Genomic DNA, 144,179 nt, shown 5'->3' with positions numbered 1-144,179 from the left:
TAAGCATAACAATAAACACATAGATCAACAGATACCAAAAGGAATGAGGGCCCTGCTCGCAAGCTTACAATCTATGAGGTTGCATAATAACCAATTATATATTGTTTGTGGGTGCACCTCTGTATTCAGATGTCTAGTGTACACCATGTTCCAAATTATTATGCAAATTGGATTTAAGTGTCATTAAGATTTAATTGTTTTGTTTTTCAAATAAACTCGTGGATGGTATTGTGTCTCAGGGCTCAATGGATCACTAAAATAAATCTTAAACACATGTGATCATTAGTTTTCCAGGTGATTCTAATTAAAGGAAAACTACTTAAAAATGATGTTCCACATTATTAAGCAGACCACAGGTTTCAAGCAATATGGGAAATAAAAAGGATCTCTCTGCTGCTGAAAAGCATTAAATAGTGCAATGCCTTGGTCAAGGTATGAAAACATTAGATATTTCACGAAAAATTAAGAGTGATCATCATACTGTGAAGAGATTTGTGACTGAAACAGAGCACAGACAGAGTTCATGCAGATAAAGGCATAATGAGGAAGGTTTCTGCCAGACAAATTCATTGGATAAAGAGTGCAGCTGCCAAAATACCATTACAAAGCAGCAAACAGTTATTTGAAGCTGCTGGTGCCTCTGGAGTCCCTCGAACCTCAAGGTGTAGGATCCTTCAAAGGCTTGCTGTGGTGCATAAACCTACTATTCGGCCACCACTAAACAGTGTTCACAAGCAGAAACGGTTGCAGTGGGCCCAGACACACATGAAGACTGATTTCCAAACAGTCTTGTTTACTGATGAGTGTCGAGCAACCCTGGGTGGTCCAGATGGATAGAGTAGTGGATGGTTGGTGGATGGCCACCATGTCCCAATAAGGCTGCAACGTCAGCAAGGAGATGGAGGAGTCATGTTTTGGGCCAAAATCATGGGGAAACAGCTTGTAGGGCCTTTTAAGGTTCCTGAAGGTGTGAAAATGACCTCGGCAAAGTGTATAGAGTTTCTGACTGACAACTTTCTTCCATGGTATAAAAATCAGAATTGTGCCTTCAGGAGCAAAATCATCTTCATGCATGTCAATGCACCATCTCATGCTGCAAAGAATCACTCTGAGTCATTGGCTGCAATGGGCATAAAAGGAGATAAACTCATGGTATTGCCACCATCTTCCCCTGACCTCAACCCTATACAGAACCTTTGGAGTATCATCAAGCAAAAGATCTATGAGGGTGGGAGGCAGTTCACATCAAAACAGCAGCTCTGGGAGGCTATTCTGACTTCATGCAAAGAAATACAAGCAGAAACTCTCCAAATACTCACAAGTTCAATGGAGGCGAGAATTGTGAAGGTGATAACAAAGAAGGGTTCCTATGGTAACATGTGACTTGGCCTGTTAGGATGTTTTGGGGTTAAATAGCTTTTTTGTTCAGTGAATGTGACCTAATGCTGCAAATTCCACAAATGAGCATTTTCAGTTCTTTAAAACAGATCAAATGTTTAGAAATTCTACTGTGCCTAATAATTTGGAACAGTGCATTTTGAGTTTTTATTCATTTTGGAGATTATACTGTTATCATTGGGAGGTTTCTTCAATAAAATTCGAATCTAACAGGTGATGACTTTTATTAGACTGTCATTTGCACCGACCATTTAGGAAAATCCGAGAAAAATATAATTTGCATAATAATTTGGAACATGGTGTAGAAGAAAGGGAAAAAGTGGGGAATGTGGTCTGGAGGCCGTGCTCTAGGTAACTGTGTTATTTTATGCAGAGACGAGTCCTGGCTGGAAGAAGTGACGGCAGTCTGTGCTGGATGAAAATGAAACGCAAAGATGAAGGACTTCAGCTAGAGACGTCACTAGTGAGTCAGTGTATTACCTGTACACTGACACTATACACTGTATACTATATACAAAGCTCCTGTGTATAATGTCACTGGCAGTGGTGATCACTGTATTACCTGTACACTGACACCTTATACAGATCTCCTGTGCATAATGTCACCAGTGATCACTGTAGTATCTTTACACTGACCGTAAATACAGAGGTCCTGTATACAATGGCACTTAGTATTGTGCTTTTTAAAAATTAATGATCAGTATTGTAGTATACAAGTAGTAAAAGGTGTACACTCCCTGACAGAAGTAATGTCGCTTATCCATGTTATGTAAATAAAAGCTTATAACCTGATGTTAAATTCATCCATTGGTTGTATAAATTATTCTTTTGAAAGCTGAAACCTTCCAAAATGTGGTTTAGGTTAAGAAAATAAATTGACATCAATGCAGAAATATTGATTAGTTAATGGACACAGAATGGTCAGATTTTAGCAAGACAAAAGTTTTGTCGCCTGGTCATATAATGCACCCAATCCTAATTTACATCCTCACCTGTGCTCAGTAAATGATCGGTTATTTAGTGTGTGTGTATAAAAAGAAACCCAGCACCCCAGACCTTCACTTGAACTGCAACTTAAGCTCTGACAACATGCCAAAAATCCACCCTGCGACCAAAGCCTGGATTATCAAGAGGCTGAAGACCAGATCCACTGCAGAGGTGGTGGGCACCTTTAATGTGTCTCAGCATCAAGTACAAAGAATTAAAAAAAAGATTTGAAGAGACTGGAGAGGTGTTTGACTAGCCCAGGTCCGGCAGACCCCGCAAGACAACTGCTCAGGAGGAACATTTGTTGGTTAGAAAATCCAAAGCAACCCCCTCTTCCACAGCAGCAGAGCTCCAACAGGTCTGGTCACCTCAAGTCCCTGTGTCAACTAGAACAGTTTGTAGGATTCTGTCTCAAAATGGCCTCCATGGTGGAATCAGTGCCCAGAAGCCAGCACTAAACAAAAAGGAAATAAAAAACCGTGTGGCATCTGCAAACTCCCACAGCCTGCTAAATAGATGGACACTGGAAAAGTGGCAGAAGGTGGATTTCTCTTCAGTAGAATTACACCACAGCTGCCACAAACACTGCAGGAGACCTACTGGAGCCCGTATGGATCCAAAATACACCCAGAAGACAGTTAAATTTGGTGGTGGAAAGATCATGGTCTGGGGTTACATTCAGTATGGGGGTGTGCGAAACATTTGCAAGGTGTTAGGCAATATCAATAGCCTAAAATATCAAGAAGTATTAGCTACCTCTTATATTCCAAATCATAAAAGAGGTCATTCTGCAGCAGGATGGTGCTCCATCTCATACATCCATCTCTACAACAAAGTTCCTCCAGGCAAAAAAGATCAAGGTGCTCAAGGACTCGCCAGCCCAGTCACCAGACATGAACATCATTGAGCATGTTTGGGCTAGGATGAAAGAGGACGCTTGGAAGACAAAACCAAAGAATCTAGAGGAGCACCACAACTTCATTCACCAACGTTATGCAACATATATTTGTATTTTAAGTTAATTATTTGTCTGTGGGCAACAAAAATGTTGTCTTGCCAAAATCTGACCATTCTGTGTCCATTAACTGATCAATATTTCTGCTTTAATAACAATTTATTTTCTTAACCTAAACCACATTTTGGAGGGTTTCAGCTTTCAAAAGAATAACTTATACAACCAATGGATGAATTTACCGTCAGGTTATAAGCTTTTATTTACATAACAAGAATAAGCGACATAACTTGTGTCAGGGAGTGTATGGTGGCATCATTGGTCTTTGTATAGAGTGTAGTTTCATGTAGAGGTAATGGTGATATTACAATATTATGTATTCTCTGTGTAGTGGTGATAGTACTAGGCACTGTGTAGCTGTATTGTGTGTATGTTTGTAAGTAAGCTCCGTTATGGCACCATATCTAAGCAGTAAGCTTGGTTCTGGTACTCTATCAATGTAGTAATCTAGATTATGGTACTGTATGTATGTATGTCGTAATCTCAGTTCTGCTCCAGTTTCTATGTAGCAGACTTGGTTCCATGTAGTAGATGTATTAAGCTCGGTTCTGCTCCCTTATCTCTGTAGTAAGCTCGGTTCTGCTCCCATATCTCTGCAGTAAGCTTCTGCTCCCATATCTCTGTAGTAAGCTCGGTTCTGCTCCCTTATCTCTCTAGTAAGCTCGGTTCTGCTCCCTTATCTCTGTAGTATGCTAGGTTCTGCTCCCATATCTCTGTAGTAAGTTTGGTTCTGCTCCCATATCTCTGTAGTAAGCTCGATTCTGTTCCCATATCTCTGCAGTAAGCTCGGTTCTGCTCCCATTTCTCTGCACTAAGCTCGGTTCTGCTCCCATATCTCTGTAGTAAGCTTGGTTCTGCTCCCATATCTTTGCAGTAAGCTCGGTTCTGTTCCCCTATCTCTGTAGTAAGCTTGGTTCTGCTCCCTTATCTCTGTAGTAAGCTCGTTTCTGCTGCCATATCTCTGTAGTAAGCTCGTTTCTGCTGCCATATCTCTGTAGTAAGCCCTGTTCTGCTCCCATATCTCTGCAGTAAGCTCGGTTCTGCTCCCATATCCTTGCAGTAAGCTTGGTTCTGCTCCCATATCTCTGTAGTAAGCTCGGTTCTGCTCCCATATCTTTGCAGTAAGCTCGGTTCGGCTCCCATATCTCTGAATCTAGTAAGTTCGGTTCTGCTCCCATATCTCTGTAGTAAGCTCCGTTCTGTTCTCATATCTCTGGAGTAAGCTCGATTCTGCTCCTATATCTATGCAGCAAGCGCCGTTCAGTTTCCATATCTGTGTACCAGCCTGTTTTTAAAGCCTGTTATCTCTGCTACTTTAATGCAGTGGCCAGATATAAGCAGGGAAAAGGAGGGCCACCGCAACTCGAGGGCCACTGCCTTGTGATTGCCCCCCAGGCTGAAAATTGCCAGCCAGCCCCTGCAAGTCCATCTCCAAAGACCTGAATGTTCCTGTGTCTACCGTGCGCAGTGTCATCAAGAAGTTTAAAACCCATGGCACTGTGGCTAACCTCCCTAGATGTGGATGGAAAAGAAAAATTGACAAGAGATTTCAATGCAAAATTGTGCAGATGTTGGATAAAGAACATCAACTATCATCCAAACAAGTTCAAGCTGCCCTGCAGTCCGAGGGTACAACAGTGTCAACCCGTACTATCCGTCGGCGTCTGAATGAAAAGGGACTGTATGGTAGGAGACTCAGGAAGACCCCACTTCTTACCCCGAGACATAAAAAAACCAGGCTGGAGTTTGCCAAAACTTACCTGAAAAAGCCTAAAATGTTTTGGAAGAATGGTCTCTGGTCAGATGAGACAAAAGTAGAGCTTTTTGGGCAAAGGCATCAACATTGAGTTTACAGGAGAAAAAAAAGAGGCATTCAAAAAAAAGAACACGGTCCCTACAGTCAAACATGGCGGAGTTTCCCTGATGTTTTGAGGTTGCTTTGCTGCCTCTGGCACTGGACTGCTTGACCGTGTGCATGGCATTATGAAGTCTGAAGACTACCAACAAATTTTGCAGCATAATGTAGGGCCCAGTGTGAGAAAGTTGTTTCTCCCTCAGAGGTCATGGGTCTTCCAGCAGGACAATGACCCAAAACACACTTCAAAAAGCACTAGAAAATGGTTTGAGAGAAAGCACTGGAGACTTCTAAGGTGGCTAGCAATGAGTCCAGACCTGAATCCCATAGAACACCTGTGGAGAGATCTAAAAATGGCAGTTGGAGAAGGCACCCTTCAAATATCAGGGACCTGGAGCAGTTTGCCAAAGAAGAATGGTCTAAAATTCCAGCAGAGCATTGTAAGAAACTCATTGATGGTTACCAGAAGCGGTTGGTCACAGTTATTTTGGCTAAAGGTTGTGCAACCAAGTATTACGCTGAGGGTGCCAATACTTTTGTCTGGCCCATTTTTGGAGTTTTGTGTGAAATGATCAATGTTTTGCTTTTGGCTTCATTCTCTTTTGTGTTTTTTCTTTAAGACAAGTTAAATGAAGATAATAATACCAAACAATTTGTGTTTGCAATCATTTTCAGGAAGAAACTGAGTATTATCTGACAGAATTGCAGGGGTGTGAATACTTTTGAGCATGATTGTACTTGTTATGTACTTATGCTAACAAATCAAATATAATAAATACTTTTCCCATATTATAAGCACCAAAATGGAAAAAAAAAATGCCAAAAGTGGTGCTTTTCATTCAACACACTTTCTGTTGCATAGTTTGGTCGCATAAGAAAATTGTGAGAGTAGAGTATATGGGGTAATTCAAATTTTATCTACACAGAACATGAGGTACATGCATCAGCTTCTTAATACAGCATAACAGGAAGTCTAAAGGACCTTTAACCAGAGAGAAAGTGAAACCAAACAAGTATATGCATATGCATTATATTGAGCTAAGCATATAGCAGTAACAACATCGCCATCTACTGTCAGAAAAGTGGAAGCTTCTCCTGCACACAAATAAGTCTGTTGCATATCTGCCAACACTCCCCCCAATGCAATAAATAGTGATAAATACATCATATGTTCCACAAAATGGTATTATTGAGGCAGGAGTTCCACTACTGTATAACAAGGCCAAGTGCTAAAATCACATAATACTCAGCCTAGTGTTATCCTATGGGACAGCTCAGATCTGCCATTATTCTCTCATGCCGATTTGGCATCTGAGAACAATCACAGCATCCTGTGAGTGGCAATGAGACTCAACTCACTTGCACACATACAAGTTTATGTGTATGGCCGGGATCACACACAGCGAGATACGGCCGAGTCTCTCAGGTTAAAAGCAAGCTCTGGCACCGGCATACCAGAGCAGAGCGTGCGGCCGCATAGCAATACATGGAGCCGCACGCTCTGCTCCAGAGTGCCGATGCCACAGCTTGTTTTTAACCTGCAAGACTCGGACGTATCTCGCTGTAGTGTGACTCCGGCCTATGAGTGAAACTTCACACTGCACTCAGATGTCATCCCAGTGTAGTCCCATATACAGCGAGTCAGGCCATGGAGAAGATGGAGAAATTACTTTCTTCGTCTCCTCTGCACCTGTGCTGCTATTCTCTCATGTGGGAGGATGGGAGCACAGTAGCATGACATTCGGCTCATGCTCGCAGCAGCAAAAAAAGCACATGGGGTACTAGAAATCCCATGCTCTTTGCTGAAACTGTAAGGGTATGTGTCCACGTTCAGGAAACGCTGCGTGTTTGACGCTGCGCATAGCCACAGCGTCAAACACGCAGCGTCCAGATGTTACAGCATAGTGGAGGGGATTTTATCAAATCCCGTCTCCACTATGCGTGGTAACACGCACCTGGCGGCCCTGCGATTCCGGACATGATGCGCTTCTTTTAAGATCGCAGCATGTCCATGTACCCTGCGGCGCCGCTGCGCTGCCGCAAGGTATATCACAGGGCCCTATGTGTGGGGTGCGATGATTCCAGATGTGTGCAATGAACACATCCGGCATCATCGCGTCACAGAAGGGGGAGGGGCTTAGGGCGGAGCGGGTTTGCCGTTCCAGCCATACCGCCGGCCATCCTGAAGGTGGACACATACCCTAAAATGATTTTTGTTTGCTCAGTGAAAATACGCAGTGTCAAAAACTCATCACGGGAACTAAACCTGTAAAAAACTACAGCTGAACTCACAAAAAAACAAGTCCTCCCATAGGTCCATCAACAGAGGAATTAAAGGGAATCTGTAGTAGTATTAGCCATATATATGGGCATGTAGGTAATAGGAAGTTGAAAAAAATGATACCTTGATATTTGTGATCTGACGTGTTATTCCAGAGAAATTTACATTTTTCTTATGTAAATGAGCCATTCAGGACTATGGGCCGGACGCTGATCTGTATGAGAATCTGCCTCCAGAGATTATTTTAACCCCTTTCTGACATCGGACGTACTATGCCGTCCATGTGACCAGGGATTTAATTCCCATGGGCGGGATAGTACGTTATACACGGGGGAAGCGTGGCCGGGTGTCAGCTGATTATCACAGCTGACACCTGGCACTATGTGCCAGGAGAAGTCACGGACCGCTCCCGGCACTTTAACCCCCGAAACACTGCGATCAAACAAGATCACAGCATTCCGGTGGCATAAAGAAGCATCGTGCAGGGAGGGGGCTTCCTGCGTTCTTCCCTGAGACCCTCAGAACAACGTAATGTGATTGCGTTGTTCCGAGAGTCTCCTCCCTGCAGGCCCTGGATCCCAGATGACCGCGGGGTCATTCCGGGTCCTGCAGGGAGGTGGCTTGTCAGTGCCTGCTAAGAGCAGGCGCCGGCAAGCCTCCTTCACTGCCTGTCAGATCCCTGATCTGACACAGTGCTGTGCAAAGTGTCAGATCAGCAATCTGACTTTATACAGTGATGTCCCACCGTGGGACAATTTAAAAAAGTTTAAAAAAAATTAACGTTTAAAAATATTTAAAAAAAAAAAAAACTAAATAAAGAAAAAAAATATATATTCTCGGTCCCCCATGACAGCACTACGGAGAGAGGGGATCCGCCCTTCAGGGACAGGAAACCTACAGATAAAAGGGCGGTACCTCTCCCTCACATCAATAAAGATCACATCTTACGGACTCAGGTATACCTAATGGAACTACAGCCAGATCCTCCACTGGTCCGTTTGCAGGTGGGGTGAAATCAACTTTTGTACCGCCGGCTACACCGGGTAATGTCATTGATATTTTTGAAAAACAAGTAACGAAGGACATTGAAGCCCTAATTTATCGGCAGTCACCTGCAAATTTATCTGTATCTGAGAAACGTGCTTTAAATGAAATAAAGGGTTGGCATGATGTCATAGTTCGACCTGCAGATAAGGGGGGCAACCTGGTTTTGATGTCAAAGGACTATTACATACAGGAAGCTTTGAGACAATTGAACAATTCAGAGACCTATTTGCGGTTAAAATCTGATCCTATACATAGACACAAGAACGAATTGCGTTCTTTATTAAGATCAGCCGTAGAAATGGGTATCATGTCCGCTAAACAAGCAGAAAAATTGTTTCCAGCGTTCCCACGTAAACCAGTGTGGTACCATGTACCCAAGGTTCATAAATCTCTGATAGCCCCGCCGGGTCGTCCTATAGTGTCAGGGGTGGGGGCGTTAACAGAACCCTTGTCACGTTACTTAGATTGGTTGCTACACCCCCTACTCTCGGATATTCCATCATATATACGTGACACAAAACACTTCTTAAAAGTATTAAAAGATTTTGATTGGCAGGAAGGTTGTTCCCTCACATCTATTGATGTAGAAAGCCTCTACACTCGCATTCCACAACAAAGCGGTGTGGAGGCTATTAAAGAGATACTTTCTTTTACCCCCACGGACCAAAATACCATAGATTTCGTTTGTAATGGCCTTAAATTTGTTCTAACCCACAACGTTTTTCAATTTGACTCAGAATGGTTTCTTCAAATTGAGGGTACTGCAATGGGTACGCCCGTTGCATGTACCTTCGCAAATTTATATCTAGCTGCCTTTGAGAAACGATATGTGTACACAACTGAGAACCCATACTTGAAATATATAAGGTTATACGTCAGATTTGTGGACGATATTTTGATCGTCTGGGATGGTGGTCATAAAGAATTTCAGTCCTTTGTGACATATTTGGATGCCATAAATGTAATGAATATGAAGTTCACCTCCGTATTTGGAGGCAATAGCATCGAATTTTTAGACGTTAAAATATGGGTTAACGAAATAGGTATTCAAACGGAAATTTTCCGCAAACCATCAGCCACTAACTCTTTATTACACTATCAAAGTGCACATCCCCACTATACTAAGAGATCACTTCCGTATAGCCAATTTCTCAGAGTAAAAAGGATAAACAGTTGTGAGGAGGGTTATAAACGACAATCACAAGAGCTGTATGACAGATTCAGGAACAGAGGCTATCCCTCCTCAATTCTAACACAGGCAATAACTAGGGTTAATAACGAACATACAGGGAATAAAATAAAAGGTGTTATGGGTAATGTAGTGGAACCCATTGGCCATGATGACAATAATAAGAGATTTGTCTTTAGTTTCCAATATGGCCCTATGGACAATCAAATTAGAACAGCCATACGTAGGAACTGGCATATTTTGGAGAGTGATCCGGTATTAAAAGATCGCATCAAAGAAGGTCCATTATTTGCGTGCCGCCGTGGACAGAATTTAAAGGACATTCTAGTGCACAATAGAATTAAAACTATAAATGAGAATTGGCTAACTAAAGGACTCCCAACAGGTAATATCAAGTGCAGACAATGCAACTTCTGCACATACCATATTACGGGTAAAACCTTGCAAATTGGCCCTGTCACCACAACAGTGAGAGATTATATCTCCTGCAGAACGAAGTTTGTGGTTTATGTTTTATTCTGCCCGTGTGGACTCTTTTACATAGGTAAGACCATCCGTCCCTTATTTGTTAGGGTTAGAGAACACTTTAGGTCCATTAGTACGGGCAAAGGGGTTCCAAAGTTGATTAGCCATGTTCGCACAGTGCATAAGGGAGATGCTACGGTTTTACAATTTGCCGGTATAGAAAGAGTTAGTTTACCTGAACAGGGAGGTGACCATCGGAGATTATTATTGAAACGGGAAGGGAGATGGATTATGAAGGTAAATGCTACAGGACCTTTGGGGTTAAATGAGCGTATTGACATGTCCGTTTTCCTGTAACATTATTTGTATGTTTTTTTATATATATGTGCTTATCTTATACACGGTTTTCTTTTTATGTTGCTGCTCCATTTGTTTTGTTTTGTTTTATAGTATTTTAATAAGTAGGAGCATGTTAATGGTATTGTGGTCAGGTGAGTGAACACTCCCACTAGCGGAGGTTACTGAATAAATTGGATTACTCACCTGTGGTTACCATCGGACCCGTAGAAGCGCAGTGAGCGTGAAACGGCCGTCGTCCTCTTCCACATTTCCTCCCTGCAATGCTCCGCTACTTTGATGTAATGCCACTCGAATAAAGGATTTTGCATGGACGGTGAGTGCTCCTTTTCCTTTTTTCTATTTCATTTTGGACACTGTTTTTCTAAGTGAGCACCCTAGCCTGCAGTGACGCAAACACGCTTCTTATCTGTGAAGGGGTGAAACAGGAAGACCAGGCTGGCTGTGCGCCCTTCTGTCTTTGTTATTGTGGTCTCCCTCACATCAGTTGGTTTCCTGTCCCTGACGGGGAACCTCTTCTCGGTGGTACCTGAAGCAGCTGTATCACGGACCGGGCAGTCGGGTTCCGGCAGCGAGGAGGCTCCTGCCGCGGCTTGTCCGGCACCCAAAGCCGCCACCGCTGGAACCGACGGGTTCTTCAGGGTGTACGGGGGAGAGACCGCCGCCAGACTCTGAGGGAGGAAGGGGCGCTGGTCACCCGGAGCTTCTGTGCCGGCTACTGCACGCTCCGGGTGGAGAAAGATGGCTGCCGCTCCGGAAATGCGGCATTAACTTCCGGGTCATCTCCGTGCGCATGCGCGGTAATCTCTCTCCCGGGTGGATGTGCGCAGGACCGGAAGTGCAGGTAGAACGCCGGATTCAAAAAGGGAGATGGTGCACACATACAGTAGTTGTCGCACTATCTCCCTGTAACCATGGAGGACAGCGATCCACAGCAGCTGCAGCCCAGGCAGCAGCACCATAAGAAGGTGGACCCCAAGAGCTCCAGAGGAAGTGGGTCTAGCAGTCGGTCCACACAGCGCAGCAGATCTGCTGCAAGGACTAACTCCCCTCCTCAAGAGACTCCTCTACCAGACCTGGGCCCTCCTCCAGAACCGGTACCTGCCTCCACATCCGAATGGTGAGTGATCTCCATGAAAGTACATATTTTATAATAGGATTCCCTCTTCTCCCTTACTAGGGTAAGAAGAGCCTGGAGAAAAAGAAAAATAGGGCCTGCCCCACCTGTAGCAAAGCTTTGCCGGTAACCTGGAGCAAAAAGCTTTGTAAATCTTGCATTCAGCGTTTATTGTGTGAAGAAACCCCTGACTTCGCATCTGAACTTAAAACTATAATTAGATCTGAAGTTCAGAATGCCCTGTTATCTTCCAAAAAAGGGAAGGATAAGGTGAAGGAGACGGTACATTCCCACTCTGTCCGATCCTCATCTGAGGACGTGGATTCTGACGATTCTAAATCCTCCCTATCTTCCTCCGATGAAGATTCGGGCCGTCATTGCTTCCCACTAGAGGAAGTGGACGCCTTAGTAAAAGCCGTCAGAGCCACTATGGGGGTTGAGGATCCCAGACCCGATAAATCGACTCAAGATATAATGTTCGGAGGTCTGGGACAAAAAAAGCGGAGAGCTTTTCCATTAAATTCCAATGTCCAGACACTGATCAAAAAAGAATGGGAAAAACCGGACAGGAGAAATTCTTCAGTGCCCTCGCTTAAAAGAAAGTATCCCTTTGAGGACGAGGCGTCCACTTCTTGGGACAAGGCACCAAAATTGGACGTAGCAGTGGCCAAAGCCTCGAAAAAATTTGCGTTCCCGTTTGAGGATATGGGTACCCTCAAAGACCCTTTAGACAAGAAAGCGGATACCTTTCTTAAAGGGGCATGGGAATCGGCTGGGGGTAGCTTGAGACCTGCAGTTGCAGCGACCTGCACCTCCAGGTCTTTGATGGTGTGGGTTGACCAGCTGGAAAGCCAGATTAAGGATGGGTCACCCAGGAGTAAATTGCTAGACTCAATCCCTGCAATTAGGGCAGCAGCAGCGTTCCTAGCGGACTCCTCAGCGGACTCAGTACGTTTAACATCCAAGGCCGCTGCCCTCTCCAACGCAGCTAGAAGAACCCTATGGCTTAAGAGCTGGCCAGGGGACCTCCAAACAAAACTGAAATTGTGTTCTATTTCCAAATCTGTTTCCAAATCTGGGACCAGCCCCATTTAAACAGTCCTTTCGGAACCGAAAATTTTTTCGTCGGTGACCTCCCATAGAACAGAATAAATGGGAAGAAGGGAGAAGACGAGATAGAGGTTACCTTTTTGGCAACACCTCCCGTGACAAAAAGCCCTCCAAATGACATTTTCCCTACGGTGGGGGGAAGGCTCACCTCATTTCTTCCTGCCTGGAAGAAAATATCCAACAACACCTGGATTTTAAAACTCATACAATCCGGTCTAAAAATAGATTTTCTTCCCCCCCCCGAAATTAGATAGTGACAAAAACAAGGCCTTCGGCAGCAGAACAAGCGGCATTAGAGAAAGAAATTATTTCCTTACTGCAAAAATCCGTAATTCAGGAAATCTCCCCTCAAGAAATGGAGGAAGGGTTTTTCTCCCCTCTGTTTCTAGTACCAAAACCCGACGGGTCCTTTCAGACGATTATAAACTTAAGAAACTTAAACAGTTATGTAAGAAATCACAAGTTCAAAATGGAAACAATAAAGTCTACAATAAAAATTCTTTTCCCAAATTGCTACATGGTCGTGATAGACCTAACCGACGCATATTACCATGTGCTCATCCATGAACAATCTCAAAAATTTCTCAGGATGGCGGTCTCCATAGAGGGAAAAATAAGAAACTTCCAGTACAGGGCCCTCCCGTTCGGGATCTCAATTGCTCCGCGAATATTCACGAAAATAGTAGCGGAAACGATGGCCCACATAAGGGAACAAAGCATTATCATAGTCCCTTACTTGGACGATTTTCTTATTGCCAGCGACTCGGCTCAAAGTTGCAGACAACAAAGAGACCGAGTAATGTCTATTCTAACGGACTTGGGTTGGCTCATAAATATAAAAAAATCAAAGTTGGAACCCTGTCAAGTACAGGAGTTCCTAGGGCTGACGTTAGACTCCCAGGTTCAAGAATGCCAACTCCCGGGCCCCAAAAAAGACAAAATATTAACCATGATAGCACAGACCCTACAAAACCCCTCCATGACTCTAAGGAGGGCAATGTCACTGCTGAGCTCTCTATCTTCATGCATGCCGGCGATACCTTTCGCACAATTTCACACAAGAGAGCTTCAGTGGCACATACTAGAATGGCAGTTAATATTAAAAAACAATTTGGAAAGCAGGCTCATTCTAGATTCCTCTGTTATTCATTCCCTTCTCTGGTGGGGAAAGAACCAGAATATTTCAAAAGGAATTCCTTGGGTACCATAAATATCTCGGGTGATAACAACCGATGCGAGTCCCAGGGGGTGGGGGGCCCACATGGAAGACAAAGTGGCTCAGGGCAACTGGTCAATTCAGGAACTGTCAGCATCCTCAAACCAAAAAGAACTTTGGGCGGTGCATCGTGCTCTTCTATCTTTCCTAACCTACATTCGGGGACATCACGTCCGAGTTTTCTCGGACAACATAGTGACAGTAGCATATATAAATCACCAGGGAGGAACAAGGTCTCGGTCACTGATGAGTTCCTCCGCCAAAATTATCAGCCTTGCGGAAAAAAATCTGCTATCCCTTTCCGCGATACATATTCAAGGTTCAAAAAACGAGAAAGCAGATTACTTGAGTCGAACCCAGTTGAAACAAGGCGAGTGGTCCCTGAATCAGTCTGTCTGCAACCAGATCACGAGAATGTGGGGAACCCCAACAATAGACTTGTTCGCCAATTGCAAAAACAAAAAAGTAAGCAAATTTTGCTCACTAAGCCCAGAAGGGAATCCCCAGGCTCTGGATGCCTTTCTGATCCCATGGACACACAAGCTGACATACGCTTTTCCGCCAATCATTCTGATTCCGGCAGTCATTCGGAAAGTCAGAGAGGACAAAACAAAAATGATCCTTATTGCCCCGTTCTGGCCAAAAAGGACATGGTTTTCCTGGCTAAGGATGCTATCGGTCTCAGACCCATCGGTTCTACCGAATTTGCCAGACCTACTACAGCAAGGTCCGATCTTCCACCCACAGGAGACGAACTTGCATTTGACAGCCTGGCTTTTGAAGGGGGACTATTAAAAGAAAGGGGCTTCTCAGACAACTTAGTTGCAACATTGTTAAAATGTAGAAAACCTGTTACGACTAAAATATATGGGAAAACATGGAAAAAATTCTTGTCTGTCTCCAAAGTAAAAATCCAGGAGGGACCCTCAATTAATAAAATACTTGAGTTCCTACAAAAAGGTCTGGAACAGGGGTTAGCGGTTAGTACTCTTAAGGTACAGATAGCAGCCCTGGGAGCACTCTATAACCAGAATATTGCAGCCAACCCATGGATAATAAGATTCATTAAAGCGGTAACAAGAACAAAACCTGTAGTTACCCAAAAGATGCCCCCATGGGACTTAAATTTAGTCCTCTCGGCGTTATCTAGTCCTCCATTTGAACCCATAGACATGATTCCCATTAAAACACTATCACTTAAGACCATTCTTCTGGTAGCCTTAACATCTGCGCGCAGAATAAGCGATATTCAAGCCTTATCCTCTAACCCTCCCTTTACAAAAATAATGGATGATAGAGTCACTCTTAGACCTGACCCGGCCTATTTGCCAAAAGTGGCGTCAAAATTCCATAGGTCACAAGAAATATCCCTGCCGTCCTTCTGCCCGAACCCTAGAAATGAGAAAGAGCAGAACTTCCATAATCTAGATGTCAGAAGATGCCTAGTCCAATACCTAGATTCCACCAGGGAGTATAGGAAGGAAGGTTCTTTGTTTGTCTGTTTTCAGGGTCCCAGAAAAGGATTCCGGGCATCTAAAGGTACTTTGGCAAGGTGGATAAAAGAGGCAATAGCGTTGGCATATTCATCCACGGGGAATGCGATCCCGGACGGTATAAGAGCGCATTCCACAAGAGCAGTAGCTACCTCATGGGCTGAGAGGTCAGAGGTATCAATAGAACAAATCTGTAAGGCGGCCACCTGGTCATCACCGTCAACCTTTTTTAGACACTATAGATTAAATCTAGCCTCTGTGTCTGACTTGACCTTCGGTCGAAGGGTTCTTGAGGCGGTGGTCCCTCCCTAAGCTTAGTCTCTGCAATTCTCTCTGTAGTGCTGTCATGGGGGACCGAGAAAGTCATAGTTACTCACCGATAACGGTGTTTCTCGGAGCCCATGACAGTACTCGCTTATTCCCTCCCATCACGAGTGCGGTGAGCACCTTTAATTACATATGATTTATATAGTTTATATATTATAGTCTAGGCACGGGGTTCCTTTTTTTAAGAAATGTTATAATATGCTATTTTCTCTGTTGTAACTAACCTGGAGGTCCTCCGATGCTCTGTAAACCAACTGATGCGAGGGAGAGGTACCGCCCTTTTATCTGTAGGTTTCCTGTCCCTGAAGGGCGGATCCCCTCTCTCCGTAGTGCTGTCATGGGCTCCGAGAAACACCGTTATCGGTGAGTAACTATGACTTTTTTCCCCAAAAAATACATTTCTTTATGTACATAAAAAAACAAACAATAAAAGTACACATATTTAGTATCGCCACGTCTGTAAGGGCCCGACCTATAAAACTGTCCCACTAGTTAACCCCTTCAGTGAACACGGTAAAATAAATACCGTAAATAAAAAACGAGGCAAAAAACAATGCTTTATCATCATATAGCCGAACAAAAAGTGGAATAACATATATAAATAAACGTGGTACAGTTGAAAATGTCATCTTGTCCCATAAAAAAACGAGCCACCATACAGCATCATCAGCAAAAAAATAGTTATAGTTATAACCCTCAGAATAAGCCGATGCAAAAATAATTATTTTTTATATAACATAGTTTTTATTGTATAAAAGCGCCAAAACATAAAAAAGATATTAGTGAGGTATCGCTGTAATTGTACTGACCCAAAGAATAAAACTGCTTTATCAATTTTACCACACGCGGAATTGTATAAACGCCCCACCCAAACGAATTTCATGAATTGCTGTTTTTTGTTCATTCTGCCTCCCAAAAATCATAATAAAAAACGATCAAAAATGTCATGTGCCCGAAAATGGTACCAATAAAAACGTCAACTTGTCCCGCAAAAAAGACCTCACATGACTCTGTGGACCAAAATATGGAAAAATTATAGCTCTCAAAATGTGGTGATGCAAAAACTTTTTTTTGCAATAAAAAGCATCTTTTAGTGTGTGACAGCTGCCAAACAAAAACCTGCTATAAATAGTAAATCAAACCCCCCTTCACCACCCCCTTAGGTAGGGAAAAATAATAAAATTAAAAAATGTATATATTTCCATTTTCCCATTAGGGTTAGGGCTAAAGTTAGGGTTACGGTTGGGGCTAAAGTTAGCGTTAGGGTTGGGGCTAGAGATGGGGTTAGGGTTTGGATTACATTTACAGTTGGGATTAGGGTTGGGATTAGGGTTTGGGGTGTGTCAGGATTAGGGGTGTGGTTAGGGTAATGCTTAGGGTTGGGATTAAGGTTAGGGGTGTGGTTAGGGTTGGGATTAGGGTTAGGGTTGTGTTCGGGTTAAAAGTGTGGTTATTGTTATGTTAGGGTTGGGATTAGAGTTAGGAGTGTGTTCGGGTTAGGATTGGAGTTAGAATTGGGGGGGTTCCACTGTTTAGGCACCTCAGGGGCTCTCCAAGCGCGACATGGTGTCTGATCTCAATTGCAGCCAATTCTGCATTGAAAAAGTAAAACGGTGCTCCTTCCCTTCCAATCTCTGCCATGCGCCCAAACAGTGGTTTACCTCCACATATGGGGTATCAGCGTACTCAGGACAAATTGGACAACAACTTTTGTAGTCCAATTTCTCCTGTTACCCCTGGGAAAATAAAAATTTGGGGGCTAAAACATCATTTTTGTGGGAAAAAAATGATTTTTTATTTTCACGGCACTGCATTATAAACTTTAGCTGACTAAGCTATAGTTGATAGCAATACGCGTAGGGATGGTGGGGATCATTCATGCTGTCTTACATTGAAGATTTGGTGAGTTTATATTATCTTTTTATTTCTCTAACTATATCACCACAACTTCTGGGTGACAATTGTTATACAGGCATTGCATGCAATGATCAGGATTCAGAGTCCATAATCATTTTGTAAGTAGCCTATGACCCCGCTGACTTGCACTAATTTTAGTCTATGCTTTATTCCTGTACAATATTCATAGCTATATATTAACAGCTTATGGGTGGTTTAATCATGGTATAATATGCCTTTATCCGTTATTTAATTATAGAGCATTATCAGTTAACATTTCTATCTTGATATACCATATTTTGGCCTCCATATTGTACTTTGAATCCTTGTGTTTGTTTTAAGTGTTTTTAAATGGTCTTATTATGTATGTGCACTTTCTTTTGTTACCAATAAAGCTATTTTCTACATTGCTACCGGTTGAGTGCACTATTTTTGTACCTTCTTTTTTCTTCCTTTTGTACATTTACAAGCTCTCCAAATGCTACATGGCGTCCTATCTCAATTCCAGCCAATTTTGCATTGAAAAGTCAAACAGCGCTCCTTCCCTTCTGAGCTCTGCCATGCACCCAAACAGTGGTTTATCCCCACATATGGGGTATCAGCGTACTCAGGACAAATTGTACAACGACTTTTGGGGTCCAATTTCTCTTGTTATCCTCGGTAAAATAAAACCAATTGGATCTGAAGTAAATTTTTTGTGAAAAAAAGTTAAATGTTCATTTTTTAAAAACATTCCAAAATTCATGTGAAGCACCTGAAGGGTTAATAAACTTCTTGAATGTGGTTTTGAGCACCTTGGGAGGTGCAGATTTTAGAATGGTGTCACTTTTTGGTATTTTCTATCATATAGACCCAAACGTGATGTGGTCCCTAAAAAAAGTGGTGTTGTTAAAATGAGAAATTGCTGGTCAACTTTTAACCCTTATAACTTCCTAACAAAAAAACAATTTTGGTTCCAAAATTGTGCTGATCTAAAGTAAACATGCGGGAAATGTTACTTATTAAGTACTTTGTGTGACATATCTCTGTGATTTAAGGGCATGAAAATTCAAAGTTGGAAAATTGCAACATTTTCGCCAAATTTCCGTTTTTTTTTCATAAATAAACGCAAGTAATATCGAGGAAATTTTACCACTAACATGATGTGCAATATGTCATGAGAAAACCATGTCAGAATCACCAGTATCCATGCAAGTGTTCTAGAGTTATTACCTCATAAACGGACAGTGGTCAGAATTGTAACAATTGGCCCAGTCTTTAACATGCAAACCACCCTTGGGGGTTAAGGGGTTAAATAAAAGGGGGGTTTACCAGTGTGATGTGTGATGGCCGCTCTCTGCTCTCCTGATCTCACTGCAGAGCTGTGTGTGATTATAACTGCCACATCTGCAGGTTCCTCTCAGCTCCATCTCACAGGCAGACAAGGCTGTAATATTGTTGCAATTCAGCAGAGCTGTGAGAGCTGCAGTGATGTGTTTGTAAGGAGATAAAGTTCAATTCTAATGTTCTGTGTTACATATCTCACACTGGTGATACCTCCTTTTATTACAAATAAGCTCTGGAGGCAGATTCTCATGCAGAACAGTGTTCGGCCGATAGATCTTAGCAGCTCGTTTATATAATAGAAAAATGTGGATTTCTCTGGAATAAAACATCAGATTGAAGATATCAAAGTATCATTTTATTCAGCTTCCTATTACCTACATGCTAAAATAGATGGCAAAGGAGGGTTGACCCTACTGTCAGATTGCCTTTAAGGAAGTTACAGGTCTCAGAAAATGATTACAAAAATCCATTTTTCTTTTTTTTTATTTTTCCTTTAAAGCGATACTAAACATATAAGGGTTTAAAAAAAATTCAGAACATTGTAATCACACTGACTTAGCAACATGATTTATCAGGTCAAGTTTACTGCACAATCAATGCCGTAAAAACAAACTCTAAAAGCAATTTCAGAATTGTGTCTTTTTCACTGCACTTCGTATTTTGTTCTTGGTTTTCAGAACATTACATGGTAAAACAAATGGTGTAATTAAAAACTACTGTACAACTCATTCTCAAAAATCAATTTCTAATATGGCTATGTCGATGGAAAAACAAAAATGTTATAGCTCTTGGAAGAAGGGGAGGAAAAAAAAGAAACGTGCAAAAACACAAAAATTTCTAATCCTTAAGTAGTTAATACTGTAGGTCATTTGAACAGTGGGATCTAGCAATGTTGTGGCCACATCATGCGCTCATTGTGAATGCCAGGACTGGCCTTATTCTTACAAGTGCAGTTCAGCATGAGTGCTGGAACATCTTGTAAATCCCTGTGAAGGAATTTGTATTTAATCAAAATCAGTCATGGTGCACAGATTTCACTGCAAGTCTGCTGACTCATGTGTTGGAATCCTGAGCGTGTGACCCCAGTTTGGGTACAATGCTGTACTAAATTACCCAACTTCAAGTTCCAGCTCCAGACAGTATCAATAACAGAGTTCACAGCCAGAGCTTCCAAGTCATGTGAGCACTTTTATTTGCTGTGGAGCCTTGGAAAATAATCTCAACGTGAGAACAAATGAATAAGGTCCGGTTTTATGTTCATAATACTTACCGAGCATTTATAAATGTTTACATGTTTCAGTTCCTCACCATTTTCAAAAACTCTACTTGCTGTCAGTGAAAAACCTTTCTGTCTTCTACTAAATTCCATCATGAATAGATCCTATTGCTGCAGTGTATTAGTCTACAAAATCCTGTAAGGTTCACACCACTTTTTGTATTTTATTGAACAGCACTTTTTATTACCTTAGTATTTTTCCAAGCAAAAGTAGTAATCTGCACATTTCAAAACAGCAAGGTTAACTTTTTGTCTATGTGCATCGAAGCGTGAATGTGGAAGACCCAAGATATATGAACGACCCCAACAAAACATATGATTAAGGCAGGTTACATTTGTGAATACCTGATCCAGGGCCTGGACGAAGGGTAGGCACCTGCCTAGGGCGCCACATCCTGCCTACCCAAGGGGGGGCGCACTTTGAAAAAAAAACTGCTGAAAGTCTGTGGTCTCCAATATCTTCCTGTGGCCGCAGACATTCAGCACAGTGTCAGCCTGGGCGCAGGCATGGAGGTGAGCAATGTCAGTCACTGATACTGCTCACCCCTCTCTCTGGCCTGTGCCCCAGCTGTCATTCCCTCCATCCTCTCATTTGCATTCATGTCTATCAGACGCGCCTTGTTATGGAAGGCGCATGCAGGGGATGTTCGATGACGTCATCGCACCATTCAGCACCCTCTGCTGCACAGAGGAGATGGTGGACAGGAGCCTGGATTAAGTAAGTTTGAGCTTTGTTTTTAAAGTCTTATATTACTGTGCATGGGCACTTAAATGAGTGGAGGGGCTATGCTGATGAGGGGGAATAATATGAGAAGCTGTGTAGTTGGGGGAAATTAAAATGAAGGAAGGGGCTGTGCTGATGGGGGAATAAAATGAGGTAAAGGGCTGTGCTGATGGGGGAATAAAATTAGGTGAGGGGCTGTGCTGATGGGTGGAATAAAATGAGTTGAGGGGCTGTGCTGATGGGTGGAATAAAACGAGGTGAGGGGCTGTGCTGATGGGGATACAATGTGGGGCTGGGCAGATGGGGTTATAAACTGATAGGCTGTGCAGATCTGGGGAATAAGCTGAGGGGCTATGCAGATGGGGGAATAAACTGACAGGCGGTGCACATGGGGAGAATAAACTGAGTGGCTGTGTAGAGGGGGGTAAAATGAGTGGCTGTGTAGATGGCGGAATACAATGAGGGGCTGTGCAGATGGAGGAATAAGGGGCTATGCAGCTGGGAGAATAAACTGAAGGGCTGTGCAGATGGGGAAATAAACTAATGGACTATGCAGAAGGGGAAAAAACTGAGGGGCTGTGCAGAGTGGGTGATAAAATGTGGGGCTGTGCAGATGGGTGGAATAAACTGAGGAGCTGTGCATGTGTGGGGAATAAACTGAGGTGCTATGCAGATGGGGAAGGGGGGCATGAAATAAGAGGCAGTGCGGGGGAGCCATGAAGGGGCTGTGAAGGGGAACAGCAAAGTATATGAGGAGCTGTGGTGACCATACTATATATCTGGCTGTGGATGTCATTAAACTTGGGGCTGTGGTGACCATAGTGGAAAGCGGGTTGTTTTGCATATTATACTGTTTGGAGTGTTGTTTGTGGGCCATAATACATACTATTTATTGGGGTCTGTGGTGGACATCATACTATATATGGGGGGGCTATAGTCGTGACCATGGTATGTATTGGGGGGTTATTTTGGATATCATAACATATGGGTGGCTGTGGTGACCATCATACTGCGTAAGGATGCAGTGTGAGGAGTGGTTACAGTTTAAAGAGGGCAGAGTGGTGGGCAGTATGAGGGCACAGTGTGAAAAGGGGCACAGAATGTATATGGAGAGGAGACAGTGAAATTGAGGCACAATATGAAGAGGGATCAGCTGCCATGTCGGACGCTGTTCAGACCAGGTCGTTCGACAGACAGCGGTAATTCCGCTTTTGACCACTATGCGGTCATTGGCGTCGGCTAAGTTTTATCTAGATGGTCCGGGGTTAATTTACCTGGTGCTCGGATTGGAAGCTGGGCCATGCCCACTGCCTTTAAATAGTTCTCCTGAACTTTGGGCGTCGCCGATTATAGCTTCTGTCTTGTGCATGGTTATCTCGGTCTGGAGTGGTGAGCTAGTAGTTGGAGTATCGTTGCTGGTGGTGTATTTCCCTTTGTCTTATTTGCTCCTTCCTATATTTGTATTTGTTTTGCCCTTTACATTTATAGTGTATTCCTGAGTGACTGCGGCGTGGTGCTTATTTTTCCGTTATCCTTGTCTGTGCTAACTGTGGGTATTGGAGTGTGGACTCTTCACCGGTTGGTGGGTGGTGGTTTCAGCCTAGGGTTGAAACAGGAGATAGGGTGAGGGTGGAGGCTCAGACATGCACACCATTAGTGTAAACTCTGAGAGAGGGTCAGTCAGGGTTTCCCTAGTCTGAGGGAAATCGCAGGGGCCCGGGTTATTAGCTCTTTCCAGCCTAGGTCTCCCGTGACATCAGCATGGTGGAGGGACCCTGTGGAGATATAACAAGTGTATTGGAAAATTAGAGAGGGGGCAGCAATGGTATAGAATGCGGTTCATAAGGGCAGATAGTGTGGCGCTTTTAGCTGATAATGGTAAACAGTGTAGAGGCCATCTACTATATAATTGTCTAAGGGTCACTTCCATCTTTCTGTCTGTCCTTCTGTCTTTCTTTCTTTATGTCACGGATTGCGGCCTCTGTCTGTCATGGAAATCCAAGTCGCTGATTGGTTGTGGCAAAACGCCCACAACCATTGCCACGACCATTCAGCGACGGGCACAGTCCGGCGGCAAAATGGCTGCTCCTTCCTCCCCGCAGTCAGTGCCCGCTCCATAATCCCCTCCAGTCAGCCTTCACACAGGGTTAATGGCAGCGGTAACGGACCGCGTTATGCAGCGGTGTAACGCACTATTAACGCAGCTATTAACCCTGCGTGACCAACTTTTTACTATTGATGCTGCGTATGCAGCATCAATAGTAAAAAGATCTAATGTTACAAATAATAATAATAAAAAAAGCGTTATTCTCACCCTCCGACGTGGCGTGCTGTCCTCGGCAGTGCAAGCGGCAGGTTCCGTTGCCAAGGATGCTATGCGAGAAGGACCTGCCATGACGTCACGGTCATGTGACCGCGACGTCATCACAGGTCCTGCACTCATACCAATGTTGAGGGAGGATCTAAATTGATCCTTCACGGTTAACTCAGTGATTTCCAAATTAATCTACAAGGTGTTGCCGGCAACTGAAAATGACCAGACGGAGACGTGTGTCTCTGTTTGGGGGGGATCAAGCTGATCTCTCTGGCCCCCGTTTATTGACTGTGACTTTTCATAGTCATAGAAATTATACTTCAACCAATCAGCATAAGAACACGCTCACAGTTCTTAACCTTATAAGAATGCAGGAAAAAACTTAACCCATGAGTATACAGAAAAACCGGAGAAAAACATATACTCACAGGTGCCTCAAAGTCTTATCTAGCGATACACCCCCGAGTCCCTTCCCTGGCTCGAGTCCGAAGACTCAAGGTCTTTATACCAATTATGAACCATAGCCTAGTTGAATAACAGGCTTGTGAACAACAAGATAAAGTTACTTCATGGCAGCTGTAACCTTTTACCTAATTAACAGAATTTATCTTTAAGCAACAGGAAAATGGAGTCGAAAAGCACAAAATGGAGAATCTTTCTTAATTTGTCCCTTCACACCAACCCTGGGACCGGAAGCTGCCGCGTGCACCGCACACAGGCGCCAGGACTTCAAGGGGCCTTCGGAAGGTGAGTATATGTTTATTTTTTATTTTAAGTCTTTTTTAACCACGCATATAGTGTCCACATTGCTATATACTACGTGGGCCTACGTAGCTGTGCAATACACTACGTGACTGTGTTATATACTACGTGCCTGTGCAATATACTACGTAGCTCTGTGCTATATACTCCATGGCCTGTGCTATATACTCCGTGGCCTGTGCTATATACTCCATGGGCTGTGCAATATACTCTGTGGGCTGTGCAATATACTCCGTGGGCTGTGCAATATACTACGTGGCTGGGCTATATACTGCATGGGCTGTGCAATATACTACGTGGGCTGTGCTATATACTACGTGGCTGGGCTATATACTGCATGGGCTGTGCTATATACTACGTGGCTGGGCAATATACTACGTGGCTGGGAAATATACTACGTGGACATGCATATTCTAGAATACCCGATGCGTTAGAATCGGGCCACCATCTAGTATACTATAAGAGGCTTATTTAGGGTCATGATATGGACAGATATTTTTATGCAGAGGGCATTTTAGTAACACTCTTATTTTTAAGGGCACTGTGTCAGGATGTGCTGCAAAAGACCGGAGAAGAGGGAGGTCTGCAAACAGCTGTGGATGTGAGAAATCATCATGACATCTAGACAAGATGGAAATTAAAAGAATTAGGCGACTATAAGATGCTAAATATTGGATTACTAGATGGTAGCCCGATTCTAACGCATAGTGTATTCTAGAATATGTATGTAGTTTATTTATGAAGATTTTAGAATAATACATTGAATACACAGGATTCGGCCGGCTGCGACCAATTAGCGAAGCGTGGTTCAAATCCCGTGCCAATACGCGGCCAGACTGCGCCTGTCGCTGATTGTTTGCGGCCGGCCATGTAGTATATAACAGGCCACGTAGTATATTGCACAGCCACGTAGTATATAGCACAGCCACGTAGTATATAGCACAGCCACGTAGTGTATAGCACAGCCACGTAGTATATTGCACAGCCACGTAGTACATTGCACAGCCACGTAATATATAGCACAGCCACGTAATATATAGCACAGCCCACGGAGTATATAGCACAGCCCACGGAGTATATAACACAGCCCACGGAGTATATAGCACAGCCACGTAGTATATTGCACAGCCACGTAGTATATAGCACAGCCACGTAGTATATAGCACAGCCACGTAGTACACTGTGTTCTAAATTATTATGCAAATAATATTTCCTCATATTTTCTCTAAATTACCTATCTGAATTGCAGTCATTGTTATTTTCCAGTCATCTACTATTCTAGTATAATTGCAATGTTTTGGAACAAACTGCCTATGAAAACAGTATCTTTTTTTAAAAAAAATAAACACTCAAAATGCATGTTCCAAATTATTATGCACAGCAGAGTTTTCAACCTTTTTTTTTATTTTGAACAAAAAAATTGTCAATTGTGAAGTTATAAGCATTATCAGCTTATTACAAAATTAAATCCAACAGTTTTCAAGTGACAACTTTATTCTAGGTGAAGCTACATTTGCACATAGGACCCCTTGTTGGAAAGAAGCTTCTGAACTCTCTCGTCCATTGAATTTGTCAGTTTTTGGATGGTTTCTGCTTCAATTGTTTTGCATGTGGACAGATTACCCTCCCAGAGCTGTTGCTTAGATGTGGACTGCCTCCCGCCATCATAGACACTCCTTTTGATGATGCTCCAGAGGTTCTCAATGGGGTTGAGTTCAGGGGAAGATGGTGGCCACAACATAAGTTTGTCCTATTTTAAGCCAATAGCAGCCAGAGATGCAGATGTGTTTTTTGCAGCATGAGACGGTGCATTATCATGCATGAAAATGATCTTGCTGCGGAAAGCATGGTTCTTCCTCTTGAACCATGGCAGGAAGTGTTGTTTTAGAAACTCCACATAAATTATGGAGTTCATCTTTACCCCTTCAGGGATCATAAAGGGTCCGACAATCTCTCTCCCCATGATTCCAGCCCAAAACATTACTCCACCTCCTCCTTGTTGGCGCCTTAGCCGTGTTTTCATGTGGTGTCCATCAACCAGCCATCCTCCACTCCATCCATCTGGACCATCGAGCGTTGCACGGCACTCATCGGTGAACAAAACAGTTTGGAAGTCAGTCTTCATGTACCGTTTGGCCCACTGGAGCCGTTTCTGCTTGTGTGCAGTGGATAGAGGTGGTCGACAGGATGGCTTACGCACAGCTGCAAACCTCTGAAGGACCCTTCATCTTGTTGTTCTGGGGACGTTGGAGGCACCAGCAGCTTCAAAAACTTGTCTGCTGCTATGACAAGGCATTTTTGCAGCTGTTCTTTTAACCTTACGCAATTGCCTGTTGGAAAGAGTCCTCAATTTTTCCTTATCAGCACGCACACGTGTGTGCTGGGAATCAGCTACATACTTCTTGATTGTGTGATGATCACGATGAAGTGTCTTGGCAATGTTGATTGTAGTCATGCCTTGACCTAAATACTCCACAAGTTGCTGCTTCTCAGCAGCCGACACATCCTTTTTCTGTCCCATTTTGGCAAAATATTTAGGCTGCTTAATAATGTGGAACAGCCTTCTTAAGTAGTCTTGCGTTTATTTGGACACACCTGCCAAACTAATTTGCACAGGTATCTGCAATTGCTTTCAGTGATATAAAGAGCCCTGACACACATCACCATCAATGAGTTTAAATGACAAACAAAAAAATTCTAACCTTATCACTCCTAAACTCTTTGTGCATAATAATTTGGAACACAGTGTATATAGCACAGCCACGTAGTATATAGCACAGCCCACGGAGTATATAACACAGCCCACAGAGTATATAGCACAGCCACGTAGTATATAGCACAGCCACGTAGTACATAGCACAGCCACGTAGTATATAGCACAGCCACGTAGTATATAGCACAGCCTACGTAGTATATAGCACAGCCCACGGAGTATATGGCACAGCCCACGGAGTATATAGCACAGCCACGTAGTATATAACACAGCCCACGGAGTATATAGCTCAGCCACGTAGTATACAGCACAGCCCACGGAGTGTATAACAGCCCACATAGCATATAACACAGCCATGTAGTTTATAACAGCCCACGTAGCATATAACACAGCTCACATAGTATATAACAGCCAACACATATAACACAGCCCACGTAGTGTATAACACAGCCCACATAGTGTATAACACAGCCCACGTAGTGTATAACACAGGCCACATAGTGTATAACACAGGCCACATAGTGTATAACACAGCCCACATAGTGTATAACACAGCCCACATAGTATATTGCACAGCCCATGTATTATATTGCACAGCCCACGTAGTATATTGCACAGCCCACATAGTATATTCCACAGCCCATGTATTATATTGCACAACCCACGCAGTATATAGCAATGTGGGCATCATATCCCTGTTAATAAAAAGAATTAAAATAAAAAATAGTTATATACTCACCTTCCGTTGGCCCCAGATCCAGGCGAAGCGGTTGCCGACGCTCCTCTCGCTCTCCGGTCCCAAGAGTGCATTGCGGTCTCGCAAGACGATGACGTGGCGGTCTCGCCAGACCGCTACGTCATCATCTCGCGAGACCTCAATGCATGGAGCAGTCACCGGAGCGTCACGAGGAGCGGGAAAGGCCGGTTCTGGATCCGAGGGGCCGACGGACGGTGAGTATATAACGATTTTTTATTTTTTTAATTATTTTTAACATTAGATCTTTTAAATATTGATGCCGCATAGGCAGCATCAATAGTAAAATGTTGGTCACACAGGGTTAATAGCAGCGGTAACGGAGTGCATTACACCGCGGCATAACGCAGTCTGTTACCGCTGCCATTAACCCTGTGTGAGCGCTGACTGGAGGGGATTATGGAGCGGCACTGACTGGGGGGAGTAAGGAGCGGCCATTTTGCCACTGGACTGTGCCCATCGCTGATTGGTCGTGGCCGTTTTGCCGCGACCAATCAGCGACTTGGATTTCCATGACAGACAGAGGCCGTGACCAATGAATATCCGTGACAGACAGACAGACAGAAGGACAGAAAGATGGAAGTGATCCTTAGACAATTATATAGTAGATTGATCCAGACCGCGCTCCGTAGTTAGTCACGTGATCAATCACGTGACCGTGACGTCACGCAAGGTCCTGAAAGTTCACTGAACCCTGCTAGCCTTTACAGCGGCTATTCGCCTCCCGCGATATGCGGGTTACAGACACCAAGGGACTCCTGTCACCAGCCGGAACAGCGCCCCAGAAGATTCACTCTTTTTACAGCAACTACCTGTTACCGTCACAGAAGGACTCGATTGAAGGTGGATACCACTGACACCAGCCCCCGGAACAAACCCGCTCTACATAAGGTAATATCGCCTACTACTCTATGTGGCTCTCTATAATTATTTAACCTGCTGATCGAGGATGTAACCGCTTAGACTTACTGCTACTAAGGCTAAATTTGCAGTGTCTACAAAAGGTGTTTTTATCACGTCACCCATAGTGTCCTAAGAACATTGTATTGCATGTTTTTTTAAAGTTTCATAAAGTTTCCTATGCTTGCCTTCTATCATTCCCTTACTGCGGATTAAGCATAAAAATTACTAAAACTATACATAAACAAAGGCTTAGCCTTATGCTTAAGTCACACATAACGATATCGTTAACGATATCATTGCAACGTCACGCTTTTGGTGACGTAGCAACGATCCCGCTAACGATCTCGTTATGTGTGACAGCGACCAACTATCAGGCCCCTGCTGGGAGATCGTTGGTCGTTGGGGAATGATCAGGACCATTTTTTGGTCGCTGATCACCCGCTGTCATCGCTGGATCGGCGTGTGTGATGCCGATCCAGCGATGTGTTCACTTGTAACCAGGGTAAATATCGGGTTACTAAGCGCAGGGCCGCGCTTAGTAACCCCATATTTACCCTGGTTACCATTGTAAAAGTTAAAAAAAAAACAGTACATACTCACATTCTGATGTCTGTCACGTCCCCCGGCGTCCACAGGGTTAAAACTGCTTTCGGCAGGAGCGCTGCTAATGCACGCGCTCTGGCCGAGAGCTTCCCTGCACTGACTGTGTCAGCGCCGGCCGTAAAGCAGAGCACAGCAGTGACGTCACCGCTGTTACTGCCGGCACTGACACATTCAGTGCAGGGAAGCTCTCGGCAGCAGCGTGTGCATTAGCAGTGCTCTTGCCGAAAGCAGTTTTAACCCTGTGGACACCGGCGGGGGACGTGACAGACATCAGAATGTGAGTATGTTGTGTTTTTTTTTTTTTACTTTTACAATGGTAACCAGGGTAAATATCGGGTTACTAAGCGCGGCCCTGCACTTAGTAACCAGATGTTTACCCTGGTTACCCGGGTGCTGCAGGGGGACTTCAGCATCGTTGAAGACAGTTTCAACGATGCCGAAGTCGTTCCCCTGATCGTTGGTCGCTGGAGAGAGCTGTCTGTGTGACAGCTCCCCAGCGACCACACAATGACTTACCAATGATCACGGCCAGGTCGTATCGCTGGTCGTGATCGTTGGTAAGTCGTTTAGTGTGACTCCAGCTTTAGAAGTTTAGGATACACATCAGCGCAAATAAAACGTCTATATTTAAACTATAAGATGCTATCTGTCACAATCTCCACTCTGTTCCTGTCTGATATGTTACTTTGTGTAGGGGCTGACTGTCAGTCTGTTTTGATAGTGCTGGCGCTGTGCAGCAATCTGTGTTCACTTTCCTTGATTTGCCTTCTACTTAAGCATGCTAGCTCCTCCATCCAGTGTCGATCATACACTTGCTGCTGCATGTGTAAGACTCATCCCTCTGTGCTCTGTGCCTGACCGAGCCTGACATTATTAACTTCCTGGACTTAGACTCTCTGCTTGTGACCTGACTTCTCTTGTGCCTGCTCCCTGTAAACAGTCTTGTCTTTCTGGTTTTCTTGATCTCGGCTCAAGAATTGGATTTAATCTCTGACTTCCCCTTGTTGCACTGTGCCATTTCCTGGACCTGACCTTGGATTGTTTGACCTTCCTTTACTTATTCTGTGAGTAGTACATATTTTTGCTATCTGTTATTGTAGTCCTTCTCTCCACTTCTGGGACTAATATTTACTATAGTGACTCACGTCACACTATCTATAAGGTACCTGGATGTAAATGTTTATTTGTGATACGGACTAATTCAGCACTGTGGTTTCTGTATGGTCCGTAATCTGATGATGGCTGTTAATAGCAACTCACAGTATCTCCTTACCATTGTTAAGGACATACTGGGAGTTGTAGGGGTTGTAGGTTCATACAATACAATTGTTTATGGGGCTGACTTGATATTACAATTGATTGTTGTACTAAGCTTGGTTCTTGAATTCAAGTGCTCTTGGTTCTTGTTCTTGCATTCATGTACTTAGGGTGGTTCCGGGGACAAATTCATGTACCAATGGAGGTTCTGGTAACATATTAATTTACTGATGGTGATTCTGATGACGTAGTAAAGTACTGATGGTGGGTCTGTTGATGTATTCATGTACTGATAGTGGATCTAGTGGTGCTTTCATGTACTAATGATGGTTCTGATGACATATTCATGTAATGATGGTGGTTCTGGGGATGTATTCATGTACTGATGGTGGTTCTGGTTATGTATTTATTTACTGATGATGTTTCAGGTGTACTATTAATGGCTCTGGTGCTCTAATTATGTGCTGATAATGATTTTGACTATAATGACCTATTCATGTTCTGATGGTGATTCTGGTGATGAACATATCACCAGAGTCATCATTACTACATGAATACAGCACCAGAACCACCATCACTACATGAATGTCACCAGAACCGGAATATATCACCTGAACCACCATCAGTTTTGTGCAAGCTGTATTTGTCAAATGTCGGATGCTAAAACCATAATACGTATCCCTTTATTTATAATGGGTATCTGTTTATTTTCCATTAGATTATTTGCCAAATGCTGGATGCCTTACTTGAAACCAAACAGTCCTGATTATAAATGTGTATGCAAAGGAAAAAAGGGAAGGGGAAAAAATTCAGCTCACCAGTTTGAAGCAGAAGTCCTTGTGTGCAAGTTTGCTCAGGTACAAAAGTCATGATTGATTCAGAATGTAATTCAGGCAAGGAGGTGGCTGGATCAGAGGTGTTGTCCACAACAGAGAAAAAAAAAAGGAAGTAAAAAAGGTCGCTACATAGATGACTTGATATTAATTTGGAACGGTACCCCTTTGGAAATTACTGATTTTATTAATTATATCAATAATAATGATTTCAATTTCACTTTCACTTATAATTTTTCTAAAGTGTCTAACAGTTATTTAGATATCGTACTTTCAGCAGATCTCATCACAAATACAGTTTTTATTTCACCATATAGAAAGCCTACAGATACTAATTCAATTTTACAAGCTCATTCATCGCATCCAAAACATGTTATCAGAAATATACCCACAGGTGAACTGATCAGACTAAAAAGGAATTGCACTTCTAAAGAACCATACAAATAGGAAGCCTCAAAAACATTGCACAGATTACGTTTAAGAGGTTATCCTGAGTGGACTCTATCTAAAGCCAAACGAATTGTGAATAATATAGATAGACAATCTTTCGTTATTGAGGGTAAACCCCCCAAAAAAAACTATAAAAGAAAATCCTACAAAAAATCCTCAGAAAGTCCTTTGCAATGTTTCCACAAGAGACTCAGAAAAGCCATGCAGTATTAATTTTATAAGGCTGGGTTCACACTTCGTTATGGGCGTCCGTTAGACGGACTACGTTACACCGTGGCGTAACGCGTTAGAATTTTTCTGAATATTTTCTCACGCTCGAGTTCAAATGCGGTTATGCCAGCAGGGGGCGCAGCACTGCAAGTCTAGGTAGCTACGTTCCCCAGCTTCCATTCATTCCCCAGCTTTTACAGTCAGGAGCACAGCTGCATTAGCAGGCTCCTTCTTGTAAAATTATTTAACCCCTTCAGATGGATTTACATCGTGGGACATGACTGAGCACCGGAAAGGTATGGGATATTGTTGTTTTTTTATTTTTCCTTTTTTACAGAGCGAGGGTCGTCATTTGGATTAAGAGTATAATAAACTATTACAACACCCTGTGTCTTTATTTAATTAAAATACTTTTTTCATAATGTGTGTGTGTGTTTTATTAACCATTTACTACTATTGGATTAATAACACTGGTCAACAGCATTTTTGGTGCCAAAGATATTTCATCGAATTTAGGGTATTTTTGGGGTGCTGATTCTGAATATGTCATCAGTTTTGCCAGATTGGCTCAAGTTTTTGAGATTTTTGGTATCTTATTTATAGCACTTGTTGGTAAATGCGACGCATCATCTCATTAATTTCTTTGGATTAGTACTTGAACTGAGCAGTTCTCAATATAGTTTTGTGTTAATTAGTGTTCTAAAAGTTTGTTCATAGCTTGATTTTTGCACTAACTTTATGTTGTTGTCTGTTTTCCAGTGAAAAGCATGAACTCATCAAGAAGAAGTTGTCTTAACGATCCAGACTCATTCTGTTACATTTGTGGTGAATACACACTGCCAAAACATAGAAGAAACATAACAGACTTCGTAAAAAAAGTGTATTTTGCCTATTTTGGGGTTATGCTTGGGGACCAAGACAAGTTTTGGGCACCACACATAGTGTGCAAAGCATGTATCGAATTATTACGAAAATGGAGCAAAGGACAAAGAAAAAGCTTCAAATTTGGTGTTCCAATGGTGTGGAGAGAGCCAAAAAATCATCATGATGACTGTTATGTATGGTAAACACAGGTACAGGCACATCTTCACAATGAGGGACAGGCCTTCTTGCAGATTCCATGTTACTCCCATTTTCGTTTCTTATGCTTATTGAATCCTTGCACTTGCACTGCACAGAAATAACAGTCATCATGATGATTTTTTGGCTCTCTCCACACCATTGGAACACCAAATTTGAAGCTTTTTCTTTGTCCTTTGCTCCATTTTCGTAATAATTCGATACATGCTTTGCACACTATGTGTGGTGCCCAAAACTTGTCTTGGTCCCCAAGCATAACCCCAAAATAGGCAAAATACACTTTTTTTACGAAGTCTGTTATGTTTCTTCTATGTTTTGGCAGTGTGTATTCACCACAAATGTAACAGAATGAGTCTGGATCGTTAAGACAACTTCTTCTTGATGAGTTCATGCTTTTCACTGGAAAACAGACAACAACATAAAGTTAGTGCCAAAATCAAGCTATGAACAAACTTTTAGAACACTAATTAACACAAAACTATATTGAGAACTGCTCAGTTCAAGTACTAATCCAAAGAAATTAATGAGATGATGCGTCGCATTTACCAACAAGTGCTATAAATAAGATACCAAAAATGTCAAAAACTTGAGCCAATCTGGCAAAACTGATAGCATATTCAGAATCAGCACCCCAAAAATACCCCAAATTCATTAAAATATTTTGGACACCAGAAAATTTTTTTTTTTTGTTGACCTGTGTAATGGATAGGTGTCTTAAATTTTGCACACACACACTACTAACATTAGTAGAGAGGAATATGCAAAAAAAAGAATATGAAAAGGTTTACAGTATGTAAACCATGTCTCATATCATGTTGGGTTTGGGAAGGAGATAGCAAAAGCCGGCAATTGAATTAACGGCTTTTCTGCTATCTAGCGCTGTATAAAATATACATTTATGTATATATATGTGTCACTGATATATGCCATACGGATTATATACGGAGGTTTACATGCGTAAAATACGTAGCCACACCCTGCCTACGAATGACATACGGATCACTGTTTGGGATAATTTCTGCGTATTACGCATGTAAAATACGGACTGTATTTCCCTACGCTGAGTGTGACTCCGGCCTTAGTGTTATGGGCATGGGTCTTTAAACAAAGTCTAGGTGGGGATTTTAGACGTAAGGTCTTGAATCGTGAATCCTTCTGGATTTTTAAATTGCAGACTAGAACCCCGTTGGGTCTGAATAAACGGCAAGATTTGATTTTACAATACGATTAAAATATATATTTTGTTTTCTTCTCTCTTGTTCTCTTCTGCATAAACTTCAGTGGTAATACATATTTCTCCATTGTTAATTTGATCTGGATCTTTGTATACAGTGTCTTAATGCTATCACTTCGTTTTTCTCTGAATCGTTGTATGTCAATTGTATGTGTACCAATGTTGGGACTTTTATCTAGTGCACCAGTTTTTTTTTTGTTTGTTTTGCTCAATTTTAATTGCTGCACCTGTTGTGTTTAATTTTTTCTATATATGTTTTGTTGCTCTGACCATATACCATACCATGATTAAGACCTTAACAGGTCGAAATGCTTTGGTCGTATCATGTACCCCATCATTTGCTGTACACCACTATGAAATAAGGATTTTAATGGATTTCTCTAAATAAATTGAACTTTTATTCAAGTTTCACGCTGGAGATTTGCTTCCTTTTTTTTTTCTCAGTCCTGATTATAGTTACGCTTTATTAGTTTCCATAACTATACTTGGGTTCTACATTTAAAATATAGTACGTCAGGGATGAATATTACTATTTTTCCCCTGTATTGTGTAAATGGTCAGAAAAAAAGATTGATTCTGTATCTAACTTTGAAATTGCGCTCCCTGTTAAGTCACATCCCTAAAGGACACCACTTTTTTTTTACTTTTGATAAAAAAAAGGTGAAAAAGGTAAAAATTCTAGGTGGTCATCAGAGTTTACTACCTAACCCATTGGAGGCGAAGGGGTGGATGAGCATTAGGGGTCTTGTTCCTTAGTCACCATTCCTTTGCTTTAGGGTGGGGGGTGCCATTGGCTTCATCTGCCTAGGGCATCAAAATTCTTTGTACTATCTGAAGGTCTACTGACTTGAACTTGATGGCCTTAGATCTATATGGATGGTATGGATGGCCTGTCCGCAGGTCTCCTAATGCAAACTTGACACCCTCATATATTATATATTATATCATCAGGTTGTCATGTTCCATCATTAGATCTGAGGACAATGCATCATGGTCCCTGCTCGGACCGGCACACCATTGTGTGACGATTGCTGCATAAGGCTGCCGTAAACTATGATAAAAAATAAATTCAAAAGCTATTTTTCTGATCTCTATGACAAAAGAGTGGATGCATCGGAAATACGTACGCTATGTATATGAACAGGGCACATGGCTATATGCTTTTTAACCATAATTAGAGATGAACAGATTGATTTGGATGGGATCAAGTTTGAGTTGACTTTTCTAGAAATTGCGGCTTCATACTAATTTGAAAATTTTGAGATACGATTTGCGGTTTGCAAAAAATATAACTTGCTCGGCACCATTTTCCACATTGCTGAAGCATCAAGGAGCATTTGAGCATCACTTTGCATTGCCACGCAGGCTTTGCCATAATGCCTTGTAGCTATGACATCTTCCAGATTATCATACCTTGCACAGTGGTGGTGGTCAGTACCTGGGCCATCACAGATCATCAGTTCCCAGTGGAGCACAATATGTACATCAGAGTCATTTTCCATTTCCAGGGACACTGGTAAGTCTGTCTCTTCTGTTAGGGTGTAAGCTCTTATGGTCAGCAGAGTCCTCTCTCTCCTGGAGAGTGTAAGCTCTTATAGTCTGCGAGGTTCTCTTTCTTCTCTCCCAGATGTATATTTTATGAGCAATTGTAAGCTTTACAGTATTGAAATTTGCGCTAATTTATTCACCGTGAATCAAATTTGGGGGGAAAATTCGTCGGTTAACTAATTCAAATTTCAAAAGATTCGCTCTTCTAAATTGAATAAATTGATAACATTTTTACACCAGGTGCTAGGAATCTGACACTGGATCATTACTCCAGACCCTCTAATACAGAAGCTGCTAGGCAGGTTAGCTGAATACTACATCTTTTTCTAATTTGTTTATCATTATAATCAGAAAATGACCTATTGTTTATTGTTTTTTGTGTGTTAAGAGAATTTTTAAAAAATGTTGCCAAAAGTTTTTTTTCCCTTAATATAGAAATCATACATTTTGCACACTGGCCACTGGGTCCTTTTTACATTTTAACTTCCTGTTATTTTAGGAGATCGACATGGACTTTAGCCACAATGGTCAGACTCTGACCCTATCTTTTGTGTTGAAGCATCTAATGATCATATGTGTAGCAGTGGTAGCTGCTTTAGGATTTCTCCCTAAAACTCCAAGAGTTAACCCCTTCACGACATGCCCCATACTAGTATGGTGCATGTCGTGTCTCCCCCTTTGATGTGGGCTCACCGCCGGAGCCCACATCAAAGTCGCAACATGTCAACTGTTTTGTACAGCTGACATGTGCGTGCAATAGCGGCAGGTGGAATCGCGATCCACCTGCCGCTATTAACCAGTTAAATGCCGCTGTCAAACCCTGACAGCGGTATTTAACTACCGCTTCCAGCCGTGTGGCCGGAAATGCGCGCATCGCCGACCCCCGTCACATGATCGGGGGTCAGCGATGCGTCGGCATAGTAACAAGAGGTCTCCTTGAGACCTCTATGGTTACTGATGCCGGCTTGCTGTGAGCGCCACCCTGTGGTCGGCGCTCATAGCAAGCCTGCAATTCAGCTACATAGGAGCGATCTGATGATCGCTGCTATGTAGCAGAGCCGATCAGGCTATGCCAGCTTCTAGCCTCCCATGAAGGCTATCCCAAATAAAACAGTTAAAAAAAATCAAACATACACATATTTGGTATTGCCACGTTCAGAATCGCCCAATCTATCAATAAAAAAAAGCATTAAACTGATCGCTAAACAGCGAAACACCAGAATTACGTTTTTTTGGTCGCCGCGACATTGAATTAAAATGCAATAACGGGCAATCAAAAGAACGTAGCTGCACAAAAGTGGTATCATTAAAAACGTCAGCTCAGCATGCAAAAAATAAGCCCTCACCTGACCCGAGATCCCAAATAATGGAGTCGCTACGAGTATTGGAAAATGGCGCAATTTATTTATTTATTTTTTTTAGCAAAGTTTTGAATTTTTTTTCACCACTTAGATAAAAAATAGCCTAGACATGTTTGGTGTCTATGAACTCATAATGACCTGGAGAGTTTTCGCATTTAGTGAACCTAGCAAAAAAGCCAAACAAAATACAAGTGTGGGATTGCACTTTTTTTGCAATTTCACAACACCTGGAATTTTTTTTCCTGTTTTCTAGTACAAGACATGGTAAAACCAATGGTGTCGTTCAAAAGTACAACTCGTCCCGCAAAGAATAAGCCCTCAAATGGTCATATTGACGGAAAAATAAAAAAGTTATGGCTCTAGGAAGGAGGGGAGCAAAAAACGAAAAAGGGCTGCGTCTTGAAGGGGATAAATGCATTTAATGTTTGTTTGTGTATATTATAAAAGGATGATACCCACTGGGGCTGCAGTTAGCTTAGGCAAGATTAACTGTAATGGCCAGCCCAGTTTGGGAGGGGGAACTGAGAGTTAGTAGCAAGTCCAGGAAGTGACAGGTCCAGTCAGTGTGTGGACAGCAGTGTGTGAAGAAGCAGGCCTAGGTCAAGAGGCTGCTAGGGACAGCATGGATTGCCGAAAATACCCTTAGGCGTATTGCATCCGATGCGAGATCATCGGATGCGATATGCTAATGACACTCGGCTCCTGCTCACAGCAGAGTAGGAGCCGAGTGTCATGCGTCTGTGCTCCGATTCTCTCACACAGGGAGGATCGGAGCACAGCTGCGGAGGCGGAGAAATGAATTTCTCCATCTCCTCCATTGCTGGGGTCCGCTTATAACGCACATCACTCGGATGATATCCGAGTGGTGTGCAGCATGCTGCGATTGTCTCGGACCGAGGAAAACGGCCGACAAAAAGTCGGCTGGTGGGAGCTGCCCCATACCTTAACATTGGTCCGAGTGCAATGCGATTTTTTATCGCATTGCACTCGGCCGTTTAAAACGTCAGTGTGACGCTGGCCTTACGTGTGATTCCATCGAATGGCCTGGGGCAACCTCGAGGAGGACGTCAGGGGCCTGGGGCTATAGGGACTCAGACCACATGGGGAGGAAGATATTGCAATCCGAATATACTGCTAGTGGTGGAGAAGACTCCCTGGGGCTAGAGAAGCCAAGGAGAGAGACATTCTACCTATACCAAAAACCAGAGCTAAAGTTGCATCCAGTACCTGTGAAAAAGATGACAACCCATTCGGCCTTATCCTCTACATCTACCTGTAAATACTCCTATTCACCAAGTAAATGTTTGGTTGTTTTTATAAACCTCGTGTCTCCTGGATTAATTGCTGTCCTGGTTCCAGAGGAGGGGTTCCTGGAATCAGAAGAAGACGAGGCCGACAGCCCTATAGTAAGTGTGATGCCCCTTACACATAGCAGCACACTGGGACTGGGACACACGATGTCTGTAGGATGCCAAAGCGAGTGGGAACAGAAGCTTGTCCATGACTACTTCCCTTGAGCATCTTACATATTCAAAGTTCATGATGAAGGGACAAGGAGCAGGGTCAGCTGTGATTATGATTGGTGGATCCTGTGCTATCAGCTATGTATAGAGATGTTATCTGTTCTGTCATTGTAATCCTGCCTCTGTTTGTCTAAGGCCTGTTTCACACGTCAGTGGCTCTGGTACGTGTGGTGACAGTTTCCTCATGTACCGGAGACACTGACACACGTAGACACATTAAAATCAATGTGTCTCTGCACATGTCAGTGATTTTTCGCGGACCGTGTGTCCGTGTGCAAAACACGGAGACATGTCCGTTTTTCTCCAGCAGCACAGTGTCCCGCACACGTGCACAGGGAGAACAGTGTGCACTCTCCTCCGTGTGCACGTACCGCCGCAGGAGAAACAGCGCTAGAGTTAAGCGCTGTCCCCCGCATTGAGTGCTGAAGCCGGCATTCATTCCTTCTCCCCAGCAGCGTTCGCTGGAGAGAAGGAATGAAAAATCAAGGGTTTTTTTGTGTGTGTGTTTAAAATAAAGTTCGTGGTCACCTCCCGCCTCCCACCCCCTGTGCACCCGCCCACTTGCATTAAAATACTCACCCAGCTCCCGCGATGCTTCCTCTCAGTGCCGGCAGCTTGTCCTGTGTGAGCGGTTACGTGGTGCCGCTCATTACAGGGATGAATATGCGGCTCCACCCATCCAGCCGGCGCTGAGAGGAAGCATCGCGGGAGCTGGGTGAGTATTTTAATGCAAGCGGGCGGGTGCACAGGGGGTGGGAGGCGGGAGGTGACCACGAACTTTATTTTAAACACACAAAAAAAAACTCCCTGATTTTTCATTCCTTCTCTCCATGGAACACTGCTGGGGAGAAGGAATGAATGCCGGCTTCAGCACCCAAAGCAGGGGACAGCGCTTAACTCTAGTGCTGTCTCCTGCACGGTCCGTGTGGTCGGACGCACGGAAACAGATAACTCCGGTACTGATTTTTCCGGTACCGGAATTATCTGGACGTGTGAGACTGGCCTAACAACAGGACCTATGAGTCTAAAAAGCTACAGTGGCCAATGTGAAGATTGCGATATTACTAATTTTCTTTTTAATAATAATGGTAAAATGCAATAAATATATATTACTATAAAAATTTGAAAAAAAAAATTATATATATATATATATATATATATATATATATATATATATATATATATAATATAACGCTGGGAGCGTCACTCTGTCCGAAGCCTTTATAGACTGCGCAAGCGCCGGCGCAGTCTGGACCCCACAGAGTGACGCTCCCAGGAAATCGCGGTATGCGTAAGCAGTGAACGCACACCGCGATCTCCAACGGAGAAGCAGGGACGAGCCAGGAGGGTGAGTATGCTATATTTACCTGTCCTCCGTTCCACCGATGCGCACTGCTCCATCCTCCACATCCTCTGCCTGTGACGTTCAGTTCAGAGGGAGCGATGACGCGCTTAATGCGCGCTGCCCTCTGACTGAACAGTCACAGCCAGAGGAACTATCCAGAGGAGCAGCGCGCATCGATGGAAGGGAGGACAGGTAAATATAGCAAGTGCCGGGGGCCTGAGCTAGCAGCGACTCCGGCACCTGACCCCCACAGCGCGCCAGTGTCCCCGCCTGCTCAGGCCCCCAGCACTCGGCGCCCAGCACAGCCACGCACAGCCGCCCGCACTCACCACAGCCACGCACAGCTGCCCGCACTCACCACAGCCACGCACAGCCGCCCGCACTCACTACAGCCACGCACAGCCGCCCGCACTCACCACAGCCACGCACAGCCGCCCGCACTCACCACAGCCACGCACAGCCGCCGGCACTCACCACAGCCACGCACAGCCGCCTGCACTCAGCACAGCCACGCACAGCCGCCCGCACTCAGCACTGCCACGCACAGCCGCCCGCACTCAGCACCGCCACGCACAGCCGCCCGCACTCAGCACCGCCACGCACAGCCGCCCGCACTCAGCACCGCCACGCACAGCCGCCCGCACTCAGCAAAGCCGCCCGCACTCAGCACAGCCGCCCGCACTCAGCACAGCCGCCCGCACTCAGCACAGCCGCCCGCACTCAGCACAGCCACGCACAGCCTCCCGCACTCAGCACAGCCGCCCGCACTCAGCACAGCCGCCCGCACTCAGCACAGCCGCCCGCACTCAGCACAGCCGCCCGCACTCAGCACTGCCACGCACAGCCGCCCGCACTCACCACAGCCACGCACAGCCGCCCGCACTCACCACAGCCACGCACAGCCGCCCGCACTCACCACAGCCACGCACAGCCACCCGCACTCACCACAGCCACGCACAGCCGCCCGCACTCACCACAGCCACACACAGCCGCCGGCACTCAGCACAGCCACGCACAGCCGCCCGCACTCAGCACAGCCACGCACAGCCGCCCGCACTCAGCACAGCCACGCACAGCCGCCCGCACTCAGCACCGCCACGCACAGCCGCCCGCACTCAGCACCGCCACGCACAGCCGCCCGCACTCAGCACAGCCGCCCGCACTCAGCACAGCCGCACTCGGGCAGTAGAGCCGGAGAGAGAAAGATGGGAGCAACATATGGCAGAATGGAAACAGGAACAGGCAGAATGGGTGCAGCACATTACAACAGAATGGGGGCGCAGGATGGGAGCAGCACATGATAGAATGGGGGCACGGGATGGGAGCAGCACATGACATAATGGGGGCGCGGGATGGAAGCAGCACATGACAAAATGATTGCGCACGATGGGAGCAGCACATGACAGAATGGGGGCGCACACATGGCAGGATGGGGGTGCAGGATGGGAGCACATGACAGGATGGGGCGCAGGATGGGAGCACATGACAGGATGGGAGTAGCACATGACAGAATGGGGGCACAGGATGGGAGCAGCACATGACAGAATGGGGGCACACACATGACAGGATGGGGGTGTAGGATGGAGCAGCATATGACAGGATGGGGGCGCAGGATGGGAGCACATGACAGGATGGGGACGCAGGATGGAGCAGCACATGACTGGATGGGAGAGCAAGATGGGAGCAGCACATACCAGGATGGAGACCATATACCAATATAAATGCTCGCCACCCGGGCGTAGAACGGGTTCAATAGCTAGTATATATACGTATATTGTAGCATAGCGCCTACTACGTGTCTTGGGGGACACTCGCTTGGCACGGGATTAACACACTCAGGCACGGATTTCTTATAAAACAGAGTCTTTTAGGTTTATTTCTCACAACATAAACCACATCCTCAGGAACTTAGTAACAGTTTGAACACAGTCTGGACGTATTCAACTTCACCACAGTTCGTATCTGACCCAGGTCAGCATTACACACGGTTTTCAGACCGTTACCCGTTGGCAACCTTCACAGGTTCCTGGACACCTCTTGGCCTCAGAGGCCTCTCTCTTCTAACCCCGGTTAGCATAACACGGATCCCTTTCCGTTACCTGTTGGTACCGCACAGGTTTCTTGGATACCTCTCCTCCACAGAGGTATCCTTTAGACATTTCTCACTCTGACCCCGGTCAGTACAACACGGATCTCCATCCGTTCCACACACTGGCATGTGCTAGGTCCAGAGCCCTGCCATGTGCTCTTCAGGAATCCTATTCTCCAGGACTTCCAACACAGGCTTCCAGGACCTTCCGGCATAGACCATTCAGGTCCACACTCCAAGACCATGTGACCATCCCTCAGTCACATTATATAGTACTAACCACTCCCACAGGTGGGAGCGTGGATGTGTGACTAGTTTGTCCCGCCCATCTCACACAACTAGCCTAGTAAGTCTCCCTTACAACTATACAAACTCTTGAGGGACTACAAGTCCCAGAACAACAACATTGCATCAGACTTACCACGCAGACTCCCTCTGCGACACATATCGGCCATTCACAACACTGCCGGACTTTGTCTCATCAGAATTATGCCTCCAAGTGCATCTTGCAGCGCACACACAGCACCCCCTGGCTGTAACATTGGTCACTACACCACAATATATATATATACACTCACTGGCCACTTTATTAGGTACACCTGTCCAACTTCTTGTTAACACTTAATTTCTAATCAGCCAATCACATGGCGGCAACTCAGTGCATTTAGGCATGTAGACATGGTCAAGACAATCTCCTGCAGTTCAAACCGAGCATCAGTATGGGGAAGAAAGGTGATTTGAGTGCCTTTGAACGTGGCATGGTTGTTGGTGCCAGAAGGGCTGGTCTGAGTATTTCAGAAACTGCTGATCTACTGGGATTTTCGCGCACAACCATCTCTAGGGTTTACAGAGAATGGTCCGAAAAAGAAAAAAAATCCAGTGAGCGGCAGTTCTGTGGGCGGAAATGCCTTGTTGATGCCAGAGGTCAGAGGAGAATGGGCAGACTGGTTCGAGCTGATAGAAAGGCAACAGTGACTCAAATCGCCACCCGTTACAACCAAGGTAGGCCTAAGAGCATCTCTGAACGCACAGTGCGTCGAACTTTGAGGCAGATGGGCTACAGCAGCAGAAGACCACACCGGGTACCACTCCTTTCAGCTAAGAACAGGAAACTGAGGCTACAATTTGTACAAGCTCATCGAAATTGGACAGTAGAAGATTGGAAAAACGTTGCTTGGTCTGATGAGTCTCGATTTCTGCTGCGACATTCGGATGGTAGGGTCAGAATTTGGCGTAAACAACATGAAAGCATGGATCCATCCTGCCTTGTATGGAGCATCTTTGGGATGTGCAGCCGACAAATCTGCGGCAACTGTGTGATGCCATCATGTCAATATGGACCAAAATCTCTGAGGAATGCTTCCAGCACCTTGTTGAATCTATGCCACGAAGAATTGAGGCAGTTCTGAAGGCAAAAGGGGGTCCAACCCGTTACTAGCATGGTGTACCTAATAAAGTGGCCGGTGAGTGTTATATATATATATATATATATATATATATATATATATATATATATATATATATCACAAAAACCTAATAAGGACTATTGGCCATTTTCTGATGAAAGCTTCCGTTTTAGGCTATGGTCACGCTATCGGTATTTGGTCTGTATTTCACATTAGTATTTGTAAGCCAAAACCAGGAGTGGGTGAAAAATGCAGAGATGGTGACGTGTTTCTATTATACTTTTCCTCTGATTGTTCCTCACCTGGTTTTGGCTTACAGATACTGATGTAACATACTGACAGTGTGACCATAGCCTAAGGCTATGTTTACACGTTGCATTTTTTCTGCGTTTTTTTTTTTATGCAAATACCGTACCAGCAAAAACTATATTTCACAAATGTCATGCACACACATTGAGTTTTTTTCCTGACTGATTTGGAAAACAGCTGTGTTTTTGCAAACTGCAGCATGTCAATTCTTTCAACGTTTTTGCAGAGTTTTTTACCCATAGAAAGTAATGAGTGAAAAAACGCAGGTAACAGGTTTTGATACATTTTTGGTGCAAAAACCTAAGGAAGTTGCATCATGATTTTTTGGGGGGCACTAAACTTTATCAGCCTCCACAAAATACAACAAAAACACAGAAAAAATGCAGCAAAACTTGCTTTTTGTGAGGAGTAGCTTCTTTACTGCCAAGAGAGCAGGTTTTGCCTGCAGAAAAAAACAAAGCACAAACACGACATGTGAACATAGTCTTACACTCATGTTTCTCATGCCCGTCTTGAACCACAAACTTGCTAGAGACTGAGAGCAGATTACAGTAAGGCCGGCGTCACAATAGCGAGTTTTACGGACGTATGAGAGGTGCAGAAAATACGGATTGCGGTACAATGATTCTCTATGGCCCAGCCCCTATCTGCCGTATTTTACTGATCCGTATTATACGGTCTTGTATGGCCGTAGAAAATCGCAGCATGCTGCGTTTGTCAATGTATTGCGCAAAAAAAATCGCCAATGAAAGTCTATGGCGGTGAGAAAAATACGGATTACACACGGACCATGCGTATGACTTGCGAGAAATACGCATCGGTGTTATAGAGAAAAGGCGGTAATTCAATTGCTGGCTTTTTCTTTCTCCATCACAAACCCGACATGATATGAGACATGGTTTACACACAGTAAACCATCTCATATCCCTTTTTTTTGCATATTCCACACTACTAATGTTAGTAGTGTGTATGTGCAAAATTTGGGCGCTGTAGCTTGTAAAATAAAGGGTTAAATCGCGGAAAAAATTGGCTTGGGCTCCCGCGCAATTTTCTCCGCCAGAGTGGTAAAGCCAGTGACTGGGGGCAGATATTAATAGCCTAGAGAGGGTCCATGGTTATTGGCCCCCCCCTGGCTAAAAACATCTGCCCCTAGCCACCCCAGAAAAGGCACATCTGGAAGATGAGCCAAATTTTTTAAATCTGACCAGTGTCACTTTATGTGGTAATAACTCTGGAACGCTTCAACGGATCCCTGTGATTCTGAGACTGTTTTTTTCATGACACGTTATACTTTATGATAATGGTAAATGTAGGTTGATATGTTTTGTGTTTATTTATAAAAAAAAATATCAGAAATTTGAGAAAAATGTAAAAAAAATTGCAATTTTCAAACTTTGAATGATTATCCCTTTTATCCAGATAGTCATACCACAGCAAAACATTAATAAATAACATTTCCCTCATGTCTGCTCTACATCAGCATCATTTGTAAAATGTTATTTTATTTTGTTAGCATTTTAGGAGGTTAAAAAATGTAGCAGTAATTTTTTATTTTTTCAAGGAAATTTACAAAATTTATTTTTCTAGAGACCAATCCATGTTTGAAGTGACTTTAGGGGTCCCATATTTTGGGAAACCCCCAAAAGTTATACCATTTTAAAAACAGCACCCCCTGAAATATTGAAAACTGCTGTCAAGTAGTTTATTCAACCTTCAGATGCTTTTCAGGAATTACCGTAATGCAAATTGGCATGAAAAATAAAAAAGTGTATAATTACGACCTAAATGCCTCTAACTTCTGAACAGGTTACAACAGCCGTCAGACTCTAAGGCCGCTATTTGGTCATAAATTGCCATGGCAAATATCAGGACCACGCAATCATGATCTGAGGGCACCAACTGGGATAAAGAGGAAGCCCCCACACTTTGTTAACCATGTATATGATGTAGTCACTATTGACAGCAGCATCTATGGGGTTAAACAGATTTGGACGGTGCCAACACTGATCGTGGCTGATGCAACAAGTTGTCAGCTATAGTATACAGTGTACAACTACTGGATTGTCACCTGTATGGGGATGCCAGTCTCTTATATCTCACGTCAGTTAAAAGACGTATTGGCGGTCATTAAGGGGTTAAAAGTATTTTACATAGTTACATAGTTATTAAGGTTGAAGGAAGACTGTAAGTCCATCTAGTTCAACCCATAGCCTAACCTAATATGCCCTAACATGTTGATCCAGAGGAAGGCAAAAAAAACCCATGTGGCAAAGAGTAACTCCACCATGGGGAAAAAAATTCCTTCCCTTCCGCGGTGGGAATTTTTCCCAGGCTCGAGTTCATATGAGGACATCCAGCAGAGGGCGCATCACCGCGACTCAAGGTAACTACAGGACATTCCCCTGCATTACATTCATTCACAACATTTTACAGACAGGAGCGACTGCATTAGCACAGCTCCTGGCTGTAAAATGATTTTACCCCTTCAGATGGATTTACATCGTGGGACTGACAGAACGGCAGAAGGTATGGGATATTGTTGATTTTTTATTTTACCTTTTATACAGAACGAGGGTCTTCAGGTGGATTACCAGTATAATAAAATATTACAACACCCTGTGTCTTTATTTCATTAAAATACTTTTAAATAATGTGTGTGTTTTATTAACCATTCCGTACTATTGGATTAATAATGGATAGGTATCATAATTGACGCCTCTCCATTATTAATCTGGCTTAATGTCACCTTACAATAGCAAGGTGACATTAACCCTTCATTACCCCATATCCCACCGCTACACAGGAGTGGGAAGAGAGTGGCCAAGTGCCAGAATAGGCGCATCTTCCAGATGTGCCTTTTCTGGGGTGGCTGGGGGCAGATGTTTTTAGCCAGGGGGGGCCAATAACCATGGACCCTCTCTAGGCTACTAATATCTGCCCTCAGTCACTGGCTTTACCACTCTGGCGGAGAAAATTGCGCGGGAGCCCACACCAATTTTTTCCACGATTTAACCCTTTATTTTACAAGCTACAGTGCCCAAATTTTGCACATACACACTACTAACATTAGTAGTGTGGAATATGCAAAAAAAAAAGGGATATGAGATGGTTTACTGTATGTAAACCATGTCTCATATCATGTCGGGTTTGTGAAGGAGAAAGAAAAAGCCGGCAATTGAATTGCCGGCTTTTCACATATCTCGCGCTGAATTAAATATAAATACAGTATATACAGTATATATATATATATATATATATATATATATATATACACATATATATATATATGTCTCAATGACATATATATATATATATATATATATATACTGTATATATATATATATATATATATACTGTATATATGTTTTAACGAACATTTGAGCACATAAATCCATTAGATGTCGGTTTTGCAAAGCCTGCGAGAAAATATTGCAGTACGGATGCCATACGAATTACATACGGAGGATGCCATGCGCAAAATACGCTGACACACCCTGCCTATGGATGACATACGGATCACTATTTTGGGAACATTTCTGCGTATTACGGCCGTAAAATACGGACCGTATTTTCATACGCTGAGTGTGACCTCGGCCTAAATTTGTAGCTTTTTTCTTCTGATGTAGATTTCAGCCACAATTGTTGTCATCTTTCTGGCATGCATTACAGTAAATTTATCTTGTAGTGGTTGTTCACGCCTGTTGCTAAGCTGTGACGAATATTTATTTTTAGAAAAGAGAAAGGGTCAATGTAAAAGGGGCAAAAAGGTGCACAAATATTTCTACAAATACTCTTTTCACCAATTTTTTTTTTGATGATAGAAGGGTGATAAATTCCCCTTTTGATTGTGTTTACATTTGGGATCTTTTTTTCAGTTACAGTTGTTACTTTAACTTATTCTAACTAGGTAATTTTCCATCTTTGCTCTTTATTTTTTAACTCCACTTATTCCAAGAACAATCACTTTTTTATCTTTCTATTGACATTGACTAATTTTTTGGGAGGGGATAAGGCTACTTTCACACTAGCGTTAACTGCAATACGTCGCAAATGCGTCGTTTTGCCAAAAATACGCATCCAGCAAAAGTTCTTGCTGGATAAGTTTTTTCGTCATAGACTAACATTAGCGACGCATTTGCGACGCATTGCCAAACGTCGCGTCCGTTTTGCGACGCTTGGGCGTGTGGTAGCGAACCGTCGGGAGAAAAAAACGTTACATGTAACGTTTTTTGCTCCCGACGGTCCGCTTTTTCCAACCACGCATGCGCGGCCGGAACTCCGCCCCCACCTCCCCGCACTTCCCCGCACCTCACAATGGGGCAGCGGATGCGTGGGAAAAATGCATCCGCTGCCCCCGTTGTGCGGCGGAGACCACGCTAGCGTCGGGAACCTCGGCCCGACGCACAGCGACGGGTTGTTCCCGACGCTAGTGTGAAAGTAGCCTAAGTTGTAGTTTTCAACAATTTTAAAAAGAAACTGGAAAACGCGGGGAAAAAAAAACAATAACAAGTGAGGTGAAATTGCAGGAATTTTTTTTTTTATTATTTCTTTTTATGTTGTCCATTTTGCAGTAAAAATTACCCAACAATATGATCTCTACATATTGCTTCCCCAGCATCTGTACAGGGCCAGCCAGTAACCTGCTACAAGCTCAACATGGCCGCAACAAACTGCGTGGCTGTGTCTGCTGTACTGTGATGTGGTCGGAAGCAGACAAGGCCGCGCTAATCACCATCTGTCAAGTAAGCCGCGAACCGCAGCTTCTGAGACATCAGTGTTCTCACGCCATGACGTCATTACCTCGCGCCGCTCTGAAGGCCAGAAGACAGAGGCTGTGGTGCCGAGAATCAGGATGAGGTGAGTATAAACTTCATCATTTGTTATATGAATGGGTTGTGGGACCATCATACTATATATATGTGGGGGGAACTGGGGCCATCAAACTATGCATATGGGAATAACTGGGGCCATTATACTATATATATGGGGAGAACTAGGGACATCATGCTATATATGAGGGAACAGGGGTCATCATGCTATATGTACAGTATATATGTGGGGGAATTTGGGCCATCATATCATATATATGTGGGCAGAACTGGGGCCATCATACTATATATATAGATATATATATAGATATATATATATAGAGAGAGAACTGGGTACATCACACTATATCGGGAGAGTTGGAGCCATCATATAATCTATATGGGGGGACTGGGGCCATCATAGCATGCATATGAGGAGTACTGGGGTCATCATGCTATATATATATATATATATATATATATATATATATATATATATATATATATATATATATATATGGAGAACTGGGGCGATCCTACAATCTATATAAGGGGGGAAATGGGGCCATCATACTATATATATGGCGGAACTGGGGCCATCTTACTATATATATGGTGGAACTGGGGCCATCATACTATATACATTGAGAGAACAGGGACCATCACGCTAATGTATATGGAGGAACTGAAGCCATCATAATACTGTATATATGAGGAGAAATGGGGCCATCATACTATCTATATATGTGGGGAGAGCTGGGGCCATAGCACTATATATATGAGAAGTTGGGGCCATCATACAATCTATATCATAGAATGATTTCCTCGGTCATCTGGTTCAACCCCCTGCTCAAAGCAGGATTCACTAAATCATCCCAGACAGATGTCTGTCCAGTCTCTGTTTGAAGACTTCCATTGAAGGAGAACTCGCCACTGTTCCACTCATTGATCACCCTGTCAAAAAGCTTTTTCTAATATCTAATCTGTGTCTCCTCCCATTCAGTTTCATCCCATTGCTTCTAGTCTTTCCTTGTGCAACTGAGAATAAAGATGATCCTTCTACAATGTGACAACCCTTGAGATATTTGTAGACAGCTATTAAGTCTCCTCTCAGTCTTCTTTTTTGCAAGGTAAACATTCCTAAATCCTGTAAACGTACCTCATAGGACATGGTTTTTAGACCAGTCACCATTCTGGTCGCTCTTCTCTGAACTTGCTCCAGTTTGTTGATGTCTTTTTTAAATGTGGTGCCCAAAACTGGATACAGTATTCCAGATGAGGTCTGACCAAAGAGGAGTAGAGGGCAATAATGACTTCACGTGATCTAGACTGTATGCTTCTGTTAATACATCCCAGAATTGTATTTGGCCTTTTTGCTGCTGCATCACACTGTTGACTCATGTTCAGTCTGTGATCTATTAGTATACCCAAGTCTTTTTCACATGTGCTGTTGCTTAGCCCTATTCCTCCCATTGTGTATATGCTTTTTTCATTTTTATTGCCTAGATGTAGTACTTTGCATTTTTCCCTGTTAAAAATCATTCTGTTAGTTGCTGCCCACCACTCTAGTTTATTTATATCTTTTTGAATCCTCTCTCTCTTCTCTAGTATTAGCTATCCCTCCTAGCTTTGTGTCATCAGCAAATTTAATCAGTTTACCCTCAATTCCTTCATCTAAATCATTGATAAAGATGTTGAACAATACAGACATGACAATGACATTCTTCCAAGTGTGTACAGCCATTTATGACCACTCTTTGGGTCCGATCACTAAGCCAGTTTTGAATCCACCTAACAGTTGCCTTGTCCATTCCATACTTTTTTCAATAAGGATTGTGTGAGATACTTGGTCAAATGCTTTGCTGAAGTCAAGATATACTATATCTACAGCATTTCACTGATCCACCCAGTCAGTAATTCTGTGATAGAATGAGTTCTGTGTTAGTCTGACATGACTTATTAGTTACAAACCCATGCTGACTCAAAGATCTTTCCTGGTATAGACGTCAGACTCACCGGCCTATAGTTCCCTGGGTCCGCTTTCTTCCCCTTTTTGAAGATAGGAACAGCATTTGCTCTTTTCCAGTCTTCAGGGACTTCTCCTGTTCTCCAAGAATTTTCAAAGATTATGGAGAGTGGTTCAAAAATTTCTTCTACTATCTCCTTCAGTACTCTGGGGTGTAATTCATCTGGACCCGGAGACTAGAATTCATTTATGTTAGCTAAGTGTTTCCTCACTATCTTTCTGTTTATAGATATCCTGGATTCTTCTATTCCCTTAATAGGACAGTGAAAACCAGTTGATGCTAAATTTTCTTTCTGAGAGAAAAGAGATGCAAAATAGGAATTTAATAGTTCGGCCTTCTCAACATCCTTTCTTACCATTTCATCATTTTCATCCTGTAAAAATCATATAGCATCTTTGAGTTTTCTTTTACTTTTGACATATCCCCAAAATCCTTTTTTATTGCTTTTGATGTCTCTTGCAAGACTTAACTCATTGTCAGCTTTAGCTAATCTGATTTGTGCCCTTCAGGTTCTGCAGACAGCATTATATTCTTCTTTAGATATGCCTCCCTCTTTCCATTTGATAAACGTTTAATTCTTCCTTTTTAGCATGTGTTCATCCATCATGGTTTACTTAAATACTTCCTATTCTTCCCTCTTTTCGGAATTGTTAATGATTGTGCTTTGAGAATCTAATTTTTCAAGATTTTCCCATCCTTCCTGGACATTTTTATCCTTAAGGAAATCCAGCCATTGGATCCCTCTGATTCTTTTTCTGAGTCCCTTAAAATCTGCCTTTCTGAAATCTAACCTTAACGTCTGAGTCTTCACAGGTCTTCCTCCTCTAGTTATCCAAAATTCTAAAATAGCATGGTCGCTACCTCCTAGGGTCCCAGCCACTCTTAAGGTACCTTCACATTAAGCGACGCTGCAGCGATAGCGACAACGATGCCGATCGCTGCAGCGTCGCTGTTTGATCGCTGGAGAACTGTCACACAGACCGCTCTCCAGCGACCAACGATGCCGAGGTCCCCGGGTAACCAGGGTAAACATCGGGTTGCTAAGCGCAGGGCCGCGCTTAGTAACCCGATGTTTACCCTGGTTACCATCCTAAAAGTAAAAAAACCAAACAGTACATACTCACCTGCGCGTCCCCCGGCGTCCGCTTCCCTGCACTGTGTGAGCGCCGGCCCTAACAGCAGAGCGGTGACGTCACCGCTGTGATTTTCACTTTAGGGCCGGCGCTCAGTCAGAGCAGGAAGCGGACGGCAGGGGACGCGCAGGTGAGTATGTACTGTTTGTTTTTTTTACTTTTACGCTGGTAACCAGGGTAAACATCGGGTTACTAAGCGCGGCCCTGCGCTTAGTAACCCGATATTTACCCTGGTTACCAGCGTAAAACATCACTGGTATCGTTGCTTTTGGTGTCAAACCTGACGATAAACGCCGATCTGACGACCAAATAAAGTTCTGAACTTTATTCAACGACCAGCGATATCACAGCAGGATCCTGATCGCTGCTGCGTGTCAAACTAAACGATATCGCTAGCCAGGATGCTGCAACGTCACGGATCGCTAGCGATATCGTTTAGTGTGAAGGTACCTTTACCTCCTCAACCATTTCCTCCCTGTTTATAAGGATTAGATCCAAGGTAGCAGATCCCTTTGTTTTCTCTCTTACCTTTTGGAAGATAACATTGTCAGCAAGAGAGGATAAAGCCCCCGTCTCACTAAGCGAGATCGCTAGCGAGATCGCTGCTGAGTCACAAGTTTTGTGACGCAACAGCGACCTCAGTAGCGATCTCGCTATGTGTGACACGTAGCAGCGACCAGGCCCCTGCTGTGAGATCGCTGGTCGTGTCGGAATGGCCTGGACCTTTTTTTGATCGTTGAGGTCCCGCTGGGTAGCACATATCGCTGTGTTTGACACCTTACCAACGACCTCGTTGACGACTCAGACACTGAATCGTCATAATAGCTCCCATGTGACATCGTTGTACAGGTCGCTACAGGTCGCTGGTGAGATGTCAAACAGTGAGATCGCAGCAGCGATCGTTGGGAAGATCTCACTGTTTGACATCTCACCAGCGACCACATAGCGACGCAGCAACGATCCCTGACAGGTCGTATCGTTGTCGGGATCGCTTTAGCGTCGCTAAGTGAGACGGGGCCTTAAGAATTTGTTTGACCTGTTAGTTTTGCCTGAGAGAGAATCCCAACAAAATGTCTGGATAGTTGAAATCTCCCATGACAACTATGTCATATTTTTTGGAGAACTTGGCCATTTGATGCATAAAGAGTTCATCCATATCTTCAGCTTGCACAGGCAGCCTGTAGTAAATGCCTACAATGGTGTCTTTTCCGTTGTTCTCGCCTTGTATTCTTACCCAAACAGTTTCCACAGAACTCCCAGTCTCTGAAGCTTCAATTTATGTGCAGATATATGCTTTTCTAACATACAATGCGACACCTCCTCCTCGTTTATCAAGTCTGTTTCTTGCAAATAAGTTGTATCCTTCTAGCCTTGTATTCCAATCATGTGTATCGTCCCACCAAGTTTCAGTGATTCCATTGACATCATATTTCTTTTCCGGCGTTAGTAGTTCCAATTCTCCTTGTTTGTTGCCCATGCTTTGTGCATTCATATAGAAACATTTTAGTTTGTGATTGGTTTCTCTTTCTCCAATATCTTTATTTAGATTTTTTTTGTCTTTGTTCTCCCACTTCTAATAGCAGAGTTCTCAATAGTATTTGTCATGTGTATGGCTTTTTCTGGGCTTTTGCTTCCCTTCCCACTTTATTCTAGTTTAAAGCTCTCCTGATGAGTGTAGCAAGGCGACTTCCAAATACATGTTTTCCAGTCTTCGTAAGGTGCACCCCATCTCTAGCAAGTAGTCCATCGTATAGGTAATTCACTCCGTGATCCAGAAATCCAAATCCTTGCTGACGGCACCATCGACGAAGCCAGTTGTTCACCAGCAGAATCTTATTCCATCTCCTTGTTCCATCGCCATCCACTGGAAGGATGGACGAGAAGACCACCTGTGCTCCCAGTTCTTTCACTTTCTTACCCAAGTTTTCAAAGTAACTGCAAATGGTTTCCAGGTCGTTTCTTGCGGTGTCATTTGTCCCCACATATATTAGCAGGAATGGGTAGCCATCTGTAGGTCTGAAGAGTCCTGATATCCTGCCAGACAGATCTTTAATTTTTGCACCTGGAAGACAGCACATTTCTCTTGAGGTCATATCCAGTCTGCAGATTGCGGCCTCTGTTCCTCTCAACAGGGAATCCCCCATGACCACAACTCTCCGTTTTTTCTTCACAACATTTTTCTTTCTCCACTCAGGAGGACTCTGAGGGCATCCAAGGTTGTTCTTTGTGGGCAAAGTCTTAACTTGTATTTCTTCGTCATTCTGTGTGAGAACCTGATACTGGTTCCTGAGCAGTATGGGTGCTGACTGCCTCTTGATCCTCCTGCTTCTCTGGGTCACATGCTTCCATTCCTCTGTTTCTTCAGGTACACTTCGAATTTCTTCTTTTTCTGAAACATGAAGAGATAATTCTGCTCTGTCTAAGAACTCTTCACCTTCCTTAATGATTTTCAATGCAGCTAACCTTTCTTCTAGATTTTGCAACTTTTCCTCCAACAGGGACGCAAGTTTGCATTTCTGGCATGTGAAGTTTGGCTTTTCCACTTGTAAGTCTGTGAACATGTAGCAAGAAACGCAGCTCACTAAATGGCTCCTGGCCTCTTCCATGTTCTTATTGTTAAAAAGATATCAAAACGGTGAGAAATGTGCCAAAATATCCCAAAAGGCATATGCAAATTCTCTCCTCACGATTCTTCCCCTGGTTTACCGATGTCCTCCTTTCAGCTGCAACGGCCAAAATCCAGTGTTCTTTGAGCTCGCGGAGACTCTTCATTTATCCCAGAAGGCACTGGGAATATGCAAATTCTCTCCTCAGGACTCTTCCCCATACTATATATATGGGCAGAACTGCGGCCATACTATAAAAATGGTGGAACTGGTGTCATCTTACTATATATATGGGGAGAATTGGGGCCATCATACTATATATAGGGAGAACTGGGACCATCGTACTATCTACAGCTCTGGCAAAAATTAAGAGACCACCACATCAAAATCCTGTCATGGGCAGCCCAATCTCCAGACCTGAACCCCATTGAAAACCTCTGGAATGTAATAAAGAGGATGAAAGATGGTCACAACCCATCAAACAAAGAAGAACTGCTTACATTTTTGCACCAGGAGCAGTGTGAAAGACTGGTGGAAAGTGTGGCGCCCCAGGATCCTGGTTGTCACAGTGGCATTGCTTTCCTCACGGGGAGAGTAGTGGTGTCACGCTTGGAGGCAAGGAAGGACAACTTTCACCAGGTAAACACAAGCATGCAACATGTTTACACTCCAGGCCACAAGAGGAAGCTTTTGATCCTATTCCTAGGTGACTCCCCTATATATTGTGGTTTTGGAGGGAAAGTCAGTCAGTTCCTGTCAGAGAGTCAGATAGTGCCAGACAGCAGACTGGAGCAGTCTGAGGCAGGAAGGATGTATGAGGAGCCATGCAGTGGCGTAACTACAAAGTTATGGGCCCCGGTGCGAACTTTCAAATGGGGCCCCCCACCATGCCAAAATATATACGTGAATTAGAAATGGCGTCACACATGAACGAACACGATCTGCGTTAGTATACATGCACCATTACAGAATTAGGTGTAGGCTGTGTTCACAAGACTGAAGTTCACTGTCTGTATACAGACCACAACCTCCAGCCTCGTGGAGGGTATCCCGATCCAAACTCACACCCTCATCCTGGACTTACTCTTCACGTTCAGTTTGTCCGAAGATGGAGACAGCGACACCAGCGCTGATTGGTGCCGGACATCTCAACAGCAAATCACAGCCCCGAGGGGGTCATAACAGCCACTGTGGGAACGGCACAGGCAGTGAGTATAAGCTTTATTATTTTATTGGGGTGAACATTTAGTTTAACACGAGGTTGTCCTAGTGGGAGACAATCCCTTTAAACATCCAGGCAAAGAAAAACCAGAAGTGCACTCACCGGTCTCTTGTGCAAAAGTCCTTTATTTAGAACATATGCGGGCACACTTGGGGAGAACATGGACAAAAGACTTTCTTTTGTCCATGTTCTCCCCAAGTGTGCCCGCATATGTTCTAAATAAAGGACTTTCGCACAAGAGACTGGTGAGTGCACTTCTGTTTTTTCTTTGCCTGGATTTTTACATTCCACTTTTTATGTGCACCCAGTGTCTAAGGTCAGGCATACATGGCATAACAGCGGCAATCAGTTGTACTATTTATTTGTGGAGGCGGTGACACGTAGGCAAATCGGTGCTGTGTATTTTTTCTATATCTCTACAATCCCTTTAAACAGTGGACTCTTTATTAGCCCATGTGGCAACATTTCAGTTTCATATCAGAGAAATGTTCTGTTATTGATCCGAAACGTTGCCACGTTGGGCCAATAAAGAGTCCGACACTTTTATCACAATCAATCAGAGTGGTGTGTGTGTGTGTGTGTGTGTGTATATATATACACACACATTATATAAGTGAAACTGCGACTGAGGTATGTACGTTATATAGGTTATACCACTGTGTGTAAATATACTGTGACCGCTGTGTATAGCCCATATAGGCCAGCTGCAGTGTGTATGTGTGTGTGTATGTGTGTATATAACACACACACTGCGGCTGGCCTATATGGGCTATACACAGCGGTCGCAGTATATTACACACAGTGGTATAACCTATATAACGTACATACTGCAGTCGCACTTTCACCTATACAATGTATATAGACTGCTGTACATGCATTATACAGGTGATACTGTGATTGTAGTGTATAGTCGCACTATATATACACAGCAGTATCACCTATATCACGTATATACACATTAGTCACAGTGTCACCTATATAATGAATATAGACTGCTGAACATACATTATATAGGTGATACAATGATTATGTACAGCAGTGTCACCTATATATTGTACATACAGCAGTCTATACAAAGTATACAGGTCAAACTGCAAATGCTGCATATACGTAAAAAGATTTCATGCTGGTACTCACCTGAGATGGAGGAGGATGAGGAGGGTCCACTGTCCAGCCAGCGTCGGAGGTGCTGAGGACTTGGAGCGGATGCCGGCCGTGGATTGGTGAGGAGAGCGCTGTTCAGAGTGAGGCTCAGGCGTCTGTGCGGCCTTATCACACTTCTGCACAGGCCCTGGTGTGCACACACTCTCCTGTTTGCCCGCACTGACCAGGGCTGCAGACGCACACCCAAGCAAGAATGAGGGCCGCGCTCACAAAGGGCACAGAAATCACTGGGGGCACATAGCTGGGGGGCACAGAGATCATATTGGTGCATACAGCGGCGGGGGCACAGATCATATTGGGGTACACAGCGTGGGGGCAGAGATCATATTGGGGCTCTCAGTGGGGGGCACAGAGATCATATTAGTGCATACAGCGGGGGGGCACAGATCATATTGGGGTACACAGCGTGGGGGCAGAGATCATATTGGGGCTCTCAGTGGGGGGCACAGAGATCATATTAGTGCATACAGCGGGGGGGGGCACAGATCATATTGGGGTACACAGCGTGGGGGAAGAGATCATATTGGGGCACTCAGCGGGGGGGACAGATCATATAGGGGCACACAGCGGGGGGCACAGAGATCATATTGGTGCACACAGCGGGGGGCACAGATCATATAGGGGCACACAGCGGGGGGCACAGAGATCATATTGGGGCACACAGCGGGGGGGCACAGAGATCATATTGGTGCATACAGCGGGGCACAGAGATCATATTGGTGCATACAGCGGGCACAGAGATCATATTGGTGCACACAGCGGGGGGCACAGAGATCATATTGGTGCACACAGCGGGGGCACAGATCATATAGGGGCACACAGCGGGGGGCAAAGAGATCGTATTGGGGCACACAGCGGGGGGCACAGAGATCATATTGGGGCACACAGCAGGGGGCACAGATCATATTGGGGCACACAGCGGGGGGGCACAGAGATCATATTGGGGCACACAGCAGTGGGCACAGAGATCATATTGGGGCACACAGCGGGGGGCACAGAGATCATATTGGGGCACTCAGCGGGGGGCACAGATCATATTGGGGAAAACAGTGGGGGGTGGCACAGAGCTGAGGGACACAGATCACCTGCAGAGAGGCACAGAGCTGGCAGCACAGAGATCGCTCTGGAGTCTGAACTGAGTGAACTCTGTTCTGTTGGGCAGCAGCTCCTATTTCCGGCGTCGGGACAGGACAGGAGAGCATTGGGCGGTAACTCCGCCCACCCGGTAACCCCGCCCACCCCGATGACATCATTCCTGTGCTGAACGCTGCTTACCCTGCACTCAGGGCTTAAAGGGGTCGGCAGCCGGCACGATACGGCAGGCTGCCCCCGGAGAATTGTGGACCTGCCGGCCGGCCGCATTTAAAGCCACCCACTGATTTAAAGGGCCGGCAGACAATTTTGTAGCTCAGTGCTTAGGGGCCCGCCCAGTCTTTGCTGGACTGGGCGGGCCCTAAGCACTCCGGGTCCAGTCGCAGCTGCGACCCCTGCGACCGCGGTAGTTCCGCCCCTGGTTCTAAGGGACTCTAGGACTTACATCAGAGACCGGCAGGACAACTGAATTACAAGTTACCTGTCCGCCACACACACCTGAAGACACAGTAACACATAGAGCCCGGAGTGTGATAGAGTCCCTGTAAAAAGGCTCGAGTTACCTGTCATACAGGTATTGTCCTATCCTATATGGGGGACAGAGAGAAGAACTGTGAGGACCTTATCTGAAGCCATAGGCAGTAAGGGACTACAATACCACCGCGCTAAAGGGAAGGCTCTTAATCTCCACCTGGAAAAGGGGATTCCCAACTTGCCTCCAAGCCATCCGGACTCTGCCTATCCTGTGATCTGGTACCCTGGACTGTGGCTGCCTGAAGTCTTCAGTAAACAAGGTGAAGAGACTGCAAACCTGTGTCCTCGTCCCTTACTGCACCATTCACCATCATCTTCCATCTACACACCGGGAGCCCTGGGGATACACTTCACCTGTGGGAAGTTATACCATGTAGCTGCCATAACATCACCCCAGAGGACCCCTTAAAGCAGCGTCGGTCCCCACTGACTGAATACCAAAGGTGGCATCATGAACACAAACATTATTCAATTTCCTTTTAACATGGGCACCCAGGGCCACAGACTGGGTCGCCACCGTGACATCCTCCTGTGAACACCGGACCTGGTACGGGTACCCCACGGCCCTGGCGTGCGACTTAAAAGCATGCCAAGACGCATGAAAGCTGTGAATAAAAATCACAGTTATTCCACAAAATATTGATTTCTGAACTCTTCCTGAGTTAAAACATTAGTATTGTAGTTTCTAAATGATTATGAACTTGTTTTCTTTGCATTATTTGAGGTCTGAAAGCACTGTTTTTTTTTTTTTTTGTAATTTTGACCACTTCTCTTTTTCAGAAAAAAAAAATACAAAATTCATTGCTTGGAAATTTGAAGACATGTTGTCAGTAGTTTATAGAATAAATTAAAAATTTACATTTTACTCAAAAATATACCTATAAAGAGAAAAATCATCATACTACATATATGGGGAGAACTGGAGCGATCACACAATCTATCTGGGGGGGGGGACTGAGGCCATCAAACTATACAGTGGGAAAAAAAGTATTTAGTCAGCCACCAACTGTGCAAGTTCTCCCACTTAAAAAGATGAGAGAGGCCTGTTAATGACATCATAGGTAGACCACAACTATGAAAGTCAAAATGAGAAAACAAATCCAGAAAATCACCTTGTCTGATTTGGCAAAATTTATTTTGAAAATTATGGTGGAAAAAAAGTATTTGGTCATTAACAAAAGTTCATCTCAATATTTTGTTATATATCCATTGTTGGCAATGACAGAGATCAAACGTTTTCTGTAAGTCTTCACAAGGTTTGCACACACTGTTGGTGGTTTGTTGGCCCACTCCTCCATGCAGATCTGCTCTAGAGTGATCTTTTGGGGCTGTCGCTGGGCAACACGGACTTTCAACTCCCTCCAAAGGTTTTCTATGGGGTTGAGATCTGGAGAAGGTCTCCAGGACATTCATATGGTTTTTACGAAGCAACTCCTTCATTGCCCTGGTGGTGTGCTTGGGATCATTATCATGCTGAAAGACCAATCCACGTTTCATCTTCAATGCCCTTGCTGATGGAAGGAGGTTTGCACTCAAAATCGATACATAGCCCCATTCATTCTTTCATGTACAGTACAGACCAAAAGTTTGGACACACCATCTCATTTAAAGATTTTACTCTATTTTTATGACTTTGAAAATTGTACATTCACTCTAAAGGCATCAAAACTATGAATTAACACATGTGGAATTATATACTTAACAAAAAAGTGTGAAACAACTGAAAATATGTCTTATATTCTAGGTTCTTCAAAGTAGCCACCTTTTGCTTTGATGACTGCTTTGCATACTCTTGGCATTCTCTTGTTGAGCTTCAAGAGTTAGTCACCGGGGAATGGTTTTCACTTCACAGGTGTGCCCTGTCAGGTTTAATAAGTGGGATTTCTTGCCTTATAAATGAGGTTGGGACCATCAGTTATCAGCTGATAGTCCTACTGAATAGACTGTTAGAATTTGTATTATGGCAAGAAAAAAGCAGCTAAGTAAAGAAAACGAGTGGCCATCATTACTTTAAGAAATGTCAGTCAGTCCGAAAAATTGGGAAAACTTTGAAAGTGTCCCCAAGTGCAGTGGCAAAAACCATCAAGCGCCTCAAAGAAACTGGCTCACATGAGGACCGCCCCAGGAAAGGAAGACCAAGAGTCATCTCTGCTTCTGAGGATAAGTTTATCCGAGTCACCAGCCTCTGAAATCGCAGGTTAACAGCAGCTCAGATTAGAGACCAGGTCAATGCCACACAGAGTTCTAGCAGCAGACACATCTCTACAACAACTGTTAAGAGGAGACTTTGTGTAATAATTATAGGGTATAACTCAGGAGACTCTTTGCGTGGAACAAGACAACTGCAGGACACAGTTTTATAAGTGGTAAAGTCTATATTATCACACGGTGATTCAAACAGGTGCAGAGAGAAACTCAAGTCCACAACACTTGGTGTAAATATTAAATGCAGCTTAGCAGTCTATAGGAAACTTCAGAGGAAAATGCAATGACGCAGACAGTCTGTGAAGCACAATTATTCTTGAGGATACTTGACACGAATAAGTCCTTGCTTAGTCCAAAACACAGATAGATATGCTTATAAGGCAGTTCAAATAATATCTTAGCTCAACCAGGGAGGTCTGGGTAATAGTCTCAGGTTCTTGCAGAGCAGCAACAGCTTACATGTCCAGCAAATGCAGATGGAAGCAAACACGAGCAGCAGATGAAGGAGGATTACTGAAACTGGTGCATGCAGCAAGAACTCAGAGCAGAGTAGCAGGATAACCCCACAGGTTCACGGGAGCAGGTATATAGCCAGGGAGTAACCAGAGGTCTGGAGCTGGATGCAAGGCAGAATACTCTAGCATAGACTGAAGGCTGGGCTGGAGTTTTATAGCAGCAAGACACAGTGCACATGAGACCAAAGACCCCATCTTGGAAAAGGGCAGTAATGCACAAAAGGTAATAAAAAATGTTCAGAGTCCTGACACTTTGTGCAGCAGGCCTTCATGGTAAAATAGCTGCTAGAAACCACTGCTAAGGAAAGGCAACAAGCAGAAGAGACTTGTTTGGGCTAAAGAACGCAAGGAATGGACATTACACCAGTGGAAATCTGTGCTTTGGTCTCATGAGTCCAAATTTGAGTTCTTTGGCTCCAACCACCATGTGTTTGTGCGATGCCGAAAAGGTGAACGGATGGACTCTACATGCCTGGTTCCCACCGTGAAGCATGGAGGAGGAGGTGTGATGGTGTGGGGGTGCTTTGCTGGTGACACTGTTGGGGATTTATTCAAAATTGAAGGCATACTGAACCAGCATGGCTACCACAGCATCTTGCAGCGGTATGCTATTCCATCCGGTTTGCAATTAGTTGGACCATCATTTATTTTTCAACAGGACAATGACCCCAAACAAGAAGGAGAGTGATGGGGTGCTACGCCAGATGACCTGGCCTCCACAGTCACCAGACCTGAACCCAATCGAGATGGTTTGGGGTGAGCTGGATGGCGGAGTGAAGGCAAAATGGTGCTAAGCATCTCTGGGAACTCCTTCAAAATGTTGGAAGACCATTCCCGATGACTACCTCTTGAAGCTCATCAAGAGAATGCCAAGAGTGTGCAAAGCAGTCAAAGCAAAAGGTGGCTACTTTGAAGAACCTAGAATATAAGACATATTTTTAGTTGTTTCACACTTTTTTGTTAAGTATATGATTACACATGTGTTAATTCATAGTTTTGATGCGTTCAGTGTGAATGTACAATTTTCAGTCATGAAAATACAGAAAAATCTTTAAATGAGGTGTGTCCAAACTTTTGGTGTGTACTGTACATGGATCAGTCGTCCTGGTCCCGTTGCAGAGAAACAGCCCCAATGCATGGTGTTTCCACCCCCATTCTTCAGAGTAGGTATGGTCTTCTTTGGATGCAACTCAGCATTCTGTCTCCTCCAAATATGACTAATTTGTTTCTACCAAACAGTTCTACTTTGGTATCATCAGGCCATATGACATTCTCCCAATACTCTTATTCATGTGATAAAGGACGATTCATTTGCACATCCCAGATCCAGTAGACAGTTCCCGGTTAGAGGCTTCTTTACATGTGAATCCTCTTTTGTACAGGAAAGATATATATCTTGGTACTGTGTTAGGCCATGTGCACACGTTCAGGATTTTTTGCGTTTTTTTCGCGTTTTTTCGCTATAAAAACGCGAAAAAAACGCTTACATATGCCTCCTATTATTTACAGGGTATTCCGCATTTTTTGTGCAAATGTTGCGATTTTTTCCGCGAAAAAATCGCATCGTGGGAAGAAAAAGCAACATGTTCATTAAAAATGCGGAATTGCGGGGATTCCGCACACCTAGGAGTGCATTGATCTGCTTACTTCCCGCACGGGGCTGTGCACACCATGCGGGAAGTAAGCAGATTATGTGCGGTTGGTACCCAGGGTGGAGGAGAGGAGACTCTCCTCCACGGACTGGGCACCATATAATTGGTAAAAAAAAAGAATTAAAATAAAAAATAGTCCTATACTCACCCTCTGATGGCCCCCGAAGTGTTCCCGCCTCTCCGGTGCATGCTCTCTCTTCGGTTCCTATAGATGGTGTGGTTCAGGACCTGTGACGACGTCACTGTCTTGTGATTGGTCGCGTGACCGCTCATGTGACTCACGCGACCAATCACAAGCCGCGACGTCATCACAGGTCCTGAACCACACCGGCATCTATAGGAACGGACGCCGCTGAGATCGTCTGGGTGAGTATAACCATTTTTTATTTTTTTATTATTTTTAAACATTCTATCTTTTACTATAGATGCTGCATAAGCAGCATCTATAGTAACAAGTTGGTCACACTTGTCAAACAGTATGTTTGACAAGTGTGACCAACTTGTCAGTCAGTTTTCCAAGCGATGCTACAGATCGCTTGGAAAACTTTAGCATTCTGCAAGCTAATTACGCTTGCAGAATGCTAAAAAAAACGCGAAAAAAACGGGAAAAAAACGCAAAAAAAAAATGCGGATTTCTTGCAGAAAATTTCCGGTTTTCTTCAGAAAATTTCTGCAAGAAATCCGGACGTGTGCACATACCCTTAGCCAGTGGATAGAAAAATATTTAGAATTGAGAGTCCTCAGTGGTTGATACCTTTTAATGGCTAACCGAAAAGATGGTAACAAATTGCAAGCTTTCGAGACTACTCAGGTCTCTTCATCAGGCACAGACTAATACAAATTCTGAAGAATCATATATATATATATACACAACACGACAGAAAGATAATGCAATTGATAAGACACTTGTAATCAAGGGCTTTCATTAGTTCATTAGTTCTAAAATGTATCAAATAGCCAGACTGGCTAGGGGTTTGTTAACTGCAGGGTTAGGCTTTGTTGCTGAGGGGCATTTGTTTAAAGTAAAAGCCATTGTGATTCAATTCATTTGCTACTGAAGATATAGGCCCCAATTCATAAAGACCTGTAGTTTCAGCCCAAATCCTGCTTCGTTCGACATAAGCCCCCATGGGACCACTGATCATGGGGATGAACGCAATGTGAAAGGGCCCTCAAACTCTGCTTTAGAGCAGGGAGCCATGATATTCATGACATATCGCTTTCCTTTCTGTAAGCCGCTGGTAGCAGAATGACATGCACTCAAAGTCCCAGCACAGGTAATGCAATTACATCACTGTGTCGCCCTGCTCATGGCGGGATGCTGACTGTGCCAACAGACTATTTTTGCCGAGAAACTCAGGAGCCATTATTACTATATGTATGGGGATCTTAGGCCATTTTTACTGCATATGGGGGGGGGGTGTCTAAGGGGTCATTATTGCTGTATGTGAAGAGGTTCCATTGCATTATTACAATATGGGTGTAACTAGGGAGGTATTATGAATTACTAATGGAATACTCCAGGGGGGGGGGCATTATTGCTTTTAAGGTGCACACTTAAGGTACAATATTAAATATTAGGTGAGCACTTCAAAAGGCATTATTAAATTAAGGTAGCATTCATAGGTATTGCTACCATCAAAGGGGCACACGCAGCATTATACCTTTCTAGGACACTAATATTTTCTAGGGAGCAATTTTGCCATATAAAAGGGCACGCAGGGGGTGTTGCAAGATGTAAGGCAGACAGTGGTAGGCGTTATTACGATTTTGGAATACTAAGAAGAGTATTGTTTCTGTGCCATTGTAAGGAGATGGACAAGTGAGAAGACTTACACAAGTTAATGCCCGAGTGTCTGCAAGCAAACACTGCCATTTCTTGGTCCACGATAAGAGAAAGCAGAGAATTATATTAGTAGGAACTGAAGAGTGAAGTGCATGTTCCCTGAGGAAAGAGGTAGGAGGAGACACCAGGTTAGGTGATATCTGTGGCAGTTCCTAATTATAAAAAGCCCAGGAGGGCAGTGAGAGAGAGGAGTCACTGCCTAGACTTATAGCAGGATGGACGTGTACTGCAGCAAGGTTGGCTTATAACCGCCATTACAAGTGACCAGACCCAAGTAAAGCACCAGGTACAGAACAGAGTGAGCAAGATTCTGTTAGAGGGATATTTGTGTGATCCAAAATGTGAAGGGCCGAAGTACAGTACACAGGTGACTGGGGCTGCGCTTCATAGAACAGAAGCGGCCAGCCAGCATAACATGTGATAGAAGCGACTCACCAAGATCCAACTTCAGTGTAACATCTCTTTTTCACCCCATCAACACAGGACGACTGGTCAAACCAAGTGCAGGTGCTCAGAGCATCAGAGCGGGGCCAAACATTTACCTTCCCACTTGCTTGTTTTCCCTCAGTCTTCATTGGATTGTGAATGGCCGGTGTGTAAAGCCATATGTGCAGCGATCTGGGGTCCACAGAGTTTCGGCTATGTGAATCCAATTGGTGGTCACAATGCAGCCCAAGGCCGCAACCAATCAGTGACGGGCACTGCCCGGCTGCGAATTGGCCCCTCCCTCCTCCTCTGCAGTCAGTGCCCCCTCCCTACTCCCCCCCAGTCAGCGCCCACATAGCGTTAACCAGACTGCCTTACACCACAAAATAACGCGGCTGTGTAATGTACTACGTGGCTGTGTAATATACTGCATCAGCTCTGCAATATACTGCATCGGCTGTGCAATATACTACGTGGGCTGTGCTATATACTACGTGGGCTGTGCAATATACTACGTGGCTGTGCTATATACTACGTGGCTGTGCTATATACTACGTAGGCTGTGCAGTATACTACGTGGGCTGTGCAATATACTACGTGGGCTGTGCAATATACTACGTGGCTGTGCAATATACTATGTGGGCTGTGCAATATACTATGTGAGCTGTGCTACATATTACGTGGCTGTGCAATATACAATGTGGGCTGTGTTATACACTACGTGGCTGTATTATACACTACGTGGGCTGTGCTATATACTGTGTGGGCTGTTATATACTACGTGGCTGTGTTATATGCTATGTGGGCTGTTATATACTACATGAGCTGTGTTATATACTACGTGGCTGTGTTATATGCTATGTGGGCTGCTATATACTACGTGGCTGTGCTGTATACTATGTGGCCGGCCGCGAACAATCAGCGACATGCGCACTCCGGACGCGAATTGGCGCGGGATTTGAACCACGCTTCGCTAATTGGTCGCGCCCGGCCAGCTGAATTCTGTGTATTCATTGTATTATTCTAAAATCTTCATAAATAAATGACATATATATTCTAGAATACCCGATGTGTTAGAATCGGGCCACCGTCTAGTATATATATATATATATATATATATATATATATATATATATATATATACAGTACAGACCAAAAGTTTTGATACACCTTCTCATTTAAAGTTTTTTCTGTATTTTCATGACTATGAAAATTGTAAAATCACACTGAAGGCATCAACCCTATGAATTAACACATGTGGAATTATATACTTAACAAAAAAAGTGTGAAACAACTGAAAAGATGTCTTATATTCTAGGTTCTTCAAAGTAGCCACCTTTTGCTTTGATGACTGCTTTGCACACTCTTGGCATTCTCTTGATGAGCTTCAAGAGGTAGTCACCGGAAATGGTCTTCCAACAATCTTGAAGGTGTTCCCAGAGATGCTTAGCACTTGTTAGCCCTTTTGCCTTCACCCTGCGGTCCAGCTCACCCCAAACATCTCGATTGGGTTCAGGTCTGGTGACTGTGGAGGCCAGGTCATCTGGCGTAGCACCCCATCACTCTCCTTCTTGGTCAAATAGCCCTTTCAAATAGCGTTTTTAGCTTGCAGAATGCTTGCGCTTTTCTAAGCGATTTGAAGCATTGCTTGGAAAAGTAATTGACAGGTTGGTCACACTTCTCAAGCATAGTGCTTGACAAGTGTGACCAACTTTTTACTATTGATGCTGCCCGAAGAAAATCCACTCTGATCAAGGTGCCTGTTTTATGGGGCGAGTAATGGAGGAACTGCATCGCCAGTATCAGATCGAAAAATCTCGGAAGACGCCTTATCACCCTCAGGGAAATGGAGCCTGTGAACTGTTCAATTGGAGTCTAATCCAGATGTTGAGGACACTAGAGGAAGACTGAAAAGCCCGATGACCTGAATTTGTAGCTGAGTTAGTGTTGGTGTATAACAAACGAGTACATCGCACCACTAGTTACACCCCATATACCCTGCTTGTAATAATTATAGGGGATAACTCCGGAGACTCTTTGCATGGAACAAGACAACTACAGGACACAGTTTTATAAGTGGTAAAGTCTATATTATCACACGGTGATTCAAACAGGTGCAGAGAGAAACTCAAGTCCACAACACTTGGTGCAAATAATAAACGCAGCTTAGAAGTCTTCAGAGAAAAATGCAATCAAGCAGAAAGTCTATGAAGCACAGTTATTCTTGAGGATACTTGACACAAATAAATCCTTGTCTTAGTCCAGACACAGATAGATATGCTTATAGGCAGTTCAAATCATATCTTAGCTCAACCAGGGAGGCCTGGTTAATAGTCTCAGGTTATAGCAAAGCAGCAGCAGCTTACATGTCCAGCAAATGCAGATGAAGTAAACACGAGCAGCAGATGAAGGAGGATTCCTGGAAACTTGTGTATGCAGCAGGAACTCAGAGCAGAGTAGCAGGATCACCACACAGGTTCACAGGAGCAGGTGTATAGCCAGGGAGTAATCAGAGGTCAGGAGCTGGATGCAAGGCAGAATACTCTAGCACAGACTGAAGGCTGGGGTGGAGTTTTATAGCAGGAAGACACAGTGCACATGAGACCAAAGACGCCATCTTGGAAGAGGGCAGTAATGCACAAAAGGTAAAAAATGTTCAGAGTCTTGACACTGCTGTTTAGCCAGCTAGGAAGGGAGATCACCGAGTTGGAGTTGGATCCAGAGGAGGACTACCCACGGACGGGGGTGTCCACCTGGGTCCGAGAACATCGTCACCGTCTGCTAACACTACATCGCCTGGTGCAGACCAAGTTTCGGGAACTTGAGCATTCAGAGACAGCTCCTCTGTGAGGGACAGCCGGGGAACGAGTGTTGGTCCGAGATAAGCGTCCTAGGGACAAACTGGAGTATTGGTGGGAAAAAACCCAGGAGGATCAGTCAGGAAGGGTCCTTCTTTGAAATTCAACCTGAAGGGGAAGAAAATGGTCCCACTCGAGTAGTTCACTGCAATATGCTACGGCCTTGTTTGTCAAAAGAACCTGACCAAATTGAAGAAGGGAAAAGTGCTCCTGAAATGTTCCCTCCGGCCGTTGCGGTATATGAAGAAGAGATGCCTGATCTCTCGCCTGTAAATCCAAGAGAGGGACAAGTTCTTGAAGCTGAGATTCCTGAAGTTCCTTTAGTGGTTGCTCCGTTGGAAATGGGTGCGTCCCCACCCTCATCTGTTCAGCCCGACTCAACTACTCCACCTTATTTGGCTACTTCTTCTGATTTAAGGCGGTCTGAATGGGCCACAGCTGGAATACCCTCCACAGATACAAACGAGACCAATTTATTTGGCAAAAAATTGCACCCGCAATACTCGATCGAGTAACGAGTGTAACCAAGCACTGTGATGCTTGATAGAGTTTCGATCAGTGGCAAGCATGCTTGCTCATCACTTCTAGATACACCTCTGGCTCATACTGTATATAGGGGGCTATGTGTGGTCTCATAATAAATACACAAGGCTATGTGAGGGCTCCTACTAAATAGAGAGGCTATGTAGGGGCTCTTACTATATATAGAGAGGCTATGTGGGTTCTTACAATGTATGAATGTATGTAGAGGGGTTATGTGAGGACTCATACTGTATATAGGAAGCTAGGTGTGAGCTCTTACAGTATATAGAGATGTTTATGGGAGCTGTATATGGGCTCATATGGTTTGTAGGGGTTGTCAACATACTTAATTCTTCTAAATATAAAGTTATACAATTATTATTAATATAAAATAATAATTGTATTTAATATGTCACGTTCTCTCATGTAGCCCCTTGGGAAAATTAATGGCCCAACCCTAGGAATATAGTAACATTGTCTATAGTGTCCTCTCCTATTTACTGGCCATTTAATCTACAGTAGCATGTCCACCTCCACATCCAACCATCCATATAATATAATCTTTTGTAATACTGGGATATTTGGGTTATTACTGTTGATTTAGCACTGTTCAAATTAGTTGAAACTACTCCTTAATTACATTGTATGGTAGTAATGACATTGTGGCATTTTATGAAAGTTTTAAGAGGTCAAGGTGGATAACTAGAGTCCATTTCATTTATATGGTAATGAATTGGTTGTATGGCCTGCTCTGGTCTCTTTAAATAACAACTGCTGCTCCTGCTGATGATGTCACGGAATGTTGTGGTTGTTGGCTCCGCCCCCTTGCATTATGACATCACACACATTGTATAAGGAACTGCAGAGCCAACATTCCATTTGACAGTTGCAGACAGTGGAGAGAGAGGTAAGTCAGCTCTATGTCGTCTCTTGTTGTGTCCTTCATTCTCTTCTATCATCTATTTCACATTTATTTTTTATTCATTAAGAAGTCTTTATTCTATATAATATAAGCAGGCCAAAACAAATAGTGAACCCCTCATATTAGGAGATGTCCAAATTTTACCGCATGTCTTCCAATAGTAAAGAGATATATAGGATGTGACGGAATTTATCTTCAAGTACAGAAATGACAATGATTTACTGATTATTATCCATCACATTTTATTGGATTCTGACTTTCTTGCTCATCAGGCCCATAGATTAGTTATAATTGAGAGAAACCCCTGAGCCATAACTGGAACATGACGACTTCTTGATTTTTAGGCCATGTATTGCTATAGAGTTATCCAAATCTGGGAGATTAAAGTTATATCCTGTAAAGGGAACACATGCAACATGAAGATAACTATGTAATTGTCGGATGTTATTGAGACATACACTCACCGGCCACTTTATTAGGTACACCATGCTAGTAACGGGTTGGACCCCCTTTTGCCTTCAGAACTGCCTCAATTCTTCGTGGCATAGATTCAACAAGGTGCTGGAAGCATTCCTCAGAGATTTTGGTCCATATTGACATGATGGCATCACACAGTTGCCGCAGATTTGTCGGCTGCACATCCCAAAGATGCTCCATACAAGGCAGGATGGATCCATGCTTTCATGTTGTTTACGCCAAATTCTGACCCTACCATCCGAATGTCGCAGCAGAAATCGAGACTCATCAGACCAAGCAACGTTTTTCCAATCTTCTACTGTCCAATTTCGATGAGCTTGTACAAATTGTAGCCTCAGTTTCCTGTTCTTAGCTGAAAGGAGTGGTACCCGGTGTGGTCTTCTGCTGCTGTAGCCCATCTGCCTCAAAGTTCGACGCACTGTGCGTTCAGAGATGCTCTTAGGCCTACCTTGGTTGTAACAGGTGGCGATTTGAGTCACTGTTGCCTTTCTATCAGCTCGAACCAGTCTGCCCATTCTCCTCTGACCTCTGGCATCAACAAGGCATTTCCGCCCACAGAACTGCCGCTCACTGGATTTTTTTTCTTTTTCGGACCATTCTCTGTAAACCCTAGAGATGGTTGTGCGTGAAAATCCCAGTAGATCAGCAGTTTCTGAAATACTCAGACCAGCCCTTCTGGCACCAACAACCATGCCACGTTCAAAGGCACTCAAATCACCTTTCTTCCCCATACTGATGCTCGGTTTGAACTGCAGGAGATTGTCTTGACCATGTCTACATGCCTAAATGCACTGAGTTGCCGCCATGTGATTGGCTGATTAGAAATTAAGTGTTAACAAGAAGTTGGACAGGTGTACCTAATAAAGTGGCCGGTGAGTGTATAGTAAAATACGGTCCAGATCAAAAATATAAATCCAACCAAAATTGGGAAATCCTTGTACAACACCGATGTATATACATATTAGCAACATATGTAGTAAAACTATTCAAATATTCCCCACATTGGTAGGATTCATATTGTTTGATCTCTAGTATATTATTGGGCAATGCACTTCAATGGAAGTGAGGTTGTTGGATCGCACCCATTAGCTGCTACTTGTGATGTCACGGAATGTGGTGGTTGTTTAGCTGTTCCTTATAATGTCTTAGAGTGATGGGATTTGCTGATTCCATCCCCATAAGATGCGTCATATGATGTCACGGAATGTTATGATTGTTGGCTCCGCCCTTATTAGCTCTTATTTGTAATTTCACAGAATGTTTTGGTTGTTAGTTTGCTCCATAAGCTACTACTTGTGATGTCACCAAATGTTTTGGTTGTTGGTTTCACCCCAATTAGCTTCTACTTGTGATGTCACTGAATGAGGATGGTAGCCCTTCAGAAGAGAATGGCTCTTGACTGCCTGTTAGCAATTGAAGGGGCACTTGTGCTGTTATAGGTGAGGAGTGCTGCTCCTAGATTGAAGATGCACATGATTCAATAAAGAAACATGGATAAAGTAAAGGAGCTGCAGCAAAAAGCTAGAGATATATCCAAGGAGGGATGGAATCTCTTTTTCTGGATGGGGTCTATCAGAGTTGGGTTAAACAATTTACCTTCAACTTTTCATTTATAGGGTAATGAATTGGTTGTATGGCCTGCTCTGGTCTCTTTAAATAACAACTGCTGCTTCTGCTGATGATGTCACGGAATGTTGTGGTTTCTGGCTCCACCCCCTTGCATTGTGACATCACACACATTGTGTTAGGAGCTGCAGAGCCAACATTCCATTTGAGAGTTGCAGACGGTGGAGAGAGAGGTAAGTCGGCTCTATGTCCTCTCCTGCTGTGTCCTTCATTCTCTTCTATCATCTATTTCTCATTTATTTTTTATTCATTAAGGAGTCTTTATTCTATATAATATAAACAGGCCCAAAACAAATAGTGAACCCCTCATATTAGGAGATGCCCAAATTTAAAGCATGTCTTCCAATAGTAAAGAGATATATAGGATGTGACGGAATTTATCTTCAAGTACAGAAATGACAATGATTTACTGATTATTATCCATCACATTTTATTGGATTGTGACTTTCTTGCTCATCAGGTCCATAGATTAGTTATAATTGAGAGAAACCACTCAGCCATAACTGGAACACGACGACTTCTCGATTTTTAGGCGATGTATTGCTATAGAATCATCCAAATCTGGGAGATTAAAGTTATATTCTGTAAAGGGAACACATGCAACATGAAGATAACTATGTAATTATCGGATGTTATTGAGACATATAGTAATATACAGTCCAGATCAAAAATATAAATCCAACCAATATTGGGAAATCCTTGTACAACACCGATGTATATACATATTAGCTCCATATGTAGTAAAACTATTCAAATATTCCCCACATTGGTAGGATTCATATTGTTTGATCTCTAGTATATTATTGGGCAATGCACTTCAATGGAAGTGAGGTTGTTGGATCGCACCCATTAGCTGCTACTTGTGATGTCACAGAATGTGGTGGTTGTTTAGCTGTTCCTTATAATGTCTTAGAGTGATGGGATTGTTGATTCCATCCCCATAAGATGCGTCATATGATGTCACGGAATGTTATGATTGTTGGCTCCGCCCTTATTAGCTCTTATTTGTCATTTCACAGAATGTTTTGGTTGTTAGTTTGCTCCAAAAAACTACTACTTGTGATGTCACCAAATGTATTGGTTGTTGGTTTCACCCCAATTAGCTTCTACTTGTGATGTCACTGAATGAGGATGGTAGCCTGTTGTGAAATTGGATTTTGGGCTCCCCCGGTGGCCACTGGTGGAATTGAACTGGTGTGCATCATCCCCTCTGTTCACCTGTTTCCATCAGGATGTGGGAGTCGCTATTTAACCTTGCTCCTCTGTCACTTCCATGCCGGTCAACATTGTAATCAGAAGCCTTTCTGTGCATGTTCCTGCTGCTAGACAACTCCCAGCTAAGTTGGACTTTAGTCCTCGTTTGTTTTTGCATTTTGTTCCAGTTCACTGCTGTAGTTTCGTTTCTGTGTCTGGAAAGCTCTTGTGATCTGAAATTGCCACTCTGATGTTATGAGTTAATACTAGAGTCTTAAAGTAATTTCAGGATGGTATTTTGATAGGGTTTTCAGCTGACCATGAAAGTGCCCTTTCTGTCTTCCTGCTATCTAGTAAGCGGACCTCAATTTTGCTAAACCTATTTTCATACTACGTTTGTCATTTCATCTAAAATCACCGCCAATATATGTGGGGGCCTCTGTCTGCCTATCGGGGAAACTTCTCTAGAGGTGAGCCAGGACTATATTTTCCTCTGCCAGGATTAGTTAGTCCTCCGGCCGGCGCTGGGCGTCTAGGGATAAAAAACGTAGGCAACGCTACCCGGCTACTGTTAGTTGTGCGGCAGGTTTAGTTCATGGTCAGTTTAGTTTCCATCCTTCCAAGAGCTAGTACTTATGTTTGCTGGGCTATGTTCTCTTGCCATTGAGAACCATAACAGTTTGACCGGCCCAAAAAGGGTTAAATTAATTGACAGAGAAAGGAGAGAAAAGAGAAGTCTGCTGAAGATTTTTTTTTTTTTTTTTTCTCCCCTTCCCTTCAGTTCTGAGTGTGCTTGTAATTGAATCTCTTGCAAGTCTGCCTATATTGCAGCCTTTCTCTCTCTCTCTCTCTCCTTCTAATCTTGGAATGGCTCTGTGTTCACTTGTTTAAAATGGATATTCAGAGTTTAGCTGCAGGTTTGAATAATCTCACCACGAAAGTTCAAAATTTACAAGATTTTGTTGTTCATGTTCCTATATCTGAACCTAGAATTCCTTTGCCTGAATTTTTCTCGGGGAATAGATCTTGCTTTCAAAATTTCAAAAATAATTGCAAGTTGTTTTTGTCCCTGAAATCTCGCTCTGCTGGAGATCCTGCTCAGCAGGTCAGGATTGTGATTTCCTTGCTCCGGGGCGACCCTCAGGATTGGGCTTTTGCATTGGCTCCAGGGGATCCTGCGTTGCTCAATGTGGATGCGTTTTTTCTGGCCTTGGGGTTGCTTTATGAGGAACCTCAGTTAGAGCTTCAGGCGGAAAAGGCCTTGATGTCCCTATCTCAGGGGCAAGACGAAGCTGAAATATACTGCCAGAAATTCCGTAAATGGGCTGTGCTTACTCAGTGGAATGAGTGCGCCCTGGCGGCGAATTTCAGAGAGGGTCTCTCTGATGCCATTAAGGATGTTATGGTGGGGTTCCCTGTGCCTGCGGGTCTGAATGAGTCCATGACAATGGCTATCCAGATCGATAGGCGTCTGCGGGAGCGCAAACCTGTGCACCATTTGGCGGTGTCTACTGAGAAGACGCCAGAGAATATGCAATGTGATAGAATTCTGTCCAGAAGTGAACGGCAGAATTTAAGACGAAAAAATGGGTTGTGCTTCTATTGCGGTGATTCAACTCATGTTATATCAGCATGCTCTAAGCGTACTAAGAAGCTTGATAAGTCTGTTTCAATTGGCACTTTACAGTCTAAGTTTATTCTATCTGTGACCCTGATTTGTTCTTTATCATCTATTACCGCGGATGCCTATGTTGACTCTGGCGCCGCTTTGAGTCTTATGGATTTGTCCTTTGCCAAACGCTGTGGGTATGATTTGGAGCCTCTTGAAACTCCTATACCCCTGAAGGGGATTGACTCCACCCCATTGGCTAGTAATAAACCACAATACTGGACACAAGTAACTATGCGGATTAATCCGGATCATCAGGAGATTATTCGCTTTCTTGTGCTGTATATCCTACATGATGTGTTGGTGCTTGGATTGCCATGGCTGCAATCTCATAACCCAGTCCTTGACTGGAAAGCTATGTCTGTGTTAAGCTGGGGATGTAAGGGGAAGCATGGGGACGTACCTGTGGTTTCCATTTCATCATCTATTCCCTCTGAGATTCCTGAATTCTTGACTGAATATCGTGACGTTTTTGAAGAACCTAAGCTTGGTTCATTACCTCCGCACCGGGAGTGCGATTGTGCCATAGATTTGATTCCGGGTAGTAAATACCCTAAGGGTCGTTTATTTAATCTGTCTGTGCCTGAACATGCTGCTATGCGAGAATATATAAAGGAGTCCTTGGAAAAGGGACATATTCGTCCTTCGTCATCTCCCTTAGGAGCCGGTTTTTTCTTTGTGGCTAAGAAAGATGGCTCTTTGAGACCGTGTATTGATTATCGGCTTTTGAATAAAATCACGGTTAAATATCAATATCCGTTGCCACTGCTGACTGATTTGTTTGCTCGCATAAAGGGGGCCAAGTGGTTCTCTAAGATAGATCTCCGTGGGGCGTATAATTTGGTGCGAATTAAGCAGGGGGATGAGTGGAAGACCGCATTTAATACGCCCGAGGGCCACTTTGAGTATTTGGTGATGCCTTTTGGTCTTTCAAATGCCCCTTCAGTCTTTCAGTCCTTTATGCATGACATTTTCCGTGATTATTTGGATAAATTTATGATTGTGTATCTGGATGATATTTAGATTTTTTCGGATGACTGGGACTCTCATGTCCAGCAGGTCAGGAGGGTTTTTCAGGTTTTGCGGTCTAATTCCTTGTGTGTGAAGGGTTCTAAGTGCGTTTTTGGGGTTCAAAAGATTTCCTTTTTGGGATATATTTTTTCCCCCTCTTCCATCGAGATGGATCCTGTCAAGGTTCAGGCTATTTGTGATTGGACGCAACCCTCTTCTCTTAAGAGTCTTCAGAAATTTTTGGGCTTTGCTAACTTTTATCGTCGATTTATTGCTGGTTTTTCTGATGTTGTTAAACCATTGACTGATTTGACTAAGAAGGGTGCTGATGTTGCTGATTGGTCCCCTGCTGCTGTGGAGGCCTTTCGGGAGCTTAAGCGCCGCTTTTCTTCCGCCCCTGTGTTGCGTCAGCCTGATGTTGCTCTTCCTTTTCAGGTTGAGGTCGACGCTTCTGAAATCGGAGCTGGGGCAGTTTTGTCGCAGAGAAGTTCCGATTGTTCCGTGATGAGACCTTGTGCCTTTTTCTCGCGTAAATTTTCGCCCGCCGAGCGGAATTATGATGTTGGGAATCGGGAGCTTTTGGCCATGAAGTGGGCTTTTGAGGAGTGGGCTTTTGAGGGTTTCAAAATGTGGTCCGTTTGCATGGTATTCCGGAGAATATCGTTTCTGACAGAGGAACCCAATTCGTGTCTAGATTTTGGCGAGCATTCTGTGCTAGGATGGGCATAGATTTGTCTTTCTCGTCTGCTTTCCATCCTCAGACTAATGGCCAGACCGAGCGGACGAATCAGACCTTGGAGACATATTTGAGGTGTTTTGTGTCTGCAGATCAGGATGATTGGGTTGCTTTTTTTGCCTTTAGCGGAGTTTGCCCTCAATAATCGGGCCAGTTCTGCCACCTTGGTGTCTCCCTTTTTCTGTAATTCGGGGTTTCATCCTCGATTTTCTTCTGGTCAGGTGGAATCTTCGGATTGTCCTGGAGTGGATGCTGTGGTGGAGAGGTTGCATCAGATTTGGGGGCAGGTAGTGGACAATTTGAAGCTGTCCCAGGAGAAGACTCAGCTTTTTGCCAACCGCCGGCGTCGGGTTGGTCCTCGGCTTTGTGTTGGGGACTTGGTGTGGTTGTCTTCTCGTTTCGTCCCTATGAGGGTTTCTTCTCCCAAGTTTAAGCCTCGGTTCATCGGCCCGTACAAGATATTGGAGATTCTTAACCCTGTGTCCTTCCGTTTGGACCTCCCTGCATCTTTTTCTATTCATAATGTTTTTCATCGGTCATTATTGCGCAGGTATGAGGTACCGGTTGTGCCTTCCGTTGAGCCTCCTGCTCCGGTGTTGGTTGAGGGCGAGTTGGAGTACGTTGTGGAAAAAATCTTGGACTCCCGTGTTTCCAGACGGAAACTCCAGTATCTGGTCAAATGGAAGGGATACGGTCAGGAGGATAATTCTTGGGTGACTGCCTCTGATGTTCATGCCTCCGATCTGGTCCGTGCCTTTCATAGGGCTCATCCTGATCGCCCTGGTGGTTCTGGTGAGGGTTCGGTGCCCCCTCCTTGAGGGGGGGGGTACTGTTGTGAAATTGGATTTTGGGCTCCCCCGGTGGCCACTGGTGGAATTGAACTGGTGTGCATCATCCTCTCTGTTCACCTGTTTCCATCAGGATGTGGGAGTCGCTATTTAGCCTTGCTCCTCTGTCACTTCCATGCCGGTCAACATTGTAATCAGAAGCCTTTCTGTGCATGTTCCTGCTGCTAGACAACTCCCAGCTAAGTTGGACTTTAGTCCTTGTTTGTTTTTGCATTTTGTTCCAGTTCACAGCTGTAGTTTCGTTTCTGTGTCTGGAAAGCTCTTGTGATCTGAAATTGCCACTCTGATGTTATGAGTTAATACTAGAGTCTTAAAGTAATTTCAGGATGGTGTTTTGATAGGGTTTTCAGCTGACCATGAAAGTGTCCTTTCTGTCTTCCTGCTATCTAGTAAGCGGACCTCAATTTTGCTAAACCTATTTTCATACTACGTTTGTCATTTCATCTAAAATCACCGCCAATATTTGTGGGGGCCTCTGTCTGCCTTTCGGGGAAATTTCTCTAGAGGTGAGCCAGGACTATATTTTCCTCTGCCAGGATTAGTTAGTCCTCCGGCCGGCGCTGGGCGTCTAGGGATAAAACGCAGGCTACGCTACCCGGCTACTGTTAGTTGTGCGGCAGGTTTAGTTCATGGTCAGTTTAGTTTCCATCCTTCCAAGAGCTAGTTCTTATGTTTGCTGGGCTATGTTCTCTTGCCATTGAGAACCATAACACTGAACAATATAATCAGAAATACCCTGTACCCTAGCAGCAAGCTGGTCTACACGAGAAGCTAATCCCTGAACATCCATGCTAGCACAAGACTCCTCAGCCACCCAGAGAAAAAGAGGAAAGAAAAGACAAAGCAGGCTACAGAAAAAAAAATGGCTCTTTCTTCCCTTCTTCTGAGATGCATTTAACTCATTGTTGGCCAGTTGTACTGTTATGATCCGGTGACCTTGGAGCCGCATGAGACTTTCTCAGGAGTAGGTGGAACCTATACTGACCGCAAACCCTAAACTGTCACCGCAACTAGAAGTAGCCGTGGGGTGTACCTAACACATCCTAGACACCTCGACACAGCCGGAGGACTAAATACCCCTATAGATGGAAATGGGAATTCTATCTTGCCTCAGAGCAGAACCCCAAAGGATAGGCAGCCCCCCACAAATATTGACTGTGAGTATTAGAGGAAAGACAAACGCAGGCAGAAATCAGGATTTAGCAAAAGAGGCAACGCTAGCTAAATAGAAAAGGATAGGACAGAATACTAAGCGGTCAGTATTAAAACCCTAAAAATATCCACAGCAGATAATACAAAAATTCCACCATCTAACTAAAGACATGGAATGTATATCTGCATCTCCTGAGAATCCAACCTGACTGAGATATCCAAACACAGTCTAAGCTGGACAAGAAAAAACATTGAATAGTACTGAATTGTAAAGCACACAGCATATGTGCTACAGAAACAAAACCAGACACTTATCTTTGCTGATTTGGCAGCAGGGCAGGAGGAACCAGACAAAGATGCAAAACCTCCAAGAACAATGGACAACTGGCAAGGGCTAATGAATCCAGCACACCTAAATATCCCAGTCAGAGCTGCAATCAGCAGGGACACCTGTTATGGACCTGGTGGTTAGGTGCACCTGGAATGACCTGATGGTTAAACTAGAAGACAGGACGAGCTCTGGGAAGTGGGAACTCTGCTGACCGCAAATCCTAATCCTATAACACACACACTAGAAATAGCTGTGGAGCGTACCTAACTCTCCCTAGACGCCTCTTCACAGCCTAAGAGCTAACTACCCCTAAAGATAGGAAAATAAGCCTTACCTTGCCTCAGAGAAATTCCCCAAAGGTAAAGGCAGCCCCCCACGTATATTAACTGTGAGTTAAGAGGAAAGTCACAAACACAGGGATCAAACAGGTTTCAGCAAAGGAGGCCAGACTTACTAGATAGACTGAGGATAGGAAAGGGATCTATGCGGTCAGCACAAAAAACTACAAAAAGCCACGCAGAGAGTGTGCAAAAAGACCCCCGCACCAACTCGCTGGAGTAGACAGGTCATCAGAAAGATCCGAGAGAGATCTGAACCAGTGCTAATACATTGACAGGTGGCATGGAGTAACGATCTGAGTGGAGTTAAATAGAGAAGCCAGCCTAGCCGCAAACGAGGGCAGCTGAGGGAGCAACCTCAGAACCAGCAGTTCCACTCACAGCCACCAGAGGGAGTCCACGGACAGAACTCGCCGAAGTATCATTCATGACCACAGGAGGGAGTTCAAGAACGGAATTCACAACAGTACCCCCCCCTTGAGGAGGGGTCACCGAACCCTCACCAGAGCCCCCAGGCCGATCAGGACGAGCCAAATGAAAGGCACGAACCAACTCGGCCGCATGGACATCGGAGGCAAAAACCCAGGAATTATCCTCCTGACCATAGCCCTTCCATTTGACCAGGTACTGAAGTTTCCGTCTCGAAATACGAGAATCTAAAATCTTCTCCACCACATACTCCAACTCCCCCTCGACCAACACCGGAGCAGGAGGGTCAACGGAGGGAACCATAGGCGCCACATATCTCCGCAACAACGACCTATGGAACACATTATGGATGGCAAAAGAAGCTGGAAGGGCCAAACGAAACGACACAGGATTGAGAATTTCAGAAATCTTATAAGGACCAATGAAACGAGGCTTAAACTTAGGAGAAGAAACCTTCATATGGACATGACGAGACGACAACCAAACCAAATCCCCAACACGAAGTCGGGGACCAACACAGCGACGGCGGTTGGCGAAACGTTGAGCCTTCTCCTGGGACAATGTCAAATTGTCCACTACATGAGTCCAAATTTGCTGCAACCTGTCCACCACAGAATCCACACCAGGACAGTCCGAAGGCGCAACCTGCCCTGAAGAAAAACGAGGATGAAAACCAGAATTGCAAAAAAAAGGCGAAACCAAAGTAGCCGAACTGGCCCGATTATTAAGGGCGAACTCAGCCAATGGCAGGAAGGTCACCCAATCATCCTGATCAGCAGAAACAAAGCATCTCAGATAGGTCTCCAAAGTCTGATTAGTTCGTTCGGTTTGGCCATTTGTCTGAGGATGGAAAGCCGAAAAGAAAGACAAATCAATGCCCATCTTAGCACAAAAGGACCGCCAAAACCTTGAAACAAACTGGGAACCTCTGTCCGTCACGATGTTCTCCGGAATGCCATGCAAACGAACCACATGCTGGAAAAATAGTGGAACCAAATCAGAGGAGGAAGGTAACTTAGGCAAGGGTACCAAATGGACCATCTTAGAGAAGCGATCACAAACCACCCAGATGACCGACATCCTTTGAGAGACAGGGAGATCTGAAATAAAATCCATGGAAACATGCGTCCAAGGCCTTTTCGGGACTGGCAAGGGCAAAAGTAACCCACTGGCACGAGAACAGCAGGGCTTGGCCCGAGCACAAGTCCCACAAGACTGCACAAAAGAACGCACATCCCGTGACAAGGAAGGCCACCAAAAGGACCTAGCCACCAAATCTCTGGTACCAAAAATCCCAGGATGACCAGCCAACACCGAACAATGAACCTCAGAGATAACTCTACTAGTCCATCTATCAGGGACAAACAGTTTTTCTGCTGGACAACGGTCAGGTCTATCAGCCTGAAACTCCTGCAGCGCCCGCCGCAAATCAGGTGAGATGGCAGACAGAATTACCCCCTCTTGGAGAATACCAGCCGCCTCAGGAACTCCCGGGGAATCAGGCACCTTTCTTGGTCAAATCAGTCAACGGTTTAACAACACTAGAAAAATTAGCGATGAAGCGACGGTAAAAATTAGCAAAGTCCAAGAATTTCTGAAGGCTCTTCACAGATGTAGGCTGAGTCCAATCATAAATGGCCTGAACTTTAACAGGATCCATCTCGATAGTAGAAGGGGAAAAAATGAAACCCAAAAAGGAAATCTTCTGAACTCCGAAGAGACATTTAGACCCCTTCACAAACAAAGAATTAGCACGAAGAACCTGGAACACCATTCTGACCTGCTTCACATGAGACTCCCAATCATCCGAAAAGACCAAAATATCATCCAAATATACAATAATGAATCTATCCAAATACTTTCGGAAGATGTCATGCATAAAGGACTGAAACACAGATGGAGCATTAGAAAGCCCGAATGGCATCACCAGGTACTCAAAATGGCCCTCGGGCGTATTAAATGCTGTTTTCCATTCATCGCCCTGTTTAATACGCACAAGATTATACGCCCCTCGAAGATCTATCTTGGTGAACCAACTAGCCCCCTTAATCCGAGCAAACAAATCAGACAGTAGAAGCAAAGGGTACTGAAATGTGACCGTGATTTTATTGAGAAGGCGGTAATCTATACAAGGTCTCAGAGAACCATCCTTCTTGGCCACAAAAAAGAACCCTGCTCCCAACGGTGACGACGACGGGTGAATATGCCCTTTCTCCAAGGACTCGTTTATATAACTCCGCATAGCGGCGTGTTCCGGCACAGATAAATTGAAAAGTCGTCCCTTAGGAAATTTACTACCAGGAATCAAATTAATAGCACAATCACAATCCCTATGAGGAGGTAGGGCACTGGATTTGGGCTCATCGAATACATCTCGGTAATCCGACAAAAACTCAGGGACTTCAGAAGGAGTAGAAGGAGAAATTGACAACAACGGAACGTCACCATGTACCCCCTGACAACCCCAACTGGACACAGACATTGATTTCCAATCCAATTCTGGATTATGGACCTGTAGCCATGGCAAACCCAACACAACCACATCATGCAAATTATGCAACACCAAAAAGCGAACATCTTCCTGATGTGCAGGAGCCATGCACATGGTCAACTGAGTCCAGTACTGAGGCTTATTCTTGGCCAAAGGCGTAGCATCAATTCCCCTTAATGGAATAGGATACTGCAAGGGCTCCAAGAAAAAACCACAGCGCCTGGCAAACTCCAAGTCCATCAAATTCAGGGCAGCGCCTGAGTCCACAAATGCCATAACAGAGTAGGACGACAAAGAGCAAATCAGAGTAACGGACAAAAGAAATTTAGGCTGTACAGTACCAATGGTGACGGACCTAGCGAACCGCTTAGTGCGCTTAGGACAATCAGAGATAGCATGACTGGGGTCACCACAGTAAAAACACAGCCCATTCTGACGTCTGTGTTCTTGCCGTTCAGCTCTGGTCAAAGTCCTATCACATTGCATAGGCTCAGGCCTCTGCTCAGAGGACACCGCCAAATGGCGCTCAACCTTGCGTTCACGCAAGCGCCGATCGATCTGAATGGCCAAGGACATTGATTCATTCAGACCAGCAGGCATGGGAAACCCCACCATAACATCCTTAAGGGCTTCAGAAAGACCTTTTCTGAAAATTGCTGCAAGGGCACACTCATTCCATTGAGTAAGCACAGACCACTTTCTAAACTTCTGGCAATATACCTCCGCTTCATCCTGACCTTGACACAAAGCTAGCAAGATTTTCTCTGCCTGATCCACAGAGTTAGGTTCGTCATAAAGCAATCCAAGCGCCAGAAAAAACGCATCTACATTAAGCAATGCAGGATCTCCTGGCGCAAGGGAGAATGCCCAGTCTTGTGGGTCGCTACGTAACAAAGAAATAATGATTTTTACTTGCTGAATGGGGTCACCAGAGGAGCGGGGTTTCAAAGCAAGAAACAGTTTACAATTATTTTTGAAATTCAGATATTTAGATCTATCTCCAAAAAACAAATCAGGAATTGGAATTCTAGGCTCTAACATAGGATTCTGAACTACATAATCTTGAATGCTTTGTACCCTCGCAGTGAGGTGATCAACACAAGAGGACAGACCTTGAATGTCCATATCTACACCTGAGTCCTGAACCACCCAGAGGTTAAGGGGAAAAGAAAGACAAAACACACTGCAGAGAAAAAAAAATGGTCTCAGAACTTCTCTTATCCCTCTATTGAGATGCATTAACACTTTGTGGGCCAGCTGTACTGTTATGGACCTGGTGGTTAGGTGCACCTGGAATGACCTGATGGTTAAACTAGAAGACAGGACGAGCTCTGGGAAGTGGGAACTCTGCTGACCGCAAATCCTAATCCTATAACACACACACTAGAAATAGCTGTGGAGCGTACCTAACTCTCCCTAGACGCCTCTTCACAGCCTAAGAGCTAACTACCCCTAAAGATAGGAAAATAAGCCTTACCTTGCCTCAGAGAAATTCCCCAAAGGTAAAGGCAGCCCCCCACGTATATTAACTGTGAGTTAAGAGGAAAGTCACAAACACAGGGATCAAACAGGTTTCAGCAAAGGAGGCCAGACTTACTAGATAGACTGAGGATAGGAAAGGGATCTATGCGGTCAGCACAAAAAACTACAAAAAGCCACGCAGAGAGTGTGCACAAAGACCCCCGCACCGACTCACGGTGCGGAGGTGCCACTCTGCAACCAAGAGCTTCCAGCTAGCAAGGCAATATCATGTTAGCAAGCTGGACTGGAACTTAGCAAGTACTAAGAAATATATTCAGTACAAAATGAACAACAAAATGAACTAGCAGGGACTTAGCTTCGCTGGAGTAGACAGGTCATCAGAAAGATCCGAGAGAGATCTGAACCAGTGCTAATACATTGACAGCTGGCATGGAGTAACGATCTGAGTGGAGTTAAATAGAGAAGCCAGCCTAGCCGCAAACGAGGGCAGCTGAGTGAGCAACCTCAGAACCAGCAGTTCCACTCACAGCCACCAGAGGGAGTCCACGGACAGAACTCGCCGAAGTATCATTCATGACCACAGAAGGGAGTTCAAGAACGGAATTCACAACAGACACCTGCCCAGGATTGCAACCCAGGAACAACTGCATTACTACCAACAACCACCGGAGGGAACGCAAGAGCAGAATTCACAACAGTGAGACCTAGGTAGGAAAGAGCTAATAACCCGGGCCCCTGCGATTTCCCTCAGACTAGGGAAACCCTGACTGATTCTCAGAGTTTACACTGATGGTGTGCATGTCTGGGCCTCCACCCTCGCCCTATCTCCTGTTTCAACCCTAGGCTGAAACCACCACCCCCCCACCAGTGAAGAGACCACACTCCAATACCCACAGTTAGCACAGACAAGGATAACGGAAAAATAAGCACCACGCCGCAGTCACTCAGGAATACACTATAAATGCAAAGAGCAAAACAAATACAAATATGGGAAGGAGATAATAAAACAAAGGGAAATACACCACCAGCAACGATACTCCAACTACTTAGCTCACCACTCCAGACCGAGATAACCACGCACAAGACAGAAGCTATAATCGGCGACGCCCAATGTTCAGGAGAACTATTTAAAGGCAGTGGGCATGGCCCAGCTTACAATCCGAGCACCAGGTAAATTAACCCCGGACCAGCTAGATAAAATCTAGCCGATGCCAATGAGCGCATAGTGGACAAAAGCGGAATTACCGCTGTCTGTCGGACGACCTGGTCTGAACAGCGTCCGACATGACAGAGGCATAAACACACATATATTAATTCTTATCTATCTAAAAGGATGACGACAGCTGTCCAGACCTGCATCCCACCACAAGAAACACTCCAGAGTAATCACGGAAGAATGCTAAAATCCTCAGTGACATAGTGAGGGGTTGCGCACCCTCTTCTTCTCTGAGGCTATTTACTCATCTAAGAGTGCTACTCAAACTGATTGAGTGCAGCTGTGGGACCCTATTTTCAGAGATGATGTCCTCCACCCAAGTCTCAAAAAGCTGGAAGGGTCTTCAGGAGAGGTGGCTAGTCGAGCTAGGCTATCAGACGGTCACCTTTGCAGCTGTAGTGTCATCTTTCCCATGGTTACATTCAGGGGTGGACAGAGGCAGACATATTATTGGTGGAATTGTGCAACTGCACATTGGCCAAGAAGTAAGGGGACCCATTTCCACCTTCAAAGCATATGAAATTGTGCTTTATGATGAGTTATTGGTCTGATCATTAGCATAAAGACAGAATATAACATTTCTCCACAACAAAACCATTAATATGAGGCATACAGGTAGGACAAGCTTAAAATTTCTATTACCTGTATGACCATATTAATATGTTATATATGTCTCGGGGGGGTGACAGATTCCCAATGAGGCATAAACACACATATATTAATTCTTATCTATCTAATAGGATGACGACAGCTGTCCAGACCTGCATCCCACCACAAGAAACAGTCCGGAGTAATCACGGGAGAATGCTAAAATCCTCAGTGACATAGTGAGGGGTTGCGCATCCTCTTCTTCTCTGAGGCTATTTACTCATCTAAGAGTGCTACTTAAACTCATGGGGTGCAGCTGTGGGCCCCTATTTTCAGAGATGATATGTTGTTTTGTTTTTTTCCCTCAGATGGGAAGTTTCACAGTCGGGTAACCAAAACTATAAGGAACTCAACTCCCAAAACAGCGTGCCACATACTCAGTGCAACCGCTATTCCCATCATCATTGGAAAACACAAGAAAAATTTTTTATTACCCACCAAAAAAACACCTCAAGATACTATTTTCAGAGATGATGTCCTCCACCCAAGTCTCAAAAAGTTGGAAGGGTGTTCAGGAGAGCTGGGTAGTCAAGCTAGGCTATCAGACGGTCACCTTTGCAGCTGTGGTGTCATCTTTCCTATGGTTACATTCAGGGGTGGACAGAGGCAAGCATGTTGTTGGTGGAATTGTGCAACTGCACATTGGCCAAGAAGTAAGGGGACCCATTTCCATCTTCAAAGCATATGAAATTGTGCTTTATGATGAGTTATTGGTCTGATCATTAGCATAAAGACAGAATATAACATTTCTCCACAACAAAACCATTAATATGAGGCATACAGGTAGGACAAGCTTAACATTTCTATTACCTGTATGCCCATATTAATAGGTTATATATGTCTCGGGGGTGACAGATTCTCAATGAGGCATAAACACACATATATTAATTCTTATCTATCTAATAGGATGTCGACAGCTGTCCCGACCTGCATCCCACCACAAGAAACAGTCCGGAGTAATCACGGGAGAGTGCTAAAATCCTCAGTGACATAGTGAGGGGTTGCGCATCCTCTTCTTCTCTGAGGCTATTTACTCATCTAAGAGTGCTACTCAAACTGATGGGGTGCAGCTGTGGGACCCTATTTTCAGAGATGATGTTTTGTTTTTTTTCCCTCAGATGGGAAGTTCCACAGTCAGGTAACCAAAACTATAAGGAACTCAACTCCCAAAACAGCGTGCCACATACTCAGTGCAACCGCTATTCCCATCATCATTGGAAAACACAAGAAATTTTTTTTATTACCCACCAAAAAAACACCTCAAGATACTATTTTCAGAGATGATGTCCTCCACCCAAGTCTCAAAAAGTTGGAAGGGTGTTCAGGAGAGCTGGGTAGTCAAGCTAGGCTATCAGACGGTCACCTTTGCAGTTGTGGTGTCATCTTTCCTATGGTTACATTCAGGGGTGGACAGAGGCAAGCATGTTGTTGGTGGAATTGTGCAACTGCACATTGGCCAAGAAGTAAGGGGACCCATTTCCATCTTCAAAGCATATGAAATTGTGCTTTATGATGAGTTATTGGTCTGATCATTAGCATAAAGACAGAATATAACATTTCTCCACAACAAAACCATTAATATGAGGCATACAGGTAGGACAAGCTTAACATTTCTATTACCTGTATGCCCATATTAATAGGTTATATATGTCTCGGGGGTGACAGATTCCCAATGAGGCATAAACACACATATATTAATTCTTATCTATCTAATAGGATGTCGACAGCTGTCCCGACCTGCATCCCACCACAAGAAACAGTCCGGAGTAATCACGGGAGAATGCTAAAATCCTCAGTGACATAGTGAGGGGTTGCGCATCCTCTTCTTCTCTGAGGCTATTTACTCATCTAAGAGTGCTACTCAAACTGATGGGGTGCAGCTGTGGGCCCCTATTTTCAGAGATGATGTTTTGTTTTTTTTCCCTCAGATGGGAAGTTCCACAGTCAGGTAACCAAAACTATAAGGAACTCAACTCCCAAAACAGCGTGCCACATACTCAGTGCAACCGCTATTCCCATCATCATTGGAAAACACGAAAAAAAATTTATTACCCACCAAAAAACACCTCAAGATACTATTTTCAGAGATGATGTCCTCCACCCAAGTCTCCAAAACCTGGAAGGGTGTTCAGGAGAGGTGGGTAGTTGAGCTAGGCTATCAGACGGTCACCTTTGTAGCTGTAGTGTCATCTTTCCTATGGTTACATTCAGGGGTGGACAGAGGCAGACATGTTATTGGTGGAATTGTGCAACTGCACATTGGCCAAGAAGTAAGGGGACCCATTTCCACCTTCAAAGCATATGAAATTGTGGTTTATGATGAGTTATTGGTCTGATCATTAGCATAAAGACAGAATATAACATTTCTCCACAACAAAACCATTAATATGAGGCATACAGGCAGGACAAGCTTAACATTTCTATTACCTGTATGCCCACATTAATAGGTTATATATGTCTCGGCGGAGACAGATTCCCAATGAGGCATAAACACACATATATTAACCCCTTCACCCCCAAGGGTGGTTTGCACATTAATGACCGGGCCAATTTTTACAATTCTGACCACTGTCCCTTTATGAGGCTATAACTCTGGAACGCTTTGACGGATCTTGGCGATTCTGACATTGTTTTCTCGTCACATATTGTACTTCATGTTAAAGGTAAAATTTATTCGATATAACTTGCGTTTATTTGTGAAAAAAATGGAAATTTGGCGAAAATTTTGAAAATTTTGCAATTTTCCAACTTTGAATTTTTGTGCCCTTAAATCACAGACATATGTCACGCAAAATACTTAATAAGTAACATTTCCCACATGTCTACTTTACATCAGTACAATTTTGGAACCAAAATTTTTTTTTGTGACGGAGTTATAAGGGTTAAAAGTTGACCAGCAATTTCTCATTTTTACAACACCATTTTTTTTTAGGGACCACATCTCATTTGAAGTCATTTTGAGGGGTCTATATGATAGAAAATACTCAAGTGTGACACCATTCTAAAAACTGCACCCCTCAAGGTGCTCAAAACCACATTCAAGAAGTTTATTAACCCTTCAGGTGTTTCACAGGAATTTTTGGAATGTTTAAATAAAAATGAACATTTAACTTTTTTTCACACAAAATTTATTTCAGCTCCAATTTGTTTTATTTTACCAAGGGTAACAGGAGAAAATGGACCCCCAAAGTTGTTGTACAATTTGTCCTGAGTACGATGATACCCCATATGTGGGTGTAAACCATTGTTTAGGCGCATGGCAGAGCTTGGAAGGGAAGGAGCGCCATTTGACTTTTCAATGCAAAATTGACTGGAATTGAGATGGGACGCCATGTTGCGTTTGGAGAGCCCCTGATGTGCCTAAACATTGAAACTCCCTACAAGTGACACCATTTTGGAAAGTAGACCCCCTAAGGAACTTATCTAGATGTGTGGTGAGCACTTTGACCCACCAAGTGCTTCACAGAAGTTTATAATGCAGAGCCGTAAAAATAAAAAATCATATTTTTTCACAAAAATGATCTTTTCGCCCCCAATTTTTTATTTTCCCAAGGGTAAGAGAAGAAATTGGACCCCAAAAAATGTTGTGCGATACCCCATATGTGGGTGTAAACCATTGTTTGGGCGCATGGCAGAGCTTGGAAGGGAAGGAGCGCCATTTGACTTTTCAATGCAAAATTGACTGGAATTGAGATGGGACGCCATGTTGCGTTTGGAGAGCCCCTGATGTGCCTAAACATTGAAACTCCCTACAAGTGACACCATTTTGGAAAGTAGACCCCCTAAGGAACTTATCTAGATGTGTGGTGAGCACTTTGACCCACCAAGTGCTTCACAGAAGTTTATAATGCAGAGCCGTAAAAATAAAAAATCATATTTTTTCACAAAAATGATCTTTTTGCCCCCAATTTTTTATTTTCCCAAGGGTAAGAGAAGAAATTGGACCCCAAAAAATGTTGTGCAATTTGTCCTGAGTACGCTGATACCCCATTTGTGGGTGTAAACCATTGTTTGGGCGCATGGCAGAGCTTGGAAGGGAAGGAGCGCCATTTGACTTTTCAATGCAAAATTGACTGGAATTGAGATGGGACGCCATGTTGCGTTTGGAGAGCCCCTGATGTGCCTAAACATTGAAACTCCCTACAAGTGACACCATTTTGGAAAGTAGACCCCCTAAGGAACTTATCTAGATGTGTTTTGAGAGCTTTGAACCCCCAAGTGTTTCACTACAGATTATAACGCAGAGCCGTGAAAATATATATATTTTTTTTTCTCAAAAATGATTTTTTAGCCCCCAGCTTTGTATTTTTACAAGGGTAACAGAATAAATTGGACCCCAAAATTTGTTTTCCAATTTGTCCTGAGTACGCTGATACCCCATATGTGGGGGGGAACCACTGTTTGGGCGCATGACAGAGCTCGGAAGGGAAGGAGCGCCATTTGGAATGCAGACTTAAATGGATTGGTCAGCAGCCGTCACGTTGCATTTGCAGAGCCCCTGATGTACCCAAACAGTACAAACCCCCCACAAGTGACCCCATATTGGAAACTAGACCTCCCAAGGAACTTATCTAGATGTGTTTTGAGAACTTTGAACCCCCAAGTGTTTCACTAAAGTTTATAGCGCAAAGCCGTGAAAATAAAAATTCTTTTTTTTTTTTCACAAAAATGATTTTTTAGCCCCCAGTTTTGTATTTTCACAAGGGTAACAGGATAAATTAGACCCCAAAAGTTGTTGTCCAATTTGTCCTGAGTACGCTGATACCCCATATGTCGGGGGGAACCACTGTTTGGGCGCATGACAGAGCTCGGAAGGGAAGGAGCGCCATTTGGAATGCAGCCTTAAATGGATTGGTCTGCAGGCGTCACGTTGCATTTGCAGAGCCCCTGATGTACCCAAACAGTACAAACCCCCCACAAGTGACCCCATATTGGAAACTAGACCTCCCAAGGAACTTATCTAGATGTGTTGTGAGAACTTTGAACCCCCAAGTGTTTCACTACAGTTTATAATGCAGAGCCGTGAAAATAAAACATCTTTTTTTTCCCACAAAAATGATTTTTAGCCCCCCAAATTTTTATTTTCCTAAGGATAACAAGAGAACTTGGACCCCAGAAGTTGTTGTTCAATTTGTCCCGAGTACGCTGATAACACATATGTTGGGGTAAACCCCTTTTTGGGCGCACGGGAGAGCTCGGAAGGGAAGGAGCACTGTTTTACTTTTTCAACGCAGAATTGGCTGGAATTGAGATTGGACGCCATGTCGCGCTTGGAGAGCCCCTGATGTGCCTGGACAGTGGAAACCCCCCAATTCTACCTGAAACCCTAACCCAAACACACCCCTAACCCTAATCCCAACGGTAACCCTAACCACACCCCTAGCCCTGACACACCCATAATTCTAATCCCAACCCTAATCCAAACGTAAATGTAATCCAAACACTAACCCTAACTTTAGCCCCAACCCTAACTTTACCTCCAACCCTAGCCCTAACCCTACCCCTAACCCTAAACGTGACTGAAATACGTGGCACTGAAATACGTGGCACTGAAATACGTGGCACTGAAATACGTGGCACTGAAATACGTGATACGTGGCACTTAAATACGTGGCACTGAAACACGTGGCACTGAAATACGTGGCACTGAAATACGTGGCACTGAAATACGTGGCACTGAAATACGTGGCACTTAAATAAGTGGCACTGAAATATGTGATATGTGGCACTTAAATACGTGGCACTGAAATACGTGGCACTGAAATACGTGGCACTGAAATACGTGGCACTGAAATACGTGGCACTGAAATATGTGATACGTGGCACTTAAATACGTGGCACTGAAACACGTGGCACTGAAATACGTGATACGTGGCACTGAAATACGTGGCACTGAAATACGTGGCACTGAAATACGTGCAACTGAAATACGTGGTACTAAAATATGTGGCACTGAAATACGTGATACGTGGCACTGAAATACGTGGCACTGAAACACGTGGCACTGAAATACGTGATACGTGGCACTGAAATACATGGCACTGAAATACGTGGCACTGAAATACGTGGCACTGAAATACGTGGCACTGAAATACGTGGCACTATGACTGTCAGAAAATGTTCATTAAACGGTTAGGGGTGAGGTTAGGGGTAGAGTTAGGGTTAGGGTTTGGATCCCTTTATCACCTTGATGGTGGTGGGTGGCTTTTCAGTGTGTTTTCTGTTTTTTTCGATAAAAATGCATGCGTTTTTAACGCAAACAAACGCATGTGCTTAAAAACGCAAGAAAATACTGCAGGTTGTATTTCTGAAAATGAACGCATGCAGAAAAAAACCGCATGCGTTTGAAAACGCGACCAAACGCGTACAAAAAAACCGCATGCGTTTTCAATGTTAAATATAGGGAAAAAACGCATGCGTTTTTTTGTGCAAAAAACGCTGCAGACAAAAACGGAAGTGTGAAACCAGCGACGCTTTTTATAGCAAAAAAGTTTTTGCGTCTCCACATTTTGAGACCTATAATTTTTCCACATTTGCTCCACAGAGTCATGTGAGGTCTTGTTTTTTGCGGGACGAGTTGACGTTTTTATTGGTAACATTTTCGGACACGTGACCGTTTTTGATCGCTTTTTATTCCGATTTTTGTGAGGCAGAATGACCAAAAACCTGCTATTCATGAATTTCTTTTGGGAGAGGCGTTTATACCGTTCCGGGTTTGGTAAAATTGATAAAGCAGTTTTATTCGTCGGGTCAGTATGATTACAGCGATATCTCATTTATATCATTTTTTTAATGTTTTGGCGCTTTTATACGATAAAAACTATTTTATAGAAAAAATAATTATTTTGGTATCGCTTTATTCTCAGGACTATAACTTTTTTATTTTTTTGCTGATGATGCTGTATGGCGGCTTGTTTTTTGCGGGACAAGATGACGTTTTCAGCGGTACCATGGATATTTATATCAGTCTTTTTGATCGCGTGTTATTCCACTTTTTGTTCGGCGGTATGGTAATAAAGCGTTGTTTTTTGCCTCGTTTTTTTTTTTTTTTTCTTACGGTGTTTACTGAAGGGGTTAACTAGTGTGGCAGTTTTATAGGTTGGGTCGTTACGGACGTGGCGATACTAAATATGTGTACTTTTATTGTTTTTTTTTTTTTAATTTAGATAAAGAAATGTATTTATGGGAATAATATTTTTTTTTTTTTTTCATTATTTTGGAATATTTTTTTTTATTTTTTTTTACACATTTGGAAATTTTTTTTTTTTACTTTTTTACTTTGCCCCAGGGGGGGACAATACAGATCGGTGATCTGCCAGTTTGCATAGCACTCTGACAGATCACCGATCTGCGAGAAGTACAGGCTGCTTCACAGTGCCTGCTCTGAGCAGGCGTCTGTGAAGCCACCTCCCTCCCTGCAGGACCCGGATCCGTGGCCATCTTGGATCCGGGTCTGGAGCAGGCAGGGAGGGAGGTAAGACCCTCGCAGCAACGCGATCACATCGCGTTGCTGCGGGGGGCTCAGGGAAGCCCGCAGGGAGCCCTCTCCCTGCGCGATGCTTCCCTGCATCGCCGGCACATCGCGATCATGTTTGATCGCGGTGTGCCGGGGGTTAATGTGCCGGGGGCGGTCCGTGACCGCTCCTGGCACATAGTGCCGGATGTCAGCTGCGATATGCAGCCGACACCCGGCCGCGATCGGCCGCGCTCCCCCCGTGAGCGCGGCCGATCGGCTATGACGTACTATCCCGTCGGCGGTCATACGGGCCCACCCCACCTCGACGGGATAGTACGTCAAATGTCGGGAAGGGGTTAAATCTTATCTATCTAATAGGATGACGACAGCTGTCCAGACCTGCATCCCACCACAAGAAACACTCCGGAGTAATCACGGGAGAATGCTAAAATCCTCAGTGACATAGTGAGGGGTTGCGCACCCTCTTCTTCTCTGAGGCTATTTACTCATCTAAGAGTGCTACTCAAACTGATGGGGTGCAGCTGTGGGACCCTATTTTCAGAGATGATGTCCTCCACCCAAGTCTCAAAAAGCTGGAAGGGTCTTCAGTAGAGGTGGCTAGTCGAGCTAGGCTATCAGACGGTCACCTTTGTAGCTGTAGTGTCATCTTTCCTATGGTTACATTTAGGGGTGGACAGAGGCAGACATGTTATTGGTGGAATTGTGCAACTGCACATTGGCCAAGAAGTAAGGGGACCCATTTCCACCTTCAAAGCATATGAAATTGTGCTTTATGATGAGTTAATGGTCTGATCATTAGCATAAAGACAGAATATAACATTTCTCCACAACAAAACCATTAATATGAGGCATACAGGTAGGACAAGCTTAACATTTCTTCTATTACCTGTATGCCCATATTAATAGGTTATATATGTCTCGGGGGTGACAGATTCCCAATGAGGTATAAACACACATATATTAATTCTTATCTATCTAATAGGATGTCGACAGCTGTCCCGACCTGCATCCCACCACAAGAAACAGTCGGGAGTAATCACGGGAGAATGCTAAAATCCTCAGTGACATAGTGAGGGGTTGCGCACCCTCTTCTTCTCTGAGGCTATTTACTCATCTAAGAGTGCTACTCAAACTGATGGGGTGCAGCTGTGGGCCCCTATTTTCAGAGATGATGTTTGTTTTTTTTCCCTCAGATGGGAAGTTCCACAGTCAGGTAACCAAAACTATAAGGAACTCAACTCCCAAAACAGCGTGCCACATACTCAGTGCAACCGCTATTCCCATCATCATTGGAAAACACGAAAAAAAATTTATTACCCACCAAAAAACACCTCAAGATACTATTTTCAGAGATGATGTCCTCCACGCAAGTCTCCAAAAGCTGGAAGGGTCTTCAGGAGAGGTGGGTAGTCAAGCTAGGCTATCAGACGGTCACCTTTGCAGCTGTAGTGTCTTCTTTCCTATGGTTACATTCAGGGGTGGACAGAGGCAGGCATGTTATTGGTGGAATTGAGCATCTGCACATTGGCCAAGAAGTAAGGGGACCCATTTCCACCTTCAAAGCATATGAAATTGTGCTTTATGATGAGTTATTGGTCTGATCATTAGCATAAAGACAGAATATAACATTTCTCCACAACAAAACCATTAATATGAGGCATACAGGCAGGACAAGCTTAACATTTCTATTACCTGTATACCCATATTAATAGGTTATATATGTCTCGGGGGGTGACAGATTCCCAATGAGGCATAAACACACATATATTAATTCTTATCTATCTAATAGGATGACGACAGCTGTCCAGACCTGCATTCCACCACAAGAAACACTCCGGAGTGATCACGGGAGAATGCTAAAATCCTCAGTGACATAGTGAGGGGTTGCGCACCCTCTTCTTCTCTGAGGCTATTTACTCATCTAAGAGTGCTACTCAAACTGATGGGGTGCAGCTGTGGGACCCTATTTTCAGATATGATGTCCTCCACCCAAGTCTCAAAAAGCTGGAAGGGTCTTCAGTAGAGGTGGGTAGTCGAGCTAGGCTATCAGACGGTCACCTTTGTAGCTGTAGTGTCATCTTTCCTATGGTTACATTCAGGGGTGGACAGAGGCAGACATGTTATTGGTGGAATTGTGCAACTGCACATTGGCCAAGAAGTAAGGGGACCCATTTCCACCTTCAAAGCATATGAAATTGTGCTTTATGATGAGTTAATGGTCTGATCATTAGCATAAAGACAGAATATAACATTTCTCCACAACAAAACCATTAATATGAGGCATACAGGTAGGACAAGCTTAACATTTCTTCTATTACCTGTATGCCCATATTAATAGGTTATATATGTCTCGGGGGTGACAGATTCCCAATGAGGCATAAACACACATATATTAATTCTTATCTATCTAATAGGATGTCGACAGCTGTCCAGACGTGCATCCCACCACAAGAAACACTCCGGAGTAATCACAGGAGAATGCTAAAATCCTCAGTGGCATAGTGAGGGGTTGCGCACCCTCTTCTTCTCTGAGGATATTTACTCATCTAAGAGTGCTACTCAAACTGATGGGGTGCAGCTGTGGGCCCCTATTTTCAGAGATGATGTTTTATTTTTTTTCCCTCAGATGGGAAGTTCCACAGTCAGGTAACCAAAACTATAAGGAACTCAACTCCCAAAACAGCGTGCCACATACTCAGTGCAACCGCTATTCCCATCATCATTGGAAAGCACAAGAAAAATTTTTTATTGCCCACCAAAAAAACACCTGAAGATACTATTTTCAGAGATGATGTCCTCCACCCAAGTCTCAAGAAGCTGGAAGCGTGTTCAGGAGAAGTGGATAGTCGAGCTAGGCTATCAGACGGTCACCTTTGTAGCTGTAGTGTCACCTTTCCTATGGTTACATTCAGGGGTGGACAGAGGCAGACATGTTGTTGGTGGAATTGTGCATCTGCACATTGGCCAAGAAGTAAGGGGACCCACTTCCACCTTCAAAGCATATGAAATTGTGCTTTATGATGAGTTATTGGTCTGATCATTAGCATAAAGACAGAATATAACATTTCTCCACAACAAAACCATTAATATGAGGCATACAGGTAGGACAAGCTTAACATTTCTATTACCTGTATGCCCACATTAATAGGTTATATATGTCTCAGGGGTGGCAGGTTCCCAGTGAGGAATAAACACACATATATTAATTCTTATCTATCTAATAGGATGACGACAGCTGTCCAGACCTGCATCCCACCACAAGAAACACTCCGGAATAATCACGGGAGAATGCTAAAATCCTCAGTGACATAGTGAGGGGTTGCGCACCCTCTTCTTCTCTGAGGCTATTTACTCATCTAAGAGTGCTACTCAAACTGATGGGGTGCAGCTGTGGGCCCCTATTTTCAGAGATGATGTTTGTTTTTTTTCCCTCAGATGGGAAGTTCCACAGTCAGGTAACCAAAACTATAAGGAACTCAACTCCCAAAACAGCGTGCCACATACTCAGTGCAACCGCTATTCCCATCATCATTGGAAAACACGAAAAAAAATTTATTACCCACCAAAAAACACCTCAAGATACTATTTTCAGAGATGATGTCCTCCACGCAAGTCTCCAAAAGCTGGAAGGGTGTTCAGGAGAGGTGGGTAGTTGAGCTAGGCTATCAGACGGTCACCTTTGTAGCTGTAGAGTCATCTTTCCTATGGTTACATTCAGGGGTGGACAGAGGCAGACATGTTATTGGTGGAATTGTGCAACTGCACATTGGCCAAGAAGTAAGGGGACCCATTTCCACCTTCAAAGCATATGAAATTGTGCTTTATGATGAGTTATTGGTCTGATCATTAGCATAAAGACAGAATATAACATTTCTCCACAACAAAACCATTAATATGAGGCATACAGGCAGGACAAGCTTAACATTTCTATTACCTGTATACCCATATTAATAGGTTATATATGTCTCGGGGGGTGACAGATTCCCAATGTGGCATAAACACACATATATTAATTCTTATCTATCTAATAGGATGACGACAGCTGTCCAGACCTGCATCCCACCACAAGAAACACTCCGGAATAATCACGGGAGAATGCTAAAATCCTCAGTGACATAGTGAGGGGTTGCGCACCCTCTTCTTCTCTGAGGCTATTTACTCATCTAAGAGTGCTACTCAAACTGATGGGGTGCAGCTGTGGGACCCTATTTTCAGAGATGATATCCTCCACCCAAGTCTCAAAAACCTGTAACGGTGTTCAGGAGAGGTGGGTAGACGAGCTAGGCTCTCAGACGGTCACCTTTGTAGCTGTAGTGTCATCTTTCCTATGGTTACATTCAGGGGTGGACAGAGGCAGACATGTTATTGGTTGAATTGTGCAACTGCACATTGGCCAAGAAGTAAGGGGACCCATTTGCACCTTTCAAGCATATGAACTTGTGCTTTATGATGAGTTAATGGTCTGATCATTAGCATAAAGACAGAATATAACATTTCTCCACAACAAAACCATTAATATGAGGCATACAGGTAGGACAAGCTTAACATTTCTTCTATTACCTGTATGCCCATATTAATAGGTTATATATGTCTCGGGGGTGACAGATTCCCAATGAGGCATAAACACACATATATTAATTCTTATCTATCTAATAGGATGACAACAGCTGTCCAGACCTGCATCCCACCACAAGAAACAGTCCGGAGTAATCACGGGAGAATGCTAAAATCGTCAGTGACATAGTGAGGGGTTGCGCACCCTCTTCTTCTCTGAGGCTATTTACTCATCTAAGAGTGCTACTCAAACTGATGGGGTGCAGCTGTGGGACCCTATTTTCAGAGATGATGTCCTCCACCCAAGTCTCAAAAAGCTGGAAGGGTCTTCAGGAGAGGTGGGTAGTTGAGCTAGGCTATCAGACGGTCACCTTTGCAGCTGTAGTGTCTTCTTTCCTATGGTTACATTCAGGGGTGGACAGAGGCAAACATGTTATTGGTGGAATTGTGCAACTGCACATTGGCCAAGAAGTAAGGGGACCCATTTCCACCTTCAAAGCATATGAAATTGTGCTTTATGATGAGTTATTGGTCTGACCATTAGCATAAAGACAGAATATAACATTTCTCCACAACAAAACCATTACTATGAGGCATACAGGTAGGACAAGCTTAACATTTCTATTACCTGTATGCCCATATTAATAGGTTATATATGTCTCGGGGGTGACAGATTCCCAATGAGGCATAAACACACATAAATTAATTCTCATCTATCTAATAGGATGTCGACAGCTGTCCAGACCGGCATCCCACCACAAGAAACACTCCGGAGTAATCACGGAAGAATGCTAAAATCCTCAGTGACATAGTGAGGGGTTGCGCACCCTCTTCTTCTCTGAGGCTATTTACTCATCTAAGAGTGCTACTCAAACTGATGGGGTGCAGCTGTGGGCCCCTATTTTCAGAGATGATGCTTTTTTTTTCCCTCAGATGGGAAGTTCCACGGTCAGGTAACCAAAACTATAAGGAACTCAACTCCCAAAACAGCGTGCCACATACTCAGTACAACCGCTATTCCCATCATCATTTGAAAACACGAAAAAAAATTTATTACCCACCAAAAAACACCTCAAGATACTATTTTCAGAGATGATGTCCTCCACCCAAGTCTCCAAAAGCTGGAAGGGTGTTCAGGAGAGGTGGGTAGTTGAGCTAGGCTATCAGACGGTCACCTTTGTAGCTGTAGAGTCATCTTTCCTATGGTTACATTCAGGGGTGGACAGAGGCAGACATGTTATTGGTGGAATTGTGCAACTGCACATTGGCCAAGAAGTAAGGGGACCCACTTCCACCTTCAAAGCATATGAAATTGTGCTTTATGATGAGTTATTGGTCTGATCATTAGCATAAAGACAGAATATAACATTTCTCCACAACAAAACCATTAATATGAGGCATACAGGCAGGATAAGCTTAACATTTCTATTACCTGTATACCCATATTAATAGGTTATATATGTCTCGGGGGGTGACAGATTCCCAATGAGGCATAAACACACATATATTAATTCTTATCTATCTAATAGGATGACGACAGCTGTCCAGACCTGCATCCCACCACAAGAAACACTCCGGAGTAATCACGGGAGAATGCTAAAATCCTCAGTGACATAGTGAGGGGTTGCGCACCCTCTTCTTCTCTGAGGCTATTTACTCATCTAAGAGTGCTACTCAAACTGATGGGGTGCAGCTGTGGGACCCTATTTTCAGATATGATGTCCTCCACCCAAGTCTCAAAAAGCTGGAAGGGTCTTCAGTAGAGGTGGGTAGTCGAGCTAGGCTATCAGACGATCACCTTTGTAGCTGTAGTGTCATCTTTCCTATGGTTACATTCAGGGGTGGACAGAGGCAGACATGTTATTGGTGGAATTGTGCAACTGCACATTGGCCAAGAAGTAAGGGGACCCATTTCCACCTTCAAAGCATATGAAATTGTGCTTTATGATGAGTTATTGGTCTGACCATTAGCATAAAGACAGAATATAACATTTCTCCACAACAAAACCATTAATATGAGGCTTACAGGTAGGACAAGCTTAACATTTCTATTACCTGTATGCCCATATTAATAGGTTATATATGTCTCGGGGGTGACAGATTCCCAAAGAGGCATAAACACACATATAATAATTCTTATCTATCTAATAGGATGTCGACAGCTGTCCAGACGTGCATCCCACCACAAGAAACACTCCGGAGTAATCACAGGAGAATGCTAAAATCCTCAGTGGCATAGTGAGGGGTTGCGCACCCTCTTCTTCTCTGAGGATATTTACTCATCTAAGAGTGCTACTCAAACTGAGGGGTGCAGCTGTGGGCCCCTATTTTCAGAGATGATGGGGTTTTTTTTTCCCCTCAGATGGGAAGTTCCACAGTCAGGTAACCAAAACTATAAGGAACTCAACTCTCAAAACAGCGTGCCACATACTCAGTGCAACCGTTATTCCCATCATCATTGGAAAACACAAGAAAAATGTTTTATTGCCCACCAAAAAATCACCTCAAGATACTATTTTCAGAGATGATGTCCTCCACCCAAGTCTCAAAAAGCTGGAAGCGTGTTCAGGAGAGGTGGATAGTCGAGCTAGGCTATCAGACGGTCACCTTTGTAGCTGTAGTGTCACCTTTCCTATGGTTACATTCAGGGGTGGACAGAGGCAGACATGTTATTGGTGGAATTGTGCAACTGCACATTGGCCAAGAAGTAAGGGGACCCATTTCCACCTTCAAAGCATATGAAATTGTGCTTTATGATGAGTTATTGGTCTGATCATTAGCATAAAGACAGAATATAACATTTCTCCACAACAAAACCATTAATATGAGGCATACAGGTAGGACAAGCTTAACATTTCTAATACCTGTATGCCCACATTAATAGGTTATATATGTCTCGGGGGTAGCAGATTCCCAATGAGGCATAAACACAGATATATTAATTCTTATCTATCTAATAGGATGACGACAGCTGTCCAGACCTGCATCCCACGACAAGAAACACTCCAGAGTAATCACGGGAGAATGCTAAAATCCTCAGTGACATAGTGAGGGGTTGCGCACCCTCCTCTTCTCTGAGGCTATTTACTCATCTAAGAGTGCTACTCAAACTGATGGGGTGCAGCTGTGGGACCCTATTTTCAGAGATGATGTCCTCCACCCAAGTCTCAAAAACCTGTAAGGGTGTTCAGGACAGGTGGGTAGTCGAGCTAGGCTATCAGACGGTCACCTTTGTAGCTGTAGTGTCATCTTTCCTATGGTTACATTCAGGGGTGGACAGAGGCAGACATGTTATTGGTGGAATTGTGCAACTGCACATTGGCCAAAAAGTAAGGGGACCCATTTCCACCTTCAAAACATATGAACTTGTGCTTTATGATGAGTTAATGGTCTGATCATTAGCATAAAGACAGAATATAACATTTCTCCACAACAAAACCATTATTATGAGGCATACAGGTAGGACAAGCTTAACATTTCTTCTATTACCTGTATGCCCATATTAATAGGTTATATATGTCTCGGGGGTGACAGATTCCCAATGAGGCATAAACACACATATATTAATTCTTATCTGTCTAATAGGATGATGACAGCTGTCCAGACCTGCATCCCACCACAAGAAACAGTCCGGAGTAATCACGGGAGAATGCTAAAATCCTCAGTGACATAGTGAGGGGTTGCGCACCCTCTTCTTCTTTGAGGCTGTTTACTCATCTAAGAGTGCTACTCAAACTGATGGGGTGCAGCTGTGGGACCCTATTTTCAGAGATGATGTCCTCCACCCAAGTCTCAAAAAGCTGGAAGGGTCTTCAGTAGAGGTGGGTAGTCGAGCTAGGCTACCAGACGGTCACCTTTGTAGCTGTAGTGTCATCTTTCCTATGGTTACATTCAGGGTTGGACAGAGGCAGACATGTTATTGGTGGAATTGTGCAACTGCACATTGGCCAAGAAGTAAGGGGACCCATTTCCACCTTCAAAGCATATGAAATTGTGCTTTATGATGAGTTAATGGTCTGATCATTAGCATAAAGACAGAATATAACATTTCTCCACAGCAAAACCATTAATATGAGGCATACAGGTAGGACAAGCTTAACATTTCTTCTATTACCTGTATGCCCATAATAATAGGTTATATATGTCTCGGGGGTGACAGATTCCCAATGAGGCATAAACACACACATATTAATTCTTATCTATCTAATAGGATGACGACAGCTGTCCAGACCTGCATCCCACCACAAGAAACAGTCCGGGGTAATCACGGGAGAATGCTAAAATCCTCAGTGACATAGTGAGGGGTTGCGCACCCTCTTCTTCTCTGAGGCTATTTACTCATCTAAGAGTGCTACTCAAACTGATGGGGTGCAGCTGTGGGACCCTATTTTCAGAGATGATGTCCTCCACCCAAGTCTCAAAAAGCTGGAAGGGTCTTCAGTAGAGGTGGGTAGTCTGTCATGAATCCCCAATGGCTAGGGATAGCACAGGATAAGCAAAGTATAATAAATATCGGACGAGCTCTAGGGTGATGGAACCTGGGCTGACCGCTGCCCTACGCCTGACAAACGCAACTAGAGATAGCCAGGGAGCGTGCCTACTTTGGTTCTAGACGCCACGCACCAGCCTAAGAGCTAACTAGTACTGCAGAGAAAACAAAGACCTCACTTGCCTCCAGAGGAATTAACCCCAAAGGTATAGTTGCCCCCCCACATGTATTGACGGTGAAATGAGAGGAAGGCACACACATAGAGATGATGTATATAGCTTTAGCAAATAGAGGCCCGCTGAAAACTATAAAGCAGAATGACACAAAAGGGGACTGAGCGGTCAGCAAAAAACCCTAATCAAAAAAACCATCCTGAGATTACAAGAACCCATGTGCCAACTCATGGCACATGGGGAGAACCTCAGTCCACTAGAGCAACCAGCTAACAAAGAGACATTCTAAGCAAGCTGGACAAAAAACCAAACAACTGAAAATCAGCACTTAGCTTATCCTGAAAGATCTGGGAGCAGGTAGGCAGGAACCAAACAGAGCACATCTGAACACATTGATAGCCGGCAAGGGAAATGACAGAAAGGCCAGGTAAAATAGGAAACACCCAGCCTTTGATGGACAGATGGAAACCAAAGGCCGCAACCCACCAAAGTCACCCAGTACCAGCAGTAACCACCAGAGGGAGCCCGCAAACAGAATCCACAACAGTAGTCGAGCTAGGCTATCAGACGGTCACCTTTGTAGCTGTAGTGTCATCTTTCCTATGGTTACATTCAGGGGTGGACAGAGGCAGACATGTTATTGGTGGAATTGTGCAACTGCACATTGGCCAAGAAGTAAGGGGACCCATTTCCACCTTCAAAGCATATGAACTTGTGCTTCATGATGAGTTAATGGTCTGATCATTAGCATAAAGACAGAATATAACATTTCTCCACAACAAAACCATTAATATGAGGCATACAGGTAGGACAAGCTTAACATTTCTTCTATTACCTGTATGCCAATATTAATAGGTTATATATGTCTCGGGGGTGACAGATTCCCAATGAGGCATAAACACACATATATTAATTCTTATCTATCTAATAGGATGACGACAGCTGTCCAAACCTGCATCCCACCACAAGAAACAGTCCGGGGTAATCACGGAAGAATGCTAAAATCCTCAGTGATATAGTGAGGGGTTGCGCACCCTCTTCTTCTCTGAGGCTATTTACTCATCTAAGAGTGCTACTCAAACTGATGGGGTGCAGCTGTGGGACCCTATTTTCAGAGATGATGTCCTCCACCCAAGTCTCAAAAAGCTGGAAGGGTCTTCAGTAGAGGTGGGTAGTCGAGCTAGGCTATCAGACGGTCACCTTTGTAGCTGTAGTGTCATCTTTAATATGGTTACATTCAGGGGTGGACAGAGGCAGACATGTTTTTGGTGGAATTGTGCAACTGCACATTGGCCAAGAAGTAAGGGGACCCATTTCCACCTTCAAAGCATATGAAATTGTGGTTTATGATGAGTTAATGATCTGATCATTACCATAAAGACAGAATATAACATTTCTCCACAACAAAACCATTAATATGAGGCATACAGGTAGGACAAGCTTAACATTTCTTCTATTACCTGTATGCCCATATTAATAGGTTATATATGTCTCGGGGGTGACAGATTCCCAATGAGGCATAAACACACATATATTAATTCTTATCTATCTAATAGGATGACGACAGCTGTCCAGACCTGCATCCCACCACAACAAACAGTCCGGAGTAATCACGGGAGAATGCTAAAATCCTCAGTGACATAGTGAGGGGTTGCGCACCCTCTTCTTCTCTGAGGCTATTTACTCATCTAAGAGTGCTACTCAAACTGATGGGGTGCAGCTGTGGGCCCCTATTTTCAGAGATGATGCTTTTTTTTTCCCTCAGATGGGAAGTTCCACAGTCAGGTAACCAAAACTATAAGGAACTCAACTTCCAAAACAGCGTGCCACATACTCAGTGCAACCGCTATTCCCATCATCATTGGAAAACAGGAAAAAAAATGTATTACCCACCAAAAAACACCTCAAGATACTATTTTCAGAGATGATGTCCTCCACCCAAGTCTCCAAAAGCTGGAAGGGTGTTCAGGAGAGGTGGGTAGTTGAGCTAGGCTATCAGACGGTCACCTTTGTAGCTGTAGAGTCATCTTTCCTATGGTTACATTCAGGGGTGGACAGAGGCAGACATGTTATTGGTGGAATTGTGCAACTGCACATTGGCCAAGAAGTAAGGGGACCCATTTCCACCTTCAAAGCATATGAAATTGTGCTTTATGATGAGTTATTGGTCTGATCATTAGCATAAAGACAGAATATAACATTTCTCCACAACAAAACCATTAATATGAGGCATACAGGCAGGACAAGCTTAACATTTCTATTACCTGTATGCCCACATTAATAGGTTATATATGTCTCGGGGGTGACAGATTCCCAATATGGCATAAACACACATATATTAATTCTTATCTATCTAATAGGATGACGACAGCTGTCCAGACCTGCATCCCATCACAAGAAACACTCCGGAGTAATCACGGGAGAATGCTAAAATCCTCAGTGACATAGTGAGGGGTTGCGCACCCTCTTCTTCTCTGAGGCTATTTACTCATCTAAGAGTGCTACTCAAACTGATGGGGTGCAGCTGTGGGACCCTATTTTCAGAGATGATGTCCTCCACCCAAGTCTCAAAAAGCTGGAAGGGTCTTCAGGAGAGGTGGGTAGTCAAGCTAGGCTATCAGACGGTCACCTTTGCAGCTGTAGTGTCTTCTTTCCTATGGTTACATTCAGGGGTGGACAGAGGCAGGCATGTTATTGGTGGAATTGAGCATCTGCACATTGGCCAAGAAGTAAGGGGACCCATTTCCACCTTCAAAGCATATGAAATTGTGCTTTATGATGAGTTATTGGTCTGATCATTAGCATAAAGACAGAATATAACATTTCTCCACAACAAAACCATTAATATGAGGCATACAGGCAGGACAAGCTTAACATTTCTATTACCTGTATACCCATATTAATAGGTTATATATGTCTCGGGAGGTGATAGATTCCCAATGAGGCATAAACACACATATATTAATTCTTATCTATCTAATAGGATGACGACAGCTGTCCAGACCTGCATCCCACGACAAGAAACACTCCGGAGTAATCACGGGAGAATGCTAAAATCCTCAGTGACATAGTGAGGGGTTGCGCACCCTCTTCTTCTCTGAGGCTATTTACTCATCTAAGAGTGCTACTCAAACTGATGGGGTGCAGCTGTGGGACCCTATTTTCAGAGATGATGTCCTCCACCCAAGTCTCAAAAAGCTGGAAGGGTCTTCAGTAGAGGTGGGTAGTCGAGCTAGGCTATCAGACGGTCACCTTTGTAGCTGTAGTGTCATCTTTCCTATGGTTACATTCAGGGGTGGACAGAGGCAGACATGTTATTGGTGGAATTGTGCAACTGCACATTGGCCAAGAAGTAAGGGGACCCATTTCCACCTTCAAAGCATATGAACTTGTGCTTTATGATGAGTTAATGGTCTGATCATTAGCATAAAGACAGAATATAACATTTCTCCACAACAAAACCATTAATATGAGGCATACAGGTAGGACAAGCTTAACATTTCTATTACCTGTATGCCCATATTAATAGGTTATATATGTCTCGGGGGTGACAGATTCCCAATGAGGCATAAACACACATATATTAATTCTTATCTATCTAATAGGATGTCAATAGCTGTCCAGACATGCATCCCACCACAAGAAACACTCCGGAGTAATCACAGGAGAATGCTAAAATCCTCAGTGGCATAGTGAGGGGTTGCGCACCTTCTTCTTCTCTGAGGATATTTACTCATCTAAGAGTGCTACTCAAACTGATGGGGTGAAGCTGTGGGCCCCTATTTTCAGATATGATGTTTTGTTTTTTTTTCCCTCAGATGGGAAGTTCCACAGTCAGGTAACCAAAACTATAAGGAACTCAACTCCCAAAACAGCGTGCCACATACTCAGTGCAACCGCTATTCCCATCATCATTGGAAAACACAAGAAAAATTTTTTATTGCCCACCAAAAAAACACCTCAAGATACTATTTTCAGAGATGATGTCCTCCACCCAAGTCTCAAAAAGCTGGAAGCGTGTTCAGGAGAGGTGGATAGTCGAGCTAGGCTATCAGACGGTCACCTTTGTAGCTGTAGTGTCACCTTTCCTATGGTTACATTCAGGGGTGGACAGAGGCAGACATGTTATTGGTGGAATTGTGCAACTGCACATTGGCCATGAAGTAAGGGGACCCACTTCCACCTTCAAAGCATATGAAATTGTGCTTTATGATGAGTTATTGGTCTGATCATTAGCATAAAGACAGAATATAACATTTCTCCACAACAAAACCATAAGGCCGGCCTCACACTAGCGAGTTTTACGGACGTATGAGCGCATAAACTACGTCCGTAAAACTCGCAAAATAAACGGCACAATTATTCTCAATGGGGCTGCTCCTATTAGCCGTATATTACGGTTCAGTATTATACGGCTTTCTACGGCCGTACAAAATCGCAGCATGCTGCGTTTGTCACCGTATTGCGCAAAAAAATCGCCAATGAAAGTCTATGGGGGCGAGAAAAATACGGATTCCACACTGACCAGCACTGTGACTTGCGAGAAATACGCAGCGGTGTTAGTGAAAAGTCGGTAATTCAATTGCCGGCTTTTCATTTCTCCTGCACAAACCCGACAGGATATGAGACATGGTTTACATACAGTAAACCATCTCATATCCCCTTTTTTTTGCATATTCCACACTACTAATGTTAGTAGTGTGTATGTGCAAAATTTCAGCGCTGTAGCTGCTGAAATAAAGGGTTAAATGGCGGAAAAAATTGGCATGGGCTCCCGCGCAATTTTCTCCGCCAGAATGGTAAAGCCAGTGACCGAGGGCAGATATTAATAGCCAGGAGAGGGTCCATGGTTATTGGCCCCCCCGTGGCTACAAACATCTGCCCCCAGCCACCCCAGAAAAGGCACATCTGGAAGATGCGCCTATTCTGGCACTTGGCCACTCTCTTCCCACTCCCTGTAGCGGTGGGATATGGGGTAATGAAGGGTTAATGCCACCTTGCTATTGGAAGGTGACATTAAGCCAGATTAATAATGGAGAGGCGTCAATTATGTCACCTATCCATTATTAATCCAATAGTACGAAAGGGTTAAAAAACACACACACACATGATTTAAAAGTATTTTAATGAAATAAACACAGCGGTTGTTGTAATAATTTATTGTTCTCTCAATCCATCAGGAACACCCTCGCTTGGAAAAATAATAAACGCACAAGATACATACCTTCTGGTGAACCGTCTCGTCCCACGAAGTAATCCATCTGAAGGGGTTAACTAATATTACAGGCAGGAGCCCTGCTAAATGCAGCTGTGCTCCGTGCTTGTAATTCCCCAGCGAATGAATGAAATGTAGGTCATTAACCTACATTTCCTTCAGTCGCGGTGAGGCGCCCTCTGGTGGATGTTCTCATGAACTGCAGCCTGGGAACTTTTTCCCACGCTCCAGGTCATATGAGGACATCCACCAGGGGGCGCATCACCGCGACTGAAGGAAATGTAGGTCAATGACCTACATTTCATTCATTCGCTGGGGAATTACAAGCACGGAGCACAGCTGCATTTAGCAGGGCTCCTGCCTGTAATATTAGTTAACCCCTTCAGATGGATTACTTCGTGGGACGAGACGGTTCACCAGAAGGTATGTATCTTGTGCGTTTATTATTTTTCCAAGCGAGGGTGTTCCTGATGGATTGAGAGAACAATAAATTATTACAACAACCGCTGTGTTTATTTCATTAAAATACTTTTAAATCATGTGTGTGTGTGTTTTTTAACCCTTTCGTACTATTGGATTAATAATGGATAGGTGACATAATTGACGCCTCTCCATTATTAATCTGGCTTAATGTCACCTTCCAATAGCAAGGTGGCATTAACCCTTCATTACCCCATATCCCACCGCTACAGGGAGTGGGAAGAGAGTGGCCAAGTGCCAGAATAGGCGCATCTTCCAGATCTGCCTTTTCTGGGGTGGCTGGGGGCAGATGTTTTTAGCCACGGGGGGGGCCAATAACCATGGACCCTCTCCTGGCTATTAATATCTGCCCTCGGTCACTGGCTTTACCATTCTGGCGGAGAAAATTGCGCGGGAGCCCACGCCAATTTTTTCCGCCATTTAACCCTTTATTTCAGCAGCTACAGCGCTGAAATTTTGCACATACACACTACTAACATTAGTAGTGTGGAATATGCAAAAAAAAGGGGATATGAGATGGTTTACTGTATGAAAACCATGTCTCATATCCTGTCGGGTTTGTGCAGGAGAAATGAGAAGCCGGCAATTGAATTACCGGCTTTTAACACATATCGCGCTGAATGAAATCTAAATACAGAATATATATATATGTGTCTCAATGACATATATATATATATATATACTGTATATATGTTTTCCCGAACATTTGAGCACATAAATCCATTAGATGTCGGTTTTGCAAGCCTGCGCGAAAATCTCGCAGTACGGATGCCATACGGAGGATGCCATGCGCAAAATACGCTGACACACCCTGACTACGGATCAATATTTTGGGAACATTTCTCCGTATTACGGCCGTAGTACGGACGTATAATACGTGGCGTATTGTCTTACGCCCAGTGTGAGGCCGGCCTTAATATGAGGCATACAGGCAGGACAAGCTTAACATTTCTATTACCTGTATGCCCACATTAATAGGTTATATATGTCTCGGGGGTGGCAGATTCCCAATGAGGCATAAACACACATATATTAATTCTTATCTATCTAATAGGATGACGACAGCTGTCCAGACCTGCATCCCACCACAAGAAACACTCCGGAGTAATCACGGGAGAATGCTAAAATCCTCAGTGACATAGTGAGGGGTTGCCCACCCTCTTCTTCTCTGAGGCTATTTACTCATCTAAGAGTGCTACTCAAACTGATGGGGTGCAGCTGTGGGACCCTATTTTCAGAGATGATGTCCTCCACCCAAGTCTCAAAAACCTGTAAGGGTGTTCAGGAGAGGTGGGTAGTCGAGCTAGGCTATCAGACGGTCACCTTTGTAGCTGTAGTGTCATCTTTCCTATGGTTACATTCAGGGGTGGACAGAGGCAGACATGTTATTGGTGGAATTGTGCAACTGCACATTGGCCAAGAAGTAAGGGGACCCATTTCCACCTTCAAAGCATATGAACTTGTGCTTTATGATGAGTTAATGGTCTGATCATTAGCATAAAGACAGAATATAACATTTCTCCACAACAAAACCATTAATATGAGGCATACAGGTAGGACAAGCTTAACATTTCTTCTATTACCTGTATGCCCATATTAATAGGTTATATATGTCTCAGGGGTGACAGATTCCCAATCAGGCATAAACACACATATATTAATTCTTATCTATCTAATAGGATGACGACAGCTGTCCAGACCTGCATCCCACCACAAGAAACAGTCCGGGGTAATCACGGGAGAATGCTAAAATCCGCAGTGACATTGTGAGGGGTTGCGCACCCTCTTCTTCTCTGAGGCTATTTACTCATCTAAGAGTGCTACTCAAACTGATGGGGTGCAGCTGTGGGACCGTATTTTCAGAGATGATGTCCTCCACCCAAGTCTCAAAAAGCTGGAAGGGTCTTCAGTAGAGGTGGGTAGTCGAGCTAGGCTATCAGACGGTCACCTTTGTAGCTGTAGTGTCATCTTTCCTATGGTTACATTCAGGGGTGGACAGAGGCAGACATGTTATTGGTGGAATTGTGCAACTGCACATTGGCCAAGAAGTAAGGGGACCCATTTCCACCTTCAAAGCATATGAAATTGTGCTTTATGATGAGTTAAGGGTCTGATCATTAGCATAAAGACAGAATATAACATTTCTCCACAACAAAACCATTAGTATGAGGCATACAGGTAGGACAAGCTTAACATTTCTTCTATTACCTGTATGCCCATATTAATAGGTTATATATGTCTCGGGGGTGACAGATTCCCAATGAGGCATAAACACACATATATTAATTCTTATCTATCTAATAGGATGTCGATAGCTGTGTCCAGACATGCATCCCACCACAAGAAACACTCCGGAGTAATCACAGGAGAATGCTAAAATCCTCAGTGGCATAGTGAGGGGTTGCGCACCCTCTTCTTCTCTGAGGATATTTACTCATCTAAGAGTGCTAGTCAAACTGATGGGGTGTAGCTGTGGGCCCCTATTTTCAGATATGATGTTTTGGTTTTTTTTCCCTCAGATGGGAAGTTCCACAGTCAGGTAACCAAAACTATAAGGAACTCAACTCCCAAAACAGCGTGCCACATACTCAGTGCAACCGCTATTCCCATCATCATTGGAAAACAGGAAAAAAATTTATTACCCACCAAAAAACACCTCAAGATACTATTTTCAGAGATGATGTCCTCCACCCAAGTCTCCAAAAGCTGGAAGGGTGTTCAGGAGAGGTGGGTAGTTGAGCTAGGCTATCAGACGGTCACCTTTGTAGCTGTAGAGTCATCTTTCCTATGGTTACATTCAGGGGTGGACAGAGGCAGACATGTTATTGGTGGAATTGTGCAACTGCACATTGGCCAAGAAGTAAGGGGACCCATTTCCACCTTCAAAGCATATGAAATTGTGCTTTATGATGAGTTATTGGTCTGATCATTAGCATAAAGACAGAATATAACATTTCTCCACAACAAAACCATTAATATGAGGCATACAGGCAGGACAAGCTTAACATTTCTATTACCTGTATGCCCACATTAATAGGTTATATATGTCTCGGGGGTGACAGATTCCCAATGAGGCATAAACACACATATATTAATTCTTATCTATCAACAAAACCATTAATATGAGGCAACTGCATATTGGCCAAGAAGTAAGGGGACTGTTGTGAATTCTACTCTTGGGCTCCCTCCGGTGGTTGTAAGTGGTAGCGCTGCTGTCTCTGAATCACAGCATTTATCAGGTGTTTTCACCTTTTGCAATTTGGATGGGGCTATTTAGTCTTGCTTCACCCTTTAGTCCGTGCCAGTTGTCCATTGTTCCTGAAGGATTCACATCCCTGCCTGGTTCCTTCCGCTTTGCAGTTCTTTTCATCAAAGATAAGTTCTGGCCTTGATTTGCTGTCCACATGTTGTGGTCTTATTGCTCAGTTCCTTTCTATGTTTTGTCTTGTCCAGCTTGGTCTGTATTAGGATATTTTTAGCCAAGCTGGTATCTCTGGAGAGGCAGATATACCCTCCATATCTTTAGTTAGCTGTGGAGTTTTTGTATTGTCTGTGGTGGATATTTTCTAGTTTTTAATACTGACCGCATAGTACTCTGTCCTGTCCTTTCTATTTAGCTAGAAGTGGCCTCCTTTGCTAAATTCTCATTTCAGTCTGTGTATGTTTTTTCCCTCTCCTCTCACAGTCAATATTTGTGGGGGGCTGCCTGTTCTTTGGGGCTTTTTCTCTGAGGCAAGATAGTTTTCCCTTTTCTATCTCTAGGGGTAATTAGTCCTCCGGCTGTGTCGAGATGTTTAGGGAGCGCTAGGTACATTCCACGGCTACTTCTAGTTGCGGTGTTAGGTTCAGGGTCAGCAGTCAGTATAGGTACCACCTTCTCCAGAGTACTGTTGAGGGAGGATTTAAATTAATCCTTCACGGTTAACTCAGTGATTTCCAAATCAATTTACAGGGCGTTGCCGGCAACTGAAAATGACCAGACGGAGACGTGTGTCTCTGTATGGGGGATCGAGCTGATCTCTAGCCCCCGTTTATTGTATATCATTTTTTATAATCATAAAAAATTATACTTCAACCAATCAGCATAAAAACACGTTCACGGTTTTTAGCCTATAAGAATACAGGAACAATCTGTGTGTCAATGTCTCGTAGAACAATATACCCTCAGTCTCATGTTCTGTCCAAGTTGCAACAATCAAGGTCTCATCAAGGTTTCATACCCTCAGTCTCATGTTCTGTCCAAGTTGCAACAATCAAGGTCTCATAACAGCGGTAAAGTTTAGCCTACTAACAAAATTTATATCAAAACAACAAAATGGAGTCAAAAAGCACAAAATGGAGATTCTTTCTTAATTTCTTCCTTCACATTCCCCCCTAGATAAATTTTGTGAACTAGTATGCAGCATCAGAGGTACTATCCCGAGCTATAAGCTCGAGGGGTACGGTCTTCACATGACTGGTGCCATGTTACCAGCCATGGCTGTTATGGCGCACCCGTCCCCCCCGTATACTACAATTTACGGATAACAATTTTTGATGACGGTGGAGGAGGTTTTTTGAAGGTAGCCATACACTTGGCTTCAACATCTTCATCAGGTAGCTTTGCGAAATCGGTGTAGAGAAGAGCTGGGGTGGCAGAGCCTTTGGTTTCACCATTAGTTGTCTTAGCGCAGAATTTCCTAATGTATACAGGAATACACCAAAAAATAAATTTTAGTATTGCATACATGACAAGGATAAAGGCAGCGATATGTAACAAACTTTGCAAGATTCCAGCTATCCAGCCCCCAAATCCCTTAAACCAATTGGTTGGATTAAGAAAGGAAAAAGTGTTTGCCCACCAACTGTCCTTATTACGGTCATTGTCTTTATTATATTGATCTCTGAGTCTCTGAATGTCCTCTAACTTTAACTTTAACTTCATAGTACTATTGGGATCTATATAATGACAACAGGCAGGTCCAATAACCTGACACATACCACCCTGTGCTGCTGTTAAGTAATCCAGTACTACAGTGTGTTGATTAGTGACTATAATAAGTTGGTTTTGGACAGCAACAGTAGTATTAAGTATATCCAATATATCCCAAATTTGATCATCTAGATAATCTGTGGCCCTAACCAATTTATCCCACATTTGTGTAATCATAGGGTAAATGAAAATAGAACTGACAATTTTATTGGTTATACCCATCTGTACTACATGTGGTCTCCCCGAAGGGCGGGGTGAGTTATCTGCAGCTCTTTTGTACAATGTATGTTTGGGTATAGTCTGTGTATCCAACTGTTTACTTGAGAGAACAAAGGTAGCAGGGGTCAATCGACCTAGAGTACAAGTACCCTTCACCCCTACTGGCAACCATTTATAAGCATTGTCTCCACACACCGAACATATCAACAGGTAAATCCCATAAGGCTGAATGTTGCAGTACCAATCTATGAACTAAGTCTATGAAGGCTGAAACATTCTGGAGCATGCACCAAGGTGGAGACTGTCCTAGAGGACTACAATAACCTACATTAGGATTCCCACAAGTGGGGGTTCCTGGCACATATCCAGAGGACTCATTACAAGGTATATTGCCAGGAATACTAGCGCAGATATCTTTAGAACCTTGTAAAAACAGACTAGAAAATTTCCATGACGTATTATGTATCATTCTTTCTAACAGTATTGGTTTGAAAGCATCAGTAGAGTATGAGGTCACATCAAAACTAATTTGTAAACCATATGTTGGAACTTGCCCTAGATTGGTTAGACTAGTCTTATTCTTAGGTACCCAAACCCCTCCTTCATAGGCCAGATATTGAAGGTGTGTATCGCTTCCTGAAAGGTTACCTTGCCACCAGGGGTACCCAACCCATCCCACAATAGGTATACCAACAGTAGTATTCCATAATTTAACATTATTTGTGGCATTGTTAGCGAATGTATCAGAACAATTAGTCCAAGCAAATAACTCCTCAGGTGGGACGGGGATAGCCAAAAAAGGGATACTTGTGGCCGACACTGGTGAATGTGTGCAAATCCAGCAATCTGCCAGAGACTGGGAATTATCCAACAAATCTCTCAGTAATCTTTCATGATGTTGTACAAACTTATTGTTCAAGGATGTTGGGGAATTTAGGCTGTCCCATGCAGTTACCAATATTATTATAGAAAATGTGAAAAACCAAAACATTATGTTCTCTTATTTGCTACTAGTCCGTTTGACCAGCTTGCAGTGCGATGCGTGGATCCACGTCGGCCTTCCTTCCAGCTTCACTGATGTAGGAGTGATGAGGAGGACTTGGTAGGGACCGTCATACAAGGGTTCTAGTCCGTGTTTTCTGACATGCCTTTTCACGACCACAAAATCACCAGGCTTCAAGTTGTGACAAGTGTCCGTTTCTGCTGAATCTGGAAGGGAAGAAGAAACTAAAGCATGGGTGTTAGCAAGATTTTTACTAAGCTGAATAACATATTGAACAGCACGGTCAGTTTCCTCTGATAACTGCTGAGGCTGGAAATTTGCAACTGGGGGCCTAGCACCAAACAATATCTCATATGGGGACAGGCCATGTTTTGCAATAGGGGTAGTACGAATGTGGTACAGTACAATGGGTAGGAGCTCTGGCCATGGAGCCGTAGTCTCCTGCATCATTTTGGTCAATTGTCCCTTCAGTGTGCCATTCAACCTCTCAACTTTCCCACTAGATTGTGGATGATACGGAGTATGGAGGGCTACAGTGGATCCAAGCATTGTCAGAACCTCCTGATACACACAAGAAGAAAAGGCCGGGCCTTGGTCACGTTCGACGACTTCTGGAACACCATATCTGCATATAACTTCCATCACCAGTTTTTTTGCTGTAGTTTTTGCAGTCATGTTGGTAACGGGGAATGCTTCAGGCCAACTGGAGAACATATCGACAACCACCAGACAATATTCATACCTTCCAGACTTAGGCAACGTGATGTGGTCCACTTGGAGCCTTTGGAAAGGATAGTCGGGTTTAGCAAGGTGCTTCTGGGGTACACGTTGAAGTTGACCAGGATTGCAGGTCTGACAGATATTACATGCACTGTTGAGTGCTGTCAGGACTGTAGAAATACCTGGAGCCCAGTAGAATTTTTGTACCAGGGCTAGGGCCTGGTTTTTTCCTCGATGTGTGGGCCCATGTGCCCACGAGGCAATAGCAGGGTACATCCGCTTAGGGAGACACACAAGTTGGTCCTTTTTCCAGAGACCATTGTCCATACGTGCTCCATCAGCCTTCCACTGCTTCACTTCTTCCTTTGGGGACATTCTCTGCATCGTCATTAAGCGGTCTCGTGGGGTCCGGCAGAAAACCTCAGTCTGTCGTGGATCATCAGGTTCCTGTAGAGTCAGTGTTTCTTGTAACTGTTTACGCTGAGAGCGTGTGGTCACCATAGCTGATATAGTCGGTTCAACGGGTAGGAGAGCAGCAGCTTTTGCTTGCATATCCGCAAAAGCATTACCAACAGTCTCCGGACTGTTCCTAGGACCGTGCGCCTTAACTTTGATAATGGCCACCTGAGTAGGTAATCTGATTGAGTCCATGAGGGTTTTAACAGCTTCAGCATTCTTCACTGGAGTCCCAGCGGTAGTAATAAACCCTCGATTGGCCCATAGGGCTCCGAAATCATGAGCAATACCAAATGCATACTGTGAGTCCGTGTATATATTAGCCCGCCTGTCTTTGGCCAGAACACATGCAGTAGACAGAGCCTGAAGTTCTGCTTCTTGTGCTGACTGTGAGGGCGGGAGTGCAGCTGCGTGCACTACAGTATCTTCCGTAGTAACAGCGTATCCGGTGTGGAATCTGCCAAACTCATCAGCATATCTTGAACCATCCGTGTATAACACCAGATCAGGATTTGGGAGTGGATTCTCACTAACATTTGGCGGAGTAGCTGTCTCTTCAGTCAGGAGTTGGGAACAGTCATGTTGGAGGTAATCCTCATCACTGCCATCCTTCTTGGGGACCGGCAGTAAAGTAGCGGGGTTAATTGTAGTACAGCGATGCAACTTGACATAGTCAGGCAAAAGGAGTGAACACTGCAGCCGCAAGTGTCGTTGTACAGTCAGATGTCTTGGCTGTTGGAGTGTCAGTATTGCCGCAATATCATGCGGGGCAAAAATGTGCGTCTCATGTCCAAGAATTATATCTGCAGTCTTGTCAAGCAACGAGTGAGTGGCGTGAACTGCCCTCATGCAACTTGGTGATGCCCGGGCCACAGGGTCAAGGCGGGCCGAATAATAGCCCACTGGCCGTTGTCTATTGCCATGTGACTGTGTGAGTACCCCTGCTGCATGTCCTTCATTCTCAGACACATACAAATGGAACGGTCGAGTATAATCCGGGATGCCCAAGGCAGGGGCGGAAGCAATAAGCCGCTTTAATTCAGAGAAAGCACGATGAAGGTTTTCCATACAAACCGGTGATCTCTCCTTGTAGTTCATCATACCGTCTTTTAAGGCATTGTAGAGAGGTTGCATTATGCGAGATGCGTCTGGTATCCACTGACGACAATAAGTACATAGTCCAAGAAAACGCTGGAGTTCAGTCTCATCTTTCGGAAAGGGAAGGGAGCTGACAGCTATTTTTCTTTCTTCTGTGAGGTGTCTGACACCCTGAAGGAGACAGTGACCCAAAAATATCACCTGACCAAGGCAGAACTGAAGTTTCGAGGCCGAAACCCGACAGTTCAGATCTGCCAGATACTTGAGAAGACTAACAGTGGCCACAATGGCTTCCTGCTCCGATCGTGCACACAACAAAAGATCATCCACATACTGAAGCAGCGTGACATAGGGATGATTTAATTGCCAGGGTAAAAGACACTCGCCCATGTTTTTTGTGAACTGATTGGGACTGTTTTGGGCACCTTGTGGCATAACTGTCCACGTTAATTGTCGTCCCTGATATGTGAATGCAAACAGAAACTGGCAATCTGGGTGTAATGGAATACTGAAGAAGGCATTGGCAAGGTCGATGACTGTGAACCAAGCAGCATCCTGAGGTACCTGGGACAAAAGAGTATGTGGATTAGGCACCACCGGAGTTTCTGGAACAGTGACTGCATTAACTGCCCTTAGGTCTTGTACCAGCCGGTACACAGGGGATTGGCCGGGTGGAGTCTTTTTCTTAACAGGAAACAAGGGCGTGTTACATGGGGAAACACAGGGTACCAGGGCACCATTATCAAGAAATGTTTGTATTTGCCCCTTGAGGCCCTGCACCTGATCATGTTTCAAAGGGTATTGATGGACTTTGGGAAAAGGGGCTCCAGGTTTAAGAAACACTTTTACTGGTTCTACAGGCATTTTCCCTATATCATCTGGCCCTTTTGACCAAAGTTTGGGTGGTATCTCTGAGAGATATGGGGTGAGTCGCTGGTCCTCAGGCATTATTGGGGGTGGATCTGGGCTTATCAGGGCCATCATCACTGTGGGAAGGGCATGTAGGATACAGATCTCCTCATGGTGTTCATCTGCATAAGGGTTATATAATGTGAGGACCATCTGACCATCATCTTGGAATTGTATTCTGGAGCGGAACTGTGATAACAAATCTGCCCCCAGTAAATTTACCGGACATGTAGGAGAGATTACGAACTGAGCAGTAACTTCAGGGAAAGGTCCCACAGGGATGGGTTTTGTAAGAGTATGTTTATTGGGCCTGCCATCTACTCCAATTAAAACAAGCTCTTGGTCTGAGAATTGAATAGGGATATCCGTAGGTACATCTGATGACCTGATTATAGAGTTGGCCGCCCCAGTGTCTACCATGAACTTAACAAGGGTGTCCCCAACAGGAAGCGTGACAGATGAGCATGCCCCAGGTTTGGTGAAGGACATTGTGATAGCAGACTCTGGTTGGCCACCCCTTCAGTATGGGCGATTATCAAGATTTTGAGGCTGTCTGTAATTGGGGCATCCTCTGGGGTTCCCTGTATTCAGGTTGTGACTGGAAGGGGGAACTTGAGGGTAACATCTGTCATCAGGGGTGTGACAATTTCTCTGAAAGTGACCGGGCCGGCCACAACGCCAACACTGCAGATAAGAACTGGTGCGGCGGGGCTGGGGAGCGATACCTCCAGACATAGGGTTAAAAGAAATATTTGAGTAGGGGACTGAATTCGTATAAGGTGGGAGGGCTGGAATTGGAGTTTGCTGTTGGGCAGGCCACTGATAAGGAGCCAGCTGCATTCTTGTATCTGGGGTGGGGGCTAGAATTGGAGCTGAAACTGCTGCAGCTACAGGTTTAACCCTTGATTTTCCTGTTGATGCAGAACGTGCTAAATTCTTTTGAAAACTTTTAATTACTTTTAATGCATCATCCGGAGTGGAAGTCTCAATATCGGGTCTGACCGACATTATCGCCTCTTTCAATTCAGATTTAAGGCCGGACATTAAAGCTGCCACAAAAAGGTGCGAATGGGCTTTATTATACAATGAGAATCCCAAATCTTTAAACACTACCATAAGACGCCCATAAAACTTCTCGGCAGTCTCCCCCTTGTCCTGTGTGACATCTGTGAGGGAGGTAGCTTGGTCCGCTAATCTATCTTGTGCCCAAACTTTTAAAGCATTACAGAAATCAATACCACTCTCATATGTTCCCCCATCCAGGTTCACATTATACATTATGCCACCCTCGATAATTGGAAAATACCCCTCTCCAGCCTTCACTTGGAGTAAGTGTAACAAATCTCTCCGGGGAGTGGAATAAATCTCTCGATTCGCTGCTATTTGTCTATAGAAGGCCATGGGGGAGGTTTCTGGATCGGGTAATCGGTTACAAAGGGTGTCTATCTGCGATGGAGAAAAGGGGGTATACTTTGGCCTGTCAGAAGTAGTTTTCACATCATCTTCTTCAAACTCCGATATTACTGACTCGGGGGCGGGAGAAGGAGGCGGTAATACGGGCACAAGAGGCATCTGCTGCGAAAGCGGGGAAGGAGGCTCTGTTACAGTTAGAGTTTGTATTGCCTGATGGGCCGTTAGGCGGCTATCAAGGACAAGTCGGACCTCCTCCAATTTTATGGGGTTTTCCTGTAAACAGCGCTCTATTGCTGATACTATAACCATGGCGGCATCCTTCCTGGGATATTGGAAGATACCGGCAGAGATTAATGGTATGGCCATTGTACGTTGAGGCATCGTACCGGGAGGAACGGAGGAGGCATACAGGATTGCGTTCTGGACAGCCTCGGTAAGCAACTGTTGGGACTTGGGAATGTTGCTAGAATTATACCGTGGTCCCACTGCATGTATTACATATTGACACGGAAGCTGTCCTGCTCTGGTCGCTGCGACCTGTCCTGTTTCTACCTGGCCATAGGTTTGTATATATATATTAGATTCTTCCTGTATCATGGGTCCACCTTTCTGTGAAATCACTGCAGCCAGTCCTCCAGCATGGTGGAGTTGATTATTTGCGGCATTTACTATGGCCCCAACATGTTGTTTTGTGAGATCCCCTGTCCCTATCCTAAAGAGCACATCATGACAGTGGGATCCAGGAATAACATTAGAATACATTTCCTGGAAATCTTCTATCTCCTCTGTGTATCCCGTCTCTGACCGAGTAACTAAGGTAGGAGGGGGTGGATACTCATAACCGCTAGCAATACTAAGCATAACAGGAGCTTGTGCTGGCGGTGGCTGATAATAGGTGCCGTCAGCGTTTAGCAAGGGAAAGGTGAGGGCTACAACTCCGGGTCTTCTTGCTCCACAATTGTAACAGACCTCTCTCCACTGAGAATTAGTAACTCCGCATACATCACAAATCCACCCAGCCAGATCATAGGGTGGAGGCACACCAAGTTTTGGTAACCCAGTATATATTGGTGCTTTGGGATTAAGGGGCACGGAGCTTACCGTCGGGAGAAGAGGCTTGATTCCCTGAGATGGGACCATATAATCTAACAGAGAGCCCCCCTGTTTCAGATTATTATTTTTAATTATTTGTCTTTCTAGCACATTACTCTCAATGACTTTCTCAATTCCTTCCTGCACCACAAAACATTCAGCCACTTTCTCAGTCTTTATCATAGTAGTAGACAACTTTCCTTTTTCAACGTAACGATAACAAAAACAACTAGAATTCAATTCCTCTTCCACTTCCACATAGTCTTCATCACGCAATTCATGTGCCAGACCACAGAATTCCTCAGCATCTTTAAGCAAACCATTATCAGTTAACCTTCCCTTGTTCTTTCTGATACCTTCATCCCATAACGTAGGCTGTAGCCTCCCGCCCTTAGGAAAACCCATGATTGAGAATATTTTTCCCGCATTCCTGACAGATTTCTTTCCCCGTCTTTGAATCATGAGACTAATAGTATCAGTTCCTTCACACAGATTCAAATTCTTCTTTTTCTTCCATAATGGAAACATGATTCTCCTTTAAAGCGAAATACCCTTACTTTAGTCGTGTATAGATACCAGAGCAGCTGTGTAGCCTATTCCACTGGGGTTTTCACCTGTCCCCCACTGGGACAACCCAAAATTGCGGTACTCAGCGAAAGGAGGGCGTCTCAGACTAAACCCTCCGGACACCCCTGGAAATACACATATATCTATGTATTCCTGAGTTACGTATCCTACCCAATCTTCGATCACCTCACCGCGCCTGATTCTAACAGTGATCAGGAATTCAGGGTATTTTGACTGTAAAGAGAATTACATCACTGGTCAATCCGGAGTGTCCGTCCCTTATGAGGTACGGTTCAAGCACTGGGCTTCCAACGGAACTACACCTCTATATGATTCCACCCAAGAATCATCCCACCTTCGGGGACAAACCTCAGATCCTCTTTGCAGCAACAAACACAGGAAAACCACACCAAACGGTCAGTCTGAACAGTATAACTGCCAACTTACCGTGGTTGTTGTGGGGGATGATCAGTCCCAATTTTCCAGTGCTTGCGTCCGGTCCGAGGGTCCTTTGTCTTGTTGTCCTCCGGGGGGGCAGAAGCGTTCCTGCTTGGATCCCGGGTTTCGGCACCAACTGTTGAGGGAGGATTTAAATTAATCCTTCACGGTTAACTCAGTGATTTCCAAATCAATTTACAGGGCGTTGCCGGCAACTGAAAATGACCAGACGGAGACGTGTGTCTCTGTATGGGGGATCGAGCTGATCTCTAGCCCCCGTTTATTGTATATCATTTTTTATAATCATAAAAAATTATACTTCAACCAATCAGCATAAAAACACGTTCACGGTTTTTAGCCTATAAGAATACAGGAACAATCTGTGTGTCAATGTCTCGTAGAACAATATACCCTCAGTCTCATGTTCTGTCCAAGTTGCAACAATCAAGGTCTCATCAAGGTTTCATACCCTCAGTCTCATGTTCTGTCCAAGTTGCAACAATCAAGGTCTCATAACAGCGGTAAAGTTTAGCCTACTAACAAAATTTATATCAAAACAACAAAATGGAGTCGAAAAGCACAAAATGGAGATTCTTTCTTAATTTCTTCCTTCACAGTACGTCCCATGCTGCTCTTAGGCCACCAGATCATAACAGTACAACTGGCCAACAATGAGTTAACCGCATCTCAGAAGAAGGGAAGGAAAGTGCTGAGCCATTTTTTTTTTCTGTAGTCTGTTGTGTTTTTTTTTTCTCTTCCCTCTTTGTCTCTGGGTGGCTCCAGAGTTCGGCGCTGGTATGGATGTTCAGGGACTGGTTTCTCGTGTGGACCAACTTGCTGCTAGAGTACAGGGTATTTCCGATTATATCGTTCAGACTCCAGTTTTAGAGCCTAGAATTCCAACTCCTGATTTGTTTTTTGGGGATAGGTCCAAATTTCTGAGCTTTAAAAACAACTGTAAACTGTTTTTTTGCTCTGAAACCCCGTTCCTCTGGTGATCCCATCCAGCAGGTTAAAATTATTATATCTCTGCTGCGTGGTGACCCCCAGGATTGGGCATTTGCCCTGGAACCTGGGAATCCGGCGTTGCTTAATGTAGACACCTTTTTTCAGGCGCTTGGGTTATTGTATGACGAACCTAATTCTGTGGATCATGCTGAGAAGACCTTGTTGACCCTGTCTCAGGGTCAAGAAGCGGCAGAATCATATTGCCAGAAGTTTAGAAAATGGTCTGTTCTGACTAAATGGAATGAGGATGCCTTGGCGGCAATCTTCAGAAAGGGTCTTTCTGAATCCGTTAAAGATTACGCCTGCTGGTCTGAATGATTCTATGTCTCTGGCCATTCAGATTGATCGGCGCTTGCGCGAGCGCAGAGTTGTGCACACTATGGCATTGTCTTCCGAGCGGAGTCCTGAGCCTATGCAGTGTGATAGGATTGTGTCTAGAGCTGAACGACAAGGATTCAGACGTCAGAATAGGTTGTGTTTTTATTGCGGCGATTCTGCTCATGTTATTTCTGATTGCCCTAAGCGTACCAAGAGAATCGCTAGTTCTGTTACCATCAGTACTGTACAACCTAAATTTCTGTTATCTGTGACCCTGATCTGCTCATTATCGTCATTTTCTGTCATGGCTAGTGTTGAGCGATACCGTCCGATACTTGAAAGTATCGGTATCAGAAAGTATCGGCCGATACCGGCAAAGTATCGGATCTAATCCGATACCAATACCCGATACCAATACAAGTCAATGGGACTCAAGTATCGGACGGTATCCCTGATGGTTCCCAGGGTCTGAAGGAGAGGAAACTCTCCTTCAGGCCCTGGGATCCATATTAATGTGTAAAAGAAAGAATTAAAATAAAAAATATTGCTATACTCACCTCTCCGACGCAGCCTGGACCTCACCGAGGGAACCGGCAGCGTTCTTTGCTTAAAATGCGCGCGTTTACTGCCTTCCGTGACGTCACGGCTTGTGATTGGTCGCGTGCCGCCCATGTGGCCGCGACGCGACCAATCACAGCAAGCCGTGACGTAATTTTCAGGTCCTCAATGCCTAATTCTAGGCATTCAGGATTTTAAAATTACGATCCGGCTTGTGATTGGTCGCGTCGCGGTCACATGGGCGACGCGACCAATCACAAGCCGTGACGTCACGGGAGGCAGGAAACGCGTGCATTTTAACATTACGTAATTTCAGGTCCTGTATGCCTAATTCTGCATTGAGCACCTGAAATTACGTCACGGCTTGCTGTGATTGGTCGCGTCGCGGTCACATGGGCGGCACGCAACCAATCACAAGCCGTGACGTAATTTTAAAATAAATGCGCGCATTTTAAGCAAAGAACGCTGCCGGTTCCCTCGGTGAGGTCCAGGCTGCGTCGGAGAGGTGAGTATAGCAATATTTTTTATTTTAATTCTTTCTTTTACACATTAATGTTGTTTCGATACTGATACCCGATACCACAAAAGTATCGGATCTCGGTATCGGAATTCGGATACCCGCAAGTATCGGCCGATACCCGATACTTGCGGTATCGGAATGCTCAACACTAGTCATGGCATTTGTGGATTCAGACGCCGCTCTAAATTTAATGGACTTAGAATTTGCCAGACGTTGTGGTTTCCCTTTGCAGCCTTTGCAGAGTCCTATTCCTTTGAGGGGCATTGATGCTACACCGTTGGCTAAAAATAAACCTCAGTTTTGGACACAGCTGACCATGTGCATGGCGCCAGCCCATCAGGAAGATTGTCGTTTTTTGGTGTTGCATAATTTGCATGATGCTATTGTGCTGGGTTTCCCATGGTTACAGGTGCATAATCCGGTATTAGATTGGAAATCTATGTCTGTGACTAGTTGGGGTTGTCCGGGGGTTCATGGTGACGTTCCTGTGATGTCAATTGCCTCCTCCCCCTCTTCTGAAATTCCTGAGTTTTTGTCAGATTTCCAGGATGTATTCGATGAGCCCAAGTCCAGTTCCCTTCCACCGCATTGGGACTGTGATTGTGCTATTGACTTGATTCCAGGCTGTAAGTTCCCTAAAGGCCGACTTTTCAACCTGTCTGTGCCAGAACATACCGCCATGCGGAGCTATGTGAAGGAGTCCTTGGAGAAGGGGCATATTCGGCCATCTTCTTCACCATTGGGAGCAGGTTTTTTCTTTGTTGCCAAAAAAGATGGCTCCTTGAGACCCTGTATTGATTATCGCCTCTTGAACAAGATCACGGTCAAATTTCAATATCCTTTGCCTTTGCTTTCTGATCTGTTTGCTAGGATTAAGGGGGCTAGTTGGTTTACTAAGATTGACCTTCGAGGGGCATATAATCTGGTTCGTATTAAGCAGGGGGACGAATGGAAAACTGCGTTTAATACGCCCGAAGGCCATTTTGAATACCTTGTGATGCCATTCGGACTCTCTAATGCTCCATCTGTGTTTCAGTCCTTCATGTATGATATATTTCGGAATTATCTTGATAAATTCATGATTGTATATTTGGATGATATTTTGATTTTTTCAGATAATTGGGAGTCTCATGTGAAACAAGTCAGGATGGTATTTCAGATCCTTCGTGATAATGCCTTGTTTGTGAAGGGGTCTAAGTGCCTCTTTGGAGTACAGAAGATTTCTTTCTTGGGCTTCATTTTTTCTCCCTCATCTATAGAAATGGATCCGGTTAAGGTTCAGGCCATTCATGATTGGATCCAGCCCACATCTGTGAAGAGCCTTCAGAAATTTTTGGGCTTTGCTAATTTTTATCGCCGTTTCATTGCCAACTTCTCCAGTGTGGTTAAACCCCTGACCGATTTGACAAAGAAAGGCGCTGATGTTACTAATTGGTCCTCTGCGGCTGTTTCTGCCTTTCAGGAGCTTAAACGCCGATTTACTTCTGCCCCTGTGTTGCGTCAGCCGGATGTTTCTCTTCCTTTTCAGGTTGAGGTTGACGCTTCTGAGATTGGGGCAGGGGCCGTTTTGTCTCAGAGGAATTCTGATGGTTCCTTGATGAAACCGTGTGCCTTCTTTTCTCGAAAGTTTTTGCCTACGGAACGCAATTATGATGTCGGCAATCGTGAGTTGTTGGCTATGAAGTGGGCATTTGAGGAGTGGCGACATTGGCTTGAGGGGGCCAAGCACCGTATTGTGGTCTTGACCGATCATAAGAATCTGATTTATCTCGAGTCTGCCAAACGGCTGAATCCTAGACAGGCCCGATGGTCCCTGTTTTTCTCCCGTTTTGATTTTATGGTCTCGTATCTTCCGGGTTCTAAGAATGTTAAGGCTGATGCCCTTTCTAGGAGCTTTTTGCCTGATTCTCCTGGGGTCCTTGAGCCGGTCGGTATTCTGAAGGAAGGGGTGATTCTTTCTGCCATCTCCCCTGATTTACGACGGGTTCTTCAGAAATTTCAGGCTGATAAACCTGACCGCTGTCCAGTGGGGAAATTGTTTGTTCCTGACAGATGGACTAGTAAAGTGATTTCGGAGGTTCATTGTTCTGTGTTGGCCGGTCATCCTGGGATTTTTGGTACCAGAGATTTGGTTGGTAGGTCCTTTTGGTGGCCTTCTTTGTCACGGGATGTGCGTTCTTTTGTGCAGTCCTGTGGGACTTGTGCGCGGGCCAAACCTTGCTGTTCCCGCGTTAGTGGGTTGCTTTTGCCTTTGCCGGTCCCTGAGAGACCTTGGACACATATTTCTATGGATTTTATTTCGGATCTTCCGGTTTCCCAGAGGATGTCAGTTATCTGGGTGGTTTGTGACCGGTTTTCTAAGATGGTTCATTTGGTGCCTTTGCCTAAGTTGCCTTCCTCTTCTGATTTGGTTCCGTTGTTTTTTCAGCATGTGGTTCATTTGCATGGCATTCCGGGGAACATTGTGTCCGATAGAGGTTCCCAGTTTGTTTCTAGGTTTTGGCGGGCCTTTTGTGCTAGGCTGGGCATTGATTTGTCTTTTTCTTCCGCATTTCATCCTCAGACAAATGGCCAAACCGAGCGAACTAATCAGACTTTGGAAACTTATTTGAGATGCTTTGTGTCTGCTGATCAGGATGATTGGGTGGCTTTCTTGCCATTGGCCGAGTTTGCCCTTAATAATCGGGCTAGTTCTGCTACCTTGGTTTCACCCTTCTTTTGTAACTCTGGTTTTCATCCTCGTTTTTCTTCAGGGCAGGTTGAGCCTTCTGATTGTCCTGGGGTGGAATCTGTGGTTGACAGGTTGCAGCAAATTTGGGCTCATGTTGTTGACAATTTGGTGTTGTCTCAGGAGGGGGCTCAGCGTTTTGCTAACCGTCGTCGCTGTGTTGGTTCCCGGCTTCGGGTTGGGGATTTGGTCTGGTTGTCTTCCCGTGATGTCCCTATGAAGGTTTCTTCCCCTAAGTTTAAGCCTCGGTTTATTGGCCCTTATAGGATTTCTGAGATTATCAATCCAGTGTCTTTTCGTTTGGCCCTTCCAGCCTCTTTTTCCATCCATAATGTTTTTCATAGATCTTTGTTGCGGAAATATGTGGTGCCCGTTGTTCCCTCTGTTGATCCTCCTCCCCCGGTGTTGATTGATGGGAAGTTGGAGTATGTGGTTGAGAAGATTTTGGATTCTCGCTTTTCGAGGCGGAGGCTTCAGTATCTTGTCAAATGGAAGGGTTATGGCCAGGAGGATAATTCTTGGGTTGTTGCCTCCGATGTTCATGCTGATGATTTGGTTCGTGCCTTTCATTTGGCTCGTCCGGATCGGCCTGGGGGCTCTGGTGAGGGTTCGGTGACCCCTCCTCAAGAGGGGGGTACTGTTGTGAATTCTGCTCTTGGGCTCCCTCCGGTGGTTGTAAGTGGTAGCGCTGCTGTCTCTGAATCACAGCATTTATCAGGTGTTTTCACCTTTTGCAATTTGGACGGGGCTATTTAGTCTTGCTTCACCCTTTAGTCAGTGCCAGTTGTCCATTGTTCCTGGAGGATTCACATCCCTGCCTGGTTCCTTCTGCTTTGCAGTTCTTTTCATCAAAGATAAGTTCTGGCCTTGATTTGCTGTCCACATGTTGTGGTCTTATTGCTCAGTTCCTTTCTATGTTTTGTCTTGTCCAGCTTGGTCTGTATTAGGATTTTTTTTAGCCAAGCTGGTATCTCTGGAGAGGCAGATATACCCTCCATATCTTTAGTTAGCTGTGGAGTTTTTGTATTGTCTGTGGTGGATATTTTCTAGTTTTTAATACTGACCGCATAGTACTCTGTCCTGTCCTTTCTATTTAGCTAGAAGTGGCCTCCTTTGCTAAATTCTCATTTCAGTCTGTGTATGTTTTTTCCCTCTCCTCTCACAGTCAATATTTGTGGGGGGCTGCCTGTTCTTTGGGGATTTTCTCTGAGGCAAGATAGTTTTCCCTTTTCTATCTCTAGAGGTAATTAGTCCTCCGGCTGTGTCGAGATGTCTAGGGAGCGCTAGGTACATTCCACGGCTACTTCTAGTTGCAGTGTTAGGTTCAGGGTCAGCGGTCAGTATAGGTACCACCTTCTCCAGAGTACGTCCCATGCTGCTCTTAGGCCACTAGATCATAACAGGGGACCCATTTCCACCTTCAAAGCATTTATGATGAGTTATTGGTCTGATCATCTCGGGGGGTGACAGATTCCCAATGAGGCATAAACACACATATATTAATTCTTATCTATCTAATAGGATGACGACAGCTGTCCAGACCTGCATCCCACCACAAGAAACAGTCCGGAGTAATCACGGGAGAATGCTAAAATCCTCAGTGTCATAGTGAGGGGTTGCGCACCCTCTTCTTCTCTGAGGCTATTTACTCATCTAAGAGTGCTACTCAAACTGATGGGGTGCAGCTGTGGGACCCTATTTTCATAGATGATGTCCTCCACCCAAGTCTCAAAAAGCTGGAATGGTCTTCAGGAGAGGTGGGTTGTCGAGCTAGGCTATCAGACGGTCACCTTTGTAGCTGTAGTGTCATCTTTCCTATGGTTACATTCAGGGGTGGACAGAGGCAGACATGTTATTGGTGGAATTGTGCAACTGCACATTGGCCAAGAAGTAAGGGGACCCATTTCCACCTTCAAAGCATTTATGATGAGTTATTGGTCTGATCATTAGCATAAAGACCGAATATAACATTTCTCCACAACAAAACCATTAATATGAGGCATACAGGTAGGACAAGCTTAACATTTCTATTACCTGTATGCCCATATTAATAGGTTATATATGTCTCGGGGGGTGACAGATTCCCAATGAGGCATAAACACACATATATTAATTCTTATCTATCTAATAGGATGACGACAGCTGTCCAGACCTGCATCCCACCACAAGAAACAGTCCGGAGTAATCACGGGAGAATGCTAAAATCCTCAGTGACATAGTGAGGTGCTATGACCCCAATGGCGAGGGTCTCAGAGATATCAGCAAGTCTGCGAAGTACAAAAAACCAACTCATAGGGCAGTGGTAACTGGGTTGACCATATATCTACTCCTAACGCCAACACTAGAAGTAGCCGGGGAACATGCCTACGTTGGTCGCTAGATGTCTCGCGCCAGCCGGAGGACTAACTACCCCTAGAAGAGGAAAACAAAGACCTCTCTTGCCTCCAGAGAATAGACCCCAAAAGTTGGATACAAGCCCCCCACAAATAATAACGGTGAGGTAAGAGGAAATGACAAACACAGAGATGAACTAGGTTTAGCAAAGAGAGGCCCAATCGCTAATAGCAGAATGTAGTAAGATAACTTATATGGTCAACAAAAACCCTAACAAAAATCCACACTGGAGATTCAAGAACCCCCGAACCGTCTAACGGCCCGGGGGGAGAACTCCAGCCTTCCTAGAGCTTCCAGCAAGGATAGGATACAGATTATGAACAAGCTGGACAAAAATACAAAACCAAAACAATAGCAAAAAGCAAGAAAGCAGACTTAGCTTAATCAAGCAGGAACCAGGATCAGTAGACAAGAGCACTACAGATTAGCTCTGATATCAACGTTGCCAGGCATTGAACTGAAGGTCCAGGGAGCTAATATAGCAACACCCCTGACCTAACGACCCAGGTGAGCAAACAAGGGATGATAGACATACCCAGAGTAAAAACACTAGTAGTCACTAGAGGGAGCCAAAAGGTAAATTCACAACAGTGAGGGGTTGCGCACCCTCTTCTTCTCTGAGGCTATTTACTCATCTAAGAGTGCTACTCAAACTGATGGGGTGCAGCTGTGGGACCCTATTTTCAGAGATGATGTCCTCCACCCAAGTCTCAAAAAGCTGGAAGGGTCTTTAGGAGAGGTGGGTAGTCGAGCTATGCTATCAGACGGTCACCTTTTTAGCTGTAGTGTCATCTTTCCTATGGTTACATTCAGGGGTGGACAGAGGCAAACATGTTATTGGTGGAATTGTGCAACTGCACATTGGCCAAGAAGTAAGGGGACCCATTTCCATCTTCAAAGCATATGAAATTGTGCTTTATGATGAGTTATTGTTCTGATCATTAGCATAAAGACAGAATATAACATTTCTCCACAACAAAACCATTAATATGAGGCATACAGGTAGGACAAGCTTAACATTTCTATTACCTGTAAGCCCATATTAATAGGTTATATATGTCTCGGTGGTGACAGATTCCCAATGATGCATAAACACACATATATTAATTCTTATCTATCTAATAGGATGTCGACAGCTGTCCAGACCTGCATCCCACCACAAGAAACACTCCGGAGTAATCACGGGAGAATGCTAAAATCCTCAGTGACATAGTGAGGGGTTGCGCACCCTCTTCTTCTCTGAGGCTATTTACTCATCTAAGAGTGCTACTCAAACTGATGGGGTGCAGCTGTGGGACCCTATTTTCAGAGATGATGTCCTCCACCCAAGTCTCAAAAAGTTGGAAGGGTCTTCAGGAGAGGTGGGTAGTCGAGCTAGGCTATCAGACGGTCACCTCTGCAGCTGTAGTGTCATCCATTCTATAGTTCCATTTAAGGGTGGACAGGGGCGGACATGTTATTGGTGCAACTTGTGTAACTACACATTGGCCAAAAAGTAAGGGGACCCATTTCCACCTTCAAAGCAGAAGAAATTGTGCGTTATGATGAGTTATTGGGCTGCAAAGGGTCCCTCTTCTGCCTGTGTCTTCCAGTGGCTCCAATGTATAATTAATTTCCTGCAATGAGAATCACATAACATTAATAATTTCCATGCAATTAAGCTCAATACAATCAATCCTATCACTACCACTATGGGATTTTCAAAGTTGAGTGTAAATTGTTTAACCCAACTCTGATAGACCCCATCCAGAAAAAGAGATTCCATCCTTCCTTGGATATATCTCTAGCCTTTTGCTGCAGCTCCTTTACTTTATCCATGTTTCTCTATTGAATCATGTGCATCTTCAATCTAGGAGCAGCATTTCTCTCCTATAACAGCACAAGTGCCCCTTCAATTACTAACAGGCTGTCAAGAGCCATTCTCTTCTGAAGGGCTACCATCCTCATTCAGTGACATCACAAGTATTAGCTTATGGGGGCAAATATAACAACCAAAACATTTCGTGAAATGACAAATAAGAGCTAATATGGGCGGAGCCAACAATCATAACATTCCATGACATCATATGACGCATCTTATAGGGGTGGAATCAACAGTCCCATCACATTCCGTGACATCACAAGTAGCAGCTAATGGGTGCGATCCAACAACCTCTCTTCCATTGAAGTGCATTGCCCAATAATATACTAGAGATCAAACAATATGAATCCTACCAATGTGGGGAATATTTGAAAAGTTTTACTACATATGGAGCTAATATGTATATACATTGATGTTGTACAAGGATTTCCCAATATTGGTTGCATTTATATTTTTGATCTGGACTGTATATTACTATATGTCTCAACAGCATCCGACAATTACATAGTTATCGCATACAAGTCACAGAACAAACGCGGCAGCACTCACCGATCCTGGAGTTAGAAATACCTTTATTCAGGCATGTAGAAAAACATCTTCATGGCTCAGGGGTGATAGGAGTGTGCAGGGGTTGACGACAGCCGTTTCGCGCTAAGAACAGCTCTTCTACGGACCCCATCCAGAAAAAGAGATTCCATCCCTCCTTGGATATATATCTAGCTTTTTTCTGCAGCTCCTTTACTTTATCCATGTTTCTTTATTGAATCATGTGCATCTTCAATCTAGGAGCAGCACTCCTCACCTATAACAGCACAAGTGCCCCTTCAATTGCTAACAGGCAGTCAAGGGCCATTCTCTTCTGAAGGGCTACTGTTATGGTTCTCAATGGCAAGAGAACATAGCCCAGCAAACATAAGTACTAGCTCTTGGAAGGATGGAAACTAAACTGACCATGAACTAAACCTGCCGCACAACTAACAGTAGCCGGGTAGCGTTGCCTACGTTTTTTATCCCTAGACGCCCAGCGCCGGCCGGAGGACTAACTAATCCTGGCAGAGGAAAATATAGTCCTGGCTCACCTCTAGAGAAGTTTCCCCGATAGGCAGACAGAGGCCCCCACATATATTGGCGGTGATTTTAGATGAAATGACAAACGTAGTATGAAAATAGGTTTAGCAAAATTGAGGTCCGCTTACTAGATAGCAGGAAGACAGAAAGGGCACTTTCATGGTCAGCTGAAAACCCTATCAAAATACCATCCTGAAATTACTTTAAGACTCTAGTATTAACTCATAACATCAGAGTGGCAATTTCAGATCACAAGAGCTTTCCAGACACAGAAACGAAACTACAGCAGTGAACTGGAACAAAATGCAAAAACAAACGAGGACTAAAGTCCAACTTAGCTGGGAGTTGTCTAGCAGCAGGAACATGCACAGAAAGGCTTCTGATTACAATGTTGACCGGCATGGAAGTGACAGAGGAGCAAGGTTAAATAGCGACTCCCACATCCTGATGGAAACAGGTGAACAGAGGGGATGATGCACACCAGTTCAATTCCACCAGTGGCCACCGGGGGAGCCCAAAATCCAATTTCACAACAGTACCCCCCCCCTCAAGGAGGGGGCACCGAACCCTCACCAGAACCACCAGGGCGATCAGGATGAGCCCTATGAAAGGCACGGACCAGATCGGAGGCATGAACATCAGAGGCAGTCACCCAAGAATTATCCTCCTGACCGTATCCCTTCCATTTGACCAGATACTGGAGTTTCCGTCTGGAAACACGGGAGTCCAAGATTTTTTCCACAACGTACTCCAACTCGCCCTCAACCAACACCGGAGCAGGAGGCTCAACGGAAGGCACAACCGGTACCTCATACCTGCGCAACAATGACCGATGAAAAACATTATGAATAGAAAAAGATGCAGGGAGGTCCAAACGGAAGGACACAGGGTTAAGAATCTCCAATATCTTGTACGGGCCGATGAACCGAGGCTTAAACTTAGGAGAAGAAACCCTCATAGGGACAAAACGAGTAGACAACCACACCAAGTCCCCAACACAAAGCCGAGGACCAACCCGACGCCGGCGGTTGGCAAAAAGCTGAGTCTTCTCCTGGGACAACTTCAAATTGTCCACTACCTGCCCCCAAATCTGATGCAACCTCTCCACCACAGCATCCACTCCAGGACAATCCGAAGATTCCACCTGACCAGAAGAAAATCGAGGATGAAACCCCGAATTACAGAAAAAAGGAGACACCAAGGTGGCAGAGCTGGCCCGATTATTGAGGGCAAACTCCGCTAAAGGCAAAAAAGCAACCCAATCATCCTGATCTGCAGACACAAAACACCTCAAATATGTCTCCAAGGTCTGATTCGTCCGCTCGGTCTGGCCATTAGTCTGAGGATGGAAAGCAGACGAGAAAGACAAATCTATGCCCATCCTAGCACAGAATGCTCGCCAAAATCTAGACACGAATTGGGTTCCTCTGTCAGAAACGATATTCTCCGGAATACCATGCAAACGGACCACATTTTGAAAAAACAGAGGAACCAACTCGGAAGAAGAAGGCAACTTAGGCAGGGGAACCAAATGGACCATCTTAGAGAAACGGTCACACACCACCCAGATGACAGACATCTTCTGAGAAACAGGAAGATCCGAAATAAAATCCATCGAGATGTGCGTCCAGGGCCTCTTCGGGATAGGCAAGGGCAACAACAATCCACTAGCCCGAGAACAACAAGGCTTGGCCCGAGCACAAACGTCACAAGACTGCACAAAGCCTCGCACATCTCGAGACAGGGAAGGCCACCAGAAGGACCTTGCCACCAAATCCCTGGTACCAAAGATTCCAGGATGACCTGTCAACGCAGAAGAATGAACCTCAGAAATGACTTTACTGGTCCAATCATCAGGAACAAACAGTCTACCAGGTGGGCAACGATCAGGTCTATCCGCCTGAAACTCCTGCAAGGCCCGCCGCAGGTCTGGAGAAACGGCAGACAATATCACTCCATCCTTAAGGATACCTGTAGGTTCAGAGTTACCAGGGGAGTCAGGCTCAAAACTCCTAGAAAGGGCATCCGCCTTAACATTCTTAGAACCCGGCAGGTAGGACACCACAAAATTAAACCGAGAGAAAAACAACGACCAGCGCGCCTGTCTAGGATTCAGGCGTCTGGCGGACTCAAGATAAATTAGATTTTTGTGGTCAGTCAATACCACCACCTGATGTCTAGCCCCCTCAAGCCAATGACGCCACTCCTCAAAAGCCCACTTCACGGCCAAAAGCTCCCGATTCCCAACATCATAATTCCGCTCGGCGGGCGAAAATTTACGCGAGAAAAAGGCACAAGGTCTCATCACGGAACAATCGGAACTTCTCTGCGACAAAACTGCCCCAGCTCCGATTTCAGAAGCGTCGACCTCAACCTGAAAAGGAAGAGCAACATCAGGCTGACGCAACACAGGGGCGGAAGAAAAGCGGCGCTTAAGCTCCCGAAAGGCCTCCACAGCAGCAGGGGACCAATCAGCAACATCAGCACCCTTCTTAGTCAAATCAGTCAATGGTTTAACAACATCAGAAAAACCAGCAATAAATCGACGATAAAAGTTAGCAAAGCCCAAAAATTTCTGAAGACTCTTAAGAGAAGAGGGTTGCGTCCAATCACAAATAGCATCAAATAAAGAGAAAAAGAACCCATGCAATGAAACATGCACACCTGCTACAATTTTATGGAAAATATAAAGAACAATTTTTATTACAAGCAAAAAAACACATTACAACCATAAAATCAATTAAAAGCAGTATAATTATTATTATTATTATTATTATTATTATTATTATTTTTATTTTCAATCACAAATAGCCTGAACCTTGACAGGATCCATCTCGATGGAAGAGGGGGAAAAAATATATCCCAAAAAGGAAATCTTTTGAACCCCAAAAACGCACTTAGAACCCTTCACACACAAGGAATTAGACCGCAAAACCTGAAAAACCCTCCTGACCTGCTGGACATGAGAGTCCCAGTCATCCGAAAAAATCAAAATATCATCCAGATACACAATCATAAATTTATCCAAATAATCACGGAAAATGTCATGCATAAAGGACTGAAAGACTGAAGGGGCATTTGAAAGACCAAAAGGCATCACCAAATACTCAAAGTGGCCCTCGGGCGTATTAAATGCGGTTTTCCACTCATCCCCCTGCTTAATTCGCACCAAATTATACGCCCCACGGAGATCTATCTTAGAGAACCACTTGGCCCCCTTTATGCGAGCAAACAAATCAGTCAGCAGTGGCAACGGATATTGATATTTAACCGTGATTTTATTCAAAAGCCGATAATCAATGCACGGCCTCAAAGAGCCATCTTTCTTAGCCACAAAAAAAAACCGGCTCCTAAGGGAGATGATGAAGGACGAATATGTCCCTTTTCCAAGGACTCCTTTATATATTCTCGCATAGCCGCATGTTCAGGCACAGACAGATTAAATAAACGACCCTTAGGGTATTTACTACCCGGAATCAAATCTATGGCACAATCACACTCCCGGTGCGGAGGTAATGAACCAAGCTTAGGTTCTTCAAAAACGTCACGATATTCAGTCAAGAATTCAGGAATCTCAGAGGGAATAGATGATGAAATGGAAACCACAGGTACGTCCCCATGCGTCCCCTTACATCCCCAGCTTAACACAGACATAGCTTTCCAGTCAAGGACTGGGTTATGAGATTGCAGCCATGGCAATCCAAGCACCAACACATCATGTAGGTTATACAGCACAAGAAAGCGAATAATCTCCTGGTGATCCGGATTAATCCGCATAGTTACTTGTGTCCAGTATTGTGGTTTATTGCTAGCCAATGGGGTGGAGTCAATCCCCTTCAGGGGCATAGGAGTTTCAAGAGGCTCCAAATCATACCCACAGCGTTTGGCAAAGGACCAATCCATAAGACTCAAAGCGGCGCCAGAGTTGACATAGGCATCCGCGGTAATAGATGATAAAGAACAAATCAGGGTCACAGATAGAATAAACTTAGACTGTAAAGTGCCAATTGAAACAGACTTATCAAGCTTCTTAGTACGCTTAGAGCATGCTGATATAACATGAGTTGAATCACCGCAATAGAAGCACAACCCATTTTTTCGTCTAAAATTCTGCCGTTCACTTCTGGACAGAATTCTATCACATTGCATATTCTCTGGCGTCTTCTCAGTAGACACCGCCAAATGGTGCACAGGTTTGCGCTCCCGCAGACGCCTATCGATCTGGATAGCCATTGTCATGGACTCATTCAGACCCGCAGGCACAGGGAACCCCACCATAACATCCTTAATGGCATCAGAGAGACCCTCTCTGAAATTCGCCGCCAGGGCGCACTCATTCCACTGAGTAAGCACAGCCCATTTACGGAATTTCTGGCAGTATATTTCAGCTTCGTCTTGCCCCTGAGATAGGGACATCAAGGCCTTTTCCGCCTGAAGTTCTAACTGAGGTTCCTCATAAAGCAACCCCAAGGCCAGAAAAAACGCATCCACATTGAGCAACGCAGGATCCCCTGGAGCCAATGCAAAAGCCCAATCCTGAGGGTCGCCCCGGAGCAAGGAAATCACAATCCTGACCTGCTGAGCAGGATCTCCAGCAGAGCGAGATTTCAGGGACAAAAACAACTTGCAATTATTTTTGAAATTTTGAAAGCAAGATCTATTCCCCGAGAAAAATTCAGGCAAAGGAATTCTAGGTTCAGATATAGGAACATGAACAACAAAATCTTGTAAATTTTGAACTTTCGTGGTGAGATTATTCAAACCTGCAGCTAAACTCTGAATATCCATTTTAAACAGGTGAACACAGAGCCATTCCAGGATTAGAAGGAGAGAGAGAGAGAAAGGCTGCAATATAGGCAGACTTGCAAGAGATTCAATTACAAGCACACTCAGAACTGAAGGAAAAAAAAAAAAAAAAAAAACTTCAGCAGACTTCTCTTTTCTCTCCTTTCTCTGTCAATTAATTTAACCCTTTTTGGGCCGGTCAAACTGTTATGGTTCTCAATGGCAAGAGAACATAGCCCAGCAAACATAAGAACTAGCTCTTGGAAGGATGGAAACTAAACTGACCATGAACTAAACCTGCCGCACAACTAACAGTAGCCGGGTAGCGTAGCCTGCGTTTTATCCCTAGACGCCCAGCGCCGGCCGGAGGACTAACTAATCCTGGCAGAGGAAAATATAGTCCTGGCTCACCTCTAGAGAAATTTCCCCGAAAGGCAGACAGAGGCCCCCACAAATATTGGCGGTGATTTTAGATGAAATGACAAACGTAGTATGAAAATAGGTTTAGCAAAATTGAGGTCCGCTTACTAGATAGCAGGAAGACAGAAAGGACACTTTCATGGTCAGCTGAAAACCCTATCAAAACACCATCCTGAAATTACTTTAAGACTCTAGTATTAACTCATAACATCAGAGTGGCAATTTCAGATCACAAGAGCTTTCCAGACACAGAAACGAAACTACAGCTGTGAACTGGAACAAAATGCAAAAACAAACAAGGACTAAAGTCCAACTTAGCTGGGAGTTGTCTAGCAGCAGGAACATGCACAGAAAGGCTTCTGATTACAATGTTGACCGGCATGGAAGTGACAGAGGAGCAAGGCTAAATAGCGACTCCCACATCCTGATGGAAACAGGTGAACAGAGAGGATGATGCACACCAGTTCAATTCCACCAGTGGCCACCGGGGGAGCCCAAAAACCAATTTCACAACAGTTCAGACTCCAGTTTTAGAGCCTAAGATTCCTACTCCTGATTTGTTTTTTGGGGACAGGTCCAAATTTTTGAGTTTTAAAAACTGTAAACTGTTTTTTGCTCTGAGACCTCGATCCTCTGGTGATTCCATTCAGCAGGTTAAAATTGTCATCTCCCTGCTGCGTGGCGATCCTCAGGATTGGGCATTTTCCCTGGAATCTGGCCTTGCTTAATGTAGACGCCTTTTTTTCAGGCTTTAGGATTATTATATGATGAACCAAATACTGTGGATCAAGCGGAGAAGACCTTGTTGGTCCTGTCTCAGGGTCAAGAAGCAGCAGAATTGTATTGTCAGAAATTTAGAAAATGGTCTGTGTTGACTAAATGGAATGATGATGCTTTGGCGGCAATTTTCAGAAAGGGTCTTTCTGAATCCGTTAAAGATGTTATGGTGGGGTTTCCCACGCCTTTCGGTCTGAGTGATTCTATGTCTCCGGCCATTCAGATTGATCGGCGTTTGCGGGAGCGCAGAACTGTGCGCGCTGTGGCGTTGTCCTCAGAGCAGATGCCTGAGTCAATGCAGTGTGAAAGGATTCTGTCTAGAATGGAACAACAGGGATTCAGACGTCAGAATAGGTTGTGTTTTTATTGTGGCGATGCTTCTCATGTCATTTCAGTCTGCCCTAAGCGTACAAAGAGGATCGCTAGTTCATTTACCATCAGTACTGTACAACCTAAATTTTTATTATCTGTGTCCTTGATCTGCTCATTGTCATCATTTTCTGTCATGGCGTTTGTGGATTCAGGCGCCGCCTTGAACTTATTGGACTTTGAGTTTGCCAGGCGTTGTGGTTTTCCCTTGCAGTCTTTGCAGAACCCTATTCCTTTAAGGGGCATTGATGCTACACCGTTGGCTAAAAATAAGCCCCAGTTCTGGACACAGGTGACCATGTGCATGGCGCCAGCCCATCAGGAAGATTGTCGTTTTCTGGTGTTGCATAATTTACATGATGCTATCATGCTGGGTTTTCCGTGGTTGCAGGCACATAATCCTGTGTTGGATTGGAAGTCTATGTCTGTGACTAGTTGGGGATGTCAGGGGGTTCATAATGACGTTCCTTTGATGTCAATCTCCTCTTCTTCCACTTCTGAAATTCCAGAGTTTTTGTCTGATTTTCAGGATGTATTCGATGAGCCCAAGTCCAGTTCTCTTCCACCGCATAGGGACTGTGATTATGCGATTGACTTGAATAAAGGCTGTAAGTTTCCTAAGGGCCGACTTTTCAACCTGTCTGTGCCTGAACATACCGCCATGCGGAGTTATGTTAAGGAGTCTTTGGAGAAAGGACATATTCGGCCATCTTCTTCACCGTTGGGAGCGGGTTTTTTTTTGTTGCTAAGAAGGATGGCTCCTTGAGACCCTGTATTGATTATCGCCTCTTGAATAAGATCACGGTCAAGTTTCAATACCCTTTACCTCTGCTTTCCGATTTGTTTGCTAGGATTAAGGGGGCTAGTTGGTTTACGAAGATTGACCTTCGGGGGGCATATAATCTTGTTCGTATTAAGCAGGGTGATGAATGGAAAACTGCGTTTAATACGCCCGAAGGCCATTTTGAATACCTTGTGATGCCATTCGGGCTCTCTAATGCTCCATCTGTTTTTCAGTCCTTCATGCACGATATCTTCCGGACTTATCTTGATAAATTCATGATTGTATATTTGGATGACATTTTAATTTTTTCCGATGATTGGGAGTCTCATGTGAAATAGGTCAGGATGGTATTTCAGATCCTTCGTGATAATGCTTTGTTTGTGAAGGGGTCTAAGTGTCTCTTTGGAGTGCAGAAGGTTTCTTTTTTGGGCTTCATTTTTTCTCCCTCATCTATAGAGATGGATCCGATTAAGGTTCAGGCCATTCATGATTGGATTCAACCCACATCTGTGAAGAGCCTTCAGAAATTTTTGGGCTTTGCTAATTTTTATCGCCGTTTCATTGCTAACTTCTCCAGTGTGGTTAAACCCTTGACCGATTTGACGAAGAAAGGCGCTGATGTGACGAATTGGTCCTCTGCGGCTGTCTCTGCCTTCCAGGAGCTTAAACGCCGATTTACTTCTGCCCCGGTGTTGCGTCAACCGGATGTTTCTCTTGCGTTTCAGGTTGAGGTTGACGCTTCTGAGATTGGGGCAGGGGCTGTTTTGTCTCAGAGGGATCCTGTTGGTTCCTTGATGAAACCGTGTGCCTTCTTTTCCCGTAAGTTTTCGCCCGCTGAACGCAATTATGATGTCGGCAATCGGTAGTTGTTGGCTATGAAGTGGGCGTTTGAGGAGTGGCGACATTGGCTCGAGGGAGCTAAGCACCGTATTGTGGTCTTGACCGATCATAAAAATCTGATTTACCTCGAGTCTGCCAGGCGGCTGAATCCTAGACAGGCTCGATGGTCCTTGTTTTTTTCTCGTTATGATTTCGTGGTTTCGTATCTTCCGGGTTCTAAGAATATTAAGGCTGATGCCCTCTCTAGGAGTTTTTTGCCTGATTCTCCTGAGGTCCTTGAACCGGTCGGTATTCTGAAAGAAGGGGTGGTCCTTTCTGCCATTTCCCCTGATTTACGACGGGTTCTTCAGGAATTTCAGGCTGACAAACCTGACCGCTGTCCAGTGGGGAAACTGTTTGTTCCTGATAGATGGACTAGTAGAGTGATTTCTGAGGTTCATTGTTCTGTGTTGGCTGGCCATCCTGGTATTTTTGGTACCAGAGATTTGGTTGGTAGGTCCTTTTGGTGGCCTTCTTTGTCACGTGATGTGCGTTCTTTTGTGCAGTCCTGTGGGACTTGTGCGCGGGCCAAGCCTTGTTGTTCCTGTGCTAGTGGGTTGCTTTTGACTTTGCCGGTCCCTGAGAGGCCCTGGACACATATTTCTATGGATTTTATTTCTGATCTTCCGGTTTCCCAGAAGATGTCTGTCATCTGGGTAGTTTGTGACTGGTTCTCTAAGATGGTCCATTTGGTGCCGTTGCCTAAATTGCCTTCTTCTTCTGATTTGGTTCCGTTGTTTTTTCAGCATGTGGTTCGTTTGCATGGTATTCTGGAGAATATTGTGTCCGACAGAGGTTTCCAGTTTGTTTCTCGGTTTTGGCGGGCCTTTTGTGCCAAGCTGGGCATTGATTTGTCTTTTTCTTCCGCATTTCATCCTCAGACAAATGGCCAGACCGAGTGAACTAATCAGACTTTAGAAACTTATCTGAGATGCTTTGTGTCTGCTGATCAGGATGATTGGGTGGCTTTCTTGCCATTGGCCGAGTTTGCCCTTAATAATCGGGCTAGTTCGGCTACCTTGGTTTCGCCCTTCTTTTGTAATTTTGGTTTTCATCCTCGTTTTTCTTCGGGGCAGGTTGAGCCTTCTGACTGTCCTGGTGTGGATTCTGTGGTTGACAGGTTGCAGCAGATTTGGGCTCATGTGGTGGACAATTTGGTATTGTCTCAGGAGGAGGCTCAACGTTTTGCTAACCGTCATCGGTGTGTTGGTTCCCGGCTTCGGGTTGGGGATCTGGTCTGGTTGTCTTCCCGTCATGTTCCTATGAAGGTTTCTTCCCCTAAGTTTAAGCCTCGCTTTATTGGTCCTTATAGGATTTCTGAGATTATTAATCCGGTGTCTTTTCGATTGGCCCTTCTGGCTTCTTTTGCTATCCATAATGTCTTCCATAGATCTTTATTGCGGAAATATGTGGTGCCCGTTGTTCCCTCTGTTGATCCTCCGGCCCCTGTGTTGGTTGATGGGGAGTTGGAGTATGTGGTTGAGAAGGATTTGGATTCTCGCTTTTCGAGGCGGAGGCTTCAGTACCTTGTCAAATGGAAGGGTTATGGCCAGGAGGATAATTCTTGGGTTTTTGCCTCTGATGTCCATGCTGCTGATTTGGTCCGTGCCTTTCATCTGGCTCGTCCTGATCGGCCTGGGGGCTCTGGTGAGGGTTCGGTGACCCCTCCTCAAGGGGGGGGTACTGTTGTGAATTCTGCTCTTGGGTTCCCTCCGGTGATTGTTGGTAGTAATGCAGTTGTTCCTGGGTTGCAATCCTGGGCAGGTGTCCCTGCTGATTGCAGCTCTGACTGGGATATTTAGGTGTGCTGGATTCATTAGCCCTTGCCAGTTGTCCATTGTTCTTGGAGGTTTTGCATCTCTGTCTGGTTCCTCCTGCCCTGCTGCCAAATCAGCAAAGATAAGTGTCTGGTTTTGTTTCTGTAGCACACATGCTGTGTGCTTTACAATTCAGTACTATTCAATGTTTTTTCTTGTCCAGCTTAGACTGTGTTTGGATATCTCAGTCAAGTTGGATTCTCAGGAGATGCAGATATACATTCCATGTTTTTAGTTAGATGGTGGAATTTTTGTATTATCTGCTGTGGATATTTTGGGGGTTTTAATACTGACCGCTTAGTATTCTGTCCTATCCTTTTCTATTTAGCTAGCGTTGCCTCTTTTGCTAAATCCTGATTTCTGCCTGCGTGTGTCTTTCCTCTAATACTCACAGTCAATATTTGTGGGGGGCTGCCTATCCTTTGGGGTTCTGCTCTGAGGCAAGATAGAATTCCCGTTTCCATCTATAGGGGTATTTAGTCCTCCGGCTATGTTGAGGTGTCTAGGATGTGTTAGGTACACCCCAAGGCTACTTCTAGTTGTGGTGACAGTTTAGGGTTTGCGAATATAGAAAAAGAAGCAGCATCCGTTCCAGGTGAAGAGGGTATCAAATAGTCCTTTATTCTGCCATCATTAAAGGACTATTTGATACCCTCTTCACCTGGAATGGATGCTGCTTCTTTTTCTATATTTGTGAGTATTGTTCCAATTGGATCCTTGGACTTTGGAGCCTGCATCTGAATACTCTGGTGCTGTTGGTTGTGGTTTTTCTACATGAGTTTAGGGTTTGCGGTCAGTATAGGTTCCACCTACTCCTGAGAAAGTCTCATGCGGCTCCAAGGTCACCGGATCATAACATCTCCTGTGACAGCCTCATTGGGAATCTGTCACCCCCCGAGACATATATAACCTATTAATATTGGCATACAGGTAATAGAATTGTTAAGCTTGTCCTACCTGTATGCCTCATATTAATGGTTTTGTTGTGGAGAAATGTTATATTCTGTCTTTATGCCAATGATCAGACCAGTAACTCATCATAAATGCTTTGAAGGTGGAATTGGGTCCCCTTACTTCTTGGCCAATGTGCAGTTGCACAATTCCACCAATAACATGTCTGCCTCTGTCCACCCCTGAATGTAACCATAGGAAAGATGACACTACAGCTACAAAGGTGACCGTCTGATAGCCTAGCTCGACTACTCACCTCTCCTGAAGACCCTTCCAGCTTTTTGAGACTTGGGTGGAGGACATCATCTCTGAAAATAGGGTCCCACAGCTGCACCCCATCAGTTTGAGTAGCACTCTTAGATGAGTAAATAGCCTCAGAGAAGAAGAGGATGCGCAACCCCTCACTATGTCACTGAGAATTTTAGCATTCTCCCGTGATTACTCCGGACTGTTTCTTGTGGTGGGATGCAGGTCTGGACAGCTGTCGTCATCCTATTAGATAGATAAGAATTAATATATGTGTGTTTATGCCTCATTGAGAATCTGTCACCCCCCAAGACATATATAACCTATTAATATGGGCATACAGGTAATAGAAATGTTAAGCTTGTCCTACCTGTATGCTTCATATTAATGGTTTTGTTGTGGAGAAATGTTATATTCTGTCTTTATGCTAATGATCAGACCAATAACTCATCATAAAGCACAATTTCATATGCTTTGAAGGTGGAAATGGGTCCCCTTACTTCTTGGCCAATGTGCAGTTGCACAATTCCACCAATAACATGTCTGTGTCATGTCGGACGGTGTTCAGACCAGGTCGTCCGACAGACAGCGGTAATTCCGCTTTTGACCACTATTTGCTCATTGGCGTCTGCTAGATTTTATCTAGCTGTTCCGGGGTTAATTTACCTAATCCTTGGATTGGAAGCTGGGCCATGCCCACTGCCTTTAAATAGTTCTCCGGCTCTTTGGGCGTCGCCGATTATAGCTTCTGTCTTGTGCGTTGTTATCTCGGTCTGGTGAGGAGAGCTGGTGGTTGGAGATTCGTTGCTGGTGGTGTATTTTCCTTTGTCTTATTTACTCCTTCCTATATTTGTATTTATTTTGCCCTGCACATTTATAGTGTATTCCTGAGTGACTGCGGCGTGGTGTATATGCAGCGCCCCAGAGTCCTGGTCGTTGCAGTACTGTGGCTCCGCCGCTAAGGGGGGCTATGGTACATCTGATGGCACTGAAGGAGTTCCTCTGACCAGGTATCACATACACCAATACATTTCACAGTCGGGCCTCCAGGGGGAGCTAAGGGTGCTATTTATTAGGCCACTCCTGCTATTTATTAGGCCACTCCTCACCACTGTGGGAAAACTGGGGGTCAGGCAGGAAGTTGGACAGAAAGCTGACTGGGTTGGAACCAGGCAACACCTTGTGGCAGAGGGTGTTGTGGGGAAAGATTCGGTAGGGTCCCTGTCAGGTTTGGGACCCTGACAGAGGCCTGGCTACAAGAAAGAACGTCACGGGACCGTGCCTGCTCAGCATAGCGGCGGTGCCCTAAGAAAGGATTAGAAGCGAGATATATTGTGCTGAGCGAGAAACGAGATCAAAGCAAGAGGAGAAATACCAGTAGGAGTCGTGCTGTAAGACCGAGGCAACATTCTACTGAGGCGCACAACCGGCGGCCGGAACGCCGAGGAAGTATATATATATCTAGCTCCAAGCAATACTTCAAACCAACGGCAGGACAGTCAGTCTCAGGCGGGCTGTCTCACATACATCACCTATGAAGACATGGGGGGCGCACTAGGAGAGGGGCGACTCTAGGGTCCCTGAAGAGCTCCTAGCCTACTCGTCATACGGGTGCCGTCCTAACCAGAACATCAGGGAGGGACGGAGGAGAACATCATCCGAACGAGTTGTGAGGGAACATCAGAAACAGACACAACAGTTGTGGGGTACTATCCCGTAAGCACAGCAGGGGAGGACCACAACACATAGCGCTAGCAGGAAGGCACAGATTTCCACCTGCAAGGAGAACTCTGGAGGTGCCATTGGACCGGCCGGACTTGCGCAGCCTGGTGAACCGTATTCCGGACTGAGGACCCAGAGATCTTCAGTAAAGAGGTAAAGAGACTGCAACCTGGTGTCCTCGTTATTTACTGCACCGCACCACCACCACCACTACCATCATCCATCATATCTATCACTGTACGCCCCTCGGCAGGGTCACGGACCGGGCCTAGCCACCGTGACAACCCCAGAGCAGAGACTCAGAGGCCCGGTACCGGGTACCCCTCGGCCCTGCGGCAGTGGGGGCGCTACAACTTGGCGTCACGAACAGGATCTACTTAAGCCTGAAGAATCAGGTCATGTGTGCCTTGGAACTGTGATTTATTGTGCTTGGACTGTGATTTATTGCAAAGACTGTGCTGCGCCATTTACCGACAAAATTTGCCGCCATTACAGCGCTGAGGAGAGCGCAGGAGAAGAAGAGGGGCGTGAAGTGGGCGTGGACAAGCTGAAGAGCGCGAAGGACAATGGCCGCCCAGTCTAAATATTTCTGTGTCCTGAGGACGTGTCCGTCAACAGCCGAGGTCCGCCTCCTGATCCTGTTCGGAGGGTGGAGACCATGGAGACGGGGCCGCCCACGAAAGAGACCGCGGGAAGAAGACGCTGGGGAGGAGATAAAGATGGCGGCGCCGGGAGCACCGCGTGGGGAT

This window comes from Ranitomeya variabilis, chromosome 1 (genome assembly GCF_051348905.1).
Source record: "Ranitomeya variabilis isolate aRanVar5 chromosome 1, aRanVar5.hap1, whole genome shotgun sequence".
Lineage (NCBI taxonomy): Eukaryota > Metazoa > Chordata > Amphibia > Anura > Dendrobatidae > Ranitomeya > Ranitomeya variabilis.
This window is presented reverse-complemented; position numbering follows the sequence as displayed.